The sequence below is a fragment of the Sycon ciliatum genome, chromosome 1 (genome assembly GCF_964019385.1).
Source record: "Sycon ciliatum chromosome 1, ocSycCili1.1, whole genome shotgun sequence".
Lineage (NCBI taxonomy): Eukaryota > Metazoa > Porifera > Calcarea > Leucosolenida > Sycettidae > Sycon > Sycon ciliatum.
Genome location: NC_088643.1, coordinates 78,348,866 through 78,456,625, shown reverse-complemented (window position 1 = coordinate 78,456,625; position 107,760 = coordinate 78,348,866). Strand labels below are relative to the sequence as shown.

The 107,760-nt window shown below is 46.8% G+C and overlaps 6 protein-coding genes across 6 annotated transcripts in view; 2 read left to right on the top strand and 4 right to left on the bottom strand.

The window, feature by feature from the left end:
- Positions 1-19,244, bottom strand: part of LOC135805633 (uncharacterized) — a 34,752-nt gene extending 15,508 nt beyond the window's left edge. The window contains exons 1-8 of the mRNA XM_065319701.1: positions 18,677-19,244; positions 11,214-11,385; positions 7,451-7,515; positions 4,830-5,024; positions 3,679-3,802; positions 2,791-2,984; positions 2,203-2,441; positions 984-1,178 (exon numbers count right to left, since the gene is read on the bottom strand). Of these exons, the coding sequence (XP_065175773.1) occupies positions 984-1,178; positions 2,203-2,441; positions 2,791-2,984; positions 3,679-3,802; positions 4,830-5,024; positions 7,451-7,515; positions 11,214-11,385; positions 18,677-19,108 (1,616 nt within the window). The 5' untranslated portion in view covers positions 19,109-19,244. The remainder of the gene's footprint in view (positions 1-983; positions 1,179-2,202; positions 2,442-2,790; positions 2,985-3,678; positions 3,803-4,829; positions 5,025-7,450; positions 7,516-11,213; positions 11,386-18,676) is intronic.
- Positions 19,245-29,669: 10,425 nt separating this feature from the next.
- Positions 29,670-52,457, bottom strand: LOC135805632 (transmembrane protein 62-like). Its single transcript, XM_065319700.1, has 14 exons — positions 52,045-52,457; positions 46,014-46,125; positions 45,199-45,309; positions 43,673-43,718; positions 43,320-43,473; positions 42,100-42,227; positions 41,639-41,761; positions 38,813-38,968; positions 35,172-35,337; positions 34,583-34,690; positions 34,067-34,160; positions 33,421-33,528; positions 32,860-32,978; positions 29,670-30,688 (listed from the first exon to the last, which is right to left on the bottom strand). Exons 1-14 carry the CDS (start codon positions 52,210-52,212, stop codon positions 30,413-30,415), a joined length of 1,869 nt encoding a protein of 622 aa, XP_065175772.1. The 5' UTR covers positions 52,213-52,457; the 3' UTR covers positions 29,670-30,412.
- A 569-nt stretch (positions 52,458-53,026) lies between these two features.
- LOC135805638 (transmembrane protein 62-like) lies at positions 53,027-68,573 on the bottom strand. The gene is made up of 14 exons (XM_065319710.1): positions 68,261-68,573; positions 66,266-66,377; positions 65,663-65,800; positions 65,198-65,243; positions 64,859-65,012; positions 63,998-64,125; positions 63,108-63,230; positions 58,586-58,741; positions 57,921-58,086; positions 57,255-57,362; positions 56,707-56,800; positions 56,051-56,158; positions 55,504-55,622; positions 53,027-53,985 (listed from the first exon to the last, which is right to left on the bottom strand). The coding sequence occupies exons 1-14, from the start codon at positions 68,432-68,434 to the stop codon at positions 53,710-53,712; spliced, it is 1,902 nt and encodes a 633-aa protein (XP_065175782.1). The 5' UTR covers positions 68,435-68,573; the 3' UTR covers positions 53,027-53,709.
- A 14,177-nt stretch (positions 68,574-82,750) lies between these two features.
- LOC135807666 (nuclear respiratory factor 1-like) lies at positions 82,751-84,343 on the top strand. The gene has a single exon (XM_065321247.1). The coding sequence runs from the start codon at positions 82,751-82,753 to the stop codon at positions 84,341-84,343; it is 1,593 nt and encodes a 530-aa protein (XP_065177319.1).
- Positions 84,344-86,156: 1,813 nt separating this feature from the next.
- LOC135805643 (E3 ubiquitin-protein ligase PPP1R11-like) lies at positions 86,157-89,932 on the bottom strand. The gene is made up of 3 exons (XM_065319716.1): positions 89,666-89,932; positions 88,545-88,644; positions 86,157-86,514 (listed from the first exon to the last, which is right to left on the bottom strand). The coding sequence occupies exons 1-3, from the start codon at positions 89,741-89,743 to the stop codon at positions 86,378-86,380; spliced, it is 315 nt and encodes a 104-aa protein (XP_065175788.1). The 5' UTR covers positions 89,744-89,932; the 3' UTR covers positions 86,157-86,377.
- A 965-nt stretch (positions 89,933-90,897) lies between these two features.
- On the top strand, positions 90,898-95,161 carry LOC135805642 (small ribosomal subunit protein uS15-like). Its single transcript, XM_065319715.1, has 7 exons — positions 90,898-91,037; positions 91,139-91,187; positions 91,275-91,353; positions 91,497-91,580; positions 93,147-93,232; positions 94,162-94,262; positions 95,071-95,161. Exons 1-7 carry the CDS (start codon positions 90,949-90,951, stop codon positions 95,102-95,104), a joined length of 522 nt encoding a protein of 173 aa, XP_065175787.1. The 5' UTR covers positions 90,898-90,948; the 3' UTR covers positions 95,105-95,161.
- Positions 95,162-107,760: the final 12,599 nt, after the last annotated feature.

The window sequence follows — 107,760 nt, the reverse complement described above, 5'->3', positions numbered from 1 at the left end:
TGCAGGCGCAACCGTAGCCAGCAGCAGAGGGTGCCTTGGGTGGTCGACGGGCAATGGCATGCCACTCCGGACGGTTTTGGGCTGCATCGTACCATCCACATGTTGGTACCGGTGGCTCAACCGACGCAAAGTCATCCATAACGACGTCCCTCCACCTCTTGTGTGGACCATGCGCGGGGCGCGAGGCAGGCAGTTCACCGAAGAGAACACACTTCGGCAACCGGTGATCTTCCATCCGTGCCACGTGTCCAAGCCAGCGCAAACGCCGTTCCCGTACGATGTGACCAATGTCCTCAGGCACTCCAAGGGTCTTTGCAAGGGCTGAGGATGTTGCGTGGGTCTCCCATTGCTGCCGTCGCGACACTCCAACGATAGATCTGACACATTGATGGTGGAAGAGGTTGAGGTGCCGTAGGTCTGGAGCCTTCGTTGTCCAGGTCTCCGTGCCGTAGAGGAGGGTAGAGAGCCCCACGGCAACATACACGCGACGACGACACTGCAGACTCAGTGACCGGTTCTCGAACACAGCTTGCTTCAAACTACCAAAGGCTTTGGATGCCTTGCCAATGTGGGCCTGGACGTCATGTGAGGACAAACCATCGCGGTGTATGGCACTGCCAAGATACGTGAATGATTCCACAGAATCTAAGGCTTCACCACCATCCAGTGCCATTGGCGCATTCGTCGGAGTGTTCACCGCCATACCTTTGGTTTTGGCCACGCTGACAGTTAAACCCCATTGGGAAGTGCACAAGATAAACTTGGTCGTGGACGACTCGAAGTCTTGCTGGGTGGTGGAGAAGACTGCAGCATCGCCGGCAAAAAGTGTCTCAGTGACACGGGTTGGAAGGAGCCTTGACTTTGCAGTACGATCGCCGACGAGTCTACGTCCGGGCTTGTGTTACGCGCGCACGCACACGTACACACATGTGTACACACACGTACACACACGCACACACACACACACACAAGTACACACCTACCTCCACTGTCTTTTCTGGCGTACTGACCACTGTTCAGGATTCTTTGAGGACTGCTTGGCCATGGAGGACTGCCAGCGAGACAACTTCCCGCGGAACGCCGCCAGGTCCTCAGCCTTCAGGGATGGTTCTAAAACAACCAGTAGCCAGAGCCGTACCACCTGTTCACATAAGCTAGCGATGGAGTGGTAGAGCTCCCTGCACAGCATAAAAACATGAAGTACACAACAAGCCATTGCAAGAGTCGTCGGATCAAACAAACACAGCATAGAGGACAGTTACAAAATATTTGAAAAAGTATTCCGTACACAATGCCAGAAGGAAAAGTAATTCAACACTACCGATGAGAAAAACAGCCTGGAACTCAAATCCCACACGGCTTGCAGTCGATGGATAGTCAAGCCCACCACCACTACAGATGCACACATGCAATACATGATGGCCATCCGGCATCCGGGTACCCTGAAAATTCGAAGTGATGGTTTTATTTATTCTATTGCTACTACCGAACGGACGAAAGAAAATTCAGCACAGCCGTTTCATAACTAAATCACTACCGTAAAATACCGTTGATCCGCCGCCCCACGCCATGTCGCTTCCAAGCTGGATTTTCGGCAGGGGGCGGGAATTAGATCAAGGCTGTCAAGTGCAGTACGATGTACAACAATGTGGAGGATCAGACTCAATGTGCTGGATTGTGCCCATTTCCATCCTGGATTGGCACATATTGTGTATAGCAGTGCAAGCGCCGGTTCCACATCGCATTTCGTTGTATACGCCAAAGTCGCTTCACAGATAGAAAATCGGCAGGGGGCGGGAATTAGAGAGGGGCGGATCAACGGTACTTTACGGTAATAAAAAAACTGTGTAGCCCCGTGTGTGTTTCACAGAGACTGTGTGGCCCCGTGTGTGTTTCACAGAGACTGTGTGGCCCCGTGTGTGTTTCACAGAGACTGTGTAGCCCCGTGTGTGTTTCACAGAGACTGTGTGGCCCCGTGTGTGTTTCACAGAGACTGTGTGGCCCCGCGTGTGTTTCACAGAGACTGTGTGGCCCCGCGTGTGTTTCACAGAGACGTTGTGAATAACTCACAACACCTTAGTGCACAATGAGTAGCAAGGTGGTGAGCAATAGCAACAATGGCAACAATAGCAACAGCAGCAGCGAGGCGATCAGCAGCAGCAGCCTTATCTGAGCAGCAGCAGCAGCAGTACATATACTTACTCTTGCAGGGTGTGCTTGGCGTGAAAGCCGTGCATTCCGGCCTCCCAGATGAGCCAAAACTTGGGGTTTTCAACAATGGCCTCTGTCATACATTGCAATACCTCAATGCTATTCGACATTCCATCTGCCAGTAGGTGCTTGACTACTCGCAGCACATACCATAAACCATGTGGCTGTCGGGGTTTTTCGTGTGAAGATGTAATGTCATAATAGAAGCCCAGACCAAAATATTCGAGACCCTGTGAGAACCATATGAAGAAGAAAACATGTATTCCATCAGTGAAGCGCTCAGTGAATGGTACGTGTACAAGGAAATCAAATACATGGACTGGATTTTACCAATTATAAGTCGACCCCCAATACTTGGGGACTCGATTTACAGGCTCAATAATCAACATCAATAATGATTAATAGCGGTTTAACTCCGGTTGTAACTTGCCTACCCCTTTGTTAATTCGGGTGTTAGGTCATAAAAGATCGACCTATCACCGGAAACATACGGCAGACATGCTATACTCCAGGCGCGCATGAATGGTGACTCTAAGTATACACAGATTGGGAACATGTGCAGTGTCAAGGCAGACCTACCGAGGTGCACAAGGTGTGGAACTTCACCACGGTGCCAGGATAATCGACAAGGTGGCTGGTAAGCTGGGGAGAATTTTCCTTGCAATTGATCAACTTGCACATATCATGCACAGCCTTGACTAGGCGAGAACGCAGACTGTCAGAGTCCATACTCCAACGGATGCAGTCAGGATCTATCGGACCGGATGTCTTATCTGCTCAGGAGAACACAGGAACAACAACAACACATTAGTATAGTGGAAGAAACCACACACACACACACACACACACACACACACACACACACACACACACACACACACACACACACACGCACACACCTGGTCCTGGTAAACAATGCCATTACGGTCACGTGTCCTCTTGCGTGGCCGGCAACATGGAAACGACGAGCGGCGCCAGAAAATCGGCAGTCTGCCGAGAGATCAGGGACCATGTTCAATCGGCACACACACACACACACACACGCACGCACACACACGCACACACCATGTACAATGTATACGTCCGTCGCAAGAGAAGCACGCAAATCTGCAAATGCACTGGATGTGCACCCACAGATTTTCTCTTATAGCAACGATAGCGGGCAAGATCTGCATGAGACAGATCAAGACTAGCGCCAGATACATGTAACTGTCTAATCCACACAACCTGCGAAGCCATGTGAATCGACCACCAATGTACACCTGGTCTCCACCACACGGAGTACATCAGCATAAAACGGCCAAGACAGTTACCTATGCACACCCTACACTTGCTGGACACACACACACACACACACACACACACACACACACACGCACGCCAATACAACATGTACAAACGTGAACGCATACAGCCCATGACGAGACATCCCAACCCATACAGTCCATGATGAGACATCCCACTTACCCGGCACACCAGCACATTCTGCAATTGCTGAGCTAGCGGTCTTTACTTGTGTTACTAACTTCTGAACTTTTGCAAGAAACTGAGAATCGCCGTCCTGGATGAGAAACTGAAGTATTTGCATGAGCTGAACAAAAACAACAACAAATGGCAACAAACTCAGAGGCTCTATTTGTTTTACTGTAAAAGCAGAAATTGCCAGTGGAGTTTTATTTTCGGTAACTTCGGTGCCAACAATTTTACCTAAAATAAAACGCACCGAAAATATACGTGCATGCACGCCGACTGCAGTACGGCTGGTTTACCGACATTTTCGCGCTACCGAACCATTGATTTAGGGAAATACCGAAATACTACACCATCGAAAATTCCCGATTTTACAGTACCCAGACGTCTGCTATAGTAAGCCAACAAAATAAAGTCAATCAAATCACTGGAATACTCTCTCAATTGCACACAGTCAATGGCTCTACCTTGCTAAGCTTCCAAGAAGAGATTTCAGTTTTCCGCGATTCACACTTAGGATAGGGCCATGCCTGAAAATTTGACAAACATCCTGGCGGCTTTGTAGCAAAGAAATACTAACTGTGTTGAGAGAACATGCTATGGGATCAGGCATACAGCCACAGGGGTTTGGCTTTGGGGTTCAGGTTTGCAAATGAGCTGGAGTGCACCTCTCCTGGGGAACGAGAGAGAGAGAGAGAGAGAGAGAGAGAGAGAGAGAGAGAGAGAGAGAGAGAGAGAGAGAGAGAGAGAGAGAGAGAGAGAGAGAGAGAGAGAGAGAGAGAGAGAGAGAGAGAGAGAGAGAGAGAGAGAGAGAGAGAGAGAGAGAGAGAGAGAGAGAGAGAGAGAGAGAGAGAGAGAGAGAGAGAGAAGAGAGAGAGAGAGAGAGAAAGAGAGAGAGAGAAAGAGAGAGAGAGAGAGAGAGAGAGAGAGAGAGAGAGAGAGAGAGAGAGAGAGAGAGAGAGAGAGAGAGAGAGAGAGAGACAACAACAACAACAACAACAACAACAACAACAACAACAACAACAACAACAACAACAACAACAACAACAACAACAACAACAACAACAACAACAACAACAACAACAACAACAACAACAACAACAACAACAACAACAACAACAACAGCACATGCGGTGTTCCCAACTAACATGCAATGTGTTGAGGTGGGGCAGGCTCTCGGAAAACGGCGCGGCAACGGTGACAGTGTCGGCACGCATGATCCGAAAGGCGCAGACGGCAACGATATGTTCACACCACATTGTCTTCTGCTCTTTCTTCTTCTTAGAATTGCAACAGGTGCATTGTGATTCGCAGATAACTTGTTCAGCACACACCACAGTCACCTGTGCACAGACGACAAGTGGAAGGAAACGAACAAATGTGGATAAGAGAATAGAGAATGCCACAAGGAGCATATGCAGAATACTAGAGAATCATCAAAAGCTGTCCATCCCATTCTCAGCAGCAGTACACCACTAGGGTCCAATACAATAACTCTTTCTTCGAGTCTTTTCCAACCCAGAGCACCTAACTACATGTATAAACCATAGTCACTCCAAAAAACTAAATATTGCACTCTCCGCTCATGGGTAATGGAAGTGAAGTTAGAGATATCATGGACTAGAGTAATGGAAGTGAAGTTAGAGATATCATGGACTAGAACAATGGAAGTGAAGATAGAGATATCATGGACTAGCACATGCTAAGTAAGCACCATCCAATGCCGTTGCTGATGCTGATGCCATCACTTCGGGAATGAAGCAGTGTTGGACAACAGGATGATTACTAGTATGTTGGATTCCTGACACTATCTTTATAGCGAGAATCTTTGACCGCTTATGAGACAAGGAGGGAGGCCGTAGGACAGTACTCCTGATTACAGCCACTATTGCGGTATCTAGGACCCTGGTCTATGCCATTTTGTACTGGTAAGTTAGCAAAGATAACAGAAACTTGATATACCGGTATTCACCCAATGCTGTAGACAGCAAGCTATACCGGCATCCATGCGAGGCCACTGATAGGATTGTCCTTTGTCGCGTACCAAGCAACACATTAAGTGTCTTCTGATCGAAATTCAAGAGCGACGAGCTATCTTAATGTCTGTGGTGCCTCCTTTGCACCATGGCTGGTAGTTCGGCCTATGTTGTGTCAAAGGCTTTTGACCGAGTCTGGCATGCTGGCCTCCTGGCCAAACTCGAGCACCTTGGTGTCCGTGGCATTGCCCTTACCTGGCTCACAAGCTACCTGACTCGCCGCCGACAACGCGTCAAGGTTGGCTCCGCTTTGTCATCATGGAAATCCATTCCAGCTGGAGTACCCCAGGGCTCTGTCCTGGGGCCTCTTCTTTTCCTGGTGTACACGATCGACCTCCCCCCAGCATGTACAAACTCTCACACTAAATGCAGCCAGTTCGCCGATGACACGGCACTCATCGCGACGCATTACACGAGGGATTTGTCAGCTGCATTCCTCCAACGTGCCGTGGACGCAGCAGGACGATGGTTGAAGGATTGGCATCTCCTCGTCAACACCACGAAAACCGTCGTCCTTTCCTTCCAACCCCAACACACCATCCACATCACGCTCCACTCGACTCGGCTGCAGCAGGTCCACCAACATAGGCACCTTGGTGTTACACTCCAAGACGATTTGCGATGGACCCAACACATCATAGAAACCACCAACAAAGCCAAAAAACTACTACACCAACTCCACAAGACACGCGGCACAATGAACGCTTCCAGCCTATTGTTAATATACACAACCTACATCCGACCCGTTCTCGAATATGGCAGCCTTGCCCTCTCGAACACCACACAGCAACAGCGGGACACACTGGAGAGAATTCAACGCCGTGCTATACGCATCTGCCTTCGGATTCCCCTCTTTGCACCAGTTCACCACAGCTCCCTCCTCCATCACGCAAAGCTCCCCACCCTTAGCTCACGACTCCTTGTTAAACAAGCCCTACTAGCATGGGACATCCACCACCAAACCTCCCCACCACACCTGCAACAACCACATCTTGCACCACAACGTCAACACCAACCATACACCCTTCGACAGACAAGGACCTACTCCATCGGACACGCACACACGAACAGGCACCGAGACTCCCCCATCAACAGTGCCCTCACCCTCTACAACTCACTCCCTATCGACATCACAACCCAACCTCGTAGAAATTCTTTCCGAAACAATGCATCCAGTCTTCTTTTGAGCAGTACCTGCTCCTGCTCCGCGCATCCCCCTGGTTTCTGATATCTCGAACGTGTACTTAACTATCTCGATCACCCCTGCTAACATTATTGCCCCCGCTTGTTTTTCATGATCCATTGCTTCTTGCCTCCCGGTTAATTTCCATCTAGCTGTTTCTGGCTAGTACCAGTTCTATCGCACTTATTAATCATCCTTATTGGCGTCACGCCATCGTGGAATAAAAGAATATATATATGTAGCTCGTAGCTGTACTGATGAGGCCTTTATGGCCGAAACAGCTTGCTGTCTACAGCATTGGGTATCAAAACTTTTAAATATACAGTGTGTACTTCAGAAGTATTTTGGGCAGATGGCCACAACTTAATTCGCATTGCTATTCACTACACTTCTGAATTGACATCGGATTACGTTATTGTACAGAGTCAAGCAATAGAAACAATGTAAAACAGTCTAAAAGGGGAAAAAGAGAAATGCGCGAAGTGAGCAAGAACGATGGAAAAATAATTCAAACCAGGTAGTTGCTGCTGAAGCTAAAGGCTGTACTCACATGTTCCCTGCAAGTTGGAGACGCACCCGGGCTTGAGGATTTCACTTCACCCAGTACGTACAGCCCTGCACAAGAAGAGAAAGAGACAACCAGCTAGGCAATCAGAGACAGGCATACCAGTGCGCACACATGCACACACACACACACACACACCCACACCCACACCCACACACACACACACACAGTGACACACACACAGTGACACACACACACACACACACACACACACACACACACACACACACACACACACACACACACACACACACACACACACCTTTGACCTTTGACGCCCCATCTCCAGTGGAGATGATAGGCTACTGAGTTGGGCAGTACTTGATGTGACGCTTCAAATCGCCACTTCTCCTAAACGCTCTGCCGCATGCGCAATGAAAGTCCTTCGGTGCCGGGGGAGGAAGACGATGTTGATGAACCCGCCTGCGCCATTCCGGGCGATCTTGTGCGAGCCGATACCACTCGGACTCCGGAATATCCAGCGAGCGCAGATCACCGACAATCGTGTCTCGCCAACGCTTCTTTGGCCCATGCCGTGGTCTGGTTGCTTCGAGCTCACCAAACAACACTTGTTGAGGAATCCGGGCCGCGTCCATACGGGCAACATGACCCAGCCAACGCAGACGGTACTCACGCAGGAGAGCGCCAATGTCCTCAGGAAGACGCGCTCTCTGGGCTAGATCAGCAGTATTAAGATGACGGGAGTGCTGATCGTTCCTTGAGACTCCCAAGATGGAACGGACGCATGAGCGATGAAACAGATTCAGGCGATTCATCTGCCGGGCCTTCATGGGCCAAGTCTCTGCTCCATAGAAGAGGGTAGGGAGGACAATGGCCTTGTAGACAAGACGCTTAGACTTAATGGATAGGCCGCTACACCCGAAGATTGGCTTTTGGAGAGCGCCAAAAGCACGAGAGGCCTTGGCAAGACGGGAGGTGAGCTCCTTGTCCAGAGCACCGTCTGCACTCAGGACACTGCCAAGATAGGTAAAGCTGTCCACAACCTCCACGCTTCCTCCATCCTGAAGATCAATGGAAGGTGGCGGGTGAGAGCAGTTCACCGCCATGGCCTTGGTCTTCTGGACGCTCACAGTTAGACCCCAACCCGAAGCACAGGACACAAACTCGTTTGTCATCGTCTCCAGGTGGCTCAAAGAGGTGGTGTAGAGAGCCGCGTCATCAGCAAACTGGGACTCTGTGACGTCAGTGGAGGCCAGTCGAGACTTGGCGGTCCGATCCCCAACAAGCATCCTGCCGACACGGTAGCGGACCCGTACACCCGGAACAGAAGACTGATCGAGATCAGAGATGCAGATGCAGATGATGCAGAGATCGTCCCTATCCCCAAGAAAGGTGACTTACGGTCCTGCGATAACTGGCGTGGCATCAGCCTCCTGGATGTGGTCGGCAAGGTCTTTGCTCGTGTTCTTCAGGGTCGCCTGCAGGCGGTGGCAGAGGATGTTCTGCCGGATTCCCAGTGCGGATTCCGCAGGGGCCGTGGCTGCAGTGACATGGTATTCACCGCAAGACAACTGATGGAGAAGGCAGTGGAGCACGATTCTGAGCTATATGTGCTTTTCGTCGATCTGCGCAAGGCCTATGATTCAATTCCGCGGTCTGCTTTGTGGCTTGTGCTCCGCAATCTGGGCATTCCTCCGAAGCTGCTTGGCCTTGTCCAGTCGCTCCATGAAGGCATGGAGGCGCGTGTTCGGCTCCCTAACGTCGTCCGGAATGGCTTGCATCAGGGCTGCACACTGGCGCCTACGCTCTTTAATCTGTATTTCTCTCCATTCAAAAAACACCCCCCCCCCCCCCCCCCCCCCCCCCCCCCCCCCCCCCCCCCCCCCCCCCCCCCCCCCCCCCCCCCCCCCCCCCCCCCCCCCCCCCCCCCCCCCCCCCCCCCCCCCCCCCCCCCCCCCCCCCCCCCCCCCCCCCCCCCCCCCCCCCCCCCCCCCCCCCCCCCCCCCCCCCCCCCCCCCCCCCCCCCCCCCCCCCCCCCCCCCCCCCCCCCCCCCCCCCCCCCCCCCCCCCCCCCCCCCCCCCCCCCCCCCCCCCAAACACACACACACCCACACCCCACACACACACACACACACACACACACACACACACACACACACACACCACACACACACACACCACACACACACACACACACACACACACACACACACACACACACACACACACACACACACACACACACACACACACACACACACACACACACACACACACACACACACACACACACACACACACACACACACACACACACACACACACACACACACACACACACACACACACACACACACACACACACACACACACACACACACACACACACACACACACACACACACACACACACACACACACACACACACACACACACACACACACACACACACACACACACACACACACACACACACACACACACACACACACACACACACACACACACACACACACACACACACACACACACACACACACACACACACACACACACACACACACACACACACACACACACACACACACACACACACACACACACACACACACACACACACACACACACACACACACACACACACACACACACACACACACACACACACACACACACACACACACACACACACACACACACACACACACACACACACACACACACACACACACACACACACACACACACACACACACACACACACACACACACACACACACACACACACACACACACACACACACACACACACACACACACACACACACACACACACACACACACACACACACACACACACACACACACACACACACACACACACACACACACACACACACACACACACACACACACACACACACACACACACACACACACACACACACACACACACACACACACACACACACACACACACACACACACACACACACACACACACACACACACACACACACACACACACACACACACACACACACACACACACACACACACACACACACACACACACACACACACACACACACACACACACACACACACACACACACACACACACACACACACACACACACACACACACACACACACACACACACACACACACACACACACACACACACACACACACACACACACACACACACACACACACACACACACACACACACACACACACACACACACACACACACACACACACACACACACACACACACACACACACACACACACACACACACACACACACACACACACACACACACACACACACACACACACACACACACACACACACACACACACACACACACACACACACACACACACACACACACACACACACACACATAGTCGTGTGCACAGATCATTTGCTCCCATACCAGCGCTGATTTATATTTGTTACACTCATTTATTTCCATTGCTTTGCAGCAAGAACTATTGAGAGTAGAGTGTGGATGCCAACAACCGCGCTGATGCCATTCAGAGGTGGAGAGCATTATCACACACATGGCGCCCACACTTTAAAAGCTTGACGTACGGGGTGTACACTTCAGTATTACTGAACTGTAGCAAATTACTAGCAATGAATCAGCACAGAAGCCTTTTCTTTTAGTGCCTATATTATATGCACAAAATACACCTTCTACAGCGGTATTAGTAAGTTGAATAATGCATTGTATACTGGTGAGCTGCTATCAATTGGCAATATGTGCTTACCTATTTGCTGAACGTTGAACACAAACCCTAGATGATAACGCTGCATTCCATCCTTGAACATTTTATCATCGCCAGTGGACAAGCAACAGTAGTCATGTATCTTTCTCAGAGACATTGGGAAAGAGTACCTCATCAACATGGACTGGCAATCCAGTGATAGCTTTGGTAAAATCTGTTCACCGAAAAGAAATCAACACGGCAGTAATGACAGAAAAACAAACACCAGCAGAAAGAGAGACGGGTGATTTATTAACGGATGCTGATACTACGTACACAGGGTGGGGGTACTGCAACAAGATGTCCCGGAAACATGCCCGGGCAAGTCTAAAGACATCCACCATGCATAGGCTGTGAATCAGGGCTAGCATAGCACCCCGTGCCACTTTTTAGTCAAACTTGGATAGCAATGTGGGCTGAAATTATCATGGAGGAGAAGACAGATAAAGCGACAACACCATTTGAAGTGGGTAGTTGCATTGAATGCTGAATGACGCTTCCTATAGCACATACATGTAGTACCGCGAATTTGACATACATCACCTGTGCTGTCGGTCTCACGCCATACACATGATACATGTACTGATATGATGCTTGATACTACATACAATGTGCTGATATGATGGCTGATGCTACATACTAGTACTAGTACATGTACTGATGTGATGGCTGACGTTACATAGTGCTGCTACATGTGCTAGTTCCTATAATGGTGTATGTGGCATCGGCCATCATATTATGCTGTGGAGGTCACACAAACCGAGATCTGCTGAGGAGACCTAACACGGTTGAAACAGCTCCGGAGACTAAGTACTACTAGTAGTTCTTGCTATGCACATTATCAAAAATACATATTTTAAACCCACAGAGTACACAACCCTGGTGATCCGACCTGCATTGGCGGAATTCATGGTGGACTGTATCATCTCCATGATGTCACTGGCCTTCTTGCATACAGTCTGCGCATTGCACGGTCGCACGAACTTACACAGCTTTGTACAAACGCACACTGCAATGACGTAGTCCGCTAATTTTGGGCCAATCCCGGCACCACGGTATGCATCAGAGCCGTGAACTTTTAGTTTTGCCGAGTTACAGGTACAGGTAGACTCCCTTTAATTCCAACCTCAAATTGCCACGTCCCAACTTCGAATTATCCGGAACTTCGAATTATCCAAATGCAGCCCCATGCACTGATATGTATGTCAAAATGCTCAAAATCGCATGCTGATTATTTTTTAGGGGTGAAACGAGTATCTATTTTGACCAATCGATCACTCATTCATATAAATGTTCGATCGAGTATCTGATTATTTTGAGTATTTTATCAAAATTCAAAAAGCGCTAGATTTGTGAGTTCTCGACCAATTCGGAAGAAATTATCTGTGAACATAGAACAAAAGTCGCCAACGTCTTGTACAGAGTGTAAAGTAATGATTTTCATCAGCACTTTCATATCTCAGGACTAACTAACGTTACTTGCCGTGGTGATCGCATCGTCCAAGTCATAAAATACTATACCAGTGCAATTGGCCGAGCGGTACAACAAAAGCTTTTGTCAAAAAATAGAATGTCAATACTAAAGAAAAAGAAAAAAAGGATCGAGTGCAAAATTTCGAATACTCGCTCGTTTGAAATTTGGGAGGTTTAGTCCCACGTAATCCGTGAGTACTTTACGTGTGTGTACCACGTGATACTCCGTGACCCACGTAGTAAGCACATACAGACGTTTTCTGATTCACAACATACAGTGTATGGAGGCTCGCCCACGTTCCGCCAGAACGTGGGTGAAAATCAGAATGGAGCGCATTGTGCGAGCTGTGAGGGTGCTCAGCTGAAGAAGTTTTGTAGCGGATTCTCGGTCACATGACCTGATTTACTTCGGTTTCAATGAAATTCTCATATTATTGGCTTCATGAAATTCTCCGGTCTCGCAGTCACACTTATATGTATTACGACCGCTTTGCCATATCAGCATGCGCCGTTCACTTCCGCACCGTATTATCCTTATTTGCATGCGTACTACAGCTGTGTACAACTAGATTCCAGTGCGCCGCTGGCCTTCCCTTTTGGTATAGTTGTACCGTACACCGTATTCAGCAGGCGAGCAGAATTCGCCGCTCCTTGCCTTGCTTCCATTATCTCTCTCTCTCTCTCTCTCTCTCTCTCTCTCTCTCTCTCTCTCTCTCTCTCTCTCTCTCTGGTTGTGAGCCGAACAGTAATGTTTCTGTCCTCTCTGTAATCTACAAAGTAACATTAATTCCCGTAGCTATGCAGAAGACGTTACTTCAGTAACGTCTGGCGCTAGCCAGGGTCCACACAGCTTTAATTTGGTATTTGTTTGTTTGTGTGTTTGTTTGTTTGTGTCACGCCTGGCGCTATCCGTATCTGACGGCAAAAAAGCATAGGATGTTATAAATTTTTCAATTCTCCTATTTTTTTCAGGCGTATCCTGGGATTCGAACCCGCACAATCGCCCTACATGCATTCCCCCATACACTTCGCATTCATACCCATTCTTCCAAGTTGCTTCACGTTATTATCTTGCGTTTGAAAGCCCTATTTGAATATTGCGGGCAACTGTATGCGCCAGCTGTGTTTGATGGTACGGTACGGGAGACGGTGTCGTATTACCCTCGATCGTACCTGTCCCGTACCTATCCCCTACCGTACCGTGCCATCAAAGACGGCTGGCCACAATGCATATTCAAATAGGGCTTTCAAATGCAAGATCACAATGTGAAACAACTTTGAAGGATTAGTATGTATGCGAAGTGTATCGGGGGATGCATGCAGGGCGCGCGATAGTGCGGGTTCGAATCCCAGGTTATGTCTTAAAAAACGGATTTTTTTAAAGAATTTATAACATCCCTATGCTTTTTTTTGTCTAGGTCATCAAGGCAAAAAAGCATAGCGTAGGGCCCTGAGCTTCCAAGCTCTCTCGTTATGACACCAGATTCAATCGTTCGAAGTTAGTTCTAAATTCACGAATCCAGACTTTTGTATAGAATTACGTAGCGCACTGCTACAATTGGTGACCCCGTCTAGTGTTCGATCACTCGCGATCGCTCAGTGGTCTGCACGCAGCATTGAATTTTAGTATTTTACGAGCACTAGTACAGTATGAATACCTCAAACTCCGGAGCTAGCACACCTATCCGCAGCGTAGGTCGTGGCCAACTGCTGTCCAGAATCACGGGCGCTAGAACTACCGCAGCAGGCGGTACAGCCCGCGACAGTGAGGTGGCCGCGGTCAGCTTGAACGTCAAGCTACCACCTTACTGGGCTGCTGACCCCCAGGTTTGGTTCGCACAGGTTGAATCCCTGTTTTCCACCCGTCGCATCACCAGCCAGGTGACCAAATATCAGTACGTGGTGGGATCACTGACACCAGAGTATGCGGCAGAGGTGCGTGACATCATCCTGGATCCTCCTGCTCAACAGCCGTACGACGCTCTCCGCGAGCGTCTCATTCGCCGCACGCAGATGTCAGAACAGCAGCGTTTGCGCCTGCTGATTTCGGACGAGGAGCTGGGCGACAAGAAGCCTACCCAGCTATTACGCAAGCTACAGCAGTTAGTAGGTGAGAACGCCATGCCCGAAAAACTTTTGCGAGAGCTGTTTGTCAGCCGGTTGCCCCGATCGGCCAAGTCAATAGTAGCATCCTGCCCTGCATCACTGCCGCTGCAGGATCTGGCAGAAATGGCTGACAGAATAGTGGAGGCAGCTGGTCCCAGTGCGGCAGTACATGCAGTTCGCAACACTGGCGAGTCAGAGACAATGGCTGCCATTGCAGCTCTCCGGGACCAAGTTGCCGCCCTGACGACTACTGTAACCGAGCTGAAACAGCAGCACGGCCGCCCTCGCTTCCGCGGCCAACCCCGCAGTCGCTCGGTCTCACCGCATAGCAGTGGTTTTTGCCATTTTCACCGCAAGTTTGGTGTGCAAGCCCGGCGGTGTGAAGCCCCGTGCTCCTGGTCGTCAGGAAATGCCCCGGCCAGCCAGTAGCGGCTCCTGCGTCTAGCCCACCTACCTCCCGCCGCCTCTATGTCCGTGACGTCACCAGCGGAACCCGTTTCCTAGTGGATACCGGTGCTGACGTCAGCCTGCTGCCAGCCACTACTGAACACCGCCACCACGTCGATCCGACTGGTCAGTGTCAGCTCCGTGCTGCTAATGGCTCTGCTATTCCGGCTTTCGGGCAGAGGTGTTTGACCCTTGACCTTGGTCTTAGACGAACATTCCCTTGGATATTTGTCGTTGCTGACGTGAAGGAGCCGATCCTGGGGGCTGATTTCCTCCATCGGTTCAGTCTCCAAGTCGACCTTCATGGACGCACCATCCGTGACAACTCCACTGACCTCCAGGTCAATTGCATTCCTGCCGAAACCGCATCGCTCAGCTGCTCCTTGGTTTCCGCCCCGGTGGCCACAGCACCAGCATTCACCGACCTGCTTGCCGAGTTCCCAAGCCTCACCAAACCATGCTGTTATGACCTGCCGGTCAAGCACTCGGTGGAGCACCATATTGCGACTACCGGCCCGGCACTGCATGCCCGCACTCGTCGGCTGGCTCCAGACCGCCTGGTAACGGCCAGAGCTGAGTTCCAGCATATGCTGCCCCTGGGCATCATTCGGCCATCCTCCTCGCCCTGGTCCAGCCCTCTCCACATGGTTCCTAAACCCAATGGAGACTGGAGGCCATGTGGAGACTACCGACTCCTGAATAAAGTCACCGAACCGGATCGGTATCCGATTCCTCATATTCAGGATTTCACCAGCAGTCTCCATGGTGCTACAGTGTTTTCGAAACTGGATCTGGTCAGAGCGTATCACCAGATACCAGTAACCCCGGCCGACATTCCCAAGACTGCCATCACGACTCCGTTCGGGTTATTTGAGTTCATCAGGATGCCCTTCGGCCTCCGGAACGCGGCACAGTCATTCCAGCGGTTTATCGATTCAGTATTGCATGGCCTGGATTTCTGCTACGTCTACCTCGATGACCTCCTAATCGCCAGCTCCGACCACGCTACGCACCTGTAACATCTGCGCCTGGTGTTTGAGCGCCTGCAGCAGCATGGTTTGGTGATCAACCCCGCTAAGTGCGGTTTCGGCCAGCCGTCCCTGACGTTTCTGGGCCATCTGGTTAACGCCCAGGGCATCAGCCCGCTACCGGCAAGAGTCGACGGCGTGGCTCAGTACTCCCTTCCAACATCTCGCCGCCAGCTTCGCGAGTTTCTGGGCATGGTCAACTTTTACTGGCGCTTTATTCCCCAGGCATCCGACATCCTCCAACCACTGACGGATCTGCTTGGTGGACCTCAGCGTCCGAAGAACTGTCCCCTGAAACTTGGCACTGCCGCTGTCACGGCATTCCATGCTGCCAAGGACGCGCTTGCTGCAGCAACGCTGCTCATCCACCCCATCCCGGATGCACCCCTCCAGCTCGTTGTGGATGCATCAGATGTCGGAGTGGGCGGGGCCCTTCAACAGCTTGTTGATGGGGCATGGCAGCCGCTCGCTTTCTTTTCCAAACGAATGCAACCAGCTCAGAGCCGCTACAGCACGTTCGGTCGAGAATTGCTAGCTGCGTACCTGGCAGTAAAGCATTTCCGGCATCACCTGGAAGGCCGATGCTTCCACATTCTGACGGACCATCGCCCGTTAGACTAGGTTAGTATTCGCCATGCAAGCTGCTGGTACTAGCCACTCACCTCGTGAGCTCCGGCACCTGTGCTACGTCCGATCCGCAAGCCACAGTACAAGTGGCAGGCGCTGGCGTTTGACTTTGTGCTGTACTTCAGTGGCGGATCCAGGGGGGGGCCCAGGGGGCCTGGGCCCCCCCCTTTGACAATTTCGACCTTGGTCTAGGATTACAGTAGACTGTAGTCTGAGCGCTCGAAATGACTTGGCGTGTCAAGTGGGTCACGCGTGCTGGGTACTTATCCGTCCGGTGTCACGCACTAGTCAGCACGCTGTGTACAACCGGTAGTATACTGTACGCACTGCGGCCTGAGCATGATGAGGACACGGCCGCACTTCAAACATGTGAAAAACGTGCCAAAAATGGAGGGCCTGGTACAAAGTGCAGCTAGTGCAGCGATCGCGTTGGGCTGAAGTCCTGTACGGTGCACGGTGCTGTCGGCTTCGTCCTTCCTTTTTCTTTTTCACTTGTCAGAAACTAAACGCTCTCTCTCTCTCTACTTCGCGTGTAGCCAACGGGTTACCTTCAGATATGCGATGAAGAGGAAAGGGTCTGACATCAGGTCGTTCTTCAGTGGACCGGTAGATAAGAGAGCTCGCGTTGAAGAGCCGTCCAAAGGTCCGTCGCAGCCACTGCCGAGTGGAAATGTTCCTGCACTTGCGACATTATCAGAACCTGCTCCTGAATGGGAAGTCATTTCAAGTCATTCCTCCAGTGACAGTTCTCTGCCTGGATCTCCGGTTTCGCACGCCAAGCCCACTGAGAGTAGCACTGTTCCAGCGACGGAATATTACATGTATATTTGTGGTAACTTTGTAACATACACATACCTGCTAGTAGTAGAGTAGTGTCGCCCTAATGCCTGAGTTACACCACAGCTTGACAACACTTCCAGTGCAGTTTGAAAATGTCGTGAGAATGGAATACAGCAGCTCTTCACAACTTCAGGACTTTGTTGTTTTGTTTTGTTTGGGGGGGGGGATACCTTGGGCCCCCTCTTCGGCCAAATCCTGGATCCGCCACTGTACTTCAGTACAGAGGTCAAAGTGCAATGTCCGTTTCAGCACTCACGCGATGTACCACGCATTGAAGATGGTGGCTCCTCAAATTTTCAAGAAAACTTTTGCATTTTCCTTGTAATTTAGTTGCAGCCATGGACGAGGACGATCTCGTGCGAGATGGCAGCAATGACTTCAGCAGCCTTTCAGACTTAGACATTCTAGAGGAAGATGCTGTAACAATCCATATTCTTGTTCCATTATGCTCTGACTAATCGTTTGGTTCCATTTTGCAATTGCCACTTTATGATGGTACTCACTGTGCATGCATGCATGTTTGAGCAAGTCTTATGATAATAGTCGTAGATCGTTTCTTTGCCTTGCTACTAATCTGGACATAGCTTTGTTCGCATTCCATTTATATAAATATATGTAGAATGATATGCAACCGGATGAGCAGAAAAATCAGCAGAACCCCATATCCTACGAGCAGAATTTTGAGCAGACTGAACAGCAGAATTGCTTCTTTCGCCGAGCATTATCCGCCAGTCCCTAATTGACATAGAGCATGAAAAGAGCTTCATTTTCATACACATGGCATACAATACAAAATATGGGTTCACATACATTCAAATGGGACTTCGGGTATAAGGACACTTCGCGAATAAGGACACTTTTCTGATGCCCCGCCGAGTGTCGTAATTCTCAAAGTTGACTGCATGTATATGGTATGTAGTTTGGACAATCCATATACCATCTTACCTGCTCCACGCCAGCAAACGGAATCGTCCTCGCAATATATTTACTGCAAATTCGCTGCAGCTTTGCGGGACGAGCCCGTTCTTCCTCTGGATCAGCCACATCTGGTCTGTAGTCCACCACTACACCCTCCTCGCTGATAAAGTACACAGGAGCGCTGCCAAGTCCGAACGACGGGCCTAAACATTCTTCGGTGTAAGCAGTCCCGTCCTCAGGGTATTCGAGTGCTCTGCGAGAGCGTCCAGCTTTTATCACTGTCAAGTTCTTCGGGTGCACTACCAACAAATTGTTGAAAGACTCCCAATCCACGTCTCCGGGCTCACTACTCCATTCGTAAAGATTCAAGCTCGTCGGTTGACTGTTGACAGTTATTCGTTTGTCAGACTGGAAGCCAGGAAATGACTTCCTTTCGGAGGCCATGCTATAATATTCCATAGCGCAGAACACCTCATGAAGACAGTAACAGAATGTGGAAGCTCTCCGCAGCCTCCAAAATTGGACAAAGAGACGAGAGAGCTAGAGAGAGAGAGCAAGAAAGAAATGAGAAATCAAAATTTCTTTGACAGAGCTCTAGACTAGAGTCAAAGGCAAGTCCTGACGTCGTCATCGTCTTCCTCGCAATATTTTGCGTGGTGCTTATAAAGGAAGACTCGATGACGTAGTTACAGTCCATTCATAAAAAGATGGGTCCTGGCTCTGGCGAGCTCCCGTATTTGGCGATTTTTCGTGATTTCATCGTACACAGTGCAGTGCTGCGAACTTTGAAATTTGAAAAGGGTCCAAAAAGGGTGCCTGAACTGGGGTTCGAACCGCAGAATGCACTGTTGCAGGCGGGGTCAAACGGCCTGGATTTTGATGGTTTTTCCCAATTCAGTGCTTTTGGGGCAAAACCTGGCCGAAATCCTATTCTTGCTATGGCTTGCTTTTTGGACAAAAAAACTTCAGAAACATAATTGGAAGAGGATTCCATAATTATGGGATTGCAGAAAAAAATTCTAAAAAAACTCAACGTTTGACCCATTTATGGCCAAAAGCTAGAAGTTCATTTTTTTCTGAATGGACTGTAGTATGATGTTTCTTTTTTGCGGACTTGCGTACTGACTTGCGCGCGTAGACCAGTAGACCAGGTGGTAGACGTCTAGACCATGTACCAGGGAGTCGTCAAATACCATTATAGCAATAAAAACTGCTTTATGGCAGTTTTCTAAAAAAAGTTATTGTGTTCTAGTCCATGGACCCCGTCTAAAAAGTAAGAAATTAACGAAATGTGATAGCTGAAAATTAAAATTTCACACAAAACCTCACAATAATCACAACACTTGAAATGCTGCTTTCAACCAGGGAGTAGTACAATACTACTCCCTGCTTTCAACACTAAACTTGTACTGCACCAACAATTGGCAACATGCATGCATAGGAAAGAGGATCGCGAGGGGAAGAGGTCTTCTGCATGTAGCTTTTCATTCTGTGTGTGATTATTGTGAGGTTTTGTGTGAAATTTTAATTTTCAGCTATCACATTTCGTTAATTTCTTACTTTTTAGACGGGGTCCATGGACTAGAACACAATAACTTTTTTTAGAAAACTGCCATAAAGCAGTTTTTATTGCTATAATTTCTTTTGTTTTTTCTGTCACCAATCAATGGAATGCCCTATATCAATATGTAAATGATGGCCTTCACATCATATCAATACCATAATTATACGCATTGATGTGCAAGCCTTTTCTTGCAGAAAATGGCACTAGCATAATGCATGTTCTTCTGCGGGTAAACATGTGAGCATGCAATGGTGGTTATACTTTTTTTATACGGAGGTCATTCTGTGCATGTTGCTGTTGCAGAATTTCATGAATTGTCTTGCCTTTCAGATATTTCAGATTTCTCCACCCTCAATCAGATTTATTTGAGAAATGTAGCCATGCGGCAGGTGCGTGTCGCAAATGTTTTTGTTGATTCTGTGTTAATAATGGTTTATAGTCATGGGTTATCGTGATAAGGTCATCCAGCATCATGTTGAAACTGAAATCGTAATCCTGTTGATGTCGATACAACTTTTGGAAGTAGTTCAATGACTTCAAACTGTTAGTCCACGATTGTCTAAAACAACACAGCAAAGGAGGAACAATAAACATGTATTAAAATGTAAACGAATACATTGCTGAGTCCAAAACCTCGTTCCAACAACTACACTGATCCTGAGGAGAAAAGGTACAAGGCTATGGTTGGAGGTACTGAGAGATAAACAAGGCACTCCACAATAATAAAATCTTACACATCTTTTGGTGAGTATGAATGATATCCAGTCGAACCTCTTTAGGACGAACACCAAGGGACCGATGGTATTTATTCTGTGAGCTTAACCTATTTTATAACCGGAGAATACAATTATATCTCCAATAGACATACGAATAGATTTCTTCTACGGCGAAAGATTCTAAGCCACACCAACTCATTGCCTCGTCTCGTATGAAACAATTGAGTCACTAGGGAGATTCTGCAAAACGAAAATGCGTACAAACTTTCGCCCTACATCATGAAGTGCGAAAGTTCGCACCTTTGGACGCGAAACTTGCAGGGAACGCGAAATGAACTGTCGTAGGAAATTTCGTGAGGTCGGGTCATGGCGTAAGTGCACTTGGCCCGCGCAAACTACGAAAATGTGCAGAACGCAAAGTTCGTGCAAAAATTCGCACACACTTTCGCAAGGACTGTCGCGAAACTTCGTTCGAATTTTCGTTTTGCAGAACCTCTCTACTGAACCTTTCTTTAGCAACATGACGGCAACTCAAACAGCAACAGAGAAAGTACGATACATGTACTCCACATTCTTACAGGTACTACAAACAGATTGCAGATCGTAATTCTTGCTTTGGCGGCACGAAACTTTATTTGAGGCAGTGCAATCTCGGCGGTACTCACAAATCAAACAGCCCAGACTTGAGTAAACAAATCCAATCATACAAGTACGAGATTTTCACGAGACGAGACTGCACCCATTGGCTTGTTTCGTATGAAACAAACAAGTTACTGAACCTCTCCACAATAGAGATTTCCCCTGATATGCGAATTTATTTTGCAAACTCGGTCAATTGGTACTTGAACCTTTCCCTCCAGATTGGGAACTGCCAACGATAGTATGCCACTGACCAGTGCCTTACTTGTAACGTACCAATGTACAATGAATATGAGTATTTCGACAACACATCTAACATAAGCCTTACCGTCAAGAAGTTGAACTCGCGTTCTTCGCACACTGCAGACAAGGGCAAAGAGATAAAAATGGATCTGAAACCGAATAAAATCAGCACACGTTTCCGTAAATGAAAGGTGAACATAAGCAAATGAATTGAAGGAAACCGGTCAACTTAGAGATCACCTGTCATCGAGTATTCCGTAAAAGGAGGCCTCGCAGCTCGGCAGCAGAAAAGCAAAATTTAGAAAAGAGATCCTGTCAACTTTTCCATTATTTATTGCATTCCGCCCCAAAATCAGCACACTTTTCCTGAATGAAAGAGTCAACACAAGCAAATGAATCAAAGGCAACTGGTCAACTCACCTGTCATTGAGTAATATTCCGCGAAAGGAGGTCTCAGCAGCGCCGAAACGAAATAAGCCAGGCCATGAGACGAAATATCCGAAACAGCTCATGCATGCAAGAAGCAGTTCCAAAGAAGGAAGTTCCTCGCGCATGCACATCCGAACACGGATCCGCGGACTGCATGCACTGAACACAATGTCTGCCGTGCACGTGCACAGCACACGGCTACCACGCGTTGGTAGATCTAATACCGAGCACCTTACGTAGAGACTTACGTAGCCTAAGTGAAATACCGAGCACCTTACGTAGAAACTTACGTAGCATAGCAGTGTCGTTTTTTCTGCCATGTGAACACAATAATAGAAAAGCTGACAGGATCGCTTTTCTAAATACGTTGTGGCACACGCAGAGAAAATGCGTACGGATTTGCTGGGTATCGATCAACTGCATGCAGAAAACTGCCAAATATGGAAGGGGAAATTCCCAGTACACATTCCACGTGACTTCTCTAGGTGAAACGTAGAGCAGAACAGCATTTCTTTACGTTACGGGAACGCGAAGAAAGTTCGCGTGATTCTTTGCGTCGCGTTTCCAAAACGTAGATAGAGCAGAACCTCCCTACTGTACCGAGCACCTTACGTAGAGACTTACGTAGCCTAAGTGAAATACCGAGCACCTTACGTAGAAACTTACGTAGCATAGCGGTGTCGTTTTTCTTGCCATGTGAACACAATAATAGAAAAGCTGACAGGATCGCTTTTCTAAATTTGACGACTCCCTGGTCTAGCTAGACCAACGTAGCTACTTTTTTATTTTATTTTTTTTATTTTTTACCGGTAGTTCCCCAGCCTCTTGTACGGGCAAAATAAACACAAGTGCAAGGTCAACAGCTTAGTACGAGAGAAAATGAGCTGAAATGGCTGTGAAAACAGTCTTATACGGAGGAAGCTACAATGGCTGTGAAAACAGTCCAATAAGGAGGGAGCTAAAATGGCTGTGAAGACAGTCTAATGCGTAGCAAGGCGAGCCTCAGCCTGGACGAGGTCGACAGGCACAAGGTTGATGTGACGGCGGCGAACGGAGCGTGATCCTCGAACGCACCGGATCGCAGACCTAGCAAGAGAGAAAGCCAAGCAGCAGCGCATCCAGCAAACGACTTTGCTGTAGCTCTCCTTGCGCTTAGAAGCCAGAGCATCAGCAATCCGCTTTACGACGATGTCTGCCTCTGGACCCATTCCACCGCAAGAGGAGAAGACCAGTGGTGTGAACGAGCCATGCTCAACTTGGTTAACTCTTTCGCCATACTCCCGCTTCTTGGCACCTTCCAACTTGCGATAAATAGATGCAATGGGCTGGGACCGATAGCTCGCTGCGTGGGGATAGAACACCCTCGTATCGAAAAATGCATTGCGGCTATGGTTCCAAAAGCCCCGCACCCGGATGTCCGCTCGCGCATCGGGCTCAACATTGGCAGTACGATAGCGAAAGGCTTCACCGGTCACCATGGTCACCGGTGATGGGTTGGAGTGTCGGCTCAACTTCCACATCGTTGTGGATCTCTTTCATGCATGAGGCTAGGAAATTGGTGACCTCATCATGGCGCATGTGAATGAAGCCCGACAGCTTACATATCTGGGCATGCATGGTCCACAGTGAACCGCTCTCCACATGCACAGGGACAGGTATCCGGCAGCCTATCCAAGGGCCAGCCATAGCGCAGGTGGACATGATCATGGAAATCGGCTTTCGCGTCGAAACACAGCCCATGTTCCGATACTGGGATGGACGTGAGCGTACTAGAGCCTCCCTTCTCTCTGGCTAATGACAAGGCTCGCTGTTGGAGTGGCGGCAGCATGCACCTCATTAGCTCTGGTTGTTGCGGATGCTCGGTTACGCTGGTGAACAACTGCCTTTTGCTCTCGGTCGTGCGCAACACTATCCATGACATCAGCGTCCGGTTCGTTCTTCACAATCTGCTCTGTGAGGTGCGCTGTGCATTGCAGTGAGTCCGCATGCTTGCGTTCTGCTTCGGCCATTGGACATGTTTTTCGATTTTGACAGCATGTTACAAGCAGGGAGTCGTAAAATACGTATTTTACGACTCCCTGGTTACAAGGCGAGGACGCGTAGTGCTCCTGACCATACCCCACTGTAGCTACTTACACTAGTGAAGCGGGATTCACAGAAGCTTTTTTGCGATGCGACACGCGATGCGACGCGATCTGCGATGGATGCGTGCGATGCGAACTCGCGAAATACCATTCACAGAAGAAGTCAGCGATGCGACAAAGTTTTGCTGATTTGGGTACGTCACCATGATATTCGCGCGGTTTGACACAACTTGTAAAAATTTATAGGCAACTCTTGCACCTTTGTACAACTTTGCTGTAGAAAAGGTCAAAATCGTACACCAAATCGCTTGTCGCATCGCATCGCATCGCAAAAGTTGAGCCAAGCTCAACTTCTGCGATGGCCCAGTTGCGGCAGTTGCGTGGGCCGCGACATGGCTGCGATTTGGGGTTTTCCCGGTTTCGCGCCTGTCGCATCGCGTGTCGCATCACAAAAAAGCTTCTGTGAATCAGGGAGCCCTACACATACGTGTATGTGTAGGGCTCCCTGCTGTGAATCCCGCTGTAGGTACGCGTCTAGTAGTTTTGAAATGGACTGTAGGGGCTCGAGCGCAGCCTAGGAAAGTAAGTAGTTTGATTCTAACCAGGGAGCCCTACACATACCCATATGTGTAGGGCTCCCTGATTCTAACCAGACCGTTCTTATTCACACGCGCGGCGCGCGCAGCGAGTCGAGTGACGTCATGACGTTTGTCATGTACATGTACATGTAGTGCAATGTAGTACTTCTTGTAGTGCCAGCAGTAGTGGGTGTCGTAAATGGGAATGACTGTACATGTAGCAGTTACTGTTTACACGTGTACATGACATGTACTCACCTCCCATACATGTACAATGTAGATCTACGTACAATGTAGATCTAGTGTTCTTAAATCTGATAATTCTAGCCTGGACTGTTCTTAAATTTTGCCGGTTTTCCAGCCTGGGTGTTCTTCGGCGAGGTGTTCTTCGGCGCCCGATCTTACTGTAGGCTACTATCAAGAGTTCATATTATAACCCCCACTGGCCCCAGGGTTATGAACAGGGAGTCGTAAAATACCGGTATTGTACGACTCCCTGGTTATGAACTCTACTCTCGATCTCTCTAGTCTTGGTACTATCCAGGGAGTCGTAAAATACCGGTAGTTTACGACTCCCTGGTACTATTATTAAATTATTTTTTTGGTAAACCGGCCTCTGATATCTTGTACGGTACGCGTACTATCGCTATAATCGAAGTTTTTTCACAAAACGAAAATAATTCCGTTATGCCTAACTTATGGGGTCCGGGTGGGCATGGCCATGTGGGCATGGGTACTCTTGGGGGGGGGGGGGTATGTACTCTTGGTACGGGTATAGGGCTAGCTAGCTAGGGTCGGGAGGGGGTTGACCGTTTCAGAAAACATTGATACATGTACACGGCCATAGGCCTATAGCTAGGAAGCCGGAGGGAGGGGTTGGGTCTAAACTAAAATAATTCGTTCGGTGACTTGAAAAAGGTTTGATACTATAGTTAATGAGCTGCTGCACATAATTATTTCACATACCGGTAATCATTATCTGACCAGGCATAGGCATAGGGTAGCCAAATGTTGGTTCACGGACGGCCCCTTAATTACGGTGGTCGCCATGGCAAATAATGAAAAAATATACATAATTATGTACCGGTACTTGAAAAGTTATAACAAGAGTACATCATGCCATGGGGCGGGTCGGGGTTGGGGTTGGCTATAATGTACATGTACAGTGGTGGTCACGGCTGCCAAATTTGGATGGATATGAAGAACTAGTGGCTGAAAAGGCTATCTAAAACACTAAAACTAAAAATATGAGGAGTCTCTTGCAATTTATCAGTGTTTCGTCATAACACAGGGCATACTTCTGTTACAAGGTCAATTTATTGGGCTACCGTGGCAGTCTAATGCCGCGACCCAAAACGGCAAATATAGAAAAACCTACCTAAAATGCTCGAAAGTGAAACTAACGCGTTCTAAATCTGTCTAAAACTTCACCAGAGACGAACCCTAGCTTACACTACCAATCTACGGCATAACCCTTGTTCTTGATCACTGCCTTCATCCACTTCGGCATCGTTGCGACTATCCGGCGGCACAGGTCGGCATCGATGCGACTCCAGGCCGCCTTGCACTTCTCCCACAGCTCAGCCTCGTTCTTGCACCTCCTGCTGTTGTCCCAGTGCCGGGACAAGATTTCCCAAAGGTTCTCAATGGGATTGAGGTCGGAGCTTTGTGCGGACCACTCCATTACTTCGAACGGTTGATCATCGAGCCATCGCCTGGTTGCCCGCGCGTAGTGTTTCGGGTCATTATCCTGCTGGAACACAGTAGTTTGGCCACTGAACAAGTCCGTCATGCTTGGTACCATGCAGTTTTGCAGTATTGCGATGTACTGCTGGTGCTCCACCCGCCCGTTCACGCGATACAGCCGGCCAACACCGCCCGCACACATGCACCCGTATATTATTATCCCACCGCCACCATGTTTTACTGTGCCGCGGGTGCAGAGTGGGTTCAGGCGCTCTCCTCATCGTCTGCAGACGTTCTGAACACCATCCGAGCCCACCATGTAAAATTTGGACTCGTCACTCCATAAAATATTCGCCCACTGGTCAGGTGTCCAATCCTTGTGCTGCTTGGTGAACTGAAATCGCCTTTTTCTATTTTTCTCACTGATAAAGGGCATTTTGGCTGCGATTTTTGCCATGCAAATCAAATTGTTACAGACGTCTGCGCACCGTGCGCGCTGAAACAGGTGCCACGCTATCTCCAGCGACTTCTTTCAGCAGTATTGGTGCTGTTTTGAAGCGATCACCCATCGATAACAGGTTCTAGTGACGATCAAATCGATCCTCAGTCTTCTTTTTTGGACCAGGGCGTTTGGCTAGCCCTTGTTTTTCGCCTCCTGCACGATCCTCAGGCCAGTTCGCGCCGAGACACCCAGCACAGCAGCGATTTTTGAGGATTCTGATCCATCTCTACTCATTGCCACAATGGCCTCTCTCTTCCCAACACTAATGTCTGCCTTTCGTCCCATGGTGAGTGAATTTGAAACAATTTCCACGTGCAGTTGTGACTGCGACGTGTCAAAGAGATTTTTGAAGCTTCCCGGTACCATTTTGGTCGTCCATGGTATCCATGAGGTGCACGTGTGAAGCGTAGCGATCATGGTTCAACTTGACTGTCACGTGGCCACAGGCCATGTGTACCTAACTGAATGTGTACGCACATACCGGTACTTAGTGCATGCACTTACGAAATATTTTTTGCTGTCAAATCGCGTTGTTTTAGAGATCACGTCTTTAGGAAGAGATTTTGTGCAGAAATTTCGGTTGGATGTAGGTATTCTTGAGGTTTGGCCTATGTGGCCTAATCCCATGGCCACCACTGTACATGTATGTGGTGTCTAAACTCCTAGTAGTCACGGCTGTTCACGTGCAGGCACTTATCAATATGGCGTCGTTCGGTGCGATTTATGTAATATTGTGCGAATAGTACAAATACGCGATGAGTTTGCGTTTTTGCAAGAAACTCATGTCGATCCTCGCGTGGTTCCACGATTTGGGACGCGAAACCAAGAGAAAAGTTTTGAAAGCCCTCGAGCGAGATACTCGACTTTTCGGCAATTTGAGAGAGAAAGAGGGTGGAAAGGCGTCCTGGCCTGCCCAGTTAGCTGTCTTTCCGCTTCAAACTTGCTCGAACTACTCCTGGCAGTCTGGAGATTGATCTCGCCAGTGATTGTCAGCCTCTGCTTGGCGTGCTCGCGTGTACAACATTCAAGTTAGACATTTCGTAATCGTTCAACGCACAATAGGGTAGATATCACAATTTCAAGCTCACTTGGCCGCCTGCTGTCTTCTTCTACAATATCCCACATGCCGACTAAGCAATTTACAGCAGGAAGCAGCCTTCTACACTCAACAGAAACTAAATGGCCACACCATTTTGTCTTCCAAATCAAGAGAAACAGGTTCCTGACTCGTCGCGCGTATTTAGAAGTTCACGCGCGTATTCTAATGACACTTGGGGAAGACAACCAGAGGATAGTCCTCTACCTGGGAAAAAATCGATCTAAGCTGGGAAAAAATCGGGAAGGGCTTCTCGGAGCCGAGTTTGTCAGCGACGACACAAGGAGTATTCCAGAACGAAGCCAAAGTCGCACGACACAGAACAAATGTTTCTTGAAGGAAAGGCAGTCATGTGAGGTACGAGCGGAAAGCTTGAAACAAGACGCAGATGATCAGCGTGTTCCCCGGGCTGTCCGGGCTGACTAGTCTCCGAAATCCAGTGGAAACCATGGCCTACTCGTGTTCTGACGATTTGAAAATTCAAATTTTCTTGCCATCGAAGCCCAATCGAGACTTTCGGCGGCCATATTGGTAAATGGCGTGAAATCGCACAAAAAAACAGCCGTGTAGTAATAGTATTCGTGATATTTGTACATCTAAGAAGGACAATCTGCCGTTTTGTTCTGCTTCCGACGTGAATCTCAACGCCGGGTCACAGTCACCGGGAGGCTATTCGGAGTGACCGAGTCAGTACAAAAGTTTCACAGACACCCTCATCCTCATCGTCACAGTACATAGAGGGCCACACTGATAATGATGGACCGTGATAGATGCTCAGAGTCACAGAACCCTACAAGTACAAAATAGATTTGCCAATGCATGTACAGGACCACGAAGCGGCGAGCCCATGGCAACGCAATCTATTTGTTTATACATCATTTTCGTTCAAAGCCGGTGGAGTAATGCCAATGGACTTATTGTGTACTATACTACAAATGTAATGGACTTATTGTGGTACAGCGCGGTGTTGTTAACATGTTGCGCAGATGTCAATGGTTTCCCGTAGTGGCACGTTAGTAGATAAGCTGACCACGTCATACGAACACATAAATCCGCTCGATACAAAGTTTGCGTCCCTTATAGCTATACGAGCTTGTCTACAAACTCGAAAGTATCTTTGACGCAATGGCTATTGTAGAGGTTAAGTACCGGCTGTAGCATGGCACATAGCCACTTGGATGTTTTGAATTGTGGTGTTCCCGACATGCTGAGTATTGGGCGTAAGAGAATAGTATTCTCGTGAGGACTGGTGAGGACGCACGTACAACGCCAACGGAAGTGACACTAACAACAGTGAATATTCGAAAACGTGGTAGATCGCGAAAACGAACCTCGACATCGGACACCGGACAAGTTGGAGTAAGAAGCTCACCAGAAAACCGCAATGGAGACGTAGCTGAAAGGACACTGGACATTGCACACACAACGGCCAGTGTCAGGAAACGTGGAAAGCCGCGGAAACAGACAGAGACGGATAGTGGTGGTGCCGCGAAGAGACGAGACACAATCCTTCATTTTATCCATACTACCAAGGTCTCATCAGGAAAGAGATACAGTGGAACAGGAAACAGCAAGGCAAGCAGCCTGGTAAACATAGCACATAAAAAGAACTCAGCCTAAAGAAGTGAATGGTATGGAGTAGCAGAGAAGTATTCAGGTGTCCAGCAGCCTGAGTAATAATCACTAATGTGTACTTTATAAACATTAAAGGGACGGAGCAGTCATAGGAACAGGTATCCCGGTAACAGGAATAATGTATAACCATGATAAACAGCCCCCAAGAAAGACAGTAAATCAACAAAATTAATAATTCAGTGCATACCGTACATCATGAATTATTTCTTGGCATCTTGATCTCAGCCTCAGCCTTTGAGACCTAAATTAGTTGAAGGTGAAAATAATGTTGGCATGGTGGAGACTACCACACTGAAAATTAATGTGTAGATTTGCACTTTCCAGTACCTCATGGCTAGAGTAGAGGGATCTCTTGATTACAACAGGATGTCAATATAGGCCATAACACACACTGGTACACATGAGGCCGGCTACGCTAAGGAAGAATATAGAACCTGAATACATGTGTACAATTAGTCAGGTAGAGAGAGGCATAAAATATGAATGAATAAAACCGAGATTAAAAAAATGATGCTTTCAAACACGTCCCTCGGTCTAATAAATAGAACAGTAAATACAGTGAATATCCAAGACCTAGTGCAAGTCCAACATTCAGTGACGGCAAGACACTGCAATGACGCCTACAACACCTGCCAGCAAGACCCACGAGTGACCAAATCCCAACAGCAAAGCTGTCAGCCCGTATGCCTTGTACATAGAGCGACAGCTCATTGCCTGGAAAAGTAGTCCCACAACAGCTGGGGAATACATAAGTAACATGCCAAGCTTGCGACTTAGTGTCGAAAGAGTATTGTGATGAGATTTCCTCTGCTTGTGGTCCAGCAGCCATGAAAAGTGCAGCAACAGCATACAGTGGAATATCATTATCTGTGCAAAGAAAACAGACAAACAGGGTATCATACAGTAGAAAGAGAGAGAGAGAGAGGAAGTTGTGTTGGGACTCCAAGTTTCACGTTGCCACAGTCATCAGGCAACGAAAGCACATGATATACCCGTAAAGTCGTGTATAAAGGCCGCGGCTTATATAACTCTCAGGCGCGTACGCAGGGTCACCTCTAGGGGAGTTTCCAACCAAATCACAAACAATTATTAGTTTTTTATGGTAAAAAAGGAGAAGGACAAAATGTTACGAGTTATGACTAACTGTCCACCAACGTAACCAGATCTTATACAGTCAGCGAGTGCGAAAAATGGCACAACACTGACAAGGAATACTGAGACAGTCGGCGACCTGACACCTAGCTCCAACACTTCTCCAACACTTCTCCAAGGCTGACTGTATAAGATCTGGTTACATTGGAGGACAGTTAGTCATAACTTGTAACATTTTGTCCTTCTCCTTTTTTACCAAATTGGCTCACCATCCGAGTTCAACTTAATGAGGGTTTTTTTACCTTTTATTAAAGAGCCCTAGGACATTTTCAAAATTAAGCATTTTTTCGTGTGCCTTGTATCATAACTTCAGTTCTACTCACTCAATCTTCCTAATCTTGGGCTTCCTGGAAGTGGAAAAGTGTCCGGGATAGGAAGAATGAGGTCAACCATGATAGCCAGGACACTATACATGTATAAACAGCGCTAGAGTGCAGCGACGGTGCGAAAAATGCCCCAAAGGCCCAAACGCGTCCTGCTCTAGCAATTTCGTTTTTCTCGATCGCAGAGTTTTGATTGTTTGCTGTGTACTCCTGAGAATATCACAAGTGAAGCCCCTGCAAATTTGAGCAAATCAACGTGACGAAAAGTTTCAAATTCTCGATGCTCAAGTCGCACTGCGCGCTTTTGAAATTGCCAAGATCGCGGCGCAACTTACAAACGATATATCTCAAGAAAAATTGATCACAGCGCTTCGCGAATTGTTTCAACCGACAGCTGAGAGTTTTCTCTTCGACCTGGATATTTGGATCGTTGGATTTGAGCGCGATTTGACTGAGTTACGATCTCTTGAAGTTTTGCATTCTTGTCAGAACGATCACGCGCTCTACCAAAAATGCCCAAAAACGTTGCTCGTTTGGAACATTTGGGGGGGGGGGGTTCCGGGCAACGGGAAACCCCCCTGCGTACGCGCCTGACGTTTTGGGGAATTTTGCAGGCTTCTATATGAGACAGGCTTCTATACAAGACAGGTATGACAGGTACGTCAACACTAAAACCAGGCTTATGTGCCGACAGTGTATCTTGAAAATCAGGCTTCTAATAAAAACAGGCTTCTATATGAGAGCTTTAATACAAGACACTACGGTATGTGCCTGCATGTGGATGGCCATTACCGAAGAAAAAGTCTCCAACCACATCCAAAAACTAGGAGCACACGCTGCAGTGACTTGTGTGAATGACGAAGCATACAATGAATCCATCCTGGGCCACCAATATCCAGGAAAGTCTTTTGTGAGTGCATCCCATTTCACGACACATTGGGAACGACAAGGATGGCTCAAAACACAAGCTTTGAACTACCGTAAAGTCGCGGATAAAAGCCGGGCTTATAAGCACATAAGCCGCTTTCTGCATCAGGCTTTAATGCAAGCCACGCTTGTATGCAAACCATGCTTATATGCACCACTGATATTTTGCCAGGCTTGTATGCACATAGAAGCCAGGCTTCTACGCGCGACACGCGTAGATCTACCACTGACTACCGGTATGGCGGCAGTTTTACTATGCACCGTACATAGCGCATGCACTCTTGACCTACCCAATCCGCGCTTGCATAGAAGCCAGGCTTCTACGCGCGACAGGCTTATATGCATTTTACCCGTTTGATTTTCAGCTTCTATCCGCGATGTGCTTGTATGCAAACCCGGCTTTTATCCGCGACTTTACGGTATGCTACGAGTAAACAGTATATTGTCCACCAAAAAAGGGAACAGGAATGGAGGAGAAAGAAGCATGCACGTGGATCATTCGCCCTCTCAACCACACCAACAACCTACTACTTGCCATGATATCAACAATTTCACATGTTCCATCATCAGATACACCAAGTTGGAGTGCATGCATGTATCAGGCTAAGGGAGAAATGCACGAGTAATCACACTAACCTGTAAGAAGCCGTAAAAATAAGTTAATGAACCGGGCAGAAAGTGACCCTCCACAAAGACACCATGAAAGAACACCAGGCCGTAGTGGTCCGTTAGTAACTCTGCAACGAGGCAAGGGCCTGCATGGCAAGACAACACAACAATACCGACACCATACAGTCATACACTGGTATTCAGCACATTCATCTGCATACACTAAACCAGGGAAGAGAAGAAGATTCCATCTACAATCTAATGCAGCACAATATAGAAAGGAGTGCTAACGGCATCACGAGTCGCTGCTAAAGACAGCCTTGATCCACAAAAGCGTGCTCATGCACCAAAGCATCTCTTCAAAAGCCAGTAGATCCACAAAAGGGAATGGTCATGTTACTAGTTTCAGCATGCACGATAGAAGGCAAAAAGTGCACAAGCAGGCACACAGAGTGATGGGCAGCAAAAATGCTGGAAAAGCCATACATCTTCAAAATCTTGAATGTCAACCGGTATGTGCTCGTACTAATCGTACTAATATCAGTGCTGCATGTAGAGATGTGACTGTAAGGTAGACCATTCACTCACCAAGACCAACATAGATGTGGGCAGTACAAAAGCATGTCAATAAAGGGAGATCCTTTGCAAAGCAGCACAGCCCTCGCCTAGTTGACGGAAACCAATTCCACGCATGGCCTAGAAGAGACGCAGCAAATAAACACGGCTTGAGTGTGTGGAGTTGAGTGTTGCACACACTGCCACAGTAATGCTAAACAGCAAGTTTGGCTGGTGAGTAGCTGTTGGCCAAGCTCAATACACAAAATACAACTTTGATTCAGCAACAAGGAGGACTAATTTTGCTGTAAGAATTTCCTATTCGTCGACATGCATGAATAAAATGTAAAACGATGATTGTAGGGCGCACAAGGATTTGTTCAGAAAGGTTTTTTTTGCGACGAGGTTTGATTGTTCGGAGGTTCTTCCAAAATGAAATTGATTGGTAGATTTTGTTCTCGCGTGCAGTTACGGCCCAATCTTACAGTACATGTACTAGGATCCAGTGAAATTGTTAGGTCGATAAGCACCAAAATTAATGGTGAATCAACGAAATCTAATCAACCATGAAAATTTGATTCACGAGTGCACAGAATAGTATATTGAGGTAAAATTCATAATACAAGTGTAAATCAAATCACTATCGAGAACTTCACTTCGTTACGGAACTGGTACTTACTGCTGGGGGACGGCAATACCAGTCTGGGGTGCCATCTTGCTACATACAGCACTGCAATCACTGCTAACCAGGCACCGACAAACGCCAGCTTGAACTATACCAAAGACCGCAAATCCACAATGTAGGAGAATGTGCCAGTGTATAGGTAATGCGAATGATGTCATTGCATGCATGGTATTGAGTGTAAACCAGTGTTTATGGTACCACAGTTTTCATGGATTTGCCACTCCATAATGATGACATAATCGTATAACCTCTATATCCAATGTCGCCTAGGGGCATTAGGTCATAAATTAGGGGAAAAGATGAAAGCCAAGAAGACATCAAGCACTGGTGTAAGGATCACTTAGTTGGGCAGATGCTGTACATGTGCAGTTTAGCATTATCATGGCAGTCATGCAGCAAAGTGCACAGTGGGATATCAAGTTTCAATTGTGGCTACATGTAGAAGAGTTACGAACTCAGCCTGAATGATACTGTTCATTGCATGGCTAGATATCTAGCATTGGGACCTACCATAAATGCCAGATCGAGGCGGAATATTGCTGTCGGAAACCAGCGCAGCTTCACACGGCTGTTATCCAGAGAGAAGACATGTCCCATCTTGGCTTTGAACTTAGTGTCCTGGACAAACACAGCAATGCAACAAGCATTTCACCAGCAGAATCAATAGCAAGACCTGTAGACCCTGCCTGGATCCTGTAATGTAGAATTCAAGCAGGAATGGGATTAAATAAATGCTACCGTTTCTAAATTTACGAGTGCGAATATTCAATAAGTAGAACAATCAAACAAACACAAAGTCTTGACAGTCTCCATCTCTCCCTGGGCTGTAACGTTTCAGTCAGTGCCATAATGTACAGGAATATCATGATGTGTGGATATGTGACGTTACACTGCAAGGCGAGCAAGCCATGTGAATGCAGATTTCAGTTTGAGTCTGCGCTACTTTGAAAACGTCGGCCATCAGCTCCACCACCGTCGCAGCCGCCGCCGCCACCACAACCACCACTAGAGAGGCTTGAGGGGATTACAACACTAGGGCGTGAGAAACGTACAGATAATAGTTGCAGCCACAGAGTACCGGCAAGAATGGATCACTTACCGACGCTTCCACAGTGACCGTGTGAAATCCCTCGCTGTAGTCACTGGGCGACCAGCGTATCACGTACAGATGCGAGCCAGTCGACGTCGGCACAGCATTGCCTAGCGCTCTCCCATCAATGAATACCTTAACAGAGGTGATGATACGTGGGGAGAAAACCAGTACCCTGCAATCATTGAATGCACAAAAGACTAGGCTTGATCAAGACAATACCTGTAGAGTCTGTGGAACCTCTGGATGACTGACACCAGAGGGACGAGATATATCTGCCCTGAAAAAAAGGATATATCCTGATTACAAAATTCTAAAAAAATTAAAATTAAAAGACTGGGAGCAGTGCAGTTTGGACTGAACAATGACTATGTGTCCTCAATGCAGAGTTGTCCTTAGTCGAAAGAGCACTCAGGCCAGTAAGCTGGATTCTAATGCACACGACATACTCAGAGCAGGGAAGTGACGATCATCAACCCCCCTCTGATTTTAGAAATTAATGGAGCTCAAACATTTAGGAACATGTATGCGGGGAAGACACGTTTTTAGGTAAGCAGAAATTTTAGGTACCACAGACAGAACAGTGCTGACCAGTGAAAACCACCCCGATAGATGAAGTTGCGGCAGGCTCTGCAATGCTCAACTTGTAGGAGTATGAACACTAGGACAACAGTGCTGCTTTAGTCATGGGGACCGTCCAAATTCACTGGTCACCACTGACTGGACTACAGAGAAGCAGTTCTATCAGAGGATGTGTGTCGGGTGATTACGAGCATACATGTATTGAATCTTAAGGTAGCGAGGAGGCAAACAGAAATACACACCTGCATGTTTTCGAGGAGAATGCATTGCATACATGCACGCGCTCACACCTGCCACGCTACAATAGCTGACACTGCATACCTGATGTGCGAGGAGTGTTTCATACGGCCAAGGGGCTCTCTATTCCTGACATGAAACTCGGCACTCTTTGGGTTTGTGATTAGTACGATAGGAAAATCATTGAATTCATAGTCACCAAAAGACAACAGGTGGGACGGGAGGTTCGCTGGCCATATTGCAGTGCCCGTTATAAATTCGCTTGAATCTCAGCACTCAAACATCAGAATTCCTTCAAATTTTCAGTATATGTTCCTTGACATCCACTGACGACATTGCAACCAAGAACTGTGGAAAGTATACTGGTATCATGGAGAAATGCAGGAAAGCAATTTTGGAAAAAATGCGATAGCCGGGCATGATTTCTGCGCAGTTTTTCTCAAACACGGTCACTTGAAGATAAACACATAACACTGCAAAATGATCAGGTACCAAGGGGCTAGGGCTGTTGCCTAAGCACAATGCGATTACAGTTCCCATGGTGTGCCACTGCAGCCTTGAAATAACAATGCACGTGCGCAAGATAACTTGACTGAAGTTCAAGGTCCATTATTTTGTTTCTAACAGAAGATCTTGTGTCCTAAGAAGGCAACGGATCTAGAATGGACCGTACAGAACCAGAAAATATATACTTTTACATACAAGATATGTACAGCATTTCTAAAAAACTGCGCGGAGTGCCCATAATACCCCTAAAATCAGTGAAAAATGCACCTAAAAATTACATAAAAAGGACTGATAGTGGAGTGCTACTGAAATATTTTCACATATCTGACCTGAAGTTGCCATTCAGAAACCACCTTTGTCATATGTAGTGCCCTCTTTCTCAATAGTGGTCTCCTCCCAGCCTTTCCTCTGCCTCCTTCTCCTTTTCCTGCTCTCCTTTTCCAGTGCTGATGACTTGCGGAGGGACTTCTTCACACGCCATTGGTCTTCTAGCTCAAGCGCTGCCTTCGTGTGATTGCCATCAATGCATCCACACTCTTTCAGCACACTGAGCAAGGTGATAGCGCCGTTGTTGAAGTTGAGCACTGCCAAACTACTTGCCAGCTGAACGGTGTCGACGGAGCAGAAGCCTTCCTTCGGACGCATTCTCCAAATGACGTTGTTGAACGACTCGTTCGCATTCTGCGTTGCACCCATCTGGCAGCGCTCCAGCAGACTTCGTTCGGACAGCTGCATGTAGATGGGCTTCACGACTTCGAACACAGCCTTTGGGAGAGGGTTCTTATGAGGCCTCCGCGTGTGCCCACAGACCGCTGCCAAATATCGCACGCAGCTTCACTCTCCATACCGGGTGCAGATGCCGCTGTGTTTATGCTGCACTTGTGATTATCCAGCCAGGTTGAAAAGGCTTCCTCCGTGATTGCACCACTTCGCTTCTTCTCAGTCCAGATCTTACATTCGTGACAGTATCGACCCTTCACTGTGATGTCCAGTACACGGCCGCTCTGGAAGGAGATGCACGCGAACACACCATACAGCGACGAATATCCCCTGCGCATCCAAGTGCCGTCGAACGTCACTGCGACGTGGGTGGAATCTGTCATGGCACGCAACTCAGCTGCGGATTGAACCATGTCAGTTTCAGCTAGCTTTACGGCTGCAGCAAGGACAACTTCCTGGTGGCTGCGGTACGCTTTCTCCGTTACAGGAGCAGGAAAATTCATTACGCCGCAAAACTTTCGGAGTCCACCATGGCCACGTCCAATGCATCGCATCGCCAGTACAGATCGTCAATTCAGATCATAGCTCCTGCAAATTTTCTTGCTCAGAGACGTACTTCCACTGTGTCCACACAAAGCGCATTGAAGTCGCAGGGTCGATCCAAGTCCAGTGTCATGACAGTTACTGACGATCATGTCTCCCTTCGTGCACTTCCTACAGACAGTAAATTGATCCATCAGTTCCTGGAGACACTGTAAATCCACGATCTTGTAGCCAGAGACAGACTCCTCAACATCAGGATAGAATGCATCATCATCATACTCCTGGCAGCTATCACTGGACGACTCGTCTGAATCACTGTCACTCGAGCACACAAGCTCAGATTCAAATTCCATGACCATAATTATCACTAAGCCATTTTGGCCTCGACGAAATCTTCCGAGAGGAAGCGCTCTGCGCCGCTTCAACGGTGCCTTCTTCCACAACTGGTACAGAGCTTGACTGCTTTGGGGCGTAGTATCTCCCTTTCTTCCTCCTATGGCCACTTCCAGAGCTGCTGGTGCTTCTCTTTCGGTTCCCCATGTAAAATATTTAATTGTTCACTTTCACGATCACAAACAAAAAAACAAAGATTTTTTCCTTCGCGTGGGCGTCGTGGCGCTGCAGAACGTCATACGCGATCAAGGAAGCACGTGGCAGCTCTCCATGACTACAAAAACAGAAGCCAGGGTCGCTTACCTGGCGAAGTTGAATCAAAAACGCTTGATTTTGGACTAAACCAAAGTCACAAAATTAGGCAATTGTAAACATTTGAGTATGTACATTTGAAATTTATCTCGACATACTTTAGCTCATAACTCCACTTCTACTAAACCGATTACGCTCAAATTTGAAATTCTGGCGCTTCAAATATCCTAAGACAAGATTCCATAGCAAAAAGTTCAAAACTCAGAAATTCATTTTTTGACCCTCTGAACCTCCCGTCCCCCCTTAAGGTAGCGAGGAGGCAAACAGAAATACACACCTGCATGTTTTCGAGGAGAATGCATTGCATACATGCACGCGCTCACACCTGCCACGCTACAATAGCTGACACTGCATACCTGATGTGCGAGGAGTGTTTCATACGGCCAAGGGGCTCTCTATTCCTGACATGAAACTCGGCACTCTTTGGGTTTGTGATTAGTACGATAGGAAAATCATTGAATTCATAGTCACCAAAAGACAACAAGTCATGGTCGAATGCCAGAATTCGAAACCTTGAAACATGAAAAACATGAAAACAGAGGAAAAGAAACAAGTGAGCCAGTGTAGTTAAGGCTGTCACCACACTATATTCACTGACCCCCGTTTACGTCTATGGTAAAAATTCAAAACGGGTAGTCGTGCCATCACACAGGCACAGTTCTTGCCCCATACAGTTGGTTATGTTTTTGGAGAAAATTGGAAATTCAAGCGCACGTACATGCACATGTACAAGGTCGCTTGGAAAAAGACTGGGAGAGATACCCGGTTTAGCTGTATACCCCCCCCCCCCCTCCCCCCTCTCTCTCTCTCTCTCTCTCTCTGTCCCTGTCACGTCTACGTTTCCCGTTTCCTCTGCTCCCGTGCTCATCATGGCAGCCGACCAAAACCTCCCTACATGAACGTAGACGCAGCGCTTTGTACCGTAGTGTGATGACAGCCTAAGGGAAGAAGTCACACCAAAGGGAGGCGAGGTTGGCCATGTTCAATTGTAGATTCTGCTAGGACACATGTCTACCGTTCGGCCTGTGCGACTCACCCCGTACATTCACAAAGGTTCTGAATCTGATTGTCTGCATTGAGTGAGTGCATTCTCCGGTCATGCAGTGTGAAGCTGCTGGTGGTTTATCTCGACGACTGGCTCATTATTGCACGGAGTTCGGTCACGGGAAGCTATAGCGTGGAAGCAGCCATCTACCTCCTGGAGCATCTCGGGCTCCAACTGAATCTGCAAAAGTCCGTCTTGGAGCCAGTGCAGTCCCTGGAATACCTCGGTATCAACATCTCTTCTGTTCACTCTTCCAGAAGCTGTCTGCCATCCAGAGCGAATGCTGACGTCTCTTGAACCGTGGCACTGCAACATTAAGCGAATCGAGGCACCTGAACGGGAAGCTTCAAGATGCGTGGAAGGCGATCCCACTGGCATAGACTTACAGTTGGTTGATCACTACAGTGGTTGCAGAACAGAGCTCCACCACTTGGGTTGATCACCCTCAACGTGGAGTCTATAACCAACCTCCGGTACTGGATTTGTCAATCGTCAGACGAGAATGGCAAGCCAGTCACCTCACACCCACCATCGGTCACTTTAACAACGGATGCATCCAATATGGAATGGGGTGCTGTGTGCGAAGACTGGTCTGCTCAACGCCTGTGGACAGTAATCGACCAGGGTCACAGCAATCTGAGGTAAATGGCGCAACGGGAGCTACTGTGCGTGTCGAGATCCACAATGTGATGGTCGTTGCTCACATCAACATTCAACAACCAAAGAGGAACTCATTCGCTTGCTCTGTGTTGGTTCGCACAAGAGATATGGCTCTAGGCGCAGCCCCGACGACTTCACCTAGTCGCAGTCCACATTCCGGGAGGTGTGAATGACTTGGCCGACCGGCTGTCTTGGACAATGACCATGGACAGCAGTGACTGGTCGTTGGACAGGCAGGTGTTCCGCTCACTACATCAGTGGTTCGGCCCCCTTGACATCGACCTGTTTGCAGCCAGACACAACCGCCAAATGGACCGATGCATGAGTTGGTGTCCAGACCCACAGGCCGAGGCGGTAGATGCATTGAGCCTTCCGGCAGACAAGTGGGAGAATGCATATCTGTTCCCTTCATTCTGCCTCATCAGCCGATGCCTGAAATTTATCGCTACTAGTACTCACCGAGTACGGCGAGTACGGCGAGCGCTACTGGTAACGCCGGTCTGACCAAGCCAGACATACTATCCAATGTTATTGTCCATGGTGACGGACCTGACTTGCATGCTACCTCGATACTCCTGACATCGCGTCCGCCCAGCCGACCGGCGGTGTCTAGTACGATCGCACAGTGGCTGAAGGATACGCTTTCCAAAGCCGGGTATGGCGAGTTCTCAGGGCACTCGACTCGTGGTGCTGCCACGACTGCGTTCATGCAAGGTGGAGTATCCCTTGCTGATATTCTAGCCACCGCCGACTGGAGGTGTGAGCGCCCCTTCATGGCTCACTATTACCGTCCAGCTGATACTGGTTTTGGCACCGGTGTCTTAGCGACTGGCAATTTGGATACTCCGACATAGGAACCAGGCCGTTCCATCTGCTGTTGCTAGAGGCTGGGCGCATCCACTTCTTCGTGAGCTTGACTGCGGACATGTTGTGCTCTTATGACAGTTACATGTATATGTATATACTGTTTATCCCAATTATTCCCATTATTTCCGGCACTCCGAGAGCTGCCAATCACTTCACTCCGCATGATTCGCCGAATAAGGCTTGGTTATGCCCTTGGCTGAGTTGGTGGATCACAATGAAAGTCACACTGTCACATTCGAAGCCGAAGCTCCGGAGTGTAATCGTAGATTCCGCTAGGAGCCATTATAGAGTTCGACGTGGAAATCCGGGTTACACGAGGAGTGAAGGCGAAGAATGTGACAGTGTGTTCCCGCGCATTGAGCTGGCGCCACCCACCCCTCACTGTCGTTCCTTTTCGATCATTACACTATCACTTGGTCGCTCAGAAAAGGCCAAAGAAAGCAAGAGGTGCAAGGGGCTATCAAGGGGTGCATTTTCATTTTTAATAATTTTATTTCATCTTTAACCTTGCGTGTCCCCGTTGATCTCAGAATTGACAACGTAATAGCTTACCCAGACATCCCTACAGGGTCTTTCAATGCCATCATCATACTCAAACATGAGAACTAACCGTCGATTCACACGCCAATCGGCCAGCTCAAGCTCCAACTGCCCAGAGGTTTGCTGCGCGTACAAGTGATCGGCAAGGCCGCCCAAAACATGGAGATGTCCACTGAGGTACGCGGTTCCACCGCTGTGCCATGCAACACACACACACACACACACACACACACGTGATGACAATGACAGCATGTGAGAAGGGGGTGGCGGTAAACTCACAAGGCTTTGAAGCCCCCCCCCCCTCCCCCCCCCCTCCCTTCCCATCTATCTGGTATACTTGTACCTTCTTCACTGGCCTCTGGAGACACACTAGATACTACTTCGAAGTACAAGTGCAAACCAAGCATAAATGATGACCACTCCGTTCCACACAGCATAGACAATAAGCCTAATCTACAGCACAATGTTGCACTGTACAAGAATTTCATCGGGGCCCATGGCACAGATTGAAAAGCGTCACAAATAACCTACGCAAGAAAAGAGCGAAGGGCACCAAAGTACGGCTGGTGGATGAACGATGACGGATAGTGTCCGTAAAATATAGTGTGGTTACTCTTTGATGCCAATGCTCTTGCATGTTGAAGACTGACCAGCCTCTCCTAAGCACAGTAAAGTAAAGCAAAGTTTGCACGTTCGCGTTACAACCGGCTATACAATTGTAATGAGAAACACAACCAGCATAGGAAGTTGTTTGCTTGTGCCACGCCATCACCATGCCTGTGATACCAGGGTGAAAGATACAGCGCCTAACGGCGAGGGTGAGGTGGTAAATCTTGCAACCAATGCCCGACAAGGGGGCGAACCTCGTTACCTGCATCCATGTTACCCTCACTCCGAGTAGTGAGTACCCAGTTAACCGTGGGTATCGGCGCAGTTCATTGCATGTTCACGCATGCATCACCGCATTTGTTAGCACAGTACACGCTCCCTGCTCCCAGCGCGGGTCTCGAATTCGGGATCTTGTGAATCGCAGGCAAACCCACAACCACTCGGCCAAAGCGAAGTACAGTACAGGTGATAAATTCATCAAACTAAACATACGATTGGACGGTATGCCGAGGCCATGGCCATAGGTACTACATGGAAGACGAATGCAAAACTATGACCAAGCAAAAAATGACCACATATCATTGGCACAATCATGATTAGCTCAAAGTTCTACAGAAAACACACATATGGCTGATGCAAAGCATTCTGAAAAATCACTTGATGTTGGGGCAGCATTCAATGTGAGAGAAGAAGAGAGCACAGGGCCGCATGGCCTAGGCAACCAACTGCAAGCGATTTGTTGGAATTTCTTTGGCATTGACTAAACATCAGACACTGGGGACACAAAAGAACAAGTTCTAAGTTGACACTTGCAAGTGTCTCGCTTAGACAATCCTGTCCTTTGTATAGATTTTTCTGAGAATTTTGATTGTGTCTCCTTGGAAATCTGGTCAAGGTAGCAAAGACGTTTGCAACAAAGATACCGTGTGGTGTGATTGCTAGCACTATGTTCTGTGTAGATTGAGGTACTAGATTCTATAATAGAATACAATAAAAAGAGAACCCATCCCATGCCCAACACATGTTCTTCATACGTCCATTGAAACAACTTGACATTTTGACATTGTTTCAAGGACTCTCCAACATGAAATAGATGCCTATCAAATGGAGTCCCCTAACACACAGCTACACACAACAGTTACCTCGTCGATTATCCCGAAAAAGTTGAACGGGCGCTTTGGTCCCGGTCTGGGCACTGCGTCAACTGCAACAAATGAGTAGTTACCGAAGGGCGTCGTGTGAACATAGAGCGCCTCATGACCACTGGTCTTCGGTGCATTGTGGATAGAAAATGACCTGGACAACCATGGGAACAAATAAATAATGTAGACGATGGTCATTAGCAGACAGCCAGCACAGCATCAAAAGCCAAATATAGCTGAAGACCATAACTAAGAAGTTTTGGGTTCCTTTTCACAACACACGGTCAAACAGTGAGGGCACCACAGACAATAAGACACAAACATCAGTCACTCAAAACAAACACACCACGTACCGGTAAAGGGAGTCGTAGCCGCTCTTCATCGGTGTGTCAAAACCATCTGCGACACACATCGTATTCACAATCACAGCTCACAAATTCTTGAAGTGATATTTCAGCAACTACCGGTTATTCAAAGAGGCCCAAATGCGAACGGTCCGTGGGTCTTCCAGCAATCTCAAACAGGATATTCATAGCAGCGAGTCATTCTGCATGAGGCTAGCCAATAATGGGGATGGGAAGGTGGTATATCACAGGCACTGGAAATTGCCTGAGCATTCCGGAACTGGACTCGGATGGAGAGCCAATGATTAATTTATACAAAAGAAAATGGACCAAGGAACTAAAAGTTACACTATATTCATTCAGGAACTCTGTAACAAAAACAGATAACTTGAAACAATAACGGAAGGCTCAGTTACTCGTTGATAAAGCCAAAAATCAATTCATTTCGTGCTACATTTTGTCTGCTGAAATGCCCAAACGGACTCGGGAAGTTGTGACCCTCCTGTGAACAGATTTCGGGAGGTTTGCAATGGGTAAAAATGGCAGCAGCACCATATGCCTGAGCCTTTAGCACATACGTGCGACAGAACCATATTTTACTGATTTAAGTCGACCTTACGTGCACTAGAAAGCGAATTCAAAACCGGGGGCAACTTACAACTGGGAATCAATGTAAAATTTGGAACTCAGTGTATGCAAATTTCAAAAGTTCAAAGTCTCTGCCAGTGGTACACTGCACACAGTATTGCAGTGTACCAGTACTGTGTAGTGCCCTGAACACTTTGCAGTTACCGTATTATCTCTAATATAAGCACGGTCCTTTATTTTTTTCAATGTACCTCCGCCCCGTGCTATTAATGGAGACGTTCCTTTATTGGAGACTGTTCCATTATTATTTCAACCTCATTTCAGAGACATGTTGCCATGCCAAATTCATGTGGGACACACACATTTCAGGGGTTTTTCGCCGGTACAGATAATGAATTTACACAGTGTGCTTATAATGGAGACCGAGCACTTTATTTTTTGAATGCCGCCCCAAGGTGTTCTATTATTGGAGACGTGCTATTATTGGAGACTGTGCTTATATTAGAGATAATACGGTATACTACTTGTAAGTCCGCCTGTGTCTCACTATTCCACAAAACAGTCAGTCAACTGCACGAGTGGGTCTGAAATGAAACGATGTGATTGTGTGAAGATCACTTATACATTACAGTGTTCGGGGTAGAAACAACACATTAGATTTCCATGAACTACTGTAAAAGCAGAAATTTTCCGTGGTGTTTTATTTTCGGTAACTTCGGTGCGGACAATTTTTACCGGAAATAAAACGCACCGTAAATTTCGGTACAACCGGTACTGTATACATGTAGTACTAGTGCACTTACCTAGAAAACGGGTTTTACCGAAAATTTCCCTCCACCGAACCGCCGATTTTGGAGAATACCGAAAATATTACACCACCGAAAATGTCTGCCTATACAGTACTTGCAGCTAGAAACCGATCATCTTCATCAGCTCTGGACCCTCACCATGATTGCCTCGCAAATCAAGAAACGGATAGTGTGCCTGAGCACCACTGGCATGGACTGCGGCCTGATAGCGCTGCCATTCATCTCTGAACTGATGGCTGGTAAGATCACCTGTGAATTTCACACGGGGGAAAAGCATCCGTGAGTGATCGCTGCAGAGCAGTGACTTGAAAAATACAATACGCCTTTTTCTCATCAGCCACTACACCATAACTGCGCTTTCCAGCCGACCTCGACACGTTGGCACAACACACCATCAGCAAAGCGACACCAACGGATGTGTCGCTTTGCTGATGGTGTGCTGTTGCAACGTGTCGAGGTCGGTTGGAGAGCGCAGCTATGGTGTAGTGGTTGATGAAAAATCTTTACAGGGTTGAATGCTGCTGTTCACCCTTTGATTTAATACATTAAATAATACAAGCTTTAGAACATTGTATGCACTACATGTACCAGCAAAGCCACATCTACCGCATGCCGGGTATAAAGGCCGGGTTTATTCCTGTAGAAGCCAGTGACTAAGAGGGTTGTAAGTTACTTCTACTCAGTTCAGGCTTCTACTAGTATATCAATCAGGAATTTCTATATAATTACGAGTAGGAACACAGAAAAAAACTTGGATTAGGTGCCACAGGTCTATCTTGAAAATCAGGCATGTGTTCAAACCAGGCCTCTACACAAGACAAGTTTTATTTACAGGACAGTACGATATTATGACTTATCGGTCGAAGTAACAGGATCAAGTCATTTCATGAGCAATGGAGCAGTAGACGTTGGACCACAGTGATGTAAACAGCTCATAGTTGACTATCTCTCACCTGTGATTAAGATCAGAGCAGGGCTGATGAACGGCAAATGAGCACCACAAAAGGTCTCCAAATCCCCTGACCGATTCGGATCATAGTAGCGATTGACATGTATATCAGAAATCTGCAAACGAGTACACAAGTGTGTCAAATAGGCATCAACATCACTGAGAAAAAAGAATCCAGTCTACATGCAAACTGTAGGCTACAATGGGACTCACGTAACATGTACCAAGGTAAGAGTAAAGGTGTGGAACTTTCAACAGTTAGGAACCCTTGCTGTACACTTTCCGTGTATGCAGCTTTGTAATTTCATTCCGTCAGAAATTGGCACTTATAGTTATAGTAAGTTAACTGCATTTCATTGTATCGCTATCGAGCATCAACCACTATGCAATCAGAAGAACGTTGACCGTATTAGACATACCGGTATACCCCTCTAACTATCGTCCCGTATAACGGTACTGTTGCTGCCTATCCTGTCAAAAGTACTGGAGAGCCGTGTCCGGAAGGATCTTGCCACCCTTGTTGAGCACAACAGTGTATTGCCTGACACACATTTTGCTTTCAGGCGAGGCCATTCAAAGGAGGATGCATTGGTTCCATTCACTGACCGCATCTTGAAGACCCAAGACAAGCGCTTGGTTACAGGAATCTGCTTCCTTGACATGTCCGAAGCCTTTGACAAGATCAGGCACAGTCGGCTGATCTTAGATCTGTTCAGCACTGTCGTTTCAGGAGTAGCACTGAACTGGCTTGTCGACTATCTCTCTGCCCACGCTCAGCAGGTTGGAATAGCAGGGAAGCGCAATCGTCCTCAGCCGTGTACATGTGGGGGTCACCGGTGCCCCAAGCCTCTGCACTGCCGGGTCCCCTACTGTTCAGTCTCTACACCAAAGCTGTCCCCTCCATTTCTGCTCCAGCCCAACCGCTGCAGTTTGCAGATTGTACTGCACTGTAGCAAGACCACGGTTACCATGGTTACCGAGGCTTCCACAGCCCTGCCCGATGCTGTCACACAACTAGCTGGGTGGCCTAAAGACCCTAGTTTGATCCTGAATGCCAGCAAAAGCCAGGTGCTCACCATCTCACCTACCCGTAATGTGCACGAAGAGGACACCCCAGTGACGTGTCAGGGTACCATTCTGGGGTTTTTTATTTTTTTATTTTTTTTACTGAATACCACAGAACCATCAGATGCTGCACAGCGGGGGCGGTGGCATATTGGATGGAAGTGGGGGCGGGGCAACAGTAACTCCTCCGACCAAAGGTCTCGGAATCATCGTTACTCCTGTGCGCCGATACATAGGAGAAAAGAAACATGTGCATCCAAGAGGGAAGCACCGGCTTTGCAAACGATAATGGGGAGAATTTGAGATTGAGATAGGACAAAACAATAGTAAAAGCAGTGCCCCGTAGGAAGATGGAGAGAACTGATAATCGGATATTAAGGCTGAGCGAAGGGGATCAAAGAGGGGTAGAAGGGAGCTGGAGTGCGGTCAGTATAATTTGGCTGGTGTGTTGGCTGCGATGGAGAGATCATAGCCTGTCTGTGGCCCACTCCCACTTGCTGCGCCGCAAGTGGTCGTTGACATTTTTCTTGAAGGTGTTCATACCTTTGCGAGAGGGGGAAGACTGCAGAAGGGTAGGTGGGAGCTGATTCCACGTTGCGATGAGGGTGTGGGGAAATGAGCGGAGCGTGTTGTTTCGTGACTGAGGAGGAAGGATACTGGTGAGTTGTGATGGATGATGAGCTGCAGATCTGGTTGTCTCACGAGTAGACATGCGGCATTGCGGTGCGGCTCCTGATGGTGGCAGAATGGCTTTCACCATTTCCGGACCCTCCACAAAGTGCAGCTTGTACACAAAGCAGAGCCCTGCTACGGTACGGCGAATGTCGAGGCTCGGGAGGTATGATCCATCTCCAATTATGTGCAGGGCACGGCGCTGGATGGCAGTGAGGCGGGCCAAGGTGGTGGGGGCTGCGCTCATCCACACCAGCATGCCATACTCTAACACAGGGCGGACAAAGCCACGGTACACGATTGCCCGGTGCTTTGGGTCTAGCACAGCCGATGCCTTACGGAGAAAGCCGAGCCGCTGGGCTCCGCGTACTGCAAGCTGTCGGATATGGCTGTGGAATGCCAGCTGCCTGTTGAAGGTGACGCCAAGAAGCTTGAGCTCCTCTACTTCTGGCACGACTGCTCCTTGGCGTATTGCGTTCGGGGGGGGGGGGTTGGCGAGCGGTGGTGGCTGATGGTCAATGCCTGCGACTTTGTGGGCTCGAACTTGATCCTCCACCTGCTTCCCCATGCTGCCAGTGAGTCTACTGCCTGCTGGAGGATTGCTGTCTCTTCTGGCAGTCTGAGTCGAGTGGTGATGCACTTGTAGAGAGTTGTGTCGTCGGCGTATATAGCCAGCTTCGACCCATCAGGCAAGTGGTCTTCTGCGTCGTTGACGTACAGAAGGAAGAGGGTGGGGCCGAGGATGCTGCCCTGCGGCACACCAGATTGGATTCGGTGGGTCGGTGAAGACTGGCCGCCTATGACGACACGGATGTGGCGGTCTGTCAGGTAACTCCGGAGCCAGGCAAGGAGGGGCCACTTATGCCGCACCGCTCAGCCTTGTGGAGGACGCCGTTGTGCGAGACCTTGTCGAAGGCCCCGGCAATATCTACTGTGAGTGTCTGTCCGATGTTGCTGCTGTCAAGCACCTTGGGTTTCATCTGGTCCGGACTCTGGGATAACTTGGGAGACCCACCTGGACAGCACTGTGGGCTGTGCATCAAGGAAAGTGGGTGCACTTTGGCGGCCATGCAGGTGTCTAACTCTTCCCTCCTGCATCAGATGTACTGTGTCGGTGATCATGCGATCGAGTTTGTTTCACAAGTGCAGCTACCTTTGGCAGGACCATACCTACACCTAGATTTGTGCTAGTGTTAATGTATGACCAATATGACGACGAACGAAGACATGGACTTGGCTCCGCTAACCTTCGAGGAGCTGCTCGCCGTTGCTCAAGCTACAGGACTGGCCAACCCGGACTCGACGGGCCGACAAGACTTGGTTGTTGCCCTTCGAAAGGTAGGATTGGGAACAAGGAAGTCACCAGACCAAAATTAATGGTAACTAAACGACCTGCTATCCACTTTCCGACAATCAGGTTTCAGAAGAGGCAGGAGCACGGCAGACGTCGTATGGACACAGCGTTGGATGAGTGCTAAGACACAGAGGCATCCATTCACCTACCACATGCTGGGAATCGACATGAGTCGTGCTTTTGACACTATCAACAGGCAGCGGCTATTGGAAGTGATGGATGGAGTAGTTGGCCCAGACGAACGCAAACTCTTGCGACTGCTCCTGGAGAGAACTACCCTCGTGGTCCGTGTTGGACAGGCGACCTCAGAGTCGTTCAGTAACACAGTTGGAACACCACAGGGCGATGGCCTAAGCCCAGTCCTGTTCACCTGTTATCTCGAAGCGGCCCTGAGGGATGTCCTGTCCCATCTGCCACCCCGTCCAGAAAGCGATAGACTACTACCCCATGAGAGCAGGTATGCTGACGATGTCAACTACTACAGCACAAGTCTAGATTGGTTACGAGCTGCACTGCCGATCATTGCGAAGGTCCTTGAATCCTGGTCGCTGTACGTAAACACCCAGAAGACGGAATGGGTCACAATATCGTCAACAACAGAAAATTGGAAAACAGTAAAGCAGCTGGGATCACTCATGGCAACTAACGAAGACATCCAAAGGCGAAAGCAGCGGGCAACGATTGCCTTCAAGAACATGTACACTCTGTGGCTGCGGAGGGAGCATGTCTCAGAAGCTCGCAGAGTTCGCCTCTACAACGCATATGTTCTGCCGACCCTATTGTACAATTGCTGTACGTGGGGATCAACAAAGGCAGTCAGTGACAAGCTGGACGTGTTCCACAGGCAACAGCTTCGCTCGCTACTGGGCATACATTACCCCAATCGTATCACAAACATCGAGTTATACCGGAGATGTCAGAGCCAGCCCATCTCCGAGGAAGTCCACAGACGAAGAATGACCATGCTGGGACATGTCCTACGCCTACCCGAAGACACACCACCGCAACAAGCCATGGCACTCTACTTCAATCCACCGAACACAGCCAAGCCAGGAAGACCTCTGACTACTTTAGTCACCCAGATCCAGCAAGACTGCGTCCACAGACAAACGCCACTCAAGAGGAGCCCGCATCTGCAGAGCCTCCGGCAGAAGGCATCCGACAGGCAAGTGTGGAAGGCCTTCGTAAAAAACGCACAGTGAACACTGACGAAACAGAAGTTGCCCATCCTTCTCAGTGCTATTTGCTTATTGTCGATTTGTAAACCGTACCTTGCAGTCCATGTCTTCCCTTGTCATCATCATAATAGTATAGTTTTGTCTCTCTCCTTCTATTGCTCAGGAACACAGAGGCGGAAAGAGGCTGGTCCTCAAGTACGCGAAACTGTTCATAATAATAATAATAATAATCCACTTTCCGGCTGCTTAACGAGACTATCAAGTATCAAAGGTATGGCTTCAGAAATAGAATGTCTTCGAACCAGCACGACAGACACCATTGTCTCCTTGCAAGTAGAAGGTGCGCAACAGAAACGCGAACTTGAGAGAATGCAGTCCACAAATCCCGTGTAGCGTCTCCAGCTTGCAATGGTCAAGAGAAAGTGTACAGTAGTACCGCAAGGAAAGCTGCTCCGAAACCACTGCGCAGTCACTGAAGCAGAAGCTGCTCTGCTTGGTGTGGCACTGTGTATACACAAAGGCTAGTGCTGCTTCAGCCCGCAGCTACATCAATGTCAAGGCTTGGTGCCAGCCTTGGACTGCGGCTACCTACCACCTGGTCAAAACTGACCAGCACCGCTTCTCATCTTCCGGAGCCATTGCCTGAAACATGCTGCCTAGTGACGTCCGAGCGCTCTCTGCAGCCCGGCAGTTCCACATGTCCGCAATCCCATACGCCTTGAAGTAACTTGCATGCCACTGCTGCTGGTGGTGGTGGTGGCGGCGGCGGCGGTGGTGGCGGCGGTGGTGGTGGTGGGTGGTGGTGGTGATGCTGCTGCTCAGGCTGCTGCTCCTGTTGTTGGTGTTGTGGTTGTTGCCGGTGTGTTGTTGCTGTGGTTGTACTTACAGTCGATCTCGTAGTCACAACATGTTTGTGTTTTGTGTTATTTTTCATCAAGTTCAGTTTACTAGTGTTCATAAGGTTGATCAATCGAGGGAGTTGAAAACAAGTACCAGTAAGTTCAATTTCTATTATTTTTAATGATTTTGTAAGTTAGCCAATCTCCGAACACCTAGCTGTTTCCAATTTTCAACGGTTAGATCTCGTCAGCGGAGTTCAGAGTTACTGGCCAAGCCGATCGCAATGAAGTCTCATAGACGACAAAGCTTTTTTTAAACTGGCTGAAAGCATCAGTCGTTTTGTATGTCATAATTTTTTCTCGAATTCCAGTCGGCTTGTCATTTCTGTTTGCTTTGATTGTCTTTGGCACGTTATCTCTTTATTTTGCCGCTTCATATTATTTTTTTGTTGGTCCATTTACTAGTATCCGCAGATACACTCGACCTCAGTCACTCTCGACGCCATTGTGCCATGTATGGTTTTTGCTCCTGTCCTTGTGGTTACTTTGCCGCAACAGTTCCTGTTAATAGAAATACAAGCCTGATTTTTCAAGATACACTGATGGCACATACGCCTGCATGCTTTTAGTGTTGACACCTGGTTTGAATCAGGGTGTAGTACAATACGTATTGTACTACTCCCTGGTTTGAATAGAAGCCAAGCCCTGACACCGGCTTCTACAGGAATAAGCCCGGCTTTAAAACGTGACGTTACGGTACATGCAATTGGGCTTTTAGTCCACAGGTATTTGAAAATTCAAATAAAGAATACTAAGTACAATACAATTGAATACAAAATACTACCAAGAGTCCATAACCCCCGGGGGGGGGGGGGGGGGGGGGGTATGGACTCTTGATACTACACGTATGCATAGTTTGGGCCTAACCTGAACAAACCAGAAGATATTTTCCTCCGCACCAGCAGGATATGGTGGAAGCGACTGCCTGCTCTCCACTGGTAGATACTCAGAGTCAAAGTCAACAAGGAATTTGGCGATGGTGACACCAAATCCAACCAAAACAATCGCAAAAACCAGATGTGTGGCGATCGACATTATAGTCACATAGATATTCAGAAAGACGATGCTTACAAACACGATTGATAATGATAAACAAGGCTTTTTCTTTTTCCCATCGAAAACAGAAAAGGAAGCCTCGCAGTTCGCGACCCCGTGGGTCAGATCATGACGGAGCCTAGCGCCTGTAGACCAGCTGCACTACGCTACAGCCAGCTATTGTTTTGTTTTTGAAGACTCCCTGCCTGGCCCGGAGAGTCGTACAAACTCCCTGTTTCTCCTGGTCCACCCATAATTGAAATCGTCTTTTTTTATCAGTTTCATCAAGTGAAGGTGGTGTGTGCTCCGAACATCAAGAGTGTTTATCTACTCTTGGTTTCATTCACAATCTGTTCCATTGATTCATTCATTGCCTCCAAACTTGCTATGCAGTTGAATACTACAAACTAGTACTTCTGATGCCCTGACTTGCTGCTGCTGTGGTTGTTTTAGTGGTGTTGTTGTTGTTGTTGTTGTTGTTGTTGTTGTTGTTGTTGTTGTTTAGTGTTGTTGTTGTTTAGTGTTGTTGTTGTTGTTGTTGTTGTTGTTTTAGTGTTGTTGCTGCTGCTGCTGCTGCTGCTGTTGTTGTTGTTGTTGTTGTTGTTGTTGTTGTTGTTGTTGTTGTTGTTGTTTTTGTTTGCTGATTTTTCTTGATGTGGCGGTGTCGCGTGGTGGGGTGATGGTGGCAGTGGTCGGCGGTGGGTTGGTCATGGGTGCGTAATTATTATAGACATGACAAAAATAGTAAATATCGCATTTAATATACAGGAGACAGCAAGATCTCTCCGTTATTAGACTCCACACAATTACAAACTTATCACACAATCCTTCATTTTATGCATTCTACCAAGGTGTTGTCTATTTCTCATCGGGAAAGAGATACAGTGGAACAGGAAACAGCAAGGCAAGCAGCCTGGTAAACATAGCACATAAAAAGAACTCAGCCTAAAAAGTGAATGGTATGGAGTAGCAGATAAGTATTCAGGTGTACAGCAGCCTGAGTAATATAATCACCAAGACTCTTGGAATAATGTATAACAGCCCCCAAGAAAGACGGTAAATCAACAAAATTAATGATTCAGTGCATACCGTACATGAATTATTTCTTGGCATCTTGATCTCAGCCTCAGCCTTTGAGACCGAAATAATTAGTTGAAGGTGAAATGTTGGCATGGTGGAGACTACAGCACTGAAAATTAATCTGTAGATTTGCACTTTGCAGTACCTCATGGCTAGAGTAGAGGGATCTCTTGATTACAACAGGATGTCAATATAGGCCATAACGTGACACACTGGTACACATGAGGCCGGCTACGCTAAGGAAGAACATAGTACCTAAATATACGTACAACTAGACTAGTAAGGTAGAGCGAGCCATAAAATATGAATGAATAAAACCGAGATTTAAAAAAATGATGCTTTCTGTAGTACATGTCTCGGTCTAATAAATAGAACAATAAAACAGTGAATACCCAAGACCAAGTACAAGTCTAACATTCAGCGACGGCAAGACACTGCAATGACGCCTACAACACCTGCCAGCAAGACCCACGAGTGACCAAATCCCAACAGCAGAGCTGTCAGCCCGTACGCCTTGTACATAGAGCGACAGCTCATTGCCTGGAAAAGTAGTCCCAAAACAGCTGGGGAATACACAAGTAACGTGCCAAGCTTGCGACTTAGTGTCGAAAGAGTATTGTGATGAGATTTCCTCTGCTTGTGGTCCAGCAGCCATGAAAAGTGCAGCAACAGCATACAGTGGAATATAATTATCTGTGCAAAGAAAACAGAAAAAAGCATATCATACAGTAGATTCTGAGAGAGAGGAAGTTGTGTTGGGACTCCAAGTTTCACGTTGCCACAGTCATCAGGCAACGAAAGCACATGATATATGCCCGTAAAGTCGTGTATAAAGGCCGCGGCTTATATAACTTTTTGGGGAAATTTTGCAGGCTTCTATATGAGACAGGCTTCTATACAAGACAGGTATGGCAGGTACGTCAACACTAAAACCAGGCTTATGTGCCGACAGTGTACCGTAGTGACGCACATAAAGGCACATGCGCTTAAGAGCGAGTTTTTGCGTTATTCGCTATATTTTAGCGGGTCGTTTTGTCTCACACATAGGCGCATGCGCTTGAGTTGCTAGTGTACAGGTACCTTGCATAAATGAGCGTTAGCATGCTAACGCAAGTTAGCAGCCAGCCCAGCGAGCTGGCCCGATTTGCGCGCATGCGCAAACCTCTCGGGCGTGCGCCCAAAACGATCCCGTGCAAGGTCTCTTGCAAGATCATTGTTGTTGTTGACTTTTGAGCTTGAAACTCGCAGAACGTTTTTGTTCCCACCCTCCCACCCTCTACCTCAACTCACGTTTCTGGCTCATACGTGAATATATGCTCTCAACTGGTTTTCCGCATACCTATATATTTAGCATTTGGCGGCTCCATGCGGAGTCAGTTGGCGGCTCAGCTGCGAGCCACCTAGCGGCTCCAAGCGGGGCCATTATACGCTTGCTTCAATACTTTAACCAGTTGCTCGTATCGGCACTCCCGGCGTAACCCAACATACTGTTGCTCTGTTGTGAGGTGGGGGGATGCTAATAAGGCATATAGTGCAATACCACAATGCACATTGAACTACATACTTCGAAGTATGTATGTGAACATGGTATTTTTGTGGTGTCTGTGTGTCGTGGGATGGACTGCATTTAGGTTCACTTATAAGCCCATGCGCTTATTTGTGAGGGTGCGCTTATGCCCGGGTATAGGCACATGCGCTTATATGCGCGTCACTACGGTTTCTTGAAAATCAGGTATCTATTCAAGACAGGCTTCTATACGAGATAGGCTTTAATACAAGACACTACGGTATGTGCCTGCATGTGGATGGCCATTACCAAAGAAAAAGTCCCCAGCCACATCCAAAAACTAGGAGCACACGCTGCAGTGACTTGTGTGAATGACGAAGCATACAATGAACCCAACCTGGGCCACCAATATCCAGGAAAGTCTTTTGTGAGTGCATCCCATTTCACGACACATTGGGAACGGCAAGGATGGCTCAAAACACAAACTTCGAACTATGTTACGAGTAAACAGTATTGTCCACCAAAAAAAGGGAACAGCAAAGAAGGAGAAAGAAGCATGCACGTGGATCATTCGCCCTCTCAACCACATCAACAATCTACTACTTGCCATGATATCAAAAGTTTCACACGTTCCATCATCAGATACACCAAGTTGGAATGCATGTATCATGCTCAGGGAGAAATGCACGAGTAATCACACTAACCTGTAAGAAGCCGTAAAAATAAGTTAATGAACCGGGCAGAAAGTGACCCTCCACAAAGACACCATGAAAGAACACCAGGCCGTAGTGGTCCGTTAGTAACTCCGCAACGAGGCAAGGGCCTGCATGACAAGACATCACAACAATACCGAGACCATACATACACTGGTATTCAGCACATTCACCTGCATACACTAAACCAGGGAAGAGAAGAAGATTATATCTACAATCTACTGCCAAACAGCATAACATAGAGAGGAATGCTAACGGCATCATGAGTCGCTGCTAAAGACAGCCTTGATCCACAAAAGCGTGCTCATGCACCAAAGCATCTCTTCAGAAGCCAGTAGATCCACAAAAGGGAATGGTCTTATTACTAGTTTCAGCATGCACGATAGAATGCATAAAGTACACAAGCAGGCACACAGAGTGATGGGCAGCAAAGATGCTGGAAAAACCATACATCTTCAAAATCTTGAACAGCAACCGGTATGTGCTCGTACTAATGCTGCATGTAGAGATGTTACTGTAATGCAGAGCATTCACTCACCAAGACCAACATAGACGTGGGCAGTACAAAAGCATGTCAATAAAGGGAGATCCTTTGCAAAGCAGCACAGCCCTCGCCTAGTTGACGGAAACCAATTCCACGCATGGCCTAGAAGAGACGCAGCAAATAAACACGGCTTGAGTGCGTGGAGCTGAGTGCTGCACACATTGCCACAGTAATGCTAAACAGCAAGTTTGGCTGGTGAGTAGCTGTTGGCCAATCTCAATACACAAAATACAACTTTGATTCAGCAACAAGGAAGACTAATTTCACTGTAAGAATTTCCTATTTGTCAACATGTACGAGTGAATGCAAAACGACTAATGGTTGGGCACACAAGGAGAAAGAACGAGAGGATTTGCTCAGAAACGTTTTCTTGCTACGAGGTTTGATTGTTCAGAGGTTCTTCGAAAAATAAAATTGATTGGTGGATTTTGTTCTTGCATGCAGTTACGGCCCAATCTTGCAGTACATGTACCAGGATCCAGTGAAATTGTTAGGGCGATAAGCACCAAATGGTGAAATCAACGAAATTTAATCAACCATGAAAATTTGATTTACGAGTGCACAGAATAATATATTGAGGTAAAATTCATAATACGAGTGTAAATCAAATCACTTCGAGAACTTCACTTCGTTATGGAACTGGTACTTACTGCTGGGGGATGGCAATACCAGTCTGGGGTGCCATCTTGCTATATACAGCACTGCAATCACTGCCAGCCAGGCGCCGACAAACGCCAGCTTGAACTATACCAAAGACCGCAAAACAACAATGTAGGAGAATGTGCCAGTGTATAGAGGTAATGCGAGTGATGCAATTGCATGCATGGTATTGAGTGTAAACCAGTGTTGGTACCACAGTTTTCATGGATTTGCCACTCCATAATGATGACATAATCGTATAACCTCTATATCCAATGTCCCCAAGGGGCATTAGGTCATAAATTGGGGAAAAAGATGAAAGGCAAAAAGATATCAAGCACTGGTGTAAAGATCACTTCGTATTTTGGACACATGCTGTACATGTGCAGTTTAGCATTATCATAACAGTGCTGCAGCAAAGCGCAGGGTTCAGATGTCTCAAACACCAGTGGGATATCATGATTCATGGCTACATGAAGAAGAGTTACAAACTCAGCCTGAAGGACACTGTTGATTGCACGGCTAGATATCTAGCATTGGGAGTCTATTTGGGACCTACCATAAATGCCAGATCGACGCGGAATATTGCTGTCGGGAACCAGCGCAGCTTCACACGGCTGTTATCCAGAGAGAAGACGTGTCCCATCTTGGCTTTAAACTTAGTGTCCTGGACACAAACACAGCAGAAACAAGCATTTCACCAGCAGAAACAATAGCAAGATTAATACGCCCTATACGTCTGAATCTTGTAACGTAGAAGTCAGGCAGAAATGAGATTGAATGCTACTATTTCTAAATGTCCAAGTTTGAATATTCAATAAGCAGAACAATCCAACGAACACAATGTCTTGACGGACTCCATCCCTTCCCAGGCTAACTTTTCAGACAATGCCACAATGTGCAGGGATATCATATGGTGTGGATAAGTGATGTTACACAGCAAGGCATGCAAGCCATATGAATACGGATTTCAGTTCGAGTCTGAGCTACTTTGAAAGCATCGGCCAGTGGCCAATAAGAGATGTTGTTGTTGTAGTTGTATTGTGCTTTTATTGATAGTCATTCAACCAAACAGGCAAAGGTGCCTTCTCACAAGGAGACAATGTAGAAGAGGAGAGGAGAGAAAGGGAAAGGGTGGGAGAAAGGGAAAGGAAATGGAAAAAGAGGTGCAGAAGCCCAAGTAATAGTTGCAGCTGCAGACTACTGGTAAGAATGGATCACTTACCGACGCTTCCACAGTGACTGTGTGAAATCCCTCGCTGTAGTCACTGGGCGACCAGCGTATCACGTACAGATGCGAACCAGTTGACGTCGGCACAGCATTTCCTAGCGCTCTCCCATCAATGAATACCTTAACAGAGGTGATGATACGTGGGGAGAAAACCAGTACCCTGCAATCATTGAATGAACAGAAGACTAGGCTTGATAAAGACATACTGTACAGCCAAGGCAACCTCTGGATTACTGACACAATAGGGACCTGATATATCCGCCCTGAAAAGGAGATATCCTGATTACAAAATCCTAAACGAATTGACTGGGAACGGTTGGGACTGAACAATGACTATGTGTCCTCAATGCAGAGTTGTCCTTAGTTGAAAGAGCACTCAGGCCAGTAGGGTGGATTCTAATTTTTTTTTTTTTGGATTCTAATGCACACAACATACTCAGAGCAAAGTAATGAAGATCATGAACCCCTTCTAATTTTCAGAGGACAAACAGACAAGCAGTTCTATCAGAGGATGTGTGTCGGGTGATTACGTGCACACATGTATTGAATCTTAAGCGAGGAGGCAAACAGAAATACACACCTGCATGTTTTCGAGGAGAATGCATTGCATACATGCACGCGCTCACACCTGCCACGCTACAATAACTGACACTGCATACCTGATGTGCGAGGAGTGTCTCATACGGCCAAGGGGCTCTCTATTCCTGACATGAAACTCGGCACTCTTTGGGTTTGTGATTAGTACGATAGGAAACTCATTGAATTCATAGTCACCAAAAGATAACAGGTCATGATCGAATGCCAGAATCCGAAACCTTGAAACATAAAAAGCATGAAACAGAGGAAAAGAAACAAGAAAGCTACGGTGAAAATTTCAAAATGGATGATTGTGTCATCACACATGCACAGTTCTTGCCCTGGACAGGTGGTTACGTTTTTGGAGAAATTTGAAAAATTTCACGTACAAGGTCGCTTGGAAACTGGGAGAGATACGCACGTTCATCCGCTTTAGCTGTATACCCCCCCCCCCCTCTCCCTGTCACGTCTACGTTTCCCGTTTCCTCTGCTCCCGTTGTCACCCCGTACATGGATCATCATGACAACCGACCAAAAACTCATTACGTAGACGTAGACGCAGCGCTTTGTACCGGAGTGTGATTCACACCGAAGGAGGCGAGGTTGGCTATGTTCAATCGTAGATTCAAAGTCAAAGTTCATCTTGGAGCCAGCGCAGTCGCTGGAATACCTCGGCATCAACATCTCTTCCATGACCATGGTGTTCACTCTTCCAGAAGCTGTCTGCCATCCAGAACGAATGCCGACGTCTCCGGCACTGCAACTTTGAGCAAATTGAGGCACCTGAACGGGACGCTTCAAGACACATGGAAGGCGATCCCGCTGGCACAGACTTACAGCTGATCACTACAGTGGTTGCAGAACAGAGCTCCATCGCTTGGGTTGATCACTACAGTGGTTGCAGAACAGAGCTCCATCGCTTGGGTTGATCAAACTCAACGAGGCGTCTATAACCAACCTCCGGTACTGGATTCGTCAATCGTCAGATGAGAATGGCAAGCCAGTCACCTCGCACCCACCATCGATCACGTTAACAACAGACACGTCCAATATGGAATGGGGTGCTGTGTGCGAGGGCCGGTCTGCTCAAGGCCCGTGGACAGCAGTCGACCAAGGTCACATCAATCGGCCGTGTACCTTGGTCTGCAAGTCCTGGTGAATGGTGCAACACAAGGTACTGTGCGTGTCGAGATCGACAATGTGATAGCCGTTGCCTACATCAACAACTAGGGAGGAACACATCCGCTCGCTCTGTGTCGGTTGGCACAAGAGGTATGGCTTTGGGCGCAGCCTCAGCAACTTCACCTAGTCGCAGTCCACATTCCGGGAGGTGTGAATGACTCGGCTGACCGGCTGTCTTGGACAATGACCATGGAGAGCAGTGACTGGTCGTTGGACAGGCAGGTGTTCCGCTCACTACATCAGTGGTTCGGCCCCCTTGACATCGACCTGTTTGCAGCCAGACACTACATCAGTGGTTCGGCCCCCTTGCCATCGACCTGTTTGCAGCCAGACACTACATCAGTGGTTCAGCCCCCTTACCATCGACCTGTTTGCAGCCAGACCCAACCGCCAACGGGACCGATATGTGAGCTGGCGTCAAGACCCATAGGCCGAAGCGGTAGATGCATTAAGCCTTCCGGCGGACCAGTGGGAGAATGCATATCTGTTCCCTTCATTCTGCCTCATCAGCCGATGCCTGAAATTTATCGCTACTAGCATTCACCGAGAAGATTGTCTGTAATCCACCTTCGATCAACTCCAGATAGTACTGCGTTCGAACTTGCAACCGTCCGTAAGACACATGTCCAGGGTTCCGGACCTAAGTACTTCCTGGTTCCCCACATTGCACAGGACGAATTTCTTTGTCCAAATTCCTGTCCCGAGAAGTACAGTAGGCAGACACCGCCCTGCCGTAATGATGATGTACAACAACTACTCGTGACATCTCGCCCGCCCAGCCGACCGTCGGTGTTTAGTACGATCGCACGGTGGCTGAAGGATACGCTTTCCGAAGCCGGGTACGGTGAGTTCTTGAGGCGCTCAACTCGTGGTGCTGCCACGACAGCGGCCATGCAAGGTGGAGTATCCCTTGCTGATATTCTAGCCACCGCCGGCTGGAGGGGTGAGAGCCCCTTCCTGGCTCTCTATTACCGCCCAGCTGACACTGGCTTTGGCGCCGAGGAGTGACAGTGTGTTCCTGCCCATTGTGCTGGCGTCACCCACTGGTCCTTCGAGCCGGATCGGCTTTAGAGTAAAAGGAGAATGGAGCGCAAAGACAGTGTCTCGAGCGGTAAGAGTCTGACGCAGAAGCGCAAGAGTGTGCGCACAACAGCTGGCGTGCCCGCAGTGCGTCATGGGTTCGAAGCCGAACCGACCACTGGCGGGGCATCTGGAAGTGTTACGAGTCACTCCGTCAACTCTGGAACTTCCTCAGCCCGCGCAGCGAGACGTGTGCTGGAGGTGGAGCGTCAGCTACTGCAAAAAAGACTTGCAGATCGCGCAGATGGACGTGGAGGAAGTGGCACAGCGATCCACCTCCCCTCGACTAAGACAAGAAGTATTGGCCGCGGACGAGCCCGAGGAAGTGAACGTAAGTGTCGATGACACACGCATACGCGATGCACAGACAGACCGTGGTAGCCTTCGTGAGCATGCGACTGATGAGCAGTTTCACTTGCCTCAGACACAGTCCACACAATAAGTACATGCAGATGCGCAAGGGTCGCAGCAACTTGAGCAAGTACAAGCTGGGCAAGCGTCCAGAGAACAGCAGTTAAATGCAGAAGATGATGTTGATTGTCCGACAGTGCTGGCAGTAGTAGCAGGACTGCATGTCACAGCTGACTCAGATAGCAGAGGTCGAAGTGAAAGCGCACGTCTCGAGTTTCAGCTGAAGGAAGCTCGCTACCAGCAAGAACTGAACGCTGCACACGCCAGCTGTGAATCGCACGTGCGGAAGAGCAGGGATCTCCAATGTCGCCTCAAGGGCATGAGCGAAGTCTTGTCATCTGTGCAATCAGAGAGCCAACGCTTGGCGGAAGAGAACGATGAGTTACGCCAGATGCTAGCGGACGCATCGAAGCAGTGCAAAGAGATAGAATGCCGCGCGGACTCGACGGAATGAGAACACACGGCGGAGATCAAACGCACTCATGCTGAACAGCAGAATCAGCTGACAGAACTCCGTAGCGGCCATGAAAAGCAGCTGAAAGAAGCCCGCGATGATGGTGGACAATTGCGGTCTCTAGCGACGGGAACTGCAGACGCAGGTGTCACGTTTGGAGATTGACCTAGGTGTCACGCAAGAGAAACTGTCCGCGCTTGAACATGGTGCATTGGCCGGGAATCGAACCCGGGCCCCCGTACTGTCACTCCTTGTTTGATATTGCATGCGTCTTCACTCTGTACATTGACTCTTGATTTGACAGCTGCATGCATTTCTAGTATTTATTGCTACTGTGTGTTATCGTCGGACATTACGATTTCTTGTTACATGTACGTTCTACGTCGACCCAGTTCCATCTCATTCGTTGTCTAGTTCTATACTTACTGCCATGACTTGTCCTGTTTATGGTTATACAGTCTTCTTCTTTTCCAGTCGCATTGCTTTCGTTTACCGGAGACTTATACGGTGTGTGTGTGTGTGTGTGTCTCTATTTGTCTCCAAGATGTACGTGATAATTCCTTTCTCTTTTCACGTCATTATATTTATCCTAACACCAGCATTTTCTGCGTCGCATACGACTGGTGGACATATCTACCCCAGCCGTCGCGATGTAGGCGCTTCCTCTTCTCATTATACTTTGAGGACAGTCAAGAGAAACTCTGATAATTTATATGAAGAGAATTTGTATCTGAGTGGAAAGACACCGAGTGTCTATAATCGTTATGAGCTCACTGAAGAGCCAAAACGTCATTTAGAATATCTACAGATCGAGAGCAGTATTCCTAAAACTCCTCTTCGATCATTACACTATCACTTGGGCTGTGTTTACATGAGAAATTTCAACCCGGGTCGAGTTCAGCCCGGGTTGAAAGTCTGTACGATAGACAAAATAGGTGAGCGTTTACATGAAGACAGTTGACCCGGGTCAAATACTGATATGCCGCCAAAAGTCCACTTCTAGAATCCTGTTTGGTCACGCGAAATTTGCATGCGCAGTGCTATTCAAACCTGGCGCGAGATACGCGCAGAAGTACGTTTGTACGATTTTCTCGCCCCGGGTTGATTTCAACCCTGCCCTTGGGGGAGGGTTGAAATCAACCCGGGTCGAAATTTCAACCCGGGTCAAGCGCAATGCGTCATGTAAACGCGCCATTCATTTCGTGTACATGGCGGGTTGAAATCTGACCCGGGTCGAACTCAACCCGGGTTGAAACGCCTCATGTAAACACAGCCTAGGTCGTTCAGAAAAGGCCAAAGAAAGCAAGAGGTGCAAGAGGTGCAAGGGGCTATCAAGGGGTGCATTCGCATTTTTAATTTAATTTTGTCTTTAAACCGTGACCTCAGTAGACCTCAGAATTGCCAATGCAATAGCTTACCCAGCCATCCCTACCCAGTGTCTTTCAATGCCATCATCAAATTCAAACATAAGAACTAACCGTCGATTCACACGCCAATCGGCCAGCTCAAGCTCCAACTGCCCAGAGGTTTGCTGCGCGTACAAGTGATCAGCAAGGCCGCCCAAGTCATGCAGATGTCCACTGAGGTACGCTGTTCCACCACTGTCCCAACCAGCATGCACACACACACACACACACACACACACACACACACACACACACACACACACACGTGATGGCAATGACAGAATGTTATAAGGGGGTGGCGGTAAACTCAGAAGCAAGGCTTACACCCACCTTACATGTACCGTAATTACATGAACGATAAGCAATTGAAACATGACTACCACCAGAGGTGAATGACTTCAGGAGAAAACATTCTGTAAAGTACTAAAGGTCCCTTGAATGGATGCACCACATCACTTTCATGAAGAACTGCAAGAAAAAGTGGATAGTAACGAGATTCTACTACAACTTGTAGCTTCAAACCGGGTTGAACAAGAAAAACTTCGTAGAGCTCTAGCATTGGCTAACAGATGACAAACACCAGAACTAAATTTGGCAGATTGATCACACCACCTCTATGTGGCATACGTGTACATTCTCCAATGGCCTTTGGAGATACACTAGATAGTACAATGCTGCTGTTCAATGAAATCCGATCACATGAGAGAAGTCTGCATCATCCACCAGTTCAAATCCCAGTGTTCGCAGGCCTAGGGGCGGCACAGTGCCCCACGAGCCATTGGCTCGCTTGATTGAATTTCATTGAGCAGCACTGTACAAGTGCAAACTAAGCATAAATGATGACCACTCTGTTCCACACAGCAGAGACAATATGCCTAGTCTACAGCACAGTGCTGCATTGTACAATAACTGTATCCGGCCCATGGCACAGATGATTAGAAAAAACATCACACACAACTCACGCGAGGACAGAGCGAAGGGCACCAAAGTACGGCTGGTGGATGAACGATGACGGATAGTGTCCGTAAAATATAGTGTGGTTGCTCTTCGATGCCATTGCTCTTGCATGTTGAAGACTGACCAGCCTCTCCTAAGCACAGTACAGGTGATAGATTCATTGAACTAAACACAAGAGCAGGTGGTAATTCAAGGCAATGCCCTTAGACACTAGAGACAGAAAAAGAGAACTGGGTCGCATTGCGTGGGCAACCAACCACACACGATTTGTTGTAATGTTTGGGCAATGACTCCGAGTTTCTTGATTAGGAGATAATAGTCCTTCGTACAGATTTGTCTAAGAATTTGATTGTGCCATCCAGGAAATTTAGGCAAGGTGGTAAAGACGTTTGCAGGAAAGAGTCCATGTGGTGTTATTGCTAGCACTATGTATTGTGTAGATTCTAGAGTAGAATTAGAATACCATACAAACTTCGGAGAGAACCCATCCCATGCCCAGCACATGTTCTTCATATGTCCAGTGTCGAAATCTTGACACTTTGACACTATTTATTAATACTTCCAGGACTCTCCAACATCAAATAAATGCCTATCACAGGGAGTCTCCTAAGGGGTCGTCGCAAAAGTTTTCTGTCGTCCCTGAAACGAACATCATTTATTTCGTACTCGGACCCCCTCTCCTCCCTCTGAAACGAACACAGCTTGCTATGCTGGACGACGAAAATCGCAGGCATGTACTATGTAAAGTGTCGGTCGACTTGCGATTTTGGCTCGCACCCCCTCCCCCCAAACGAATCATGTTCGTTTCAGGGACGACAAAAAACTTTTGCGACGACCCCTAACACACAGCTACACACAACAGTTACCTCATCGATTATTCCGAAAAAGTTGAACGGGCGCTTTGGTCCCGGTCTGGGCACTGCGTCAACTGCAACAAATGAGTAGTTACCGAAGGGTGTCGAGTGAACATAGAGCGCCTCATGACCACTGGTCTTGCGTGCATTGCGGATAGAAAATGACCTGGACAACCATGGAAACAAAAAAGTAGACGATGGTCATTAGCAAACAGCCAGCACAGCATCAAAAGCCAAACATAGCTGAAGAAGAAAATTGGGGTTCCTTTGCAGATCACACTGTCACACAGTGAGGGCACCACAGGCAATAAGACAAACAGATCAGTCACTGAAAACAAGCATACCACGTACCGGTAAAGGGAGTCATAGCCGCTCTTCATGGGTGTGTCAAAACCATCTGCGACACACATCACATCACAATCATAGCTCAAATATTTCGGAAGTGATATTCAAAAAGACCCAGACATAAACGGTTTGTGGGTCTCCAGCAATCTCAAACAGGATATGCAAAGCAGCGAGTCATTCTTCATGAGGCTAACCAATAATGGGGATGGGAAGGTGGTATACTTCGAAGTACTAAGTTAACGTTAGTATCACAGGCACTGGAAATTGACCTCAGGACCTCTGTAACAAAAAAACAAATAACTTGAAGTATAAGGAAGGCTCAGTTACTCGTTGATAAAAGCCAAAAAAAAACAATTCGTTTCATGCTACATCTTGTTAGCAACTGCAGCCTGTTGACTGACGGACACATTAGATTTCCATGAACCACTTGCAGTTAGGAACCGATCATCTTCATCAGCTCTGAACCCTCACCATGATTGCCTCGCAAATCAAGAAATGGATAGTGTGCCTGAGCACCACTGGCATGGACTGCTGCTTGATAGCGCTGCCATTCATCTCTGAACTGCTGGCTGGAATGGAAATCCGCTGACTTGGCATCTGTAAGATCACCTGAGTATTTCACACAGGGAAAAGCATCCGTGAGTGATCGTTGAATAGCAGTCACTTTAAAAAACATATATACTACATTGTAATACTGCCAGCAACACTACAACTCCCGCAACGTTGAGTATACTGGTCGGGCTTATTCTCGTAAAAGACAATGTCAACAGTCATGTAGTTGCAAAAGCTATACACGGTACTTCTACTCAGCTCAGGGTTCTATACAAATCCGGTATTTCTAAATAAATATGCCAACACAAAAAACTCGGATGATGTGCCACACGTCTATCTTGAAAATCAGGCCTGTATTCCAACCAGGCCTCTATATGAGAGACTTTTTCTACAGGACAATATGATAAATTATAGTATTATGATAATGTAACAGGATCAAGTCATTTCATGTGCAATGGAGCAGTAGACTTTGGTAGACTTTGATGTAAACTGCTCCTACTGTCATAGTCCACTATCTCCTACCTGTGATTAAGACCAGAGCAGGGCTGATGAACGGCAAATGAGCACCACAAAAGGTCTCCAAATCCCTCGTCCGATTCGGATCATAGTAGCGACTGACATGTATATCAGAAACCTGCAAACGAGTACACAAGTGTGTCAAATAGGCATCAATAGAAGAAATAAGAATTCAGTCTACCGTAGAGACGCGCATATAAGCGCATGTGCCTATACCCGGGCATAAGGGCACCCTCACAAATAAGCGCATGGGCTTTACCGCTTATAATAATAATATTATAATAATAATAGCACATTTCGCGTTGTAGAGCACTAAAAAAAGAAATTCAGTGTTTTTTCCGCTTCTGTCTTGTGAGCATCATCAGCTAGGTGTAGTAGCTGCTGATACTGATTTCTCCTCGGGTGTCGAGCTGCACAGTTTCTTCCAGTCTGTCTTGTCTGCTGCTTGTTGTCTTATAAGTGAATCGAAATGCAATTCCATCCGCGACACACAGACACCACAAAAACACCATGTTCACATAGTTCAATGCGCACTGCGGTATTGCACTATGTGCATAATTATGCAATGTACCGGTACGCTAGCAACTCAAGCGCATGCGCCTATGTGTGAGACAAAACGACCAGCAAAAAATAACAAATAACGCAAAAACTCACCCATAAGCGCATGCGCCTTTATGTGCATCACTACAGTACGCAAAGTACGCATATACAAATGTGACAGATCCAGCACCTAGCGGCAAGGGTGAGATGGTACGCACGGAACAAGTGCCCTGAAGCGGGCGGAACATCGTTAGCTGCGTCCGTGTTACCCTTACTCAAGGAGTGAATAAAGTCAATATATCCGTTACCCAGTTGACCATGGATGTCGGTGCAGCTCATTACATGTAAAATAGTTTAGGCGTGCATCACCGAATTTGTTAGCACAGTACACACTCCCTACTGCCAGAGCGGGTCTCGTACTCTGGACCTCATGATTATCAGGCAACCACTCGACCAAAGCGCTGGTGCATTGTACTGTGAAGTGTTAATGCCTACACCGTCATGTGAAGAGTTGTAATGCATAAGCAGATAAATCAACTTCAGCACTTTTTGCCAGAACCTTCCAGCATCACAGAACGCATTGCCTGCTCCATGGGAAATCGCAGGGAAAAAATTAAATGAGAAATCTGCGCAAGAAGTTGCGGAGAAAAGTAGACAAAGATGTGGTCCAAGTACAGTAAATTTGCGGAAAGTGCAGTATCAAAGTTCAGTCCTAGGGACACAAGACAGTTCACGGGCACAATAGATTCGACCATGCATGTGATCCAGTCAGTCACCATGCCACCGTTTCGTGCCTTTCATGATTAGCTCCACGCACAATGTTATGTACTGTGCTGCTGAATGAAATCCAGTCGCGACACTCAAGTTTGCGCCTTGCATCATTTCGCAGCCCAGTGTTCGCAGGTCTACTATGGCTGCGCAACGCCCGGCCCATCGCATACTTGAGTGACTCAACTGGATTTCATTGAGCAGTACTGTACATGCACAGAACACAGGCACTGTACCAGTGCAGTATACAGGCTGCCAGGCGGGATCCTAAATTCGCTGAAAATCAATGAAAAACGAAGAAATTTGCAAGGTTTCCAATTCCGCGGATAATGCTAGATTGGCGGAAACCTTGAGAAATCGCGGAATTTGTTGCGGCAGCATAATCGCGATTCTCCGAGAGGACAGCATTGCGTAGGCAGGCATGTATTTGCCGTCATTTTGCCAGACGTGTTTAACATTAACTTAAATCAAAAAGGCATGTATTTGCCGTCATTTTGCTAGGCGTGTTTTGCAGACCACCAGCCCAGTCTTCCCGAACATATTCGTATGTCTTCAATATAATAAGTAACCCAAAGCCAAAGGCAATGGTGAACATGTCAAGGGTTGGCTCCCTCGTATACTACTACATCATGTATCATTATTATTATGATATTCCCCAAAAGGATCTACACGTATGCATAGTTTGGGCCTAACCTGAACAAACCAGAAGATATTTTCCTCCGCAGCAGCAGGATATGGTGGAAGTGACTGCCTGCTCTCCACTGGTAGATACTCAGAGTCTAAGTCAACAAGGAATTTGGCGATGGTGACACCAAATCCAACTAAAACAATCGCAAAAACCAGATGTGTGGCGATCGACACTATCATTGTCGTATGGATATTCAGGAAGACGATGCTTACAAACAAGGAGTCGTCAAACACACCCGGGTTTTTTCTTCACTTCCCCATTTCGGTGAGTCGTGTTATTTCAATATTTGTTTGAAAAGGCATGCAGTATTATAATTGTAGCAAGAGTCCATAACCCTGGGTTATCATGGTTATGGACTCTTGATTGTACTTGTAGTACTAGTACTAGGGATATCACCGTGTTTTTTTCTTTCGTAGTAAACCAGAAAAACTGTTTGTTTTCGGGAAGAACTACAGTACAAGATATAGCATAGAAAATTTGGATGAAAAATCTTGAAGGATACCAGAGATATGAGGCGTCAAAGTCTTACGCCAACCTTCATCATGATGTATGCGGAATGCCATACTGCTGTGGCACCAACAGGGTTTTCCGGAAAGCCTAGCAAACGCTTAAGCGCTTAGCAACATTACAATCTTGTCAGAATGCTATGAAATCTGGCCTGTAGGTGCAATATAGGTGTTATATAGGTGCAATACAGGTTGGTTAGTCCTAATATTGACCAAAATATAATATTTCGGCAAGCGATGACCAATGAGAACGAGCGCGGCGCCCGTAGCAACCACCATAGCAACAATGCTAAATCCATTGAACACGAGTTCCATTACTATGAAATTGAAGTGAGCACTGATGGCTATGGTTGCATTATACATGTACAAATAATAAATACAGCAGTTTGGTCTTCACTACTTCAGATGCCCAACTTCACTGCGGCTGTCACACAGTTGATCAATCATGTACATGTACATGTACATTTTACATGTAAAATGCACAATAGTGAAATATGCGTACAATCCAATCACTGACGCGATCCATGTCAGAGCACCACTCCATAGCAATTTCTTTCTGGTTTCAAGGCGATGAGTCGAATACAAAATCATAGCTCACTTTGTCGCAATAGCGAAAGTCTCCTGGGCCGTCAGGTGCAATCTTTCACTAGGGCCAATAAATCATCTGAAACACTCCTAGCGCTTGAACATATTGGATCCAGAAATTCATTCATTTTGTGCGACCAGGAGGTGAAAGTCTTGAAAGCGCGATGAAGAGCGATCCCCTAGCTCGAGAAGAAAGCACTATTCTACATAATTCGAGGTCGCTGAACACGATGGTGGGTGTTTCCTGGCCGTGTACTCCCTCCAAACGGATGAAAAATCCAATTGAAAACTACACTCCTCACAACAAAAAGCTCAAACTACAGTTGCCCAAGCAAGTGCGGCACCAAAACGAGCAGGAAGACCTCAGCTATCAAACGCACCAACTTTCAACTTTGAAAATGAAAGCAGGACATAGCAATTCGAAAAAAACTGCAGCGAAGTCCATGGTGCCACAGCTACCATGCTAATGTACGTGACCCGCGTGAAGGCTGTTTTCAGCTGATTTGTCACGTGACTGAACTCCCTACTAGTACTAGCCTAGTACTGTCACTACTGTACCTGGCCTGGCTGGAAAGCGATCGCGTCGGTCAGATCATAACGAAGCCGCCATGGCGCTGCACTGCCATGTACAACTGTACTCTGTATTACTTATTAATATTAGGGAGTACGGTAGTTATTATACATGTAGAGGTTATGCGATACACGTCATAGTACGTTTGCCACCCCAAATTCTTCTATATAAGGGGTTTCTGTACCCGCTTTGGGCATTTTGCCACCCCAACTGGCTCCTATATATGGCGGATTTGACGTTATCGCATATGGCCTATACTACCAACTCATGTACAGTAGCGAAATGCATACAGCAAGCATAGCACCAAGGCAAGACTAGACTGCAAGAGTCCACCCATGCATCACCCATGCAAAGTCCCCGATTATTACCGGTATGGACTCTTGTCGTCTTGATAAGTCTCAAGACTCAACGACTCAACTATTACTATGTATTAGTATTACTTCTCAAGCCAGAGAGGCAAGGCAAGTCACTGCATGCAAGTAACCAACTCTACTCAAAGTCAAACACAAAGACGAACAATTAATAGTCTTGTCAAAGGAAATCCTGGACGCAAAACAACACAAAAGTACATAATTGTACTACGAGGTGAATTGCTATTTCTGGACATTGGACATTTCTGGACATTTCGAGTAAAATAATTTTTCGTCGCGTGTAGAGTCAAGTCAGTCAGGTTGATGAAGTTTTTCCTTGTTGTAGTTGACAGCTGGGCTGTTGTAGTTTCTCCTCGTGTCGGTGCCTTGTTGATAGCCTTTTCGTGGGAGGCATTTCAACGAGTTTTGTGGTACTATGTCGCATGAGAATTTTGAATTTTGGTAAAATAAGAAGTAATGGACGAATCGTTGGCTTCCCCATGTGCCCTCCACTTCAGACGCTGTATAGTCTTGGACCTGTTGGCTGGAAGTGTGAAGAGGCCAACTGCAGTCCACCAATAGAAAAAATAACAAAAATGGTACAGTATAGGATGCCTATTTTACTTTCATGTCCAGAATTCCATACACTGAAATTTAGGCCAACAAATTGGCCTGTCGAAAACATCCTGCTATAAAGTCTCTGGGATCACAGCATGAGCAATTGTCACATATTTGGAAAGATGAAGGATTAGGCCATAAAATAGATACAAATAGATATGAAAAATGTAAAACACACAGCCAGTGGGCCTCTAATTTATTTTCATGTCCAGAAATTGCTATTCACCTCGTACATGTACTTGTTAATGTAGTGATGACCGTATGCACCGGTATGCACAGAGCTCAGCACCAAAAACTCCGGAGACTCGAAAAGCAAAACAAAAGCAACATTGCACGCATGATGGACAAAGAACTCTGAAGGCGACATCAACAGCATAAGGATAAGAAAGATCAAGAGTGTAATTCGAAGTATACGCTACAGTAATAAGACCACGCATACCAGTACGTGTATAATTATTATGACTCTTGCCAGCACTCAGCTACAAGTACAATATACAACTTACAAGGCTTGTTTTGGTGGCTAGCTAGACCGACAATGAACAATTACATGTACATGTATGACACATGTGATTTAGCTGAAGAATGTCTGACTTCAGACTGAAGCCAGTTTTCCGAAAACTAACTACAAGTATATCATCATCCATGGTTTGAAACTTTGTATCTGAATTACATGTACATGTACATTAATATTGTAAACATGATTACATCCATTCACCAAGGAAAATACAACCCCAGGTTAACCGGTTATCGGATGATTTTGTTCTGGATGGATGTACAGTCAGACCACGCTTATCCGGTCCTCTTTTATCCGGATCCCTCGCCATCTGGAAGAAAATTGTTGGTTACCGATTTACGGCATATGCCATGCATACATACGGTATGTGTGTTCAATTATCCGGTTCCCTCGCCTATCCGGATATTATTGTGAACAACGGATGTGTGCGGTTATGGGAGGTCTGACTGTAAATTGTGTAATACATAGCTTTTTTGTTTTGATCATCCCGTGGTTAATTACAGTACTGTCTGAGGTACATGTAAGTAAGTTAGTTGAACAGCTCCCATTCGTGTATCTGTAATCATGGTACTGTAGTAGATTATAGAGGACATAATTATGTACTTGTTTGACATCTGTTCTGTACGAATTTAGTAAGTAGTTTGCATCAGGGAGTAGTACATACGCTTGATACGGGTATGGCATTTTAGTAAATGGATTTGTTGGGATAACCTCAAAAGTATAAACAGCCCATAGGAATTTTATAGCAAATGTGTGTAACAATCAGGTAACAATGGACTACACTGTCCCCCTGGAAAATTGCGGGGAATTCGGAAATATGCGCAAGAAATTGCGGGCGAAAACAGTGAAAAATGTGGGCCAGACTTAGTAAATTTGCAGACACTGTAGTGTCTTGAAACAATAGTTATGGACCACAAAAACGTGACAAAACGTGGTGAGTGGAGGACCTAACAAGGAATTTCGAAGCGCGAAGAACAGTGCGATGTCAAAGTTTGGCCCTGGGGACAAAAGTTCACAGCCATGCACTTCGCATACACCAAGAAGTACACGTAGCAGCGCACAGAACACACCATGCACGAAAATTTGTACAGGGTGGGCTCGCGAATTCACTGAAAATTGACGCAAAATGGAGAAAACTGCACGTTTTCCACGGAAAATGCTAGATTCGCAGAAATCCACGAAAATCGCGGAATTTTCCAAGGAGACGTCATAGTCATCGTACATCAAGGGTATTCTTGACTACATGACATTGTATTGTGCCCATGCATGACTTGCTAGAACAGCCTGGCCACATTATTTGATAGACCATAGCTAGCTGGTCTTGTCAGAAAAAATACGGACATGCTGTCACCCTGGTCATGACACCATGGTACCATCATGACCATGATGGCGCGAGGATAATATTAATAATAGGTACATGTAATTAGAGGGCTTGATGGCTGATCAAAGCCCAAGGGTCCAGCCCGAGGGCCGTAGGCCCAAGGGCTGGGCCCGAGGGCTTTGATCAGTCATCAAGCCCGACTGTACCTCGCTTGAATATGCTTCAGACGATCCCCAACATTTTTTTATTATTTTGAATCAAACTCGCTTTGGGTGATCTCGAGTGTGGACAATGTCGGCCTTTCGTTTGGGATTTCAGAGCAGCCTGAAGTCTAAAGTGCATGTCGTTTTCGTCCCGTTCGTAAGTTTCACACAGAGATTACAGCAAAGGGAAAGTAATGTCAGTGGACGAAAAACCTGTTTCGTGAGAAAGTTTCTCAGGACTACGTGTCAAGAGCCAGACGTGGCTGAAGAGTCACGGAAGTATTTTCACTTCGACCATACACGCCTTGCTCACGCTGCATACTGCTGAGAGTTCTGCGGTGCTGGAGCTAGATTTCCAACTCCACAAGTTGAGAGCCACCGCATCCCCGACCACCACCCTTATCGGTTTCTTGTTCTTATAGCCAGATCACCTTGAAAAGACTGAGATTGGGCATGATCAGGGCTTTGATGGTTTTGTCGTACAGTTGCCAATGGCAGCGGGCTTTGATGGTTTTGTCGTACAGGTTGTCAATGACAGCGGGCTTTGATGGAATATCAAAGCCCGCTCTCCGAGGCTGCTGATTGGTCGTTAGGGCCGGGTTCCACTGCGGCTCCGCGGCTCCGCTGCTCCGCGGCACTTGGCTGCATGCAGCGGAGCGAGGTATATTATGGCACCGCAGGCCGCGCACCTGAGGGCCTTTCTGGAAGCCTTACTCGATCGGATAGAGCGAAACTGAGCACCCTGGGATGCGAGCAGTTTTTTGTACTCCCGGGTCCAAAATCTCACCACCAGGCCGGGCTGATCAAAACGTCTGCCGGGTCTGCAGCCTACAAACGTGGATCTGCCGACACTGTGCTGTCGACGACATGTCCCGCAAGGCACCTTGCGTGAAAGCAAGGAACGCTTTTTTTTAGAAAGGAAGCTTCTTCCCCAAAATTTAAAAAAAATTTAAAATTATTCCTTCTGAAAATATCATCGCGCTCTTGACCTCGAAGCTGACTGCTGAATGCGATTAGGAAAGAAGATTCCTGAAGATGCACCAGACTGATTCTGGCAAGCCGTCTGTCGTCTGGATATGCACTGTTGTTCGTCATGGTCAGCAATCTTCTTCGTTCGTCCTTTCGTTTTCCTGACCACGATGATGACAAGCAGCTCTCATGCTCAGGTTAGTGCTACTTGTATGTCTGGGCACACAACACATCTGAGATGCACCCACTGACGTTATCGAACTGAAGAATGCAGCAAGGGTTCCTCGGATTCTCTTGACTTCGGAACAAATTTCCTTCACTTTCACCCTCTCAGTCTCTTCCCCATGTGCCCTCCATGCATGCACAATGGAGCTTGCATTACAAATGTTGTTTTTACTTTGGCAGTGCGTTCGATAACGTTAGGGCAGTCTAAGTTAGGTGTTCTTCTCTTCAGGCTTATTGGGCCTGTAAAAATTCTAAAAAATAGCTTCCAAAATGTAATGCTAAACGCAGGTCCCTATGATTATGAATACGGTTCTGCTGGGCAATGATGTTTGCACCAATCTACACTCTATGCTGTCACAGCACCCACAACTGATCCTCTCTCTCTCTCTCTGATCACTATTAATTTTGATAAAGCTAATCTTTAAATCGCTGTTGCACAGGATCTCAGGTGCGAAGAAGCGATGAATCGATACATGGCATTGTGAATAAAAGAAGAACAAATTCACAGTGCACGTGAGACTCGGTTAGAAAGACTGCGTTTCCGCGTTCGTAAGAACGCCACACGTACACCCCGGGGATCATGATAAAGAAAATATGTCGTGAAAATGACTGAAAAAAAACTGAAAATATTTTCTGTATTTGTACGGAAAATCACTCCTTGTTCGCACTACAGAATTTGGGCAAATGGTACAGAAAATTGAAGAGGATCAATCAGCTGTGTAGAAGCATTGCAAGTGTAAGCTGAGCGATGAATAGTCTTGTACCAAAGTGAGTGCATGCCGTACCACGACAACATGTACATGTAGCACAAAAAATAATGTCGTGAGTGCAAGTCACACATGTTTTACACTTCCAAATGCAGCCACCGACATGCATGTGCGTGTCAAAAAACTTTATAGTGCAAGTATGCATGCAATGTACACGGCAGTACGCAAAACACTGCAAGATACGGAAAATCAGAAGTCTGAGTACGCAAAACAGACTCAATTGGTGGGCAGCTCTGTACTGGCCGGTACGGAGGGAGTGAATCTCAATGTGTGCGATGCATGGACTTCGGCCGACAGTGAAAACTATGCAAGTCGTGTAGGTTTGCAGGATGAACGTGAGTCCTTTTAGACAAGCGCCTTAGTGAAGTAGCCCACCGAAAGAAGAGTACTTGACACCGCAAAGTGGAGTCTGCGCATACAACAGTGAGGGGGTAAAATTAGCTATGACTAATTCTGCATGTGTGTCACATTTCACTAGCAGATAGGCACACGTGTTGTTCCAAAAAGATGCTTATGTCAGTGTCTGAATATGTCATGTACCAGGTAATATTGTTGCCAGGATCTCACGGTGAGAGTCAGACTTGGATATGGTATCAATTAGGGGTGAAACGATTACACTTTTCAACTATCGGTTAACCTACCCTTGTATCGATTCGATTATGATATTGATTACTGCGTCCTAGAAATTGTCGCGCCAGACCAGCACAAAGCATGCCGTGTTGAAATATACACATATACATGTACATACACACGTGCAGATAAACCGCGTACTCTAGCGTACTCTGCACATCACGTGCAGGTGCAGACAGTCAGTTTTTTTATTTTTTCACAGCCCTACTGGAAAACATATGGACAACAAAAAGAAACGAGGAAAAGGACAAAGTACAGTATCTAGTAGTGCTGTACATGACATCTTTTGATTCTTGCAGACGGTTCTTTTTTTAGAATCGCGTAATCGAAATCGTTTCCTTGTAATGATCGATTAGACGGATAACCGATATAATCGTTTCAGCCCTAGTAGCAATAGATTATCAATATCATACATCACCACCCAAAGTATAATAGCCGAAGGGCCCGTTTGTGTGGTGGTGTATGATTTCGTGAGCAAGATGAAGTGGCTACAGATGTGTTTTATATAACACCCTAAGAAAAGATCATCAATACTGGGGAAAGTGATTCTGGTAGCATGTTGTATCCAGTGTGGCATGACAGAGACTCCCTCGATTTAGGCTAAGGCCTGTGGAGAATCCATGAATCCATAAATACAATACATACAGGCAGCACAACCTTCGGATTATATGCACTTTTGCTTGCCTCCTGGAGTGTGGTTGTACCTTGGTTCAGTAGACTTTGTTTTTCAAATTCGTTTCTATAACATTAGGTTTCTTTGTGTTGCTGCTATGTCTTTTCATGTGTTTTACAGGATTGCCATCTGTGGATGAATACCACTCTGAGGCACTCTCACGAGCGAAGGTGTTTGAGAATCCATGTCGGAATGATGGTCGTGTTGGCCTAAAGGTGCATTACATTGCCGATGCTCGCCACCTCCACCCTGGAACATGTTCAATTTCTGTTTCTCGTATGGAAGGACCGAACAGGTTGTTTTCCTACCTCAGTGGACCACTCAAGACTGAATAGCACTGATGGAAGAAGATTTGCCGTGATCTCGTTCACATAATCAACCTGTTTAATTGCTGTACTGAGGTGACTGCTTCATAACAATGACCATGCAGCATTAATTTTTGCATAGTACTTTAGTGCCCCTAAAATTGGAGAATATCGAATTTCTCTGCTAGCATTGTGGTTCTTTTGTGAATAAACATCACTACTCTTTTTGAGTAGCATAGCAATGACAGAGTTGGTTTAATGTATGACAAAAATGGAGCTGCTTTTTAAACCTGTACTGTATAATCAGTACCGCCGGAAGCAGTTTTTGATTGGTCCGGTAGTTTAATGGCCTTGTATACTTTGTGTGTGATATGGCGGGTACACACGTCCTCTACAGCAGGAAACATTTGTTGGTGGCCAACAAGTTGGTCCGGTGATAACCTGACCAACCAGACCGGTTCCGGTGGGCCTGATAATTGTGGGGTTCATGAGCAGCTCAAGTACTTGCATGGTTTTGGACATGTCCTCAGTTGAAACCGACTTCACCCAAGCGTTCTCTGAGGGGACCGAGGTCTACTCTATCAGTTCATGTATTCTGTGAAGTGACATGACCATTCGTGGGGACCTTGCTCATAACTGCGAAAGTCCTTGTCTGATTTTTCCGCGTCAATTGAACGTTGTACATGTGCATGTAGTGAAAGCCACATGCATAAGGCTGTTCCATGGCACCATGCCACCAAGCTCTGGGTTCATTGGCTGAACATATTCTTCGGCACAGTAAAGTCGTGCGCCCAAGAGCGTGGAAGCCTAGAACATCCAGCCTGGAATACTAAGAACACCACAGCCCAAAATTAAGAATTGCGGTGCTGGGTTTGTGCTGTTGTAAAACACGGGGATTGTTATTGATTGTCATGTTGTACATGTATTTGAGCTTTACCACTACATACACGTCTGTCTATACACAATATTCAATCTGCGGACAGCATGCTGTTTCGCTCATCAATGCAGCACAGAGAAAATGAGGCAGATGAATGTCCTGCTAGAGAGCATCGAATATAGGTATAGAATCATGCCTTGCAGATCTCGTTACGGCCCCTTCGATGCATGCATGTTTGAACATTAGACGGCTGTGTAGCTTCAGTTATCTCAGAATATGTATTTATCCAGCAGCAACAACGTTGGGCACCGATTAACTGACACACAACTATTCACTAGAATGAGTATGCGTTGGAACACTTTACCCCGAGTCATACTATAGGAGTGAGTGCCATGCATGGGTTTACCTCACAAACTGAATTTCATAATTTGACATCCAAATCACAGAAGAGTGAGTGGTGTTCCAAACTCACTCCATGTCCTGCGAGCTACAGTAGAATACTTCTTATAGCACGTTCTTAGAAACAAATCGTATAAAGTTAGGTTTGAGGCTGTCAACCCAGAAATTTGTGATTTCACAGCCATAGATGTTACCAGTCAGGTAACTGTATACAGTAGGTATGCAGAAGAAAATACTAGTAACTCCTTGTGGAAGAGCTGTGCCAAAATGTGTACAGTACAGTAAATTAATAAAAAGTGAGAAAAGCAGTGACAAGGCTGTGCATGATGTAGATCTACCAGTAAGTACAGTGCACCAGTGAAACTGTTCGTGTAGTCCCGGTATACCACTATAATGATGGCATGGCCCATGCCACTACAATCTATTTGCAGTGGGCCGCAGTAGGCCAGTGCAACAGAAAGCAATTCAGTAGCTGTGTGCAATGTGAACATCTATGATATGCAAGTAAACTGCCATACAGCACAATCGATTACTCTCAGCCCACATAAGTACAATGTAGGCCAATCAGTAGTATAGATACATAGAGCACACTTTGCATCATACATAGTCAGCACCAAATCTGTATTGTCGATGTACTTTGCAATGATGAAATGATGGCAAGCGTGCTTGATTCATCATAATACTGCCTTGAACTTGGTTGGAAGTTAGTTGTAAGTTCAGTGGTCGAGGTAAGCAGAGCTGCTCCAGCTTTCAGAATCCTGCATGAAAAAGGCAGAAAGCAAACCATTGCCTTTGGGTTATCTGTCATAATAATAATAATAATAATAAATGTAGGTATAATAGTAGCAAGCTGACGTAAAGAGCCTGTCTTTCAATACAATAATTCTATCCACTGCATGGACAGACCTGGTGCTTCATTCACCTCTGTTTCTTGCTTTCTCAGAAAACCTACTTCCTCCTTCTGCCATCTAGCTCATGACATACATTTTCTTTACGCCTTTTCAGCCATGGTCGACTTTCGCCCCTCCTGTTTGATTGGCAATTGCAGTCAACCTGGGGAATACTGACCCTCGATTGTGAATGAAAAAGTGTCGCTATTGGTGTATTGTTGTTACTCGTGAGGTTGGAAGTATGTAATCAAATGGTCACTAGATCTGAAGATTGTTATTTGCGAGTTGTTTTGTAAACCCGAGGTACATTATTCACAAGTTGGATTGTACATGCTATGGGATGTAGAATAACTAACCAAACAAGAATGGTGTAACAATGATTGAGTCCATATCCAATTGGATGAACCTAGAGCGCATGATCCATTCCAGAAACTTGAAAGGCGACTTCAGTGAGTCTTGAATTGTCAGCAGCATCATACTTCCATTGAGCTTTTTTTCTTTTTCGAAACGACCCTCTCTTTTCAATTCGAACGAAGGTCAACATACAATTACGGCAGGCATCCATGCACTGATCTTCACTGTATACATGTGCATGTATACTGCACTGTAGTCTGTACAGTCAACTAGTCGTGGTCCACTTGGCTTCCATAGGTGCAACTTGGCTTACGGTAAGTGTCACTACAAGTGCATAGTAGCCCCCCCCCCCCCCCCCCCCCCCGGGAGTGCATGTGAACAGGAACTATGAACTGGTAAAAGAATTATTCGACACCTTCGTTCGTTTCGATGGAGAAGGTTCATTTGGCAAATTGAGGCCTTCGTTTCACCCCTAGCCCCAGGAGCGAAATTTTCACTACTTGGCTGCCTGTTTGATCCGTCCTTGTGGAAGGGTTGATTTATGCATGCCCGCATATAGACCTTATTCGATAAACATCACGATCACGTGAACCGGGGACCAGGGAGCGGCAAGAGACCTGCACTCAGTGCACAGAGGCTCGTCCAGGGAACATAGGAACAGAAAAATACCGGTATTTTACTACTGCCTTGTACGAACTGGGCCTTTCTTGCCACTTGTTTCACGTACGCGTGCCCCAGCTTACGACAAATCCCTGGAGGCGAGTCCAAAAATCACATTATCGAATAAGGTCTATAGAATTGCTAATCTAGACGTTTGGGTTTAACAGAGCAAGCCTGTGATTAAGAGTTGCACAGAACACAGATCACGTAGAACTACCCAATATGGGATCAAAACTCACAACGTTTTGGGTACTTTGGTCTCATGTCGTCTCCCCAGGTGCTATGAATCCCTGATGCACATGTATCTACATATACAATGTAACCATTACTCTACCAATGTTGCGGACGATGACCCCCCCCCCCCCCCGGCATACAGAAAGTTGCTATGTCCTGGCCCTCATACAGCATTGCGGAGGCACTTCTGCAAAAAGGACTAGCCGAAAGTGGCACAACAAATTTTCTATTCCCAGAAAAGCGGCGTTCCAGCCGAGTTTATCTTTTGATTAAATGGTTTTCTCGGTTGGGATTTCATACCTGACAACCATCCCGATTTAGCCGCGACCATCCCGACATCGAGGGCGGTAATAGGCACCCAAAAGTGCATTAGTTCCATGCCTCACCGCGAGCTATATTTGTACACATTTTCATGCCTAGGTATGTCATTCGATCTCAGGTTTGCAAAGGTTGGCAGGCATGGGATTTGTAGAGTGACCAGTTCTGACTATTGCCACCTGCTGCGCAGAAGTGTCATTCCTACATCCTGGCTGCAAACGTACCTTCAATCCCCCCCCCCCCCCCCCACACACACCACCACCAACAATGTTAGATCCTATTTACAGGACCTCATTCTATATGAAAGGGTAGCAGAGGCACTGCCAAAGTATAAAAACAACATTTGAAATGCAACCTCCATTGTGCATGCATGGAGGGCATGGGGAAGAGACTGAGAGGGTGAAAGTGAAGGAAATTTGTTCCGAAATCAAGAGAATCCGAGGAACCCTTGCTGCATTCTTCAGTTCGATAACGTCAGTGGGTGCATCTCAGATGTGTTGTGTGCCCAGACATACAAGTAGCACTAACCTGAGCATGAGAGCTGCTTGTCATCATCGTGGTCAGGAAAACGAAAGGACGAACGAAGAAGATTGCTGACCATGACGAACAACAGTGCATATCCAGACGACAGACGGCTTGCCAGAATCAGTCTGGTGCATCTTCAGGAATCTTCTTTCCTAATCGCATTCAGCAGTCAGCTTCGAGGTCAAGAGCGCGATGATATTTTCAGAAGGAATAATTTTAAATTTTTTTTAAATTTTGGGGAAGAAGCTTCCTTTCTAAAAAAAAGCGTTCCTTGCTTTCACGCAAGGTGCCTTGCGGGACATGTCGTCGACAGCACAGTGTCGGCAGATCCACGTTTGTAGGCTGCAGACCCGGCAGACGTTTTGATCAGCCCGGCCTGGTGGCGAGATTTCGGACCCGGGAGTACTAAAAACTGCTCGCATCCCAGGGTGCTCAGTTTCGCTCTATCCGATCGAGTAAGGCTTCCAGAAAGGCCCTCAGGTGCGCGGCCTGCGGTGCCATAATATACCTCGCGGAGCAGCGCGGTTCCACTGTCACTCGCCATTCGCAGTACCGCGGTCGTGGTCCACACTTTTTGATGACGTTTCACCTGCCTGCGCGCGCGAAATCAAACAAATCCTCGTGTTCTGGCCTGCGCAACGAATTAAAATTTGAATTTTAAAATTCTGGCGTACAAAACAATGCAAAGTACGGGAAACAGGTCGAGCCGCGACCGCGGCTCGCAGTTTTTGGTCAAGAATCGTAGCAAAAGCTCGCGGTGAGCCGCGGACTCGCTGCTCCAGCTCGAGCCGCGGTCACTATGGTAATGATGACGTTTCAAGCCGCGAAAGACGAGCAGCGGAGCAGCGGAGCCGCAGTGGAACCCGGCCCTAAGGGCCGGGTTCCACTGCGGCTCCGCGGCTCCGCTGCTCCGCGGCACTTGGCTGCATGCAGCGGAGCAGCGCGGTTCCACTGTCACTCGCCATTCGCAGTACCGCGGTCGTGGTCCACACTTTTTGATGACGTTTCACCTGCCTGCGCGCGCGAAATCAAACAAATCCTCGTGTTCTGGCCTGCGCAACGAATTAAAATTTGAATTTTAAAATTCTGGCGTACAAAACAATGCAAAGTACGGGAAACAGGTCGAGCCGCGACCGCGGCTCGCAGTTTTTGGTCAAGAATCGTAGCAAAAGCTCGCGGTGAGCCGCGGACTCGCTGCTCCAGCTCGAGCCGCGGTCACTATGGTAATGATGACGTTTCAAGCCGCGAAAGACGAGCAGCGGAGCAGCGGAGCCGCAGTGGAACCCGGCCCTAACCTAGCAAAGGGCACGTGGGTCGTTTGAAGTAATTATTATGCATGCACGATTGAGTAGGCTCAGGGCTGTCACTGTGCATGTGACCTACATCATGTGTCATGAGTCAGACATGCTCGAGCGCTTTGATCTTGGCAGTAGCTAGTAGATGGAGTACTCTTGGCATGGGAAGAGCAGGGACGAGTAGCGTACGAGTACATACGTGTTCTGTCCCATTGTATAAATATCAGTACCAGCAGTGACTGCACACCAAGACTTCTTACGATCATCATTATTGTGGGACGACACTGTTATGACGTTTCAGAATTCAAGAATCATTGCATGCTAAGCACTCCTCGTTGTCGGGCCGGGGGAGGAAAGAAAGCCCTCCGCAGAGACTACTTGAAGTACTTGTACAGATAATACGTCCACGCAAAGTACAAGTTACAACTACAACCTAAAAAGGACAAGAAACTAAACCTGCACAAGTACGAGCACAGGCCTACAAGTACAAGCTAGCCAGAACCAGAGAACGAGCTCCAGGCGACACGCAAAAAAACATGCATTCGATCGAACCAGTGCAGCAGTGTAAACATCCACATCCAAGGAGAAAGTTGTGCGCATGCGCGTAATATGAAGGAGAAGTGCGCCATTTTGCTCATCTTTGCGCATCTACTGTTCTTGTTGGAGGATCGTTCTGCGCAAGCTCGAGAAGCGATCCTCAATGAGCATGAGCGAACTGGACAATATTGTCCAAGCATGCCAAGAGGCTTGTAGTGGTGGCTTGACAGTTCTCCCTTCTGCGGATCAAACAATTACTGTCTCATTGTCCACGGCAGATTTTCAAAGTGCTGTGTCGGCTGCAAGTTTTGTTCCTTCATCAACACACGATGAAGATGTTGCTGCTGCTGTTGCAACAACTGTGGATGGAATCTCTACCATATCACACATATCTGGATCGCTCACTGCTGCTGCGAACCCTGCCATTAACATGATGTGCTTGGATGATTCCGTTGTTGGAGAATCTGAATTATCTGATGGAGGATTGGATGACAATGGAGATAAATCTTTAATGAGTCTACATGGTCTTGCAAAGAAACGTAAGAGGCCCTGGAGCTACGAATCAAATCCAGCCACTAGGAAACGTCAGTCAACACGACTTATGCGAAAAATTAAATCAACTATTGATGAGCTTGCAGCTCGTGTTGGTTTACAAGCTGTAGTAATATCATGTTCACCAGCACGCGGTCATCCGCCAACCGCAAGTCAAACCAACACCGAATTCAAAGTGTTCGGTGCCGCTCCACTGGAGAATGTTATCAAACGCCAGCGGCATAGTATTACACAGGCGTTAGACATGCAGATGATGCAGCATCAGGGTGGCATGAATGGTTGCAGCCAGAAGTACGATCTCCCACCACTTGTTGTGGACGGTGTGACTGTGTCTGTTGAGAAGATGACACAAGCGCAACTGCGTGCATTCATTCCACCCATGCTACGCTGCTCAACTGGCCGACCGAAGCCTGGCTGGGGAAAAGACCATCTAAAACCAGTGTGGTGGCCGGATGGTGTGCCTTGGCAAAACGTCCGTGCAGATATGCGCACAGATATTGAGAAGCAACAGACGCAGTGGACGGAAGCATTGCGACAAATTGTACGGAACTGCTACACTCACCACAACCGCCTAGACCTACTCGTTGAGGCTAACGATCAGCAGGACGGTGGTGGTATCGGTGTTCCCAAGAATCTGAGCATTCCACAGGTCGTTGGTGTTGGAACTCCATCGTCATCTCTATTGTCCACGGAGCTTGACAATCAGCAGCAAGTTTCTGCTGAACAACAGGCCCAAGTGATTATGGATTTGACGCACAATCCTCACATCATCCAGCATATTCAGGCTGCTGATGGTACGACAATGTTGCTTCCTCAGTATTTGGACAGCCGCATTGTTGTGGAGTTGACTGAAGCCAATTCCAGTGTGGTGGATGTCTCCACCGCAAGTATGGCAAGTATGGCCAGTATGTCATCTGGCATGTTTGTTTCTGCCAACCCCCATTCTGTCATGACTAGCGATCATTCCACGTCTCTGACTGCACTCACAGAGCGTGATGCTCTTGTCGCCACGGGTCATCTGATGGCACAGAGCGAAGCCTTTTCTGTTGTTGGTGCTACAAGTGATGTTCTCACGACAGCTTCGTCTATGGGTGATGGTGTCTCAGCAGAGACTGTTGCATCAGTAATGAATGACGATGTCGGTGTACCTGTTGCATCAGAAGCAGTAGAAATCATCACTGTAGACAGTCACGGCACAGTTGGCCCATAACATTACAACAGTGGGTGTAACGGCCAATTTTATTTTTGTTTTTAGCTTGAATACTAACCGCATTGACTTCATGAAACAACATTTTATATGAACACTAGTCGTAGTTGCCACATACCAGTCGGTAGGATTTTACCCTCGCATTCTTTGGTTTTGAGCTATGTGTTTTAAAATGCATTCTCATTTTTTGTCTTAGGGGATTTGCACAAACTGCAATCCATCTGTCTTCGATCCTGCTGATTGAGAGTAATCACGCTACTTCTATTGTCCCTTTTTGTTGGTCTTTGTGTTTGACTTTAGTCTTTCTTATCTTCCTGTCATTCTTTAGCCCCATCTTTTCATTGATGTTATGTTGGTCTTTTTGATTTTGAGCTGAACTATCATCATTGACATCAATGTGACTGTTACACTTGTTATTCGTCTTTCTGCTTTTCATCATTGGACTTCTTGTTATGCATATAAGTGGTTTGATTTCCACGAGTATTGTTTCCATCAGGAGCTTTGTGGAGTGTTTTTTTAATCACATTGTCATGTTGGTCAGCCTGCTCTTGCAAACTGTGCAGTTATCACAATCCTGTTCAGGGTTTTAGCCAGGTCAATATAGTAAGGGGGCGGGCATGGAAAAAAGTTACCCCATGACCCATTTTTTCCATTGTCCAAAATTGTCTTGCCATGCAAAATGTAACATACGGGGTGAACCCCGACTTTACCCCTCACAAATGTGCCTTTATACACCCGCTAGTAGTGACTATCGACTGTATTTTCGTTGAATGGCGTGAAAAACACAAAAATCGGAAAATGAGTAGGGGGCGGCACTTTTTCACAGGGGGGCGCTGCGCCCCCCTTTGGCTAGAACCCTGCTGTTTTGCTATTGTGATTTTTCATGCTACTACACAAGAATGACCCTCCATTGAACTTCCTTGGTACCAATTTTCTTGCTACGGTTTACTGTGCTGAGGTTATTTTTGGACTGGCCATCCCCTCTCTCTCTCGCGCGCCCGCGCCCGCGCGTCAATGTGCATGTAAGTATTGACTGTTTGGTTGGTGGCGGCCAGTTGGCACTTCACCAAAGTTCCTGCAATGCATCTCCTCTGTTACCAAAAGTAGAATGCTGATTATCCGGACGTCATTCAACTGCCATACCACTAGAGTGAAGTCACCGCACGTACCTGTATATCATTATGCCGTGTTTGGTGAAATTTAGGGCCGAGTCGGGTATAGTTTTCCACAGGTACCTAGGTAGCAGTAATGTTTCCATGGTAACACCACATGCACCCCTTCCCGATCCCTTACACGCTGGCTACCCAAATAATATTAATTCATGGAATATTACATGAATTTGTACGATTGCACTGTACGAGTACATGTACAGGTCATCTGCGACTTCGGGTGCATGTTACAAGGCGAGGACGCGTCTTGTAACATGCTGTCAAAATCGAAAAACATGTTAAACTACCAAGCAAGGCTTCTGTATATAGAGTACCTGACTACCAGTGCATACTACTACCTGTTCGTTCTTCGGCGACCGACAGTACTGTATCAGAACGATCAATTATCCGGAAATTCTATTTGCATTGAATTGCTTTTGGGTTATCCGTCATATTAATAATAATAATAATTGAAGGGATGAATTTTTCATAATTTCCCCACCCAAAGCACCATTCAAATGGTCCCCGGCCCCCCTGGTGAAAGTTCAGATGAAATCGGTTTGTGTGGGCCAATGACCGGGTGGAGGTTGCAACTTGCAACACATCAAATACATTACATGAAGGCACCCCCGGCAGTGTGGTAGTCAAGTTTTACAAGGACAGCAACGTTTGTTTGATAAGTCTAGTCCATAGACACCATCAAGTGCATATAAGAATAAAGCAAAATTGATGCTGAGCCAGCAGCATGATGAACATATCAAAAGAGAAAGAAGATCTGACACATCAAATAGCAAGTTGTTGCAATATCAAAAAGAAAGGCAACACCCAATACATGTGTGAAATATTGGATAGCCCCTATAACAAACACATGCATGCGGAATAAGCAGCCTCAATGGCATTCATCGCAGCATGCATCTTTCTCCTGTCTTGGATGGTACTTTTTACGGTGCTTCTGATCCTCATCGTCTCCGCTGTCATCACTGCTAGATTCATCAAATGCGCGTGGCTTTGTATAGATACAGCAGCCTAAAACAAGACCAAGCAAGCATGATGAGTGAGAACATGAAGGATCATGCACACAGATAGGAGTGCAGTACATGTATGTGGCATAGATGCATTCTCCAAACTCAATTGTTGCAATGTAAAGCTGAGCTCTTCGACTTCTTTTTAGGTGCTTTGATTGTGGAAGTCTATCAAGATTTGGGTTAGTTATGAACATGTTAGTGCATGCATGGCCATTAACCTCTACCGTTCAATATTTTGTGTGCACAGACCATATGACGCGCATATTGAGAAAGATAAGTTAGATAACAAATATGCTGACTGATCATTCGCAAAAGTATTACCGTATGTCCGCATCTTTAAAGCCATGGCGGTGTATTCGATTATAAAGCCAGTCTCAGTTATAAAGCCATGGGCTTCATAAATGAAATGATATTTGAAGTATGTTTTGCATAAATGAAGGAATAAGTACTACAGTGGTCCCTCTATAATCCGGCATCATTTGTGCCACGGAATTTCTGCTGGAGTAACAAATCGGATTTACTGCTGAAATGTGCATGGAGAGGACATTTTGGCTACTGGAAATCGTGCTGGTTTCTTGAGGGTGCTAGTTTATAAAGTGCTGGATTAGAGAGGGACGACTGTATGCTAGCACACTTACAGCCCAGCAGGAAGGGTGAACAAGTAGATTTAGATTGAAATTTCTGTGTGGACTTTGACTTTTATGGCATGGCGTAGTGGGTGAGTCATTTTGCACCTAAAATATCTAGGAAAGCAGCGGTGTATCGAATATAAGGCCATGGCTTTAAAGGCGCTGACATACGGTATGATCACAAAAGCAAATGGCGCTACTATTAAAGGGGAAGTTAAGGCAAAAATTAAAATTTCACCAGTTGTAGTCGTCGGGGTGCTGAGTCAAATGGTCTTGGTCCGAGGAAGATGAGACACTCCCTTCCTACTTGAATCCCAATCGAACTCGCGCACTTCCACCGAAACTGGGTGACTGCGCCCTACTAGATGGGGATGTGTATGCAAAATGTCACTAAAAGCGCCATTTCGTTCTTATAAAAGCACGGATGACCGCGATTGGCCCATATGTTGTAGTCTTTTGGACGCTGAGTCGACTGGTTTTGGTCCGAAAAGGCTGCGATGCAGCGTTCCTCCTTTATTCCCAATCGAACATGGTTGAACAAGCGGTCACGTGCTCCTGGGTGCCCAAATCACCTGGTCACCACGCCAGCAGGCGAGAACTTTCACACCAAGGTTCAACTCGAGTTCAACTCGAGTGACAGGACTGCACCCAAAAAAGGTCAAACAGGCTAGTAAGTTGTACCCTGCAGGCACGGTGACCACTGACCAGGTGACTGGCGTACGCAGGAGCACGTGACCGCTTGTTCAACCATGTTCGATTGGGAATAAAGGAGGAACGCTGTATCGCAGCCTTTTTGGACCAAAACCAATCGACTCAGCGTCCAAAAGACTATAACATATGGGCCAATCGCGGTCATCCATGCTTTTATAAGAACGAAATGGCGCTTTTAGTGACATTTTGCATAAAATCCCCATCTACAGTCCATTTCAAAACTATAGACGCGTACCTAGGCAAAAACCGTTATGCCAGCATCTATACCACATAAAATCTGTGATCACTTTGTGCATAATTTTTTCCAAATTGGGCGGCTGTTATCCAATCGTTTAGAAACTATATGAGAGTAATTGTGGAGCGATCCTGAGCAATATTCCGAAAACTATTCTCAAAAAGGTCCAGCCAAATTTGAAATATTTCAAAAACCCTACGCGTCTATAGTTTTGAAATGGACTGTAGTAGGGCGCAGTCACCCAGTTTCGGTGGAAGTGCGCGAGTTCGATTGGGATTCAAGTATGAAGGGAGCGTCTCGGCTTCCTCGGACCACGACCATTCGACTCAGCACCCCGAAGACTACAACTGGTGAAATTTTAATTTTTGCCTTAACTTCCCCTTTAAGCATCAAATCAATGCACAGTAGGTAGGTATATGTAACAGCACCACTATCTCAACACAACACAAAACTCACACTTGGAACTCTTCTTTCCCATGTTCTCATTATCAACAGCTGACTGGTCCCATTGAACACCTTGCTTCTTGGGCTTCTTCAACTTTAAAACTAGCTGAGGCTGATGAAAAACACACATAACAAAACAAAGAGAGGCTAGCAAAATGGCCCCAGGCATATACCCCACGATAGGCGGTCAGCCTTTGGGTCATCCTAATAAAGTTATTATTATTATTTGAAACTCGGGTATTGAGCCAATAATAAAAGTAGAAAGGAAAAGGACATATGGACTGTATATAGTATCTAGTTACAGTGGCGGAGAGTTACTCTTAACTCGTTTCCATATGTCCTTTTCCTTTCTACTATTATTATTATTACTATTATTATTATGTCAATTCCTATCATGTAATAAACTGCACAGATTTCTTTCTCAAGTTATTAACGCTGAGGTAATCCAAACTTGAAAATGTGTATACCAGTAGCAGCTAGCTCAGTTGCACCAAGAGTTGTTCCCTACTAGATCTCTATGCATGGGATTTTCTTCACATGGTACTGTAAGACATGTTATTATAACGAGTCGCAAATTTAACGATTGTCCAAAATCCATAAGTTAAAGAGAAGATATGTTTAACGACCTTGCAGTATTCCGGCATATCCACACACAACAAAATGAAGCAGTATGGCCTCAACGGATCTTATTATAATGAAGAAATGTCATCCGTTAAAGCGTTAGATTTACTTCCTGGTTATATATACATGTCTTACAGTATACCATAATCACCACATGTATTTACTATTTACGGCAGAATAGCCCGGGTGCAACTTGGATATAGGCTGACGGCGATGGGTCGGCCATGGACGCAACGCCTATCTACGAAATGGTATCACAATAGCCAGTGTTCACTAGTATTTCCCAAAAACACATTCCACGTGATTCCTCTACGTGGATGTCGAGCAGAACAGGTTTTCTTTATGTTACGGGAAAGCGAAGAGAGTACCCGGAATTCTCCGCGTCGCGTTCCCGTAACGTAGAGCAGAACACCACTATTGTCTGCTTTCCATCCTCATCAGTTCTGACTTGAGTTGTAGACTTTTAGCCTTTGAGAAATGGTTAATACATGTACATGTACATGTATACGCACCGATTCAGAATTTGCAGACTGCGTTGCTGTCGTGGTGACACAAGCTGCCTCGGCCTTCACTTTACTCGACGTAGCCATCACTGCTCCACAGATCACCACGATTCTCAATTGAGTAGATGCAATTCTAATCTACATTGGCAATACATCTAGTTTGACAAAAGCAATTTTACTAAAGTACTTGAAAGAAAGGAACAAGACTCTTGCCTTCGATATTTTTAGCTGCGACTTTGGTTCGGGTTACTAGACTACTCGCTTCAAAAAGAAGCAGTTAACCCTTTGAGAGCCGATTGAAAATTTCAAAATTCTGCATATTTTCAGGTTCTTTGGGGAGTAACTTCAGTTCTACTCACTCAATCTTCACAATCTTGGGCTTCCTGGAAAGGTCTCCGCGAGAGGAAGAGACTGAGGTCACGCATGATGACCAGGACGCCATATCTCCAGCGCCGGAGAGCAGCGAACTAGCGAAAACTGCTTGAAATGCGTGCACTTTCGTCCTGCTCCAGCATTTTCATTTTTCTTGATCGCAGAGTTTCGATTTTTTCGCTGTGTACCCTTGGAAATACTACCAGTGAAACCCACGCAAATTTGAGTAACTCAGCGCGAGGAAAAGTCTCAAAATTCTCAACTTTCGAGTTGCACTCCCACGCTTTTCAAGTGCCGCGATCGCGGCTGAACTTACGAGCGATTTATCTCAAGAACCGTTGATCGCAGCGCGTCGCGGATGGGTTCTACGGCACGCTGAGAGTTTTCTCTTCAAGGTAGATATTTGGATCGTTGAATTTGACCTAGTTTTGACCGAGTTACGGCCAGTTGAAGTCTCACAGTCGAGTGTGTAGAATTCTACACATTCAAGTATGGGTCGGCTCTCAAAGGGTTAAGTAAGCAATGCAACGACCTCCTACTGCTGCAGTCTGGTTGATACTAGCTTCGTGATAGCAACGTCCAGACTATTATGTCGCAATTATTTCGATGACGGGAACACCATTCTGGCATTCATGACATGTTCAGCAAATGTCGGAACATGGCCCATCGATCATCGCGATCATCAGCGCTGCAGCCTAGCCATTCATTTCAAATCTTTCGAAAAACTGACGATCCGCTTCTGCAAAAGCAATCTTGATGACGTCATTGCTCCACTTCAGTGCAGTGCTAGCATGAGTGCACGTGCAGTGGCGCGAGTACGAGTGTACGAGTGCACTGCATGCATGCAATGGGAAACACGAACTGACGAAGTACAGTACCGGTAGGTAGGCAAAAAATATTCCAATGGAGAAATAAGGCGCATGCGCGCTTTCGTTCTTTCTTTCTCGATCGCCTCTCTTTCGATTGCCTGGCAAGAAGACGCAATCATGGTCCGTATGCACGCGCCCGGGTATGTTCCCAGCTGATTTAGGCCATTGGAAGCCTCTCTACACAGTCGTATTTCCCTGCCTGACGACAATCTTGTTTGTGCTCGATTGTGGTACTTTGCAGAAAGGGCATTTCGTCCTCGGCACTGCCATACAGGCGCAGTGTGCCAACAGTAAGTTTTTAGCTGCTGAGTAAAATCTGCAAGTATGGAAGACTTGTAAGGTAAACAATACCTATTTTACCCTACTGTTAACTGCAGTGGGTCAAGATGTCCTCTGACGAGGTCAAGGAAATGATTGCCAAGCTCGCCAAGAAGGGGCGCACTCCGTCCCAAATCGGTAAGAACAATTTACTACAAGTCGAAATTTGATTTTGTACGCATAATTTTACTCAACACAATTCACAATTTTGCAGAACTCTTTAGCAGAATGCCTAATTGACGTGATCATTGTTGTGCAATCTGTACCTATTGCATTTGTAGGTGTGATGCTGCGTGATAGCAATGGTATTGCCCAGGTCAAACTTGTTACTGGCAACAAGATCCTCCGAATCCTGAAGGCTAAGGGTATGTAATTGATATTTTTTACATTTTCATTAATTACCTACATACATGTTCAATTTAATAGTTAGTTTGTCTTCCTTTAAAGATATTAGTCACGGTCGGTTACATCTCGGCAGAAGTAGCAGCTGACATTAGCAATATTGAAACCCATTTTTAGCAATTCGAATTTTAAAAATGGGCAATAAATATTACTATGCAATGGTGGCACCCTATACTGCGGTACAGTGATGGTTACTAACAACAGCCTCATCATCGCCCTCCAATGATGACTCAGGGTATAGGTTGGACACAGCAGGTGTCTGCAACATCCCGATTGTATGACGCAGAACGAATTGTGGTTGCTGTTTGTAGTGATTGCCCTGGATCCCTTGAACTGTAATATATGCTGGATTGGCTACTACTATGATAGCACTTGACTTGAGCAATTGTCAGCGCTGTATTATGTAAATGTGATAATGTCACGATTTGAGGTGCCTTGTATCAAGAGTACATGAAAACCAGAGTGTGCAGCTTGGGGCCTTCTCTGCTATGGGTGTCTGTCACGGCGAAATTCCGTGATTACATCATATTTGGCCCAGATCTGAGGCGGGAAATGGCGTAGTGCGTACAACTGAGCTGCAGTTGTGCAGAAAGAGACCTGCTTGAATCCTGCGTGTACGCACTACATCACTAAAATGATGTAATCACGGAATTCCGCCGTGACAGCCACCCATCCGAGCTGCACACTCTGGTTTTCATGTACTCTTGCTTGTATGGAGTGGCAAAGCAGTGGAGCGCGAGTGCCGGTTTGCAACCCAAACCTAACACTGTTTGCATGGCTTGCCACTTGATACAGATTTGGTCTTCGAATCTCAATACAAACTGTCACTCGAGTCCATGCATTCCATTCAAAGCATATGTAATGGTCTCATCAGCGGTCAGTTATCTGACACCCTCGGCACCGGGCCCTGTTGGTCAAGTGAATATTCTGAATGGCTGAAGCTAAATTATCGCCAATATGTTGACACATCTGGAAGACTAGTATACACGTGTCACAAATGTACATGTACAGTTTGTTTGCATTCTTTTCGCATCTGACACTCGTGTTTATTAACCTTTGCCCATCAATATGAACACACTTTCTGAAGTGTAGGGTATGCATGGAAAACTTGGGCCAGCAACCGCTGGATAAGTGACACGCTCCTGTGCCTATATTTCTGAAAGGTGAACGGTTTAGAGCTCTACGTCTTCCTTCACTAAATAGAATCCGGAAGTGATGGAGGCCTCCAAATATGAAAATCCAGACCACTAGCCTAGGATCCTTGGCCAACTACTGGCTTGAAAGAAAGAAATATTTTCTTTGTTCTCTTACTCGTGTGTAATGTTCTTTGTATTCGGCTTTTTTAAACCTTTGATACATTATAGACTGCCTGATGCAAATCTATTTCAAAGTATGAACAGTTGAACACTGTTTTATTACCTAGCTGAAAAGTTCTGTTCCTTCAACTTGTTTGCTGTTACTCAGAGACTAGTTTCTTCTCCTTGTGCAAGCTGTCCGTGTTTGTATTCATTTTTGTTTCCTTGTGTTAGGTTTGGCCCCTGCCATTCCAGAGGACTTGTACCACCTTATCAAGAAGGCTGTCTCTGTCCGCAAGCATATGGAGAAGCAACGCAAGGTGTGTTTTACTTTTCAGCGTTACCGTATTTACGGCTTAGCGGAGTCTTGGGTTCACTGCGTGATGCGGTTGTGAATTTAAAGTTATATGTCTTTGCCAAATTAACAGATGTTAACCCTTTACTGTCCGATTAAAATGTATACAAGCCCACGCAACCACAAAATCTGAAACTAAAATTAGGCGTAACTTTGGTTTGAATTTGACGATTTCCACGATCTTGGGCATCCTGGAAAGGTCTTGACGAGACGAACGCAATGAGCCCACACTCGGCACCACAGGATGCACTGGTCCAGCGCTGCAAGCCAGGGAACACGCAAAAGCGCTGAGCTCACGCTCGAGATCGATCTCAATCCACCATGTCACCCCTGTTGCTCGTATCGAGCTCAAATATTTTCGTAGAGACTCCCGGGAACCTACTTTTGAATTTGAATCGGTGTAGCCTTGCCAACAGGTGACGTAAACAGGGAAAATCCCAGCCGTCGACATACGCGTCGCGCTCTGAACGCACATTTCCCGGGACCAGAATTACGAGTGCGATAACTCAGCAACCGCTCTTCGTATCGCTTCGGGAATTGTTCGAGGCGACAGCTGAGACTTTTCTCTTCGACCTACATATTTCGATCTCTCCAAAAGACCTAGATTTGAGCAAGTTATGATAATTTCAAAATGCCTACCCCATCGATCCCATTGGATCAATGCTTGTATGTACGGACAGTAAAGGGTTAACTAGTGCCTGAACACTGAATACATTTCCACTTTAGTTCACTTTGTTTCAAAGTAATTTGAATATCCAATGTGGTGATGTCTTGTTGTGACCAGTGTGGTCACTCCATGCATCTCTTGGGAAAGCAATGATGTGGCTTTTGGTAAATGTACCAGGGTGAACAATATCCTGCTTCGATTCTATTTGGTGTGGTTACATGTTTCAGGATAAGGATTCCAAGTTCAGGCTCATTCTCATCGAGAGCCGTATCCATCGCCTTGCTCGCTACTACAAGACGAGGCGTGTTCTTCCCTCCAACTGGAAGTAGTAAGTCCTTGCTAATATTCTTACGGTGTCTTACCACATCTGGATGTCGCTTCACTGGCGCATGTTGTGTGAATGTACTTCACATATACTTACTACTAGCTTTTAAATAGTGTCGTCGTGGCGATTCACATTGCCATCGTCATGTCTCTGGCCGGCCTATCTACAGAATGGTAGACCATGTGGACAATTTCATTGTAGAGTCGCATGCTGAAGAACGCCAACGCCTAAACTTGAGAACGGCAGATTGTAGCACACAATGTTCCGGTGCGGATTTTTGTCTAAGAACGTGCTATACGACTGCAGCCATGAGTAAAAATAAGGACGTCCCAGGCTAACCCCTTGGAAACATCGTTCTTGGGTGCACGACTGTACTGCACATGTTTCTCTGGAAAAATTGGGTGCCGTGGTTTTGTTTGCAGATTTAAAAAAGCAGTGAAGCTCCCATTTTGCCCTACATGCGTGTACTTACTTGACATATAGGCTTGAGGTTACAGTAAGATTTTATACACAAGCAAACTCCCTATACCATAAATCCATTCTATCTATTGAGTTGATACATTTTTTCCGGGGTGGTCGTAACTTGACGTTTTCGTTCTGTAAAATTTATCGATAATGCCGGGTGACCCATTGATATAGATTGCCGGGGATGAGTTACAATCAGACCCAATCAATTGCCAGCAGCAAGCCATTGCTTCTTCCAGATTACCTCAATAAATAATTTCATTGCTATTTAGCATGTTGGCACAGCTAAATGGTTGATGTGTGAATAACTCTCTTGTCTCATTTCTGTTTGCTCGTGTGCCTGCAGTGAATCATCCACCGCCTCTGCTTTGGTTGCATAAATTGCCTTCAGCATAACATTCGAAAGACTGAAAGCTAATAATGATGGCTGTTGTTTAGTGAGAGTTGTGTGATGTCCGTGCTATGTTTGCAAGCTCCTGTAACCAGAGTGCAGACTGGGGTATGACATTTTGAAACTTGTTAGTGTCCTTTTGCATGACTTGCATGGACCTCCCTTCTCAGAGGCTGTTTACATGAGAAAAATAAGCCTGGGCGTATTCACCTCAGGCTTATTTCCACCAATTACAACATGGGCTTATACAGTAGAGTCGCGCGCCCAAGAACGTTGTTTCTAAAGGGTCAGCCTGGGACGTTCTTATTTTTCAGCAATCTGGCTGCGTTCTTATAGCACGTTCTTAGAAATAGTCCGTACTGGATCATCTGTATCCCACAAGATGCAAGAAAAAAACACCGACGTTCTTAGCTTTAGGCTGTGGCGTTCTTAGTATTTCAGGCTAGACGTTCTTGGGCTCCACGTTCTTCAGCGAGCGACTCTACTGTATGTGAAGTGATGCAATTAAGAAAAATATTCCAAATTTACAAGTCCGTGGCCATAGCGCAAGTGGGTCTGTCATATACAGTATACTCTCCTGGCGAACTGCACTCTGTTTACATGAGAAATTTCAAACCTGGTTGAGTTCAGTCCGGGTTGAAAGTCTGTACGATAGACAAAATAGGTGAGCGTTTACATGAAGACAGTTGACCCGGGTCAAATACTGATATGCCGCTAAAGTCCACTTCTAGAGTCATGTGTGATCACGTGAATCCGTTCGCGAAATTTGCATATGCAGTCATGTTCAAAAACCTGGCGCGAGATACGCACAGAAGTACGTTCGTACAATTTTCCTGACCCGGGTCGAGCGCGTAAACGTGCCATTCATTTTGTGTACATGGCGGGTTGAAATCTGACCCGGGCTGAAACGCCTCATGTAAACACAGCCTAACAGGCTGTACTATGGTAGGAAGACTCCGTATTGTGAAAAATTCTACTTGACTGGCGAGTCGCATTTGTGTCTGTTGATTTGTCCCCTTGGAAAAACGTGATTCCGCAGCCGTGGCAAATTTCGCAGAAATTGACACCATCTGCGGTAATATGCTGTGGCACGTTTTTTTGCGATGGATGAAGTTTTTTATCAAGACTGAAACAAGAGGTTCCTGATCAGGGAGTCTTCAAATACATTTGACGACTCCCTGTTCCTGATCCTGCTCACACTTCTACTGCCTTTCTTACTTTTTTTTTCGAAAAGACGAATACTTCACTGACCGAAAAATCAGAAGAAAGTCTCTGACCCTTTGGAAAAGGGGGTTATTCTGTTGCATTTTCTGCAAGGATTTTACCAGGGAGTCGTCAAATACCGGTATTTCACGACTCCCTGGTTTTTACCCTCCTTGTACTTTTCACAACATCCTTTGCAGTCACAAACTGAATGGGAGTAACCTGACCCGTGAGTTGAAAGTTGCACAGCGTTTCCACTTCAATTACATCATGTTTGTTCCCAAAACTGACCCGAGGGCCCCCAGGGACCGCATGAGCCTTGGTGCTGCTTTCGGTATGCGGGTTGGATTTCTTTGGCTACAGCTGTACATGTATGTAAACGTGTGTGCATAGGATCCGGTTGGAATTCTTTCTAAGAAAGTGATAAAAACGCAGTCGAGTTGCTCAGAGATAACTAAGGCTGCGTTTACACGACAACGCACGGCCAGTTTTCCGTTTTCAGTCCCGCATTTCGTTTTCGTGCGTTTACACGATCAAAGCTGATCCGAGGTGTGTGTCTACACGGGAGCAAAGGATCTGCCAAAGTTCGTCGTGTGCCAAGTGTTGTCATGGAAGCACTAATCATACCCAAGGAATAATTGAAAACAGGCCACACTGCAACACTCGTCACATGACGAAAATTGTAAAACAACTTTTTTGATTGTCGGATTCATGTGAACGGCCGAAAACGGAACAAACGACGTTAACGTGACGGAAAACAAGGCCAGCAGACCGTTTCGACTGTTTACACACCCAAATTTATCCGGCAGAACATTTCCGTTTTCAAATTCCCCGTTTTAAGAAACTGTTACCCCAATGCCTTGCTTTTTCACGCTAGTACTTATGACTTTCAGCTATGCAAAAATTATTTTTAAAAGTTGGGCGCCCATCGTCTGTTGCCTCAACCATTCGTTCTATCGCGAACATGATCACCTATCCAATAGTCTATTATATTAATTAATAATTATTCATATCTTTTTGCATCTTTCCCTCGAGTGGGTCTATTGTTATTAGGCAATTGTCTGTTATAGTCACCACTATAAATAAAATCCAATCCAAAAATTCTTCCACCTTGGCCAGCATTTTGGTTTTCTTCCGTTTTGGTGTACAACTTTTACATTTTGCTCCGCGTACCGTGTAAATGAACCATGCATCCGAAAGGATTTTGTTGCGTTTTCTCCCCCAGCGTTGTCGGGTAAACGCAGCCTAAGAACGTCCCAGGCTGACCCTCTGGAAATGACGTTCTTGCCAAATCTTGGGCGTGTGATTCTACTATGGCCTATGGGCAGTTTTCTTGCAGGCAAACCATTAGATTGGCCATTCCACTTGTAAAATCACCAAACTACATTTATAGTCACAAATTCTCCGCAATTTTGCCGCGTGCCAGAATAAGTCTGCCACATCATGTGAGCGACTAAAATGACTGGGTGACAGATCAACTTTCAAGGTGTACACCGTAAGCTTACTGTAGGGTTGAATAAGCCTGGGCTTATTTTCTCCCTTAAACGGCCTCTCGGTTCTTGAGGATCGTTTTGGTCAAACATGCATCAAAATCTCTTCAAATTCTGTGAACGTGTAGAAATCGTCTTTAGAAGCTGACGTGACCGTTATTCTGTGAAATAAAATAAAAAGGTCCCCAGGTTTTTACTACCGTTTCAGTGGTCGGCCAAAGGTTGCAAATGGTGCAATTATTTGCCTGAAATTCTAATGTTTGAATGACCGAACCTCGCGGCTTGGCTTGCAGTCAGTATGTAGCTGGGAGTAGTACAATACTGTACCGGTATTTTACTTGACACCATATCTTTATTCAAGCGCAACAAAATGTGAGAACAGGAAGAACACAGCCTACACCGGAATAAAACATACCGTATGCCCGCACCTTTAAAGCCATGGCGGTGTACTCGATTATAAAGCCAGTCTCAGTTATAAAGCGGCCATGGGCTTCATACATGTAAATGAAATGACATTTGAAGTATGTTTTGCATAAATGAAGGAATAAGTACTACAGTGGTCCCTCTATAATCTGGCACCATTTGCATTTGTGCCACGGAATTTATTTCTGGCGGAGTAACAAATCGGATTTACTGCTGCAATGTGCATGGAGAAGACATTTTGGCTACTGAAAATCGTGCTGGTTTATCGAGGGTGCTGGTTTATAAAGTGCTGGATTAGAGAGGGACGACTGTATGCTAACACACTTACAGCCCAGCAGGAAGGGTGAACAAGTAGATTTAGATTGAAATTTCTGTGTGGACTTCGACTTTTATGGCATGGCGTAGTGGGTGAGTCATTTTGCATATAAAATATTAAAATATCTAGGAAAGCAGCGGTGTTTCGAATATAAGGCCATGGCTTTAAAGGCGGTGACATAACATACGGTAATAATATTATTCAAATGGAAAAAGTCAGTAGTCACGTGTGTATACAACTCAGGATCATGGTGATCATTATTGTATTCAACGCGCCTGGCAGCACTTAGTCTTTGCTACCAGACCTGCTGGCCTGCAATGCTGACGTTGGTACGACTTACGACGCCGGTAGTTTACTACATGTACTGCTTGATGTGTAGTACATTTTGCCACTGGCTTTCTGATTGAAAGGACGCTCTGAGTGGCGAAATGAATAGAAAGGCCGGCATTGAATCGAGAGGGGTGGCAATGCATGGTGCACTGTTACTACATGCAGTCAGACCTCACTTAACCGCACACACCCGTTTTCCACAAAAATATCCGGATAGGTGAGGGAACTGGATAACCGAACACCGGTTAAGGTACTAGTACTCCTTTGTAGGGTCAAAAATCGAAGTTTAGAAATCGGCTTTTTTGACTCTTTCAGTGGACGCACAAGGCCCTGAACCTGTGGAATCCAAAATTTGAGGCGAATCGGCACAGTCTTTGCAGAGTTACAGGCCAGTGAAGTGCGTGGGTATGTACGATGTACGCACTGCAGCGTGACCATGCTAGCTGTCAGAAGAGCAAAAATGAGTACTCATGCCACGTGGCAAAAATTCAAATATTCGTTACCATGACTGCACAAAATGGCGACCCAGCGTAAAAACTGGGTTCCCTTGCGCTTTTTGCATCACAAACAGCAACTATTCTGCACTCGCTGTGCTGAGCTTGAAGATGGGAAACAAAAAAAATGGAAAGGTAGATACTACGTTGCCAAAAAGAAGAAATATTATGGAAAGAAGCCTGAAACAGCTCCCGATCCTAACCCTGTTCCTGTGGAAGCGGAGCCAGAAGATATTGGACGTAGCTCTTCATTTGCAAAGCTCGTCGGCTGCAAACCCTGGTGGGAGCAGGAGACATCAGACAGCGATGGCGATGTTGGAACGGAGTCTGATACCTCACTGACCTCGAACCCAGACACGAGTGCCAGCAGTGATGACAGTGATTGTTTCGAGGCTGATGAGCCCCATACTGGTGCGGGAAACGTATTTTGGACTTGGAGCAGCTGCAGGAGATTCTGCTGAAATGTGTGTGCAGTTTGTAAAGTTGGCGGTATCATTTTGGAAAAGGAGAGACAGAAAGGCTTAGGATCACACATGGTCATATCCTGTTCATCAGAATCATGTCCTGGTGCTAATGTCAAGTTTTCATCGTCCATAAGAACAAGATTTTTTGACGTCAACCGATGCTCCGTTTTAGCTGCCAGGCCCATTAGCCGAGGACACTCTGGTCTCCAGAAATTCTGTGCCATTATGGACCTCCCCAAGCCTGTCAACAAGACGAACTTCCAGAAACACCAACAAGCTGCAATTGAGGCTGCACACACGGTTGGCGAGAAAAGCCGCAACTACGCTGCCCAGCAGCTGTTAGCAGAAAATCCCGAAGCCAGAGGCCATCTACAAGTTGCTGGTGCCTGTTTACCGAAGACTGGCAGACCAGGCACTTCTGAAACGGTGCTTGCTTGGTGCCACACAAAATGCCAAAGAAGCATTCAATGGTGTCGTGTGGCGCATGTGCCCGAAGGAAGTCAATGCAGGTCGCTGTGTGGTGGAGCTCGCTGCAAATCTTGCTACATGCACTTTCAATGATGGTGCCATGAGCCTTTGTCAAGTTCTTGAGAGAAATGTCGTGTTCTGTTGGCCATAACACCATCAAGGCACTGAAGAAGGAGGATACGGACCGCATTGCACATGCCGAAGTGGCCAGTTCAGCATTGCAAAAAAGCACAAGAAAGAAGAGGAGAAGAAAGAAAAAGGGCTGGGAAGAGCAAAGAACAGAGCAAGAAGGTGTCACATATGAGGCTGGTGGATTTTAGCTTGGTTTGGTGAGGTTTTGTTGCTGACATTACAGCTTATGCCTGCATTTTTGTCTGTTTTGGACCCCTTTTTTTCACTGTTTTTAGCCTACTGCGAGTGTGTTTTCTGAAGTTTTCTCTTGGATAAAGTGTCTGGACACCCCCCAAAGTATACATTTTTGGAAAGGTGATGCCCAGGCCTAGGGCACCTGGGTGTTTTCAAGAGCAACACTTTAACTGGAACAATCTTTGCCCTCTCTCAAATGTTGCAACACGGTCGCGTATTATATACTTGGTCCGCGTCAGCGATATTGTCGCTTATCTTTCAGCTTTGTTTATATGTCGCCAATGCTTACTTGGCAGCCCATTTCATCCCAATTTTGGTTAGCAAGTTAGTTTGCTAGTTCCTGAAAAGGTCTAGCTAGAGTTCGAGTGGATTTCGAGAGCGACAGGTGGGTGATTCTGATTGATACAGCGCCGCATCAAAATAGATTATCTTTTTACGCTGTGCAGGCAAGAGCAGCGCAAGCCACAGGAAAGTAATCGGCTACTCTGGATCTGCTCCATTTTGCTGAACGGCCGAGATCGCTCACCTCAGGGATCGCTCATCAAGCTGAGATCGCAGCTCCCTCACCTCCAGCTCAACGCTCGAAGTATCCAGCGCGTCGTGGAGATTTGCAAGTACTGTACGCATCGTCGTCGTTCAAAATAAAATCTTGCAAAGAACGGCGTCTGATTTGAACCACACAGGCTGTCGTGCTGCCCGCGCGAAGTCCTATAGAGAAGGCGACCGTCACGATCGACTTCTCTGTAGAAAATAGCCAGGCAGCGGAGAGGAAGAGAGATGAGCTTGCAAAAGCAAGAGAGTCGATCCCGAGCAAAAATATTTGTCGCCAGCGCCGAGAGAAGCGACGAGGAGGACCGAAAAAAATAGGAACCCTTCCTTGGACAATAAATTCCTCGCAGCTAGTTGTCATTCTATACCTTACCGTCTATCGTGCCAAGTTTTATCACTTCAAGTGCACGCGTTCATGTCCAAAGTCTAAGTTCAAATTGTCGAAAGATAAGCGACAATATTGCTGACGCGGACCAAGTATGTTGTTTTATAAGGTGTATTGTGCGTCCTTTGTTCCTTTGGATGGACTTCTGCTGACCCAGGTGCCCTTCCCCAGACCTAGATGGTTTGGATCCAACAAATTTGGACCCATCAAATAGTCTTTTCCTGGACATTTTTTTAAGAAAATGTGTAGCCCGTCATATCGACAGAAAGTGTACATTCTGATTTACATTTTCCAAGGATCTCGCAAAGCATGACAATATATTTTCTGCTGTTGCAATCACTACCCTTTCATCTGTGTGTGGAGAAAATTTGGAGTGATTTGCTTGTGTGGGACCAAAGTAATGCCTCTTCTTGTGCGGTCGGCCCAGATACAGCCGCGAAAAGAGTACTAGTACCTTAAAGGGGAAGTATACCCTAAAATCAAATTTTCACCAGTTGTAGTCTTCGGGGTGCTGAGTCCAATGGTCTTGGTCCGAGGAAGCTGCGACGCTCCCTTCCTACTTGAATCCCAATCGAACTCGCGCACTTCCACCGAAACTGGGTGACTGCGCCCTACTAGATGGGGATTTGTATGCAAAATGTCACTAAAAGCGCCATTTCGTTCTTATAAAAGCACGGATGACCGCGATTGGCCCATATGTTGTAGTCTTTTGGACGCTGAGTCGACTGGTTTTGGTCCGAAAAGGCTGCGATGCAGCGTTCCTCCTTTATTCCCAATCGAACATGGTTGAAGAAGCGGTCACGTGCTCCTGCGTACACCAGTCACCTGGTCACCGTGCCTGCAGGGTACAACTTACTAGCCTGTTTGACCTTTTTTGGGTGCAGTCCTGTCACTCGAGTTGAACCTTGGTGTGAAAGTTGTCGCCTGCTGGCGCGGTGACCAGGTGATTTGGGCAACCAGGACCACGTGACCGCTTCTTCAACCATGTTCGATTGGGAATAAAGGAGGAACGCTGCATCGCAGCCTTTTCGGACCAAAACCAGTCGACTCAGCGTCCAAAAGACTACAACATATGGGCCAATCGCGGTCATCCGTGCTTTTATAAGAACGAAATGGCGCTTTTAGTGACATTTTGCATACAAATCCCCATCTAGTAGGGCGCAGTCACCCAGTTTCGGTGGAAGTGCGCGAGTTCGATTGGGATTCAAGTAGGAAGGGAGCGTCGCAGCTTCCTCGGACCAAGACCATTGGACTCAGCACCCCGAAGACTACAACTGGTGAAAATTTGATTTTAGGGTATACTTCCCCTTTAAGGTGGCAGTCTGGGTTCGCGGCCCGACCGCATGAACACAGCCGTAACTTCCATAATAATTGATGAATTTTGCTCAAATCTTGACCACATACCCAGTGTATTTCACTAAGTCCAATGAAGTATAAATCAAGCTCACACATGGGAATCCGCAGACACAATAGTCAAATCTGCGATTATGCCGTACCACCAATACCTTAGACGCAATATGCAAACGCAGAAAGAAGCTGGGTAGAAACTGAGTGCTCCACAGGATTTCCTTCACATATACCTAGGTGCTAAGTGGAGCGGAATTTTGAAATCATATTCAGAACAAAGTACTCAAGCTGTCAAACAAAAATCATGCAATCGCGCAAAATTTAGGTCCTCGATCAGTAGCACTTTACTCAAAGCTACTAGACAAATATAAAAATCCATGACACTTAGCACCTTGATAAATGCTCACAGTTTCCAAAAATGTATGGTTTATGGGGTCTGTGACTTACAGGTTCTTCGCTACGCTGTCTAAGAGGTACGGGACTCAGTGGAAAATGGAGAAAAAAAGTGCTCTGTGCAAGTACAGATGGAGGTATGTCTGTCCAACTAGAACTTACTAGAACTTAGTCGAAGCCACCAGCTTCATATGTCAAACCTTCTTCCTCTTGCTGCTCATCCTGGATGCCTTTCCTGATCCTCCTTCGCTTCTTTCGTGACCTCTTCCCTTCTTCTGACTTCTTTCTGGCAGCATGTGCCTGTCTCTCACGGTCTAGCAGCTTGATGAGACGTGTCGTATGGTGTCCAGTAGGGAGGCCCATCTCGTCCAGAACGCGTTTCACTGCCACACCTCCATCATTGAACCAGGCCACGGCCAGGTAGACGCACATCTGGACAGTGGGAGCGGATGCAAAGCCTGTCTTTGGACACAACTGCCACACGAGTCCATTGAACGCTTCGTTGCGATTCTGCGTAGCACCCTTCTGGCAGCGCTCGAGCAAACTCCGGTCGGACAACCGAATGTAGACCGGCTTCAGTTCCTTCCATACTGCCTCTGGCAGGATATTGTGGTGGGCGTAGACATCACCACCTGCCTGTTGCTGCTGCCATCTACACCAGCTGTTAATTCCAGGCGGACAATACTGGTGCTGAGGTTTACTGTCGCTGGATGCACGATGCATGAGGGATGCCCATATGGCCCTGGCCATGGCTTGCAAGTCTCCGCTGTTGTTCCGCACAGCCATGCCATAGTAGGCTTGCAGCTTGTCGATCATGGCATCCGTGAGGCGACCACGTCCGCCTATAGTGCGCCCATCAGCAAGCTTCTTGCCCGCAAGGTTTTTCTTCAGCTTTCTTAGGCTGGTACCGATGCGTTTTTGAACGTGGCCGACACATTCCTCCTTGACTACAGGCACCTCGGGCCCATACGGACAAGCGTCACGCACAGCCTTAAAACTCTTGGTATCTCCATCACCAATGTAGGTGGTGTACCTCAGCTTGCGGCTCTCAAAGGACCTGGCCCACAGAGTCTTGGCGGCTGCACTCTCCATGGCAGGAGCTGATACAGTGGTGTTGACTGAGCAATCGTGTTCGGCAATCTGTCGATCATAGTCATCTTTGGTTAGCTCTCCCTTCTCTTTTCTAGACGCCAAGTGCGTGCACTTGTGGCAAAACTTTGAAAGCACTTCGCAGTCCACCACTTTGCCGACATCATATGCAATTATAGTGAAGGCTCCGAAGAGCGATGCGAATCCTCGGCGCATCCAGGTACCGTCATAGGAAGCAGCGATATCGCTACCCCCATCTGCTGCGGACACTGCTTTCTCAGCTGCCTCAGTCATGCTACGCTCAGCGACGCTCTTGGACGCGGAATGCAGGCCTTTAGCATGGCTGTAAAATGTCGACCGACTCATAGGTGATGGCATATTCAGTGCACCCGCCAGCTTTACCATTGATTGACGTCCACGGCCAATCAGTCGCATTCCGAATACTGCTCGTCTGTTCACCTCCCAGACCCGATTGAACTTCTTGGACATAAATTCGCTTGCTATGTCGCCGCAGTTAACACAGGAAAGCTCCAGGCATGATGCAAGGCCTCCCCGTTGCGATTCGCTGATCGTGACTGCGCCATTACAGCCACTGCAACAAACTGCAGCTGACAAAAGCTGCTGAAGGCACTCGAGATCAATCAGGCGAAATCCATGCGCCCCTTCCTCACACTCTTCATCCAAGTCACTGTCGGAGGAACTGCTGTCGACTTCACCGCCACTTCCATCACTATCGCTGTTTGAAGACGTGGCTTCAGCTGACACTTCAAGGTCGTCATCAGACAGTGGCAAGTCAGGAATTTGTTTTGCAGGCGAAATTTCACCAGAGGGAGCCTTCGGCGCCTGAGACACTCCATAGAACGTTCTTTTCCTTTTCTTAGATCGTCCGGGCTTTCCCTTGGCTCTAGACTTCCCCATAGTAGCCAACGAAGGGGTTAGCTCCAAGAAACAATTACTCCAAAACTCCAAAAGTAACTAGTTTCAACAGCAGAGCGATCAGCTGAGATCATGAGAGTCGAAATTTGAATTTTTTTGAATTTGCGCATGCGCAAAAGTTATCTTGGTTGCCATGGTGACAAAGATCGTGCGCGGCTGTCAGTCTGCAGCGCAGAGGAGTACCAGGACTGGCAGGAGTCGCTCCAGAAAATTTTAATGAAATCGCTCAAAGATTGACGGTAAAAATCGGAATAGTGTGCAAACCTAAATTTTGTAGAAATTTGCTGATATTTCAGTATTTCAAAAACAATTGTGCAGACTTTGCGCGGCTATATCTCCGGAAGGAAGCACCCGATTACGCTCAAATTTTCAGGATAAACCCTTTGGACCATACACAAGACGCTGCCAGTGAAAAAATACAGAAAATCGAAACTTTGTTTTTTGACCCTCTGAACCCAGACTGCCACCTTAAGTATAGTTGGATGCACCACGTATGCTGTAAATCTGTAACCAGCTATTTTGCTCCGGATGGCGAGGGATCCGGATAAAAGAGGACCGGATAATAGGCGATTCACACGACAGGCAAATCCACGTTTACAGGAAAGTCACCATGGAGATATTCCTGCGGGTGACCAAAATTTGCCCGCGGGAATCAAAAGTGTCCATGGCCTTTTTGCCCGCGGATGCACTCATCTGCGGGCACTTTTACAGTTATGAGGCTGTGAGGTCGTACTATGGTACGGTAGTCTTGAACCCTGGTTGTTTGGCCTTTGTTTTTGGGTACTCATTCCAAATCACCACAGTAACGCCGTATACCATGTATACTCACCGGATACTCGCGGGAGCTCTGGCCGCCACCCGCCGCCGTGTGAACTGCAGCCTCACGTTTCACTTCCTGCGGGCACTTGACAAACGTGGATTTGCCTGTCGTGTGAATCGCCTATAAGCGAGGTCTGACTGTATCACCGTATTTTTACGACTCCCTGCCTGAGTCCCTGGTTACTATGATAATTTGTTATCATGTGACTGAATATGAATCCTACGTGTATGTGTAGGCGGCTCTCTGGTCGAGATACCTACGAGTACCAGTCGGTTAGAAAACAAAAGAGATCTGCAGTACACTGTACTACACTCTACAGTACTACAGTATTTTTTCGGGCATCAATTTTACCCCAAATCTCGATAATTATATTTTGCTTGAATTTTCGCTTTTTCAATATTTTGTCGAAAGGCTGTCTGGGGCAGAGAAGGAGGTCGAGTTCGGATCAGAGAGCCCTACACATAATTACAGTCTGCCAGCATCGCCAGGCTACGGCGTACCTTTTGTTTTCAGCGCTTTCCGATGATCACTACACCCTATACCCAGGGAGTCGTAAAATACGACTTTATTTTACAATTGCGTGCTAGTTTGTACGTGAAGTGTGTGGGTACAGTGGGGGCTGCGTCCCACCCGCCTGTGTGGATTCACAGGAAGTGTGAGTTACGAAGTCTGAAGAAAACATTGAACGGTCTCTGCTTGGATGACGACTACACCATAGCTCAGTGGTTAGAGCATCGCTGGCTACAAGCGAGGGTCCCTGGTTCGAGTCCTGGTGGTGACAGTCAATTTTTTCTTCAGACTTTTCCCGTTTGTCTCTTTCCCTCAAAACCAGTTAATATTTTATGACTTGGGGCTCCCCGCGTGCTAGTTTGTACGTGAAGTGTGTGGGTACAGTGGGGGCTGCGTCCCACCCGCCTGTGTGGATTCACAGGAAGTGTGAGTTACGAAGTCTGAAGAAAACATTGAACGGTCTCTGCTTGGATGACGACTACACCATAGCTCAGTGGTTAGAGCATCGCTGGCTACAAGCGAGGGTCCCTGGTTCGAGTCCTGGTGGTGACAGTCAATTTTTTCTTCAGACTTTTCCCGTTTGTCTCTTTCCCTCAAAACCAGTTAATATTTTATGACTTGGGGCTCCCCGCGTGCTAGTTTGTACGTGAAGTGTGTGGGTACAGTGGGGGCTGCGTCCCACCCGCCTGTGTGGATTCACAGGAAGTGTGAGTTACGAAGTCTGAAGAAAACATTGAACGGTCTCTGCTTGGATGACGACTACACCATAGCTCAGTGGTTAGAGCATCGCTGGCTACAAGCGAGGGTCCCTGGTTCGAGTCCTGGTGGTGACAGTCAATTTTTTCTTCAGACTTTTCCCGTTTGTCTCTTTCCCTCAAAACCAGTTAATATTTTATGACTTGGGGCTCCCCGCGTGCTAGTTTGTACGTGAAGTGTGTGGGTACAGTGGGGGCTGCGTCCCACCCGCCTGTGTGGATTCACAGGAAGTGTGAGTTACGAAGTCTGAAGAAAACATTGAACGGTCTCTGCTTGGATGACGACTACACCATAGCTCAGTGGTTA

Excerpts from the sequence above, each read along its gene's own strand:
- LOC135805632 (XM_065319700.1), bottom strand. The coding sequence starts at position 52,212 with ATGTCGATCGCCACACATCTGGTTTTTGCGATTGTTTTGGTTGGATTT. Across the intron at positions 46,126-52,044 it reads ATATCTTCTGGTTTGTTCAG|ATTTCTGATATACATGTCAA; the intron begins GTTAGGCCCAAA and ends ACTCGTTTGCAG. Across the intron at positions 43,719-45,198 it reads TGATTTGCGAGGCAATCATG|ATGGTTTTGACACACCGATG; the intron begins GTGAGGGTCCAG and ends TGTGTGTCGCAG.
- LOC135805638 (XM_065319710.1), bottom strand. The coding sequence starts at position 68,434 with ATGATAGTGTCGATCGCCACACATCTGGTTTTTGCGATTGTTTTAGTT. Across the intron at positions 66,378-68,260 it reads ATATCTTCTGGTTTGTTCAG|GTTTCTGATATACATGTCAG; the intron begins GTTAGGCCCAAA and ends ACTCGTTTGCAG. Across the intron at positions 56,801-57,254 it reads GCGTCGATCTGGCATTTATG|TTCAAGCTGGCGTTTGTCGG; the intron begins GTAGGTCCCAAA and ends TCTTTGGTATAG.
- LOC135807666 (XM_065321247.1), top strand. The coding sequence starts at position 82,751 with ATGAGCGAACTGGACAATATTGTCCAAGCATGCCAAGAGGCTTGTAGT.
- LOC135805643 (XM_065319716.1), bottom strand. The coding sequence starts at position 89,743 with ATGGCTACGTCGAGTAAAGTGAAGGCCGAGGCAGCTTGTGTCACCACG. Across the intron at positions 88,645-89,665 it reads AGTCTGCAAATTCTGAATCG|CCTCAGCTAGTTTTAAAGTT; the intron begins GTGCGTATACAT and ends GTTTTTCATCAG. Across the intron at positions 86,515-88,544 it reads GGGAAAGAAGAGTTCCAAGT|GCTGCTGTATCTATACAAAG; the intron begins GTGAGTTTTGTG and ends GTCTTGTTTTAG.
- LOC135805642 (XM_065319715.1), top strand. The coding sequence starts at position 90,949 with ATGCGCGCTTTCGTTCTTTCTTTCTCGATCGCCTCTCTTTCGATTGCC. Across the intron at positions 91,188-91,274 it reads ACAGGCGCAGTGTGCCAACA|TGGGTCAAGATGTCCTCTGA; the intron begins GTAAGTTTTTAG and ends TGTTAACTGCAG. Across the intron at positions 93,233-94,161 it reads ATATGGAGAAGCAACGCAAG|GATAAGGATTCCAAGTTCAG; the intron begins GTGTGTTTTACT and ends TACATGTTTCAG.